The 121,896-nt window shown below is 40.9% G+C and overlaps 2 protein-coding genes and 1 pseudogene across 4 annotated transcripts; all 3 read right to left on the minus strand.

Moving 5' to 3' along the window:
* Positions 1–31,035: 31,035 nt before the first annotated feature.
* Positions 31,036–79,371, minus strand: BMS1 (BMS1 ribosome biogenesis factor). 3 transcript variants are annotated; one of them, XM_047825316.1, is made up of 23 exons: positions 78,826–79,371; positions 77,066–77,275; positions 75,911–76,101; positions 74,190–74,269; positions 70,180–70,368; positions 69,399–69,541; positions 68,535–68,656; positions 68,024–68,217; positions 66,349–66,488; positions 63,811–64,574; positions 63,286–63,387; positions 62,423–62,580; positions 56,898–56,979; positions 41,661–41,731; positions 40,375–40,548; positions 37,649–37,837; positions 37,374–37,554; positions 37,111–37,169; positions 36,213–36,335; positions 35,129–35,276; positions 34,611–34,786; positions 32,394–32,555; positions 31,036–31,874 (listed from the first exon to the last, which is right to left on the minus strand). In XM_047825316.1, the coding sequence occupies exons 2-23, from the start codon at positions 77,239–77,241 to the stop codon at positions 31,644–31,646; spliced, it is 3,855 nt and encodes a 1,284-aa protein (XP_047681272.1). In that variant the 5' UTR covers positions 77,242–77,275; positions 78,826–79,371; the 3' UTR covers positions 31,036–31,643. The 3 variants fall into 3 exon arrangements, with proteins under 3 accessions (XP_047681272.1, XP_047681270.1, XP_047681271.1); XM_047825314.1 differs by having other exon boundaries at positions 41,661–41,734; positions 78,826–79,367; XM_047825315.1 differs by lacking the exon at positions 78,826–79,371 and adding an exon at positions 78,186–78,783 and having other exon boundaries at positions 41,661–41,734.
* Positions 79,372–83,017: 3,646 nt separating this feature from the next.
* LOC125147897 (zinc finger protein 12-like) lies at positions 83,018–115,898 on the minus strand. The gene is made up of 9 exons (XM_047825317.1): positions 115,728–115,898; positions 109,401–109,459; positions 106,720–106,940; positions 101,905–101,992; positions 101,664–101,785; positions 96,454–96,580; positions 95,763–95,858; positions 94,190–94,230; positions 83,018–83,914 (listed from the first exon to the last, which is right to left on the minus strand). Exons 5-9 carry the CDS (start codon positions 101,757–101,759, stop codon positions 83,882–83,884), a joined length of 393 nt encoding a protein of 130 aa, XP_047681273.1. The 5' UTR covers positions 101,760–101,785; positions 101,905–101,992; positions 106,720–106,940; positions 109,401–109,459; positions 115,728–115,898; the 3' UTR covers positions 83,018–83,881.
* Positions 105,131–106,195, minus strand: LOC125147896 (RNA polymerase II subunit A C-terminal domain phosphatase SSU72-like; annotated as a pseudogene).
* Positions 115,899–121,896: the final 5,998 nt, after the last annotated feature.

Here is a 121,896-nt window from a genome sequence, read left to right on the forward strand (position 1 = left end):
GGAAGCAGAAGGAAGAAAGAAGGAAGAAGAAGAAGAAGAAGAAGAAGAAGAAGAAGCAGCAGCAGCAGCAGCAGCAGAAGCAGAAGCAGCAGCAGCAGCAGCAGCAGCAGCAACAACAGCAGCAACAGCACTTAGATGGATCTGGTGTGTCTCTGACCTCAGCCCTCAGTCTCTCTTGAGGGAAGAGGAACCATAGAGAACAGGGTAAAGATCAGTGCTGGGTTCACACAACTCACACACACAGAGAGGAAGAGGGTGATGTGGGAAAAGGGACAATGGTGATGCCTCTGGAGGAGGCTCTTAGACTGGGCTATAGAGTACGACTGCTGCCCCTGAGGGCCTGGGGAGGTGTGAAGACTGAGGGAGGAGCCCCAATGTCTTAGGGTCTGCCCTGAGTCCCTGGGCGTGGGTGGACACACAGAGGACAGGGCCGCCTGCCTTGTCAGTGGGCGCAGTGACTCAGCTCCAGGAAGTAGTCTGGTGGGAAGTAGAACAGGGGGACTAGACATAGGGTTTGCATCTAAGGGGCCTCATCCTCTCCCTCTTGCCCTGGTCACAGCTAAGGACAGTCCTGAGTGGAGCCTGTGGTCAGTACAGAGGGCCCCTTGTCCCCTGCAGAGAGGAAGTATGGTCCCACAACTCCAGACACCACTGTCCTCTGACGTGAGAATGCCGCCAGCCATCCCAGAGGACACTGACCTTCAGTTCCTGCCACAGGCCCACCCACAGCTATTTCCAGCAGCCCAAGGACCACCTCCAGCGGTCACCACTTAACTAGTGAAAGAGGCATGGGGGCTTTGTAGGAGGAACAAGAGCTGTCCCATGAACCTCCCGGGGTTGATCATGGGCCAAGGGTGGGCCAGTCCCTAGGTGATGCCAATCAAGGTGGCCATTGGGCTCATCTCCAAGCACTACAGCTGCCCTAGGGGTCTCTGTTTCCCATTGGCCAAGGCCAAAGATCCCTCACCTGGCCCTCAGTGTGGCTCACACTCCCAACACCCACTGGGGCAAGGCAGACCACAAGTAATACTGTGGGGGAGCCAGGTAAAGGAGCAGAACCTAGCACAGGCTGGGCCCTCTGAGGTTGGTGGGGGTGGAGTGTGATATTATCACGTGGAGAGGAACATGGAAGACACTGCAGGGATGGCAGGCTGAGCAGGTTGCTCCAGGCCCTCAGAGTCCCCAGGCCAGAGTCCCAGGCCCTGTTAGGGCCTTGGTGCACACCTGCCCTTCCCAGGGTGGTTTCTGCCCTCAGTGTCTTCTGTAAGATGGAAAGATGTAAGACTCTGAAGCTGAGCTCTGGCTGCCTGGACCAGTGAGAGGTGGGTGTTGCTGGGAGCTGGCAGCTCTCTAATCCCCTATGGTTCCATGGAACTGCTTAGCTACCCCCACCTTCCCACTAGGACCCCCTCTCTGAGAGGTGAGCCATGCCCACAGTGCTCTGGCCTCGGTGCCCTGTCCAGGGGAGTGTCCGTCCACAGCTCCCACTGCCATGGCCCTGCCATTGTCCACATAGGGCCCACCCTCTGCGTGTCTCTACTCACCCACCAACTGACAGGCATATCCCACAGGTACCAAGCCCTATGAGGACAGAGAGGTGGCTGGTCCACCCCTCCAACCCTGGACCAGGGCCCAACAGGGCACCTGTTCATTGAGTATTTGTTAGATGAAAAGCGAATGATTAGTACTTAGAAAGCTTTTCTATTTAATTCCAACAGGGATATTTCATCTATTTGTTTTGATTGTTTCCATGACTGGCTGGGCTATATTGACCACCTTCATATCTATATTAGTCGGTGTAATAATGAAAAAGAGGTTTATTATGAGGAACTGGTTCATGCAATTACGGAGACTGAGTCCCACAATCTGTCATCAGGAGAGTCAGTGGTCTGGTTCTATTTGGAGTCCAAAGTCCTGAGAATCAGGGAGCCAATGGAGTAAGCCCCAGTCTTAGGGCAGGAGAAGACATGTCCCTCCACGTTTTGCTCTAGTCAGGCCTTTGACTGTATAAGGCCCCCTCACACTAGGAAAGGCAATCTGCTTTACTCAGTCTACCAATTCAAATGCTAATCTCTCCTGGAAGCACCCTCACAGACACACCCAGAAATAATGTTTAATCTGGGTTCCCCGTGGCCCACTCAAGTCGACATATAAAATTAACCATCATGATATCTTGGTTAACCACACTCATGCATCAGGCCTGGTCGAGTGTCTTGGTGAGACAGGCTGCTGGAATCTCAGGCACATCGACAACCAGAAGGACCCTTCGTCTATCAATTCAAATGCACCGCACGTCCTAGGCTCAGGTGGCCCTGAGATAGGACAGCTTTGAGAGAAGAAGCCACGCAACTCGCTAGTGGGAAACTGCAGTGTGAACCCAGGTCCAGCCAGCTTCAAAGCCAAGGCTCCCAATCGCCGGTCCACTGACTCTCAAGGGACACACCAGCCCGGTCACCTGATGAGACTGTGCCAGGCACCGCAGAGCCCTGTGCGTGGGGGAGGTGACACACACCAGGGAACTCCAGTGAGTCTTCTTGCAGCCTGCGGCTGGGGGCTTAAATACACTTTCCACCTCTATTTATCTGAATGAACTTATGGCAATTCACAACAGGACACAAACATAAGAAAGCTGAAAACCACCACAGCTAGACAATGGCTGTGTGTTTACATAACTATATCACACAAATACCTATTTGTTGCCACACGTAGGCACACATGTGCGTGTCATCCAACAGCCCCGTGCACACAGGCCGGCCAGGTCTTCTACCAGAAAAGGTGCGGGCACAGCCTTCCGAACCACTGGGAACATGACCATCAGCATCCGACTTGCTTTGCATTTGGAAAATGTATTTGATGGGAAGGTCCAGGGAAAGCAAATGGCAGTATAAGGCTTCAATGATTTCTTAAGGACATGTTGCTAAATGATTTAATCCCTTCCTGAGACACTGCCCATGAATTGATGACCTCTGCTTTTCCTTTCTCCAGTCTGATGAGCAATGGCTTTTCTGACAGGCCAGTAAATTTCTCCCGTTGCTTTTGCTAGGAAAAATTTTTTTAAAGATGATGAAGAGAAAGTGCTTTATTGCAAAGCACTCTGCACCCCACCCCCTTTCCTCGCAGAGCCTGAAGACACAGTGGAAGGAAGGACAGGCCGGTGGCAGTGCTCCCAAGCTGAGCTGAGTCCTGCTAAATTAAAACAAATGAAGGCGACTTCCAGATGGTGACTCACACACAAAGGGGGCCAGAGACAAGGGGACGGCTGGCTGCCTTCCCGAGATTTGCCCAGGCTCTGCCACGAGGCAGGAAGGGAGCACCTCCCAGCTTCCCTCCCACCCCACCCCACTAAAGCACCCTGACACTCCATATTCACATCTGAAGGAGGCCCGGGGTTCCCAGAGGGAATCCTCACTTGTCTGCCAGAGCCTGGGGTCTGACCAGCCAACAAACACATTCAGTCTGACAACCACCTACTGTGCCTTTCTGGAGGCCAGGCAATAGCCAGCCTGTGCCTGTGGGGACACCTCTACTGGGAAGTCCTCGGGATGCCCCTCCAGGAAGTGCTATGCAGAGGTCTGGAAACTGATTGCAGCAGGAAGCAAGGGAAAGCTTCTGGAGTGCATTATCAGCGGGACTGACAAGTGACCAAGGCACCCCAAGGGGACAGCATGGTGGGCAGGAAGCTGAGGAGATGCTGGATGTGAGGGTCTGCCGAATGGGAAGAGCTGGGAGGGGTCTTGCTGAACAGCTGTGGTACAGCCCCTTCCCTACCTCTGACTGCACAAAACCCTCTACAGGAGGCAGAGTGAGTGAGTGCTCCCATCACACCCCAGGGCAGCCTAGAACCAGGTCTCTAGGGGCTCACAAAGCACTTACCAGCGTAGAGGGTAGCATGTGGTCACTGAGGAACACATCCTTGGGGACCTCCCTTCTCAGGTATGGGTTGGTCTTGGAGACCCCCACAGCCCAGGGAAAGAGTGGTTGTGGACACCTCCAAGGCCTGAGTTGGGCGCTTGCCTATCTTGGTCCATCAGATCCAAGGTTGGCGCCCTGCCAGTAACCCTTGTCCAGGTGTTGGACTTGTCCCAGCTCCCAGGCCTCTGGAGCCCAAGTGAGAATAAAACACAACGCAGTGTCCAGGTACAGGCCTCAAATGCACAAGCTATGCCCCCAAAGCCCACTCCCAGCCAGGCCTGGCAGCCTCTTGGGATGGTGTCCAAACTCCGGGTGAGGAAATACAACCAGTCGGTTCTCTTCCACCAGCAAAATCAGGACCATGACTTGACTAGGAAACAATCTGAACTTCTGAGAAAAAAAAAAACAAAACTAAAAGAAGGAAAACAAGCTAGAAAGATATTTATATTGGGGCGCCTGGGTGGCGCAGTCGGTTAAGCGTCCGACTTCAGCCAGGTCACAATCTTGCGGTCCGTGAGTTCGAGCCCCGCGTCAGGCTCTGGGCTGATGGCTCGGAGCCTGGAGCCTGTTTCTGATTCTGTGTCTCCCTCTCTCTCTGCCCCTCCCCCGTTCATGCTCTGTCTCTCTCTGTCCCAAAAATAAATAAAAACATTGAAAAAAAAATTAAAAAAAAGAAAGATATTTATATTAAACACGACAATCTTAGAGCTACTATTGCATTTAAAAATTCCCTCAAGTGTCAATTCCCTCACCAAGTCCTTGACTGATAAAGGTGCCATGAGTATAACAGATAGTTCATGAGGAGGAAACACAAAAAGCAAAAACAAACAAAAGAGACAACAAAAAGTAGACCAAAGTGTTCGACCACAGAGAAATCAAAGAATGTCAGACGGAGTGATAGGTGCAGTCCTGTCAGCAGAATTAATGTCTTCATGGCAAACCCAACAGTGACAAGTTAGGGGTACAGGAGCAGACGATGTGGGGCCGGTGGCCTAGGAACTGGCCGGGTCCTTCAGGCCAGCGCCCCACACTACCTGCATTCAAATGCTCACATTCTGGTGCGGTGACTTCACATTTGGGAGATGACCCCATGGAAATGATTTAAGAGAAGGAAAAAGCTGCATGCATTCACAGGCTCACTATGACTATCTTCATCAGTGAGAAGCAATAGAGATAATCCAAGTGAGTCCCAACAAGCAGTAGGGTGAGACATGAGCGCATGAAGAGCTTGAGTCTTCCCTTTCCGGTGCAAGGTCGGCGAGCAAAGCACAACACAGACACATTCAACACTGCCTCAGGTGCACACTGAGACATCCCAGAAATATGAAAGCAGCGAAGACTGAATAAGGGGCACGGGGCTGTAGATGGGTTCTCCCTCCTGCACTTGTGAGGTGCATTGATGCTAACTTGCAACACTTCTGTTTATCTCAAGCATCCGTGTAATATGACATGCTGAGATGTCACCGTAGGTGCATGTTCCTTGACACTTGCTTCCTAGCTGCCACCTGAGGCCTCAGTCCCATGTCCCCCTTGCCAGCCCACATGTGAAACTCATCCTCAGCAGAGAGCCTTTCCAGGACACTGCTTTCTTACTCTTTATGCTCCACCTCTCTCTAGAGAGGATGTCACACAATCAGCAATAATGGGAAATATGTACAAAAGTTAAACAACAGGGTCCCGGGGTGAAGAGGGGAAAGGGACCAGGGCCTGTGCCAAAGAACCAGACCAAGGAAAGTAGGACTGGAGTTAAGCATAAAACTGAGCTTCCTGTAAGCCAAGGTGAAAAGGAAAATAGGATCTAATATAAACTCTCATTTTCCAGGACAAAAAGCCATAATCATTTGCAGGGAAAGACCAGTGTTTTCCTAGCCCTATTCCAGGAGACCTACTACTGTGTGTTTGCTCTTTTAAAGGTCCTGAAGACATTTCAGGGTTTCCAATGGTTTCCCAGCTAATACAGAAACATTCTTTGTATGACTTGATCTCACCCCAGCCTCATCAAAATGCTATGTCAAGTTCGGGTTGGCTGACACATTTCTGTGGGAACTCTGTAAGGTAATCAAGACAGGTCACTTTCTGAATGAATCTAAAAGTGAATGCTGTCAGAAATGGATGGCAATCTTGGCTACCACCCCTGGTTTCCTGACACAGCTTTATTTTTTGTTCCATGAGAAGCATGAATATAAGGGAGGAATGAAATGACAAGAGCAGCAAACGGCACTCAGGCTCCTGGGCCAGAAGGTGGGTGGACGTCTGCCTCTCAGGGATCCCGGTCCCTTCTGAGGCACAGAAGTCCTTGCTGCCATGTGGCCTGAAGATGCCCAGAGGACTCAGGTATGCAAGCAGGAGGGAGAGGGGCTGAGAGGACCTGGCTCAGCCCTGCAGAGGGAGGGCAGGGGCCCAGGAAGACCTGTTTCCAACCCCAGCCTCACTTCTAGTAGGCTGTGTCATCTGGGACAAGGCACCTGTGCCAGTCACCGAGCCTCCTGGAACCCCATTTCCTCCTGTGTCGCCAGGGGGCAATGGAGCATAACCGGCAAGATTATTTTAGGGATTTGAGGGCATGTGAAGCTCCTGGCACACAGTAGCTCTCAACACATGTTAACGGTATTTTTTTTCTAATTTCCTGGATTACTCTGACCCACAGAAAGAGCAAGCATCCCACTGCAAATTGCAGGTGGGGAGCTCTCAGGAGTATTAAATAGGAAAGGGAGGAAAGTCGCAGGTGGGCCTTGAATGGGGAGGAAATTAATGACCATGTGGCTGTGTCATCATTACCCTCCTTGCCATTATCTCCCCCACACCCAAGGCCCTGGTACTATGCATAGTCGGTTTATGGAGAATTCTGCTGAAGCCATGAGGTCTGTCTGGGGACCCGCAGCCCAGGGGGCAGATCCAGGCCCAGAGCCCAGTCTCTAAGAAGCCCCTCAGGGACAACTGACATCGCTGGGCTTCTCCTTGCTGACAGCTCCACTCACAAAAACCACAGGGTGCTGGCCAGAGGGTATAGGAGTGAAGAGGCCAGGTTAATTCAGAAGGAACTACACTTGACCCCACATGGAGGGGGCGCGTGGAGCAGGTGAGGCCTCCTGTGTCCTCAAGAGCCACACCTAGCCACTCGGATGCACTTAGAAGAGGGAGTGGTTCTTCTGACCACCACCTGAGAAACCTGCCCTCCCCACAGGGACCAGTCTCCTGCAGCTTCCTCACCTTCAACTATAGTCCCTGCCTCACTTGGGAAACTCAGGCCCTCAAGTCAGTTCCAGACCCTGACCACTGGCCACCATGCACCGTCCCCAACACCCCCACTCACCCAGCCAAAACTCTGCCTGGAAGGCCCTGTCCCCATGTTTTCAAACTGACACTGAGTTGCCTCTGAGATCAGTCCTGGGTGCAGCCTGGAGTGGGCTGGAGGGGGTGCAGGACAACCAAGGAACAAGATGCACCCCTTACCCTGCCTGTATCTATTTCCTGGAATATTTGACCTCATTAGTTCCCTCACCCCAACTCCCAGGGTCTGTTGATAACACACTCTAGGCAATCCTGGGGAGAGAACCCACGAGAATTAATACAACTCCTTGGTTCTGATTACAGCTTATTACCATAATGGAGAGAATTTCTGGCCTCTCCCCAAATTTCCTCTGCCCGAAAAATTTTCAATTAAGAGCCTAACCTTAATAGAAAATGGCTGTTTTCTGGAACGTTCTCCAAAGTGCTGATTCCTCATTGATGAATACTTTTTCTAAACAGATGGAGGTTCTCAATGATTCTGAATAAAATCAGAGCCAAGGACCTCACTCAAAGAAGGGAGGAATGTGACAGCAAGACATTCCAGTGAGCCTGCCACACACCCCTCCCCTCCACTGTGGGCACTGGTGTGGTCAGTGGAGGGTTTCTGAGTCCCTTCTAGCCTGGAGAGAAGCTGTGAGCAGAAGAGCAGTGTGGATGTCCCAGGAGCCAGGCCTGCCTGCCAGCAAAGCAGCTGAAGTCTTGAGGAAACTTCCTGATTGCATTACCGAGGTGGCACCACCAGGACATAATCAAATCTCCCTGGAGAACGTGGCTTCCAGAAGGGCTGTTGCTCACACGTGGCAGAATCGGGGCAACAAGGGCCAGACACAGCAGATGAGGGAAGTCCCATGCTCAGGACCCAGGGAAGGAGGTTGGATGGGCCACCTCACTGGGGCTTGCAGGTGGCACAGGGCCACTGAGCAGTGCCGGTCACCCAGCCCTGGGAGGCAGCCTTTCCCAGCCCTCACATGTGCAGGCACCTGGCACTTGAAGGCCCGGTTCCCCACCCACTGGCCCCACGCCATCGCCCTCCTAGTTTTACAGGTAAGCAGGGGTGCCTAGAAAAGCTGCATGCTGCGGGTGGGGAGAGGTGCCCTCTCATAGCAGAGCATGGGCACCTTGCTCAGGGAAATGAGCTCTGGATCAGAGGAAGGAGAAAGCCAGCTGTCATTCCAACTCCCCCTTCCCACCTCCAGCCTGTCTGCACCTCGGTGGGAGCAGATATGACAATCATATCTGCTTGTCAAAATTGCTGTGAGGAACACAGAAAACTCGGGCACAGAGATGATATGATTTGGGACTGTGGTTATAAGTGTCAGAGCTCCTTGGGCTGGCTCACCTACTGGCTAAGAGACCCAGGGGAGTCTATTTGACCTCCCTGGGGCTCAGTTTCCTTGCCCAAGAAATAATCATAGGGTTGTTCTAAGGTTCAAGAATATATGTAAGGCACTAAACCCAGAGACTGCCTAGAAAAAGCACCCAGAAGATGGTAGTGGCCATTGCTAGGTTTAGAAAAAGACAAGATCACTCCCACCGGAGTGGGTGCTGGGGCATGGGTGGTGATCTCAAAGCCTGTTCCCTCCCTTTGCAGTTTCAGCACTCTCAGGGCACGACTCCTACTAACCCAACCACAGAAGACTAAGGGATACACTCAAGGCCAACATCCTACAACGATGCCCCCTGGTTTCTTTTCTAAGAATATGTTTATAATAACTTCCAGGGCAGCTAAATATATTCCTATGTCCTGGACCACGGAAAGTAAGTGTATATGAGAGTTTCTCAACATAGGTTTGTTGAGCAAAAGTTCAAATGCAGGGAGGAAGGAACACACCTAGAGACCATGGCACAGAGCAGCCCGGTTGACTTGCTGATGCACACGGGGGCAGCTCACTGTGGGCCTCCACACCCAGCAGGACTCCTAGCTTCCCTGTCCTGTCCAGCACAGCCTCTGTCACCTAGGCCAGCCTCGTCCTGCCCCCAGCCCCCTTCATGCCTCTTCTCTTCCCTCTTGCCAGCTTCTGCCCCAGGACTCCAGGACTCCTCTGCTGATGCCCACAGCTTCCTGCGGTCTGCTCCCACACCTCCGAGCCTCACACCTCCCAGAATGCCCACCTGAGTTCTCAGACAGGGCTCAGCTATGGAGCCTGAATGTGAAGCCGGCTCTGCCAGAGGGCCTCTCTGTGCCCGTCTCCTCATCTGTTTGATGAGGTTGACCTCACCCCAGACTCACAGAGGAGTCTGGGCTTGGCATACAGAATGCACTCAGTAGCCGCGACTGGCACAGCACAGAAGGGCTGAGTGCCCAATGAATACTTGGTGACTGAGGAGCATACACTGAGTGCCCAATGAACACTTGGCATACACTGAAGCCACGAGATCTGTCTGGGGACCCTCAGCCCAGGGGGCAGATCCAGGCCCAGAGCCAAGTCTCTAAGAAGCCCATACATACACTGAGTGCCCAAGGAATACTTGGTGACTGAGGAGAACATTGCTTCTTCCAAGAGGAGGAAAGGAAAGAGTACCAGAGATGCTGGGATAGGTTTTGAGTGTGGCCTTGAAGGATGGGCAAACAGGCAGGGGGATTGTAGTTCAAGGAGCAGAGACAAGAGGTTGTGGTGTACGTGTGTGTGCATGTGTGTGTGCGTGCGTGGGTGTGCACATGTGCTGGGGCTGAGTGCCCTGTGAAGCTCACAGAACGAGATCTCTCTAGAACTTCACCCTGAGCCTAAAGCCAGCGGACGGGCATTCATGGCTCTTTACTGGCAATCAGGCCATGTGCCAGGCCCTGTGGAAACCCTGAAGACAAGACATGGTGGCAGTCTGCCTCCCCAGAGCCAGGAGAGCCGGTCAGCTCCTGTACCTCAGGGAAGCCCAGGGGCCGAGGGGCCGACGGAGCCCCCCGAGCCCCGGGTGGACCCAAGCAGGCTTCTGGTGGTGTGCCTGTTAGGATTGGACAGGAAGAGGGCTGGGGAGGGGGCGGAGGAGACGGGAGAGGGGAGGATGGAAATGGTGAGCCGTTGGTCTTGCTACTCAGCCTCTGTGAGCTGGGGTGAGAGTCGTGCTTCCACCTCTAGTAAGAGGGCTGAGAGGAAGCGCCTATAAAGCTCCTGAAACTGGGCTCAGCACGTGGATAGCTCCCCTCCCATGCTGGGGGCAATGGCGAGGATGGTGAAGAGGGTTGGGATGGCAGCGGCAGTAGAGCATAGAGCAAGAGTGGCTGCCTGTAGTGAGTGCAGAATGCTGACGACAACGGAATGGCCGGTCCCGGGGGACTCCAGCAATGGCAGTATCAGGACTAAGTGCCACCACTGAAGAAAGATCCAAACATTCAAATTAAGCAGGTAAGCCAAGATTACTTAGAAGCATACCTATCCAAGATTGCAGCTATGGAAACACGAGCAGGCCTGAAAAAAGCATGGAAGGGTCTAAGCAAGTTCATGTCGGTCCTTCGACTTTGGGCTTAGGGGTTGGGATGCTTCTCTCTTCCCCAAACCTGTTTGTGCTGCTTGTGCCCAGGACAGTCTCGGGGCCCTTGTGATTTCAAATGTTCTGTGTCACCAGTGTTCCTCTCTCTGACTCAGGGAGCCTAGATGTGCAAGGCGCCCATACCTCACAGGAATTTCTGGGGGGCAGGGGCGAAAGTAGCCCCCCACCTCACCCATCAGTGTGTTCCGTGTGGCCCCCATCCAGAGGCCCTGCGGTCAGCAACTTATCCACCCCTCCCTGTCTCCACTCCCTCACCTCTGCTTCCTGGGATCTCTCTCAAGTTAAACACTTGATCATAAGACTTTTATGTTTTCCTCTCTTTCTCTTTTACATATAAAGTGCTAGAATTTATTTTGTAGTGTGAGGAGTGACTTTATGTTTTTTCAACGCACTAACTAGTTGTCCCAAGCACACTCGTTGGATAGCTCATCTCTCTCCCGTTTCAGTGGGGCCTGGAAGCAGCACCACCACTGTCATACGCCTGCTGGTCCATCCCCGCTGTGGGCCCCCGTGTGGAGCCCTGTTCCATCCCCTGAGCACAACTCTGTGACAGCATCCTTCCCAGGGAACAGCCTCCACCGAGGTGCCAAGATGCCTGTGCGTTTCTGATGCCTCTGAGTCCCACTGGTGCAAGCGCCCTCTCCTTCTTCTCCCTGATACTCCCTCCACTCTCCTGAGGCAGAGGACTGCCCTAGGCCTTCCCACAGTACTCCCTTCTCTGTACTGTAAAGGAGCTCCCTGGGCCTCTCTCTTAAAACACGACCCTCAGGATGCATCTGGCTCTCAGCTTCTCTCTTGGACACCAAAGTCCTGGTATCAGCTGCCTGCTGGGACTCTCTCCTTCACTCCTCAACTCCATCCTCGGGGGCTTTAATACACATGTGCAAGTGCACACACTCACACAGGCACATACGTGCAAACACATGCACGCATTCATGCACACATTCCCACACGCATGCGTGAACACACACAGTTATGCTAAAAAAAATCTATTTTATGTAGAAGAACCTCAGGCTCAAAGATGTGCCCAAAGTCACACAACCAACTACCAAGTTGCGGGACTCGGGTCTCTACTGCTTTTAGCTCTACTCTGGGTGTTTTTAAATAACAGATTTACAAAATACAGGATTCCATGTTAGGGAAATAAAGTGAAAGAATCCACATTATGCGGTCAGGCTGAGAGTATAAATGCTAAATAAGCAATTACTGTAGTGAGTAATAATTATTATTGTCATTGTCAGCCATTGGCCTGGAACACAGACCAGGGCTAACCACTCCTGCCCTGTCAGGCGGAGGAGGAGCCTGGAGCCCACCTGCTGTCCCTCTGCATTTGTTTGTCGTTGGCGCCCCCTCCTGGCCTCTGCATGTAACTCCCGGTGAGCCCAAGCATAGCAGTGCACTTACCCCAGGACACCAGACCCCCACGGTCGCTCAGACAGGTGGGATGGTCCTCCACCTTTATCCCCTAGGATCATGAGAGAAACGAGTCTTCCGCACTGCTAGGAGCTGAGGCTGTCTCCTGTCTGAACACAAACCACACACTCTCTTGCACTCTCCCTCCCACCTGGGAGGGTCCCCTAGACTTACACCTGACTTGACACCTATTACCATCATAAAAGCACACGGTAACAGAGCTATGGTGACCTCATTTGTTGACTGTATAGATGGGGAAACTAAGACCCCAAAATACATTTGCTGACCGTCCACCATGACCAGGTGTTAGGGCAGCAAGGAACATGCCGTTGGTGGTCAGTTTCTGGTCCAGAAAACAGTACCCTGGGACCAGTAAGGACCTCCTCCAGGACCTTAGCATCCACTGGGAAAAGCAGGTGTCTCAACAAACAGATCCAATAAAGTTTTATGAGGATAGGATGGACACCTTCTCAGAGCCCATGGGAATCTGGACCCAGCAGTCAAGGGCTGGTAGAGGGGACTCCAGGGCTGAGTGTGAAAAACAAGATGTTATTGGAGATCACGAAACAAGTAGGGCACAATGGGCAGGGAGAAGGGTTCTGAGGCTTGGGTGGGAGGAGAAGCATGGCAAAGTCCTCCTGGAAGAAGGCTGGGAATTAACAGGATGGTAGACCCATCTCCCTTTCCCCCAATCCCCACACATGCATCCAGGAAAGGCAGGAGCAGCCATCACCTAACACTGGGCCAGGCGCACTCCCACAGCTCTGCCAGTGTTAACCCCCAGAGCCGTGCTTTAATATATCTAGTACTCCCATTGTACAGATGAGGCACGAGGAGATTTAGTAACCTGCTTAAGGCCATACAACTTAATGGCGAAGGCAGGATTTAAAACAGGCAGACTGGCTCCAATACCCTTTTAAAAAAAATTGTGGTCAAATATACATGAAACTTTCCATCTGGGGCATTTTCTTTTTAAAAAAATTTTTAATGTTTATTTATTTTTGAAAGAGACAGAGAGAGACAGAGTGAGAGTGGGGGAGGGACAGAGAGAGAGAGAGAGACACAGAATCCGAAACAGGCTCCAGGCTCTGAGCTGTCAGCACGGAGCCCAACGCGGGGCTCGAACCCAAAACCCATGAGATCATGACCTGAACAAAAGTCAGATGCTTAACCGACTGAGCCACCGAGGAGCCCCTAGGCATTTTCAAATGTACAATTCAGTAGTATTATTAAGTAAATCCACACTGTTCTGCATTCATCCCAACCATCCATCTCCAGGACTTCTTCATCTTCCCAAACTGAAACTCCAAGCCCATTAAACTACAGATCCCCGTTCTCCCTTCCCACAGGCCCTGGAAAACACCATTCTACTTTCTGTCTCTATGAATTTGCCTATTCTAGGTATCTCCTGTGAATGGACTCATGTACTAGTTGTCCTCTTGTGTCTGGTTTAGTTTACTAAACACAATATCCTCAGGGTTCATCCATGTTGTAGTATGTCAGAGTTTCCTTCCTTTTTTAAAGGCTGGATAATATTCTATTATCTAGATACACCACATTATATTCATCCATTGATCCACTGTTGGACACTTAGGCGGTGTCCACCCTTTGACTAGCGAACATGGGTGTGCAAATATCCTCGCTTTCAAAGACTCCACGCTCTTAGCACCAAGCAGAATCGGCGCCCGTAAACCACAGGGAAGATGGGTGTCAGTGTGGAAGGGCAGAGAGTGAGAGGTGAGAGAGCCAGACAAGATCTGGTGCAAGAGAGACAGGTGGCCCGGAGAGCCACCACGGAAGGAGGGAAGACTGCCAGGGAACAGGTGTGGGGCCTACCTCCCAGAGCACCCTCCAGTCAGAACAGCAGCAGCCCCAAAGGTGGGGGCGGGTCTTGGCAGCTTGTGGAAGGCTGTTGTCTTCACTCCTGCTCTGCCCATCTTCACACAGTGGACTGGCCAGTAGCCCAGGCCAGGTGGAAGGCAGCTGACCAGCAAAATCTATCATGAAGCAGAGGAGGGGGTGGTATCTCTGCTGTAACAACAAACAGAGACAGGACCCCCTCCAACCCAGGGCAAATATACCTCGCTATGCAACTAATGGCTAACTGCACTCACTATGCTCTCCAAAACAGGGGAGCGCTTACCTGGCAAGGCACAACGAGAGCAAATGAAAGTGTTCCGGGTCTGGACAAACAGATCTCTAGCGTCTCTCCACTCCCTTCAGCCTAAGCAAACAGAAACACCATGGATACGTTAAAAGATTCATTAACTCCAGGGCGCCTGGCTGGCTCAGCCAGCAGAGCATGTGACTCTTGATCCCAGGGTTGTGAGTTCAAGCCCCCCATTAGGCATGGAGCCTATTTAACAAAACAAAACAAAACAAAACAAAACAAAACAAAACAAAACACAAAAAAAGTTAAAAGATTCACTAGCTCCAAAGATCTGGGGCATCTAAAACAAATAAGGCTGTTAGAAAACAAGAGACTATCTCTAACTTGTATTTCAGAAATAAATGAACTTCTATCCAACAGAGAATATGTGTTCTCATCAAGCTCCTGTAGAGTATTTGGAAACATTGACACTGTGCTGAATGAGCAAAGAAACCTCAGCTCATTCCACAAACCACAGTCTCTCACCAGGCTCAATAAAATTAGAAACAATATGAAGACAATCTCAAAAATACATTTTGGAAACAAAATTAATTTCCACAATGGAAATTATAAAACATTTGGAACTCAATGACAATAAAATGTTCATATACAAATTATGGCATTCAATGAAATTGGAATTTATTGAGAAATTTATACCATCGGATGAATTTGTAATAAACAGGATGAAAGGGACAGAGGAGAAAGCTGAAGGCAAAAGGCCGATGGATTAAAAAGAAAATGAAAACTAAGATGAAAACCACTTTAGAAACAGACTACTATAAGAGCATGACTTATCAAAACCTGTGGGATATTTCCAAAGAAGTATTCAGGGAAAAATGAAGAGCCTTAAGTATATATGCATCACCCTAATACTAAAAGAAAGATATAGCTAAGCAAATAACACAAGATTTCTAAAAAAGGAAGAAACAAGAAATAAAGTAATTTACCTTAAACACAACCATATAGGGGCGCCTGGGTGGCTGAGTTGGTTGGGCATCAGACTTCAGCTCATGATCTCCTGGTTCATGAGTTTGAGCCCCATATTGGGCTCTGCTGACAGCTCAGAGCCTGGAGCCTGCTTCCTATTCTGTGTGTGTGTGTCTTTCTCTGCCCCTCCTCCACTCGTGCTCTCTCTCTCTCTCTCTCTCAAAAATAAACATTAAAAAAAAAAAATAAAACTAGACTTGATAAATAAAATCCAAAACTGGTTCCTTGAAAGATCATTAAAGTAAGCAATCCTCTGGTAAGTCAAGCAAAAGAAAAAAGGAAAAGGTAGAAATCTGAAAACATTAGGTTAAAAAGTGACATTGACTCCATATATTAAGGAGATATTTTAAACCACAAGAAGATAGTAGACACAGCCTCATTCTGGTTGATTTTATCTGGAAGCAGTGGAAGATTTTCTTGGAATGCATAAATCACCAAAATTGGCTTAACAGGAGGCAGAAAACCTGAAAATAACAAGAAACATAGAACAAACTAAGCAGGTAATGAAGGTATTACAGAGGCTCCTTCAGCCTCCAGAGACGGGATTGTCGTTATGGAGATTACCAAAACACAGGAAAAAATGGGAAGCTCCCCAGTTCTTTCTATGAGATTAACAAACTTTCTACAGGAACATACACACACACACACACACACACACACACACACACACACGCCTGCATACCTGAGCACACACGTACACATGTATGCACGCATATGTGCAAACACAGGTACACAATGCAATGATATAGAAACGTCCCCCAAGATGCTTACAATGGCTAAAAATAGAAAGTTTCCAAACAAAACAATTCTATGTGTCTGTTTTTTAAAAAACTGGAGACCGCATGAAGGAAAATAGTATATAAATGTGTCTAAAGGAGATCTAGAAGATATACATGAGAACAGCAAGGTCAGCTGTGGGGAGGATAATGAGATAAGAGATTTGGGAGGGAATTACAGAGGAGATTGGTTCTGTTTACGTTATTCCTATATTGTGGGAATGTTTACAAACTACATATATTTATATATTACTTCAAAAAAATTAATGAAATTAAATGTAAATCAATCCATAAAAGTAAATGAAACCAATAATTAATAACTTGTAATATTAACTTGAAAAGAAAAGTAACAGTTTTAACAATTACTAATTATTTTTAGGCTAAAGAATAAAAATTAAAAGGAAACACGGAAAGACCTTTCACAATAGGAGAATATTTAAAATAGAAGGTCATGTTTTTAATATATTTTTTAAATGTTTATTTATTTAGTTTTGAGAGAGAGAGAGAGAGAGAGAGAGAGCGCGCAGCACCCATGAGTGGGAGAGGGGCAGGGAGGGGGTGGGGGAAGAGGACCCAAAACGGGCTCTGTGCTGAGAGCAGAGAGCCTGATGGGGCCTGAACCAACTGCGAGGTCATGACCTGAGCCAAAGTTGGATGCTTAACCGAGCCACCCAGGTGACCCCAAGGTCATTTTTTAAATTAAAGAGGTAGGAATGGCTCACCCAAACAGGACACAAAACCTCAAAGCCATAGAGGAATATATTAGATATGATTGTATGGACATTTGAAACCTTTATATAAAGAAAAGCATCAGGGACTTGTCGAAAGACAAGTGTCATATTAGGGAAAAAATATTTGTAAGATTTATAAACAATCATAGGATTTATATCCAAAATATATAAGGAGCTTTTACAAAATTAATACGGCAAAATAACCCAACAACAAAAAATGAGCAAATGATATGCACAAATCACAGAAGATTATGAGAATGACCAATAAACACTAGAAAACATGCTGCAGCCTTCTGGTTATCTAATAAAAATGCAAATTTAAACAATAATGAAATATTTCTTGTGCTTACCAGACTGGCAAAAATTAAAAGTATTGAACACATTTACCACTGGCAGGAATTGGGAAAATTCTGTTATTTTTTAGGTAATTCCTCTTTATCTATTGATCTCTTCCTCTCCTTCTGGCATTCATATTAGATGAAAGTGAACACTTCTTCTCACCTCTCTCTGTAACTCTCTACCTCCTTGGCCCCTTCCTCATCTTTTCCAGAAGAGCCCCAACTTGATTCATTCATTTTTCTTCTTCTGCTCTTTAACCTTCCCATCAAGTTCATCATTTCAGCACTTAAATTGTTCATACCCAATATCCCCAGCTGGCACTTCTTCATAACTGCCTCATCAAGCCTCCTGTTTCCAATATCCTCCTGGGGATATTCATTATGCTCATGTAAATGCTCTTCCTGTCTTGCCTATTTATCTGCTCCCTCTGGTGTTCAGTTTGTGGTCTTTTCCTCTCTGGGTTTACTCTTCTCATGCTCTGCCTCCCCTGAGACTTCTCATGGGTTTTTAGCTTAGGATCTAGGCTCTATCAATTAAGTATCCTGTTTGTGACATCTCCAAGGTTTGGGTTCACAGGATACAGCTAGCAACCCATCTTAATCACCTTATTAGGAGCCAGAAGCAAATTTATAAACAAAAATCTTAACATCAGATGTTTTCATGGCTAAAGAAAATGGACGCATGAAGGCATTGCTGGTAGGATATGAAGCGTTGCGTCCTTCGAGGGGCAGATTTTGTGGCAGCATATCCCAAATGCCTAAAAACTTGATTGGATGTACCATGACAAGAGGGTGTAGATTTGCCTGTCTCTGCTCCTTCCCTGTAAATATCACTAACTGTGCTAGAAATAATCTAACAGACAATCATAAAAGGACTATGGAAGAGGAAGGCAGACTGGCTGGAAGCCAAACTTGAGGAATGACTTGAGGGATAAGTTCCTGGGTTTTCTTTTTACTTCCCATTGTCTTAGCCCATTTGGGGTGCCATGACAAAAACACCATAAACTAGGTGGCTTGAACAACAGAAGTTTCTCACAGTTCTGGAGGCTGGGGAATTTAAGATGAAGGCACTGGAAGAAGGTGGGGGAAGGGAGGAAAGGGAGGGAAGGAAGGAAAGGCAAAGGAAGGGAAGGGACTAGGTAAACGTTCTTAGACTTGACACCAAAAGTATAACCCATAAAAGGAAAATTTGATAAATTGGACTACATCAGAATTAATTTTTTGTTGCTCTGCAAAAGATCCTGTTAAGATGATAAAAAGACAAATTACAGACTAAGATAAAATATTTGTAAATCATGTACCTAAGAACCTGTGCCTAGAATATAAGGAACCCTCAGAGCTCAACATGAAACAAATGAAATTGAAACTGTTCAAAAGAAATGAACAGATATTTGACCAAAGAGGATATATAGATAGCAAATATGGACATGAAAGGATGGTCAACATCATTAGCCATTAGAGAAGTGGAGAGCTAAAAAGGAGAGCCCTGGGAAATAGGAAAGTACTAGGGAAATCATGGAGTGGAAGAAGTTCAGGACAGTGAGTGCAGGAAGCTGTTTATGAGCTCCTGTGCTCCCTCTTGAGTTGTGGATGCATAGACCTGACCCTAAACAGCATATCACTGACTTTGAGAATGGACCTAAGAGATCAATGTCCAGGCTACGTTGTACAATGTACAGGCTACTACATAATGCACATGGGAAACTGACCCAAATAACACCACCACAGCTTTGCACATGGAACTGACAACTGTCAGAACTCACAGAAGGCTGGTTGGGACTTGTAGCTAAACAGTGCTTACAGGGACATGTTCAGCATTAAAATGCTTATATTAGAAGCAAAGAAAGGTCTCAGATCATTAATCTGAACTTCAACCTTAAGACATTACAGAAGAAGAGCAGAATAAAATCAAGGCAAACACAAGAAAAGAAATAATAAAGAGCAAAAGCCAGTGAAATTGAAAATAGCAAAAGAATGGAGAAAATCAATAAAACCAAAAGCTCATTCTTTAAAAAAAAATCAATAAAATTAATAAACCCCTAGAAAGACTGACAAACAACAAAAGTAGAGAAAACTCAAATTACCAATATCAAGAATAAAGGAGGTGGTATCACTATAGAACTCAAAGATAATAAAATGATGGTAAGGGAATCCTACAAATAACTTTATGACCACAAATTGGGCAACTTAGATTAAATACATTAATTCCATTTCATAATCTACCAAAATTCACTCAAGATGAAATAATCTGAATAGCCCTATAACTATTAAAGATACCAAATTCATTGTTAAAAAACATTTTTAAAAAATCTCTGGGCCTAGGTGGTTTCACTGCCAAAGTCTATCAAACATTTAAAGAAATAACACCAATTCCACTTAATCACTTCCAGAAAATAAAAAGGAAGAGAACATTTCCCAACTCATTTTATAAGGCCAGCATTACTCTCATAGATACCATCATCAGATAAAGACACAAAAACTCTACAAATCCATATCCCTTACAAACACAGGTGCAAAAATACTCAACAAAACATCAGTGCATCAAATATAACAACATAGTAAAAGAAAAATATGCCATAACCAAGTGAAATTTATCCCAAGAATGCAATGTTGGTTCACTATTTGAAAAATAAATCCATGTAATCCACCATATGACAATCTAAAGATGAAAACCACATGATTATATAAGTTGGTACAGAAAAATCACTTGGCAAAATTCAACACCTATTCATGATAAAAATTCCCAGCTAACTAGACAGAGAAAGGAATTTCCTCAAACTGAGAAAGGGGATCTACAAAAAAAACTGGGAACAAGGCAAGGATGTCCACAGTTACCACTCCCAATTCCACACTATATGAGAAGTCCTAGTCAGTACAATATATCAAGAAAAAAAAGCATACAGTTGGAAAGCAATAACAACTGTCCCTAGTATAAAACCCTAAGGAATCAACCAAAAATAACTACCAAAGACCTAGAATAATAAATGGGGCTAGTAAAGCTGAAGGATATAAGTTCCACACACAAAAATCAATCATTTTTCTAAAAACTAGCAGTGACCAAATGAAAACTAATATTTAAATAATTAATATTACCTGCAATGGCTCCAAATTATTATAAAACTAGACATGAAACCGATAAAACATGGGTGGGATATGTAGACTGAAAACTATATAATGGTGATAGAAGAAATCAAAGAATCTCTAAGTAAATGGAGAGAGATGCCACGATCACAGACTGGAGGACTCAACAGAGCAAAATTGTCAATTCTCTCCAAACTGATCCATAGATTTCAATGCAATTGAAGTCATGGCAGGATTTTTTTTTTTTTATAAATAGAGGCAAGCTTATTAAAATGTACACCAAAAGGGAAGGGTCCTAGAATAGCTACAAAAATTTTGAAAAAGAGGAACATAGAGGAATCCCACTACACCATTTTGAGACTTAATATAAAGCTAAAATAATCAGTTGTGTGGCAAAGGGTTAGACATATCTCGATCAGTGGAACAGAATAGAGAACCCAGGAATATACCCTCAATATACCCTGGATTTTGACAAGGATGCAAAGGTATTTCAATGAAGAGTGGATAGTCATTCAACAAGTAGTACCAGAAAAACTGGTTGTCTCTAAGTTAAAAAATGAAAACAAAAAAGCCACCCCAATCCAAATCTTACACCTTATCCAAAAGTTTACTCAAAATGAAAATCATAAAGCTATAAAACTTTTAGACCAGGAGAAAATCTTCATGAGCTAGGGTTAGGAAAAGAGTTCTTAGTCATGATAACAAATATACAATCCATAAAAGAAAAAAAAAATTAGTAAATGTTAAAAACTTTGTAAGACACTGCTAAGAAAATGAAAAGACAGCTGTAGATCAAGAGAAGATGTTTGCAAATCACATAGCTGACAAAGGACTTATTCAAAAATGTATAAAGAACTCTCTAAATCAACATTAAGAAAACAAACAATCCAGGAGAGGGGCCAAGATAGCAGAACAGCATGAAAGTTTTTTTGCATCTCTCATTCCTGAAATACAGCCAGATCAACACTAAACCTCCCTGCACACCTAGAAAACTGATTTGAGGATTAATACAACAATCTGCACAACCGGAACCACAAAACTCAGCAGGTATGTAGCAAGGAAAGGTGAACTGGAGGAGAAAGCCACAGAAGGCAAGGAGCTGTTTTGCTTGTGGAGAGAGGACAGAGACGGGAGAGTACGGGAAAAGCACCCCTCCCCCCCCCCCCCCCCCCCGCCACCAAAAGCAGCTAGAAAGAAAGTAGAAAAGTGGAAACAGCCGCAGGGACTGAACAAAAAAGGGAGACAGGAGAAAGGAGAGGGTTTAAATTCCATTAAGATTCTATAAACAGGGGGAGTGCAGAGTCTGAAACTCTCCAGCTTGATACCTGGCAGAGCTCTGGTGGGAAGGGAGAATTCCCAGGAGCAGACAGTGAGGTCCGAGGGGTCCTCAGGCCACACAGAGAGAGGTAGTTCCCCTGTGGGAAGGACATTGGGTAAAGGCTGTGCTGCCACAGCAAAGGTCCCAGCGTACCCTGGAGAACAACCACATTCACTGGTGCTAGGACAAGGACGTTAAGGGAGAGGCCTGGTGCCAGATGTGTGTTGTGATTTACCATAATCCCTGAAACACTGCTGTTACACAATCGCGTGAACTTTTTCCGGGGTGGGCTGGCACCCAGGCGCAGTCTCTGGGCACTGGCAGCAGCACAGTCTCACGAACATTCTTGGGGGAAGACCAGCACCCAGCCATTGCCCAGTGAGACCCTCCCCCAGAGGGTCAGAACGGGTCAAAGCGGCAGTCCCTCAGAAGTGAGGGGTTGGGAAATACAGCCACATCTGAGATAAAACTCAGGAAGGGGGTGCTGCCTGGCAACCTGATGGCTTGGTCACGGATGGTGTAAAAGCCGGGAGTGGATGGAAGCCAGAGAAAAGGGCAGGGTACGTGATTGCTGGTTGGGGAGAACAGAGTTCCAAAACTAGAGACTGGTAGCTGGGTGATGCCATTTTCACCCCTCCTACACATCAGCATACATACCTACATGTGCCACAACAATACACCCCAGTAAGCTAAGCAGCGCCATCTAGTGGAGAATGGAGCCGTTACACTAAGCCCCGTCCAACTGGGCCAACCTTGCTCTTCAGGAACACCACAAGTCTCTTCGCCTGCTTGGTTTATGAACTATAAAGTGCTTCATAGTTTGACCTGTAGGGGAAACCAATGTAATTTCAATCATGCTTAAGTCTGTTTGCTGGTCCATCTATTCAACTTCTTTTTTCACTTTTCTTATTCTTGAATACAGAAAGAGAAAAAATTTATCTTTATTTTCCATTTTTATTGAAAATATTTTTAATTTTTTTCTACATTTTTACTTTGTTGTAAATTTTTCAAATTCGATTTTACTTCCATCATTTCATTTTATCCTATTTCATTATATTCATTTTTTTCAAATTTTCAAACATTCTTCTTTTTTTTTCCTTTTCTTATCTTGCCCTTTATTCTCTAATCTATCAATCTCCTTTCAGCAACCAGACCAAAATACACCTAGGATCTAGCATCCTTTATTTGATTTTTTTGTGTTGTTTTCAATTTTTTAATTTTAATTTTTTATCTTATTAATTCCTTTTCTTCCTTCAAAATGATGAAACAGGAATTCACCCCAAAAGAAAGAACAGGAAGAAATGACAGCCAGGGACTTAATCATTACAGATACAGGCAAGATGTCTGAATCAGAATTTAGAGTCATGATAATAAGAATACTAGCTGGGGTTGAAAACAGATTAGAATCCCTTTCTGTGGAGATAAAAGCTAGTCAGGATGAAATTAAAAATGCTATAACTGAGCTGCTATCTCGAATGGTGCCACAGGAGCAAGGATGGATGAAGCAGAGCAGCAAGTCAGCAATGTAGAGGACAAACTTATGGAGAACAATGAATTGGAAAAAAAAGGGGGAGACTAAGGCAAAAGAGCACGATTTAAGAATTAGAGAAATCAGTGACTCATTAAAAAGGAACAACAACAGAATCATAGGGGTCTCAGAAGATGAAGGGAGAGAAAAAGGAGTAGAAGGGTTATATGAGCAAATCATAGCAGAAAACTTCCTAACCTGGGGAAAGACACAGACATCAAATTCAGGAAGCACAGAGGACTCCCATTAGATTCAACAAAAACTGATCAAGGCATATCATAGATCAAATTCACAAAATACTCAGGCAAGGAAAGAATCATGAAAGCAGCAAGGGTAAAAAAAGTCCTTAACCTACAAGGGAAAACAGATCAGGTTTGTAGCAGACCTATCCACAGAAACTTGGCAGGCCAGAAAGGAGTGGCAGGATATATTCAATGTGCTGAATTGGAAAAATATGAGCCAAGAATTAATTCTTTATCTAGGAAGTCTGTCATTCAAAATAGAAGGAGAGATAAAACGTTTCCCAGACAAACAAAAATTAAAGGAGTTCCTGACCACTAAACCAGCGCTGCAAGAAATTTTAAGGGGGACTCTCTAAGGGAAGAAAAGATGGAAAGTACAAAAAAGACCAAAAACAACAAAGACTAGAAAGAACCAGAGAATACCACCAGAAACTACAACTCTATAGGCAACACAATGGCAATAAATTCATATATTTCAGTATTCACTTTAAACATCAATGGACTAAATGCTCTAATCAAAAGACACAGGATAATAGAATGGATAAGAAAACAAGATCCATCTATATGCTGTTTACAAGAGACCCACTTTAGACCTAAAGACACCTTCAGATTGAAAGTAAGGGGATGGAGAACAATCTATCATGCTAATGGTCACCCAAAGAAAGCCAGAGTAGCCATACTTACATCAGAAAAACTAGACTTTAAAATAAAGACTGTAACAAGAGATGAAGAAGGGCATTATATCATAATTATGGGGTCTATCCACCAAGAAGACCTAACAGCTGTGAACATTTATGCTCCAAATGTGATAGCACCCAAATATATAAATCAATTAATTACAACATAAAGAAACTCACTGATAATACCATAATAGTAGGGAACTTCAACACCCCACTTGCAGCAATGGACAGATCATATAAACAGAAAACCAACAAGGAAACAATAGCTTTGAATGACACACTGGACTGGATGGACTTAACAGATATATTCAGAACATTTCATCCTAAAGCAGCAGAATACACATTCTTCTCCAGTGCACATGGAATGTTCTCCAAAACAGATCACATACTGGGACACAAATCAGCCTTCAACAAATACAAAAAGATCGAGATCACACCACACATATTTTCATATCACAACGCTATGAAACTCAAAATTGATCACAAGAAAAAATGTGGAAAGATAACAAATACTTGGAGACTAAAAACCATCCTACTAAAGAATGAATGGGTCAACCAAGAAGTTAAAGAGGAAATTAAAAAGTACATAGAAGCCAATGAAAATGATAACACCACAGTCCAATACCTCTGAGAGACAGCAAAGGTGGTCATAAGAGGGAAGTATATACCAATCCAGGTATTCCTGAAGAAGGAATAAAGGTATCAGATACACAACCTAATCTTATACCTTTAAGAGCTGGAAAAAGAACAGCAAATAAAACCCAAAAACAGCAGAAGACAGGAAATAATAAAGATTAGAGCAGAAATCAATGCTATCAATACCAAAACCAAAACCGAACAGATCTACGAAACCAGAAGCTGGTTCATTGAAAGAATTAACAAAATTGATAAGCCCCTAGCCAATTTAATCAAAAAGAAAAAGGAAAGGATCCAAATAAATAAAATCAAGAATGAAAGAGGAGAGATCACAATCAACACAGCAGAAATACAAACAATAATAAGAGAATATTACAAGCAATTATATGCCCATAAAATGGACAATCTGGAAAAATGGACAAATTCCTAGAAACATGAACTACCAAAACTGAAACAGGAAGACAGAGAAAATTTGAACAGACCCATAAGCAGTAAAGAAATTGAATTCATAATCAAAAATCTCCCAAAAAACAAGGGTCCAGGGCCAGATAACTTTCCAGGAGAATTCTACCAAACATTTAAAGAAGAGTTAACACCTATTCTCTTGAAGCTGTTCCAAAAAATAGAAACAGAAGGAAAACTCCCAAACACTTTCGATCCCAAAACCAAAGACCCCACTAAAAAGGAGAACTATAGACCAATTTCCTTGATGAACATGGATGCAAAAATCCTCAACAAGATACTAGCCAACCGGATCCAACAATACATTAAAAAAATTATTCACCACGACCAAGTGGGATTTATATCTCAGATACAGGGCTGGTTCAATATCCGCAAAGCAATCAACGTGATTCATCACATCAATAAAAGAAAGGACAAGAACCACATGATCCTCTCAATAGATGCAGAGAAAGCATTTGACAAAATACAGTATCCTTTCTTGATAAAAACCCTCAATAAAGTAAGGATAGAAGGATCATACCTCAAGATCATAAAAGCCATATATGTAAGACCCAATGCTAATATCATCCTCAATGGGGAAACCCCTAAGGTCAGGAACAAGACAGGGATGTTCACTCTCACCACTGTTATTCAACATAGTATTGTAAGTCTTAGCCTCAGCAATTAGGCAACACAAAGAAATAAAAGGCATACAAATCGGCCAGGAGAGGTCAAACTTCCATCTTTGCAGATGACGTGATTCTCTATATGGAAAACACAAAATATTCCACCAAAAAAATGCTAGAACTGATCCATGAATTCAACAAAGTTTCAGGATATAAAATCAATGCACAGAAATCAGTTGCATTCCTACACACCAATAATGAAGCAACAGAAAGAGAAATAAAGGAATCAATCCCATTTACAATTCCACCAAAAACCATAAAATACCTAGGAATAAGTCTAACCAAAGAGGTAAAAATCTATACACTGAAAACTACAGAAAGCTTATGAAAGAAATTGAAGAAGACACACACAAAAAAAGGAAAAATACTCCATGCTCCTGGATAGGAAGAACAAATACCGTTAAATGTCAAAACTACCCAAAGCAATCTACATATTCAACACAATCCCTAACAAAATAACACCAGCACTCATCACATAGCTAGACCAAACAATCCTAAAATTTGTATGGAACCAGAGAAGACCCCAAATAGCCAAAGCAATCTGGAAAAAGAAAACTAAAGCTGGAGGCATCACAATCCCGGACTTCAAGACATATTACAAAGCTGTAATCATCAAGACAGTATGGTAGTGGCACAAAAACAGACACTCAGAACAATGGAACAGAATAGAAAACCCAGAAATGGACCCACAAACGTATGGCCAACTAATCTTTGATAAAGCAGGAAAGAATATCCAATGGAATAAAGACAGTCTCTTCAGCAAATGATGCTGGGGAAAACTGGACAGCAACATGCAGAAAAATGAACCTGGACCACTTTCTTACACCATACACAAAAATAAACTCAAAATGGATGAAAGACCTCAATGTAAGACAGGAAGCCATCAAAATCCTCGAGGAGAAAGCGGGCAAAAACCTCTTTGATCTTGCCTGCAGCAACTTCTTACTCAACATGTCTCTGGAGATAAGGGAAACGAAAGTAAAAATGAACTATTGGGACCTCATCAAAATAAAAAGCTTCTGCACAGTGAAGGAAACAATCAGCAAAACTAAAAGGCAACTGATGGAATGGGAAAAGATATTTGCAAACGACATATCAGATAAAGGGTTAGTATCCAAAATCTGTAGAGAGCTTATCAAACTTGATACCCAAAAAACAAATAATCCAGTGAAGAAATGGGCAAAAGCCATGAATCGACACTTCTCCAAAGAAGACATCCAGATGGCCAACCGACACATGAAAAAATGCTCAACATCACTCAAAATACGAATCAAAACCACAATGAGCTACTACCTCACACCAATCAGAATGGCTAACATTAACAACTGAGGCAACAACAGGTGTTGGTGAGGATGCAGAGAAAGAGGATCTCTTTTGCACTGCTGGTGGGAATGCAAACTGGTGCAGCCACTCTCGAAAACAGTACGGAAGTTCCTCAAAAAATTAAAATAGAACTACCCTATGACCCAGCAATTGTACTGCTAGGTATTTATCCAAGGGATACAGGTGTGCTGTTTTGAAGGGACACATGCATCCCCATGTTTATAGCAGCACTATCGACAATAGCCAAAGTATGGAAAGAGCCCAAATGTCCACTGATGGATGAATGGATAACGAAGATGTGGTATATATATACAATGGAATATTACTTGGCAATCAAAAAGAATGAAATCTTGCCATCTGCAACTACATGGATGGAACTGGAGGGTATTATAGTAAGTGAAATTTGTCAATTGAAGAAAGACAATTATCACATGATTTCACTCATATGAGGACTTTAAGATACAAAACAGATGAACATAAGGGAAGAGAAGAAAAATAATATAAAAACAGGGAGGGGGACAAAACAGAAGAGTCTCATAAATATAGGGAACAAACAACGGGTTGCTGGAGGGGTTGTGGGAGGGGGGATGGGCTAAATGGCTAAGAGGCATTAAGGAATCTACTCCTGAAATCATTGTTGCACCATGTGCTAACTTGGATGTAAATTATAAAAAATAAATAGATTAAAAAAAAATCCAGGGGTGCCTGCGTGGCTCAGTCGGTTGAGCATCTGACTTTGGCTCAGGTCATGATCTCACGGTTCATGAGTTCAAGCCCCGCATCAGGCTCACTGCTGCCAGTGCAGAGCCTGCTTTGGATCCTCTGTCCCCTTCTTTCTGCCCTTCCCTGGCTCACATGCTCTAAAAATAAATTAAAACATTAAGAAAAAAACACATCCAAATAAAAAGCAGGCAAAGGCTTGAACCTAAAGTTCACTAAAGAGGTCACTGTATATGAAAGGCAAGTAAGAGGTCCTCTTTCTCCACAGTACCCAGTAGCATGGCTAATGTAAAAAGCACTGGCAATACCAAGTGATGATGAACAGGCAGAGTGCTAAAACTCTCTTTAATTGCTGGTGTGAATGCAAAAATGGAACAGCCACTCTGGAAGAGTCTGACAGCTACATTAGACCATATGACGTACTCCAAGGTATTTACGCTGCAGTAATGAAATCTTATGTTCACACAAAAACCTCCACACAAATGTTTATAGCAGCTATATTCATAATTGTAAAAAAAAAATGGGAAAAACCACACTGTCCTTCCACTGGTGAATGGATGACCAGCTGTGGCCCATCTGTACAGTTGGATACTATTCAATAATCAAAAGGACAGCATCAACAATACACAGAAGAATTGGGATGAATTTCAAAGGCACGATGTTCAGCAAAGTAACCAATTACAAGAGATTACAAAATTCATGCTTCTACTTACACGACATTCTCAAAACAGAGCTATGGTGTGGAAAAATATGTCAGTAGGTAGCAGGGTGGGGTGGAGGACAGTTGGGAGGGCTACATTGTATGTTAGTGCTTGGGAGAGAGGACTGATTGGATCTTAGTTGTGGTACTGGTGACATGAATCTATATACATGCTAAAATACAGAGACCTACACACCTCTTTAAAACGGGACCAGACAGGAAATCTAACTTTGAAAATCTGTTCTGTAGCAGTCACTTTGAATGTAATCTCATTAAATCTTCACAGACTGCACGATTGGTTTATTATCTCTATCTTGCAGACAAGAAACCTGAAACTCAGAGATACTCATGAACTTGTGCAGAGTCACATCACAGTGAGTGGTGTCGACACTGGAGTCCACTACCCAGACCCTTCCTCCACCTCAGCCCCTGGGATGGTCAAGTCTGCCCACAGAAAAGACAGGCTGTCCTATTTGTTGATGTCACTTCCATGTCTGGCTTCTATGCACAGCTGTGCTTAGCTGGACCTGCTCAGCTCTAGTCACGTGAACTGCAGCAGGATCCCTTGGGTTTCTTGGGCTGCTCTGCATATGCAGGTTGGACTTGGTGATTTTGAGGTGTGTGATAATATTGACCTAATGGGAAGAATGCTGGACTAAGACCCACCCGTGTTCAATTTTGACTCCTCCCTAGGTAACTCCATCCACTTCCAGGAAGGTGTTGCTGTCTCTTAGCAATGCATTTTAAGCCCAGATAGGATGTCAACCTGAGCTTCAGACAGTATTCCTAACTACCTCTTCAGACGTATCTATATGGCTGTCCCACAGGTACCATTTCCTAAAACCAAGTTCCTCACTACCCAGCAGCCCAGACAGCAAAATCCTCAGTGTAAGCCAGACACCTAGGAATCAGGGGGGTCTCCTGAAAACCCCTTGCTCCCCACAACTCTCAGATCCAACATACCTCCCGTGTTACATCCTAAAGCTCTAGCATCTACCACTTCTCCATCTCTGTACCACCTTCCTGCCTCAGCCTACTTCCAAGACTTATCCCTGGATTCCCTCCAAATTAGTCTCTACCCAGCAGTAATGGGAATTTTTCAAAAATACACATCTGACCATATTGTCCCAACTAAGTATCCTCCAAGGGCTTTCCAGTATCTTGGAATAAAGATAGCATCTTAATGTAGCTTCGTTGCCCGTCTCTCCATTTCCTTCTCTATCTTCCCCTGCAGCTTCCTGCAACCCTGTGTCCATCCTGGCTTCAAACACAGCGGCTTGCAGGTATCGAGCTGCATTGCGCCCAAGGCCTTTGGACGTACATTTCTATTGGCTGACACACTCTTCCCCTTCCCAGTCCTACCTTTTGCCAAGTTAACCTGCTTCCTTTAAGGAAGCCTTTCCTGACCTTCTACACTGTAGAGCCACACTGTCCTCAACGTAGCCACTGGCCATGCAGTCCATCAAGCAACTGAAATGCATGACTGCTGCTGAGAACTGGACATTTTGTTTTGTTTAATTTTAATTAATTTCAACTTAAAAACCAGTACCAAGTTCGGTCATATTTAAAACAACGAGGGGGTAGGAACCTTGTTCTTTAAACTATAAACTTAATGAAATCTAAATACAGACCAAGTATTTCCACAAAATTTAGCATCTGAATTGAGAGGCACTGTAAAAGTAAAGTGCATACGAAATTTTAAAGACTCCACAAAAAATAGAAATGTCAAATATCTCATTATATAAAAACACAGGCTGTATGTTATAATGAAAACATGTTAGATATAATGGCTTAAAAATAAGAATACTAAAGTTCGTTTCACCTGTTTCCTTTTCCCTTGCATTAGTCAACGTGGTAGCATCATATTTCTATCAGATGCAGAGGGCATCATCCAGAGCAGGCATGGATGGCCCTCCAGGCTGGGGTTCTCACTGCCTACCCTCAGTGGAGGGCAGAAGGTCTCGTGGGCTGGGATGGGCATCCTTGATTTGAGCCAGCCTTGTGCACCAGGCCAGTCTTCAGTTCTCTCTTCCGTCAGAAGCCCACCGAAAGGAAAAGAAATTTAAGATGATGGTAAAATAGCTCCACCTAGGTAACAAGTTCCCTACCAGGATATCATTACACGGTTACCTTTGCCAGAAATTAGTTTGTAAGGCACATTATCACATTCAAGTGCTCCCACCTGAGACTGGCAAGCCACCTTGGGTCTTGGGCAGGTAAAGTGTGCTCCACAAGGCAAAGGGAGGAGGCAGAAAGCTCGGCGGCAGCCCCCCTTCTGTCCCCCTATATGCTTTGCTGCCAGGCCACAGCGTATTGGCAGTTATAGAAAAATCGAAGCACATTTAGTGATAGAGCAGGAATTTAATTAATTCATCCCTGCACTTACTGTACTCCTGTAAGATGCCTGGCACCAATAGCATTCGGTTCTGGATACACCATAGTGAGCAGCACAGGTGGTCACCTCAGAAGGGAGTAGTTTAGGGCTTGGATCTCCAGATCCTTATTACACTCTTAAAAATGACTGAAGGACTTCAAAGAGTTTTTCTGCAAGTGGGTTGTATCTATCAATTTTTACCATGTAAGAAATGAAAGCTGAGAAAATTTTAAAATATTTTTTTATTAATTTGTTTTAACAGATCAAAACTAGCCCCATATATGGTAACATAAATTAATAGAAGCAGCTGGATTCTTCTATGTGCAGTCAGGTCAGCCTGTTGCGCTATTACCCATTACATGGCCTCTGGGAAACAGCTGTGCACTGAACCATACACTCCTTTCTAACATTTGAAAGCTGAGTTTTCAAGTTAATATTTTTTCCCCTTTGGAGGACGCATCATGAGGATGGCAGAATCAGCAATTTATCCACAATCATCAAGCATTCATCCCTGATGAAAACTATTAAGCCAAAATTAAGTATTTTAGTAATATTTTTGTAGCACAAAAAATGAAAACTAAGGTAAGAGGAATGTGAAGGAATCTACAAAACCATAAATAATATTGCTTTAAATCTTGACACAACCTAGGCTCTGAGAATGAATGGGCGTCCTATCAGCTGAGTCTCCATTTCTCTTCTCAAAGGCACAGTCTGGGCAACATATCCAACAAAGGGGTCTTCCTTGGGCTCCAGTGCCCAGCTGTCATTTACAGGTACTGTAGTATTTGAAACCATCCACCTCTGCAGATGCAAAGACTATCTGTTTAAAGCTCATTTTGATGGCTCCCCAGACCCCTTCAGGCTGGACTTCTGATTTCTCCTTTCTTTTTGACCCTGAATTCGGAAAAGCTTCTTCCTGAGGTCCTTCTGTCGCTTCAGTTTCTCTTCTTCCTCCTTCTGCTTCACCTTGAAGTGTTCTTTATTGTGCAAATGCCGTTGTTCCTTGGCCTTCTTCATCTTCTGACTGTGCACCGTACTTAGAGCATCCAGCAGTGCAAGGATCTGACAAGGACAAAACCCATGAGCATCAGAATACTCTTACAGCATGCTTTCCTTCTAAGTTTCCAGGGGCCTAAACACCTCAGCTGATGTATCAAAACTAGAAGCAATCCATGATCCAAATGAACATTAACCTAGGAAAAATTTACCCTGAACTAGGACATCATAATTTGCATGGAAGCAGAAATAGGAGCATATCTAGAGCAAAATACCTAAATAACGGCTTTCACCACAAAACCACCTCTGTTATCACTCTGGATACTATGGACAACTACGATACAGTGATTTGCCAGCTGGATGCTTCCATTACTCCCCCATTAAAATGTGTAAGACACAGCATGACTAAACAAAAGGGAAATGGATTCTGGCCTCTCCTCTAAATTTTGGTGCTAGTGCCTTGAATAAGTCTGGCCCTTACCCTTTCCCAATGAAAAATGAGAATGCAGAAGCACCACATGTGCTACTTGAAAGTGCTATTTTCACATCTAAATGCAAGATGCAGGAAGCCATTATCGACAGTACCTTCCTTTCATGAGGTTCCCGTATGACGGCTGGTCTCCGCCTGTCCTTCGGTATCTTGCCTGCCTTTGCTTGGGTCTTGGGCTTGTTCTTAAATGGCAGGGCCTTCTGCAAGGCTTTTGGAATGTGCAGTGAATTAAAATGTTTCTTTTGCCTCATGATTGGCTGAAAAGAAAAATAAAGACAGTGATGTATCTGAATGATGCTCTATATGCATTTAAAACTTGCCTAAAATCTTCTCAGTGAATTGATTTTTCCATATGATCAGTAACACCAGAGTCTGCTGATCATCAGAAATGAGGATTCAATTGTCTATCAAATATGGATTGCCTCAATGAATGTATACTTCTCTGTTGCAAAACAGAGAAATACATAGAATATATTTATAGTTCTTCCAAAAAAACAACTGTGTCCATGTCTATGGTATGAACTATGGGAATCTCAACAGAGCAGATGAACAGATCCAAAGTTTCTTTTAATGGAAAACCCACGCCTTATTTTGGGGACACTGAGGTAGTTTCTTGTATCTGAAGAAGAATAATCTAGCTGTTCATCTTCACAGTCAACCTCTGTGAATTTAAGGTCATAGTTCTTCCTCCAATCAGCAGCAGCTGAAGTGTCCCCATCCCTGACTGCCATTAAAAAGTTTAACTTTATTCTGTTTCTAATGGAAAGCCAGCTGAGAAAAAGGAGATTAAAATGACACAAAGGCCAAACACCCTCTGCATTCAATTTTTACAGGAGTCTAATTTCTCTGCTTAAATTGAGATGATCAAAATTCTTAGCTGCCTCAAAAATACTAGTAAGTTGAAAGTCGTGCCCTAGGTCTTTACCAAGGCCAACATCAACTATATAGAGAATATTTCTGCCACGTCTTTAAATTTACTATGAAAGACATCATCCATGATAATACTCAATATTCCTCTATTTAGGAACCTAAAATGCTTAGAATGAAGGAACTTGGAGAAGTCACATTCTGAAAAAAAGACTAAGCATCATAAGCTAGACAACAGGTACCACATCCTGTAATGCATTTTAACAGAAATTCACATAACATAATTCAAAACTGTATTATTAACTATTTCATTAAAAAAGTAATGACTGGGAAACTTCTGTTTCTGGCAGAATGGCAGACTGACATCCTGAACTACCCTCTTATTACAAAACAATTAAATACCCAGCATTAAAATAAATCTTTTCAAATGCATTAACGTGTGAAGAAAATAATAAAAGTTCTCCAAGACCAAAATCCAAATGAAATGGGATTTTGACAGGCACTGAGAACTTAAAATAAAAAAAAAAATAGTGATGACGCCAACTACTGGCAACTATTGGTGGTGGGAATCTAACCTGGTATGGCTCCAGAATACTACAAGCATCATCCAGTGAAGCTGAACACATGCATACCCTATACCTAGCAATCCTAACCTGGGGGGTCTATGTAAAAGAAATGTGTGCATATGTATATCAAACAAGTCACACGTAAGTATTCAGGGTAGCATTTATAATGGCCCAAAACTGGAAATAATGTCCATCAATGGATAAAACTGACATTGTCACATAATACAATTCTACTTGACAGTAACAAATGAATGCCTGCTATACAAAGAACACGAATGAGTCTTATAAAACCGAATGAAAGAAAACAGGCAAAATAGTTTATGCGGTATTTTATAAAACTCAAAAAACAGGCAGAAATAATTTACCTGTCAGGAGTCAAGATAGTGGCTATCTCTGAGGTAGAGATGGGGTATTGACTAGCAGTCATAAGGGAGGCTTTTGTTGTGCTGGTAATTCTATTGCTTGATCCAGGTGACAGCAATTTTGGGTGTGTTAAAATTCATGAGCTGTATGCTTATGATCTGTGTAGTTTTCTGTATGCATGTTAACACTTCACTACAAAGTTTATTAAAACTTTCAAAAAAAACCCACCCATATTGCTTCAATAACAATTAGCACATTAGTGTTTTTAAAAGTAATACATGTATATGGCAGGAAAAAAACAGTTCAAAAGAGTATACAGTGAAAAGTCTGTCTCCTTTCCAACCCACGAAAACTATTACCACTTTCCTGCATTCTTGCCAAAATACTCTATGAATATACAACATGTTCATTCAAATTTAACATTAGATTTCCTACTTGAAAATTCAAAACATTCAAAAACATTATGTACAAAGCATCTGGATGACCCCCATCTACAGAGCACATGTGTGACCATACCTTATACAAAGAATCCTTGTTGGGCTTTAGTCGGACACCATGGGCAAGCCGGAGTTGACCGGTGGTCCGCATTCCTGACCAGGTGTCTTTCTCACCAACTGGTTTCAACAAAGAAGTCACCGGGTTATAGAAGGCTGGAATGGAGACGGGATACCAAGTCCTCATGAAGACAATATCTGGAAAGAGAGGTAATTTACTTGAACATTTTCAAAAGAAAATTCGTAACGATCCTGTCAAACAAATGAACATTCACCCCAAACTTCTCTAGTTAGTTGCATGGTATTTGAAGAGAGACTTCACCAAGTAAAATTTTAAATATCACAAAACTCTTACTGGGTCTGAATCACATGGCTCCACACACAGCATGACTCAGTACACCGCCTAAGATGCTCCAACTGAGGAGAGCTGGAGCTGATTCCAATTTTCTAAAACCTAAACTACAGCCTTGAATCCACACTGGCTAGAAATCAACAGTGAACGGTAACATGCTGTTATGATTACACCACGATTATATTTACCACTCATCAACAACTTATCCTCAAAGCTGGCCCGGAAAGCTCCTTCTGGAGCCCGAAGTGCTTTCTTGATCTGTCCCCTTATGCCACTGACAGTTCGAATCACAGCACCTTCAAATTTGGCCACTTCCAAAGCAGAATTAAACATTCCCTACAGGTATAAGAAAAAAAAAAAAAAAAACCCACATAACACAAAATCAGATATGTTACTTCCTACTTTATAAGTAAATCCTTGGTTAAAAAAACAACTCATTTAATGGTGATAAAATAATCAAAATGTATTCTCCCCATTACGAGTGAACTACTACGTCAAAAGGAATACAACTCTATTTCATTTTCCCCAAAATAATATTAAGATTCTACTGTAGGTTCATTAGCATGCTCATCACTGATATCTCTGTAGAAGAAAACATCAAAAAGATATGTACTAGACTGAACAGCCCTAGATAGCCTCTGCTGTCATCTCACAGGGCTGGACTGCAGCTCATATCCTATGACTTAGGTGCACGTGCTCAGGAAATAATGAGTGTTGGATAAATGCTGGTGATATTATTACTTTATATAAAGAATATTTTATGATCTTAACACTGTATTTTTAATGGAAACACCCTACTAATAAAATTTTCAATAAATGCCACTCAAACCACCCTCCCACGTTACACTGCAGAACAGAGCATCCATTTCTCTGTATCCCTGGCCAACAAGTATTTTACAAAATACTTGGTCTATTTTTCTACCGAGCTATTTAACAAACCTATGATTTTCCCCTTTTCTTAACACAAAACAAAAGGACAGGAAACAAAACCCAGTGAATGAGATTATATATTTTCACTATTAGCTCTGTCACAGTCTCACATGGAATAAGGAATAGCCTCAATTAGTAAATATCTCTGTTAACTTGATCTTAAACTTTTCTGAGCATACTTAAGTAACAGAAACCAATATAAAGAAGTAAACCAATATCAAAGACCAAGTTTATAAAAGATTTCAATACTCTTTTGAATGCATCAGACTGTATTTTAGAGGTATTTCATTCCTTCTTTCACAAAATATACATTCATAAACGTCAATATACAGATATACGGACCTTAATGAATGATGTATTCTTGAAAATTTTATATGGAAAACCAGTTAGCTTTAATTTCTTCACAATTTTTATGGATTTATCCAGATCAAGGACAACTCCTGTGGCAGCTATCCGGAAATCAGGCTGGGAAGAATCCCCAAAATTTGAATACAGGAGCAACATCAAGGAGAAAAACTACAATTCTATGATGCAATAAATTACCATAGTGCATTTCACTTACAATCAACTAAGAACAAGAAAGAATATGTGAACATGCAAAGCAATTATTTTAGCAAAAACAATGTGAAACTATAATACATGTAATAAGCCAAACTAATGATGATGTCTTGAATATTCTCCAGAGGGTGATTTCATAATCAAGTAATTTCACAACAATGACTGATTCAGAATGGAAAGCAATATGAAAATCTGGTTACAATGTTTAAGAAATTAAATTTTAGACCACCAGGGCAGATTCCATCTGCTCATTGTTCAATTTTTATGTCAAACTGGGCCGATAAAACCTACTCTGATTGATCAAACGAAGACTGTGTGAACATACTCTGCTAAACAAGCAGTACCAAGGGGTAGTCTTATGTCTACCTGGCATCCGGTATATCCCTAGAGCCGAGTACAATGCTTAGTACATGGTGAGCACCACTTACATATTTTTAGAAAAATAAGTCCAAAAAATGCATACAAATATAAAATGTTATCAGTACCATAATAATTCTTCTACCTCTCCCTTCTCCATTCCCACACCTTACTTAAAAAGACACAGGAAAACTAAAAGCAAAGAGAAGCTTACTATAAATACTAAAAACATGTCACCTGCAACTTAAAGTTTCATGTACATATTCCATATTTAAGATATATTCCTCAAACATAATCTGGAAAATAAAACATTCAAGATATTTACCATTATGCCACTAACAGACTGTACTGCCAAGAACCCAGTTCCCTGTGGAGTAATAGGACCTTAAAGAAAATAGAAAAAAAAAAAAAAAAGAAATACAGTGAATCACAAATTTTGGATTCTATTTTAAATGTGTACTCCAATCCAAAAAAAAGAGAAAGAAAAATCTTATGAATTGAGATTTAATGGAGAAAAGCAAAACTATAACGATAACGAGTAAACGGTTTAAATCAATCTATAAGCAGGTTATTCTAGTAGCATATTACCCCAAAAAGTTGCTCCACAATGCATGTGCTGTGGAGTGTACTTTAGAAGCCTCTGTCTCCCATTGTGGTCTTCGATGTAATAGAGTGGAATGGTCTGAAACCTCCTCCACCCCACAGAGAAAATGATTGGATCTCGGGACTTGAGGATTTTCTTATACCAACGATGTTTCTTCAGACGCATCTGAGGGGAGAAGAGATTTCAATTTCAATAAGATTATTGGTGGAAGTACATCCAAAGAGCCCCAATTGTCAAGCATGCAGCAAAGGGTACCTACCTGTACATATCCGACATTGCCTTCGCTATTGCCCAAACCACCCAAAATCATTGGGTAATGGGGGTCGAAGTTAAGCACAAATTCACAGGGGACATTTTCTATCTCAATTCGAACATACATCCCAGGTCGAAAACCCTCATATTGAACTCTGGCTTCATCATCTTGATCTTCAAATTCTGCTCGATTAAGCTATATATGGGGGGGCGGGGGGGGGGGGACAATAAAAAAAAACACATAGCTGTTATCTTAATAAATGTAAGGTTAACATTTTTAAGACAAGCAATTTCTCAATAGAGGAACATGGACAGAATCATTTACGCTTTATCCTTATTAAAAATAACATGCACTCTTATCTTTACGGTTTGTTTTCTTCTTTGCTACTCCAAGCACAGCAAATGCAAACAACTCTGAAAGCAGCCCTTCATGCTGGTCAGCGAACACTCTTAACTTCTTTCTTTTCTTACTCTGCAAACAATTGTTTCACACTTTTCCTTTCTTTGAATATCCAGTATCTCCTCCCTCATTCTCACTCTCAGCTGCTGTTTCTTAATTCACTCAGGATCTAAGTAGTCTAAAAGAACTTCCACAGTCAACTCCTCTACCAGGGTTTACACCCCCATTCAGCCTTTTATTATAGCTTGTTATTATTATATCTATAACTTATTATATTACTGAAATTAATTAAAATTAAAAACTTTAAATTCAGTCTCCCGGTCACAATAGTCACATTGCAAGTGATCAGTATCAACACGTGGCTCGTGGCTACAATGCAAGACAGCACAGATATACATTTCCATTATCACAGAAAGTTCTACTGGGCAGCCGTTATAGCTTATTTATCTGTGCCTCTATTCAATGCCAAACTTCATTTGCAATACTAGCTATCATTCACTTTTATTCCAACAGGTCTTGCCTGTTATTTCTCCCGTCTTAACACCTTCTTTTGACTCTTTCTCCAACTATTGCCCCATTTCTCTGCTTCTCTCTGAAGTAAAATGGCCCAAAATTTTTCTATAGTCATGGCCTCCAGCCTCTGCTCCCATTCTTTTGAATCCTCCCCAAACTGGTCTTTAACCCACACTCCATAACAATGCTTACCAAAATCATGTAAGGCCTCCACATTCCCAACCCAGTTGTCAATCCTGTCTTCATCACAGTTAACACATCAGCAGGATTTAAGATAATGTATCCCTCTTTCCACAGCAGTTTCCAGCATACCTCATGTTCTCTTAGATGTCTTCTATCTCCTGAGCGCTGCTCAATCCCACTGCTGCTTCCTCCTCTCCAGCTGGTCTCTTACAATGGAGCAGCCACTGTCAGTGCCCGTCCTCTCTCCTGTCTCCATGCTCACTCCTCAGGTCATCCCATCCATTTTATGGCTTTAAGTAGCATCTAGATGCTAAGGGCTGTACATCTGAGTCCCTGGCCCCAACCTCTTTCCAGAGCTCCTCACTGACTACTTGATGCTCCACTTGTCTGCGACAGATCTCAAACCAAACAGCTCTAAACTTCACCTTCCTGGACAAACCTGCACCAACTAGAGGCTTTCCTATCTTACTGACAACTCGACTTCCAGTAAGTCATCCTTGTTTCCTCTCACACACCCCACACTCAATCTACCTTTAATCCACCTTTCAAAAGTATACCCAGAATTTGACTCTTTTTCCTCCATGCCACACACCGCCCCACCCCACAGTGTGAGTCACCTTAATCTTACTGAACTCTTGCCACAGCAATGCTTTCAAAGGTAAGCAGGTCACACATATCTCTCCTCTGTTCAAAACCCCCATTGATCCCCATTTCACTCAGCATAAAAAATTCAAAGTCCTTTACAATGGCCTACAAGATTCTAGGTGATTTTAAGTAATAAATGAATTGAAGCAAAGACTTCAGAACTAGCTTTACATGACTTAGTTACTTCTATCAAAGGTCAGTACAGACTTGGAACCTACACATTAATGGCTAACCAGGAGGTACTTGAATAGATGAAGGCCTAGGTTGGGCAAAGCCTGCTGACCACATTTTTACAAATCACATTATTTAACCTGTATAAGATGTATTAGGGTATATTCTAGCTTAAAGGCATTCTTAGTACCCCCCCACCCTTGTCAAAGCGCAATTCAAACACTTGTCATCACCTGCACACACATCTTTGTGTGTCCTTCAGAGTGAGTTCATCAGCTCAGTCTGTTTAGCATAGCAGGTAGGAGGGCCAGATTATCTCCTTTTCAGCATTCCATATGCTCCCTTTATCTCCACATCTGACCTGACACTTGAAATATCCTGTGAACTCTGCCCAAGGTGAGTATTTAGCTTCCCTGGAGAGCATTGGTACATGCATAAGACTGGTATGTACAAGAATCACCTGCCCATTCAAATTATTTAATTATGGTTCCAGGGAGCAGTAATCAGAATGCTACAGCAATGCTTGTATTTAAATAAATAAATCACTACACTATGAGATCCTCAACAGTTGCAGCCTATCTTAGCCATTTTTGCTACCTCAATGCTTGGTACAAAATAGACACTGGTATCTTTCTGGTCCATTTGTGACTGAAGAAACTATCAGATGATCACATGAATAAACACTCATCTGCAGCTTGACCCAAGAGTCCAAACAGGAGGCACAGAAGCAGGTCAGGGAGTAGAGACCTAAACAAAATTACATATTCACAATACTGTACTATAGCCTTGAAATGAAGCTGATAAGAACCAAGTTTTCTTACCTGTGCTTGTTTATGCATTTCTCCTTTAAGATCATCAAAATATGTGCTTTCTCCTTCATCATATTCTGCATCAAACATCTCCTTCAATTTTCTCTTTTTATCCAAATGCTTTTTCTTGGCACTTTCCTCTGCATTGGGGTCAATTTCTTCCTTAACTTCTTCTACATCTTCAATCTTAAATTTCCATAAGAGAAACAGTTGTAAAAGTTTGTGGAGATCTTTTCTTTAAACATTAAAGCAGATTTTTAAAGTTCTTTTTTTTTATGTTTATTTTATTTCTTTTGAGAGGGAGAGAGAGAGAGAGAGAGAGAACAAGCAGGAGAGGCAGAGACAGAGGGAGAGAGTGGGTCCCAAGCAGGCTCCACAGTCAGCACATAGCCAGCACGAACCATGAGATCATAACCTTGGCTGAAATCAAGAGTCAGATGCTTAACCAACTGAGCCCTTCAGGCGCCCCAGATTTTTAAAGTTCTATCCGAGCTGCAAAAATCTTGGTTGTGGTCATCATGAAAACAAAACAACAAAACAAAACAAAAAACACAGACTTTGGCTCTAAAAAACATGTACTGCTACAAGAGGCATTTAGGCATCTGCAGCACAATAAACTGTCACTCCTTCATCTGGCTGGAATGCCAAATATAAATAAAAATAACAAGTATTCCCACCCAGATGCTCCCCAGAAATTGTTCTAAAGAAATATTGGGGAGAATAGGGATTTAATTATTTTAAATGGTACTTAAATTTAAGAAGAAGAGAATGATGGCAAAAGGAATGGTAGAGAGAGAGAGACAGTGACTTGGGAGATAAACTTCTATGACTGAAGAATTATAATGATAACAAGAGGTAGTAGGTGTCACCCAAAAGATCAAGAATAACTAACAACTTTGATCTATTCACAACCTCCATATTTTTAGGAAGGAATCCATCCACTCTGTAATCTACACAGATAGTAAGTAAGATGTGCATTTCTTTTTAATGATAATTTTTTTTTAACGTTTATTTATTTTTGAGACAGAGAGAGACAGAGCATGAACGGGGGAGGGGCAGAGAGAGAGGGAGACACAGAATCGGAAGCAGGCTCCAGGCTCTGAGCCATCAGCCCAGAGCCTGATGCGGGGCTCGAACTCACGGACCGTGAGATCGTGACCTGAGCTGAAGTCGGACACTTACCCGACTGAGCCACCCAGGCGCCCCAAGATGTGCATTTCTTAATATGGGCCTCTCTCAGAACATAATGACCACAGATCAAGGACCATAATTCACAGCCAGCCACGGCAAAGTCATACCTGAGTATCTGGGCCTGGTTTTCCCTTGTGTACATCCCCTGTTTCCAGGTCTTCAAAGTCACCATAGAGCTCTTCTGGGAAAAGAATATCCAAATAAATCCTCTGTGAATAGGGCCAGCAAGTGACACTCTAGCATTACCACATGCACTGTGCACTCTGAAGCCCAAACCTCAATTTTACCCTTCTTATTGCTACACACCCCAGGAGAATCCTATACATACATAGCCTTCTTTTTCTTGTTAAATTATCAGTATTTCATTACCTGTTTAAATTTTTTTTTTAATGTTTATTTTTGAGAGAGAGACAGAGAGACAGAGCTTGAGTAGGGAAGGGCCAGAGAGAGACTGAGACACAGAATCTGAAGCAGGCTCCAGGCTCCAAGCTGTCAGCACAGAGCCTGACATGGGGCTCAAACTCACAAACTGTGAGATCATGAACTGAGCTGAAGTCGGACACTTAACCGACTGAGCCACCCAGGCACCACTTTCATCACCTGTTTAAATGAAGCAAATGGACACCCGCATTTCCTTACTTTACTTCAATAGCTCACTTAACCAAGAGCGATCTTTCGAACACACGTGATAAACACTCTGTAGCAGAGATGTACACAGAGACGCGTGGATTACCCTGCAGGTGAGTCCCCAAGACCAATAGTAACCCAAAAGTGACATGAAAAAAACATGGCTTGATTAATAAATCCCACATGGGAAAAAGAGTCTGAAAGTAAGATCAACACAGCACAATGAGTGACATATCTAGGAAAAGTCTCAGATTACATAAAATACAGCCTTTAGAGTAAGACTGGTAGCTAAAACAGTGCCAAACCACATGAAAAGCTCATTAATTCATTCATCCTTTTGTTTTTGGAACTCTAAGTTTAGCTCTGGGTCCTATCCTTAAAAGAAAAAGATACTGAAACTCCTTCAGGAAGCAGTATTTAGATAAAACATTTTCATATAAAAAAGAGGCAAAGAACCAAAGAGCCAAGGAAGATACAATAGATGAGAAGATTCCATTTGTAATAAAAACAAAAAAAGGATAAAATACTTAGTAATGAGCCTAAAGAGAAATGTGCTGGAACTTTATTTTAAAAATTTAAAAAAGCGTTAATATGCTACCAAGGAACACATGGAATAACATTAGCTAACACTTTCAAGTGCTGTATATACCAGGCACTACTCTAACTGTTTCACATGTCTTAACTACATTCTTCAACATGACCTAATTAAGTAGGTGTTATTAATGTTATCTACTAAACAAATATAGATTACCATATATTTGAAAAAGATGACTCAATATCAGGAAGCTGTCAATTCTCCCTTCACCAGTTATAATAAAAACCACAACCAAGAAAAAGACCACTTATGGAATGGGAGAAGATATTTGCAAATGACATATCCAATAAAGGGTTAGTATCCAAAATATATAAAGAACTTATACAACTCAACACCCAAGAAAACAAATAATCCAATTAAACGTGGGCAGAAGATATGAATAGACATTTCTACAAAGACAAACAGATGGCCAAAAGACACATGAAATGATGCTCAATATCACTTATCATCAGGGAAATGCAAATCAAAAACCACAATTATCACCCTACACCTGTCAGAATGACTAAAATCAACAACACAAGAAACAAGTGTTGGTGGGGATGTATAAAAAAAGGAACCTCTTGCACTGTTGGTGGGAATGCAAGCTAGAAAGACAACATGGAGGTTCCTCAAAAAATTTAAAATAGAACTACCATATGATTCAGTAACCATACTACTGGGTATTTACCCAAAGAATATGAAAATACTAATTCAAAAGGAATATGCATCCCCTTGTTTATTGTAGCATTATTTACAACAGCCAAGTTATGGAAGCAGCCCAAGTGCCTATCAATAGATGTTTATAAAGAAGATGTGGTATAAATATACAACGGAATATTATTCAGCCATAAAAAAGAATGAAATATTGCCATATGTAACAACATGAATGAATCTAGAGAGCACAATGCTAAGTGAAACAAGTCAGAGAAAGGCAAATACCATATGATTTCACTCATATGTGAAATTTAGGAAACAAAACAAATGAATAAAGGGGGAAAAAGAGACAAACCAAAAGCCAGACTCTTAACTAGAGAGAACAAATAGATGGTTACCAGAGGGGAGGTGAGTGGGAGGTAAGTGAAAAGGGTGAAGGAGATTAAGTGCATACTTACCATGGTGAGCACTGAATAATATACAGAATTGTTGAATCACTACATTGTACACCTGAAACTAATATAACACTGTATGTTAACCATACTGGAATTAAAATGCAAACAAAACAAAATACCACCAAGGATTTCTGGTCTGGAAAAGATAGTATAGACATTTTCTTCTGTTCCTCCCAACTAAGTATAACCAACTCCAGAAATAACACAAGAGCCTAAGGAAAACCAAAGTACTCTGAAAGGTAGAAAGAAACAGAGAGCTGGCGAGGGTCCCCAGGACCAGAGGAATGACATAATGACCAGTAGCTCACTACACCCACAGAAAGGCAACTCAGAGCCACTGTTTCCCAACCTCCAAGCTAGCAACCGAAGGTAGACCAGATAGACTCATTTCCTACCCCAGACAAATTTGGATCTCAGCAACACTGGACAAACGAGGCAGCACTGGCAAAGAAGTGCTTTGAGAGCCCCACTAACAATAAGTGATGAGAAGTGTTCACCTTCCCTGAAGAGCTTGAATCTCCTTTCCTCCACACCAAGATACACTAGGTGGCCAAGGGCTATTGGCAAAGGGACATTCTGCCAGGCCTGAGACTCTCCTCCCTCATCTAAAAACAACGTGTGCCCAGGCAGGACCAGCAAAGATCCTCCTACAGCAAGCAAACTTGCCCCACAAGCCAAGACAACCTTCCCCTACCTAGCCAAACCAGGGGGCCCAGACTGAGGAAGCTCCTCTGTCCTCTCAAACAGCACCTGCAGAGAGACCAATGGCATAAGATAAACTAAGCAGATCAAAATAGCACCACAAAGGCTCTAAAATCAAATTGTCATTAGAACCACAGTCCACAAAGTACACCAGGACCTGCGCACTAAACCCAAACAGGATGACTGCCTGCCAAAATAAAAAAATTACACAGGACCAAGTGTCTCCTAACGTAATAACCTAAATGTGCAGGACACAATAGAAAATCACTTTGTCATACCCAAAACTGGGAAAATTATAAGTATAATGTGAAAAGACAACTAACTGACTGACACCAACACTAAAATGAATCAGATGTTGAAACTATCTAAAATCTTACAGAAGCCATTACAAAAATGCTTCATCAAGCAACTACAAATCTTATGGCAACAACCCCAAAACTGAAAATCTCAGCAAAGAAACTGAAGAACCAAACAAATTATAGAACTGAAAAATGCAATGAAAGAAATTTAAAAGCTTGCTAGATGGGATCAATAGTAAGAGTGGAGATGACCGAGGACAGAACCAGAGAACCTGAGGCTAGATCAACAGAATTCACCTAGTCTGAACAACACAGAGGGAAATAACCAAAAAACAAATGAATAGAGCCTCACGGACCTGTCGGACAGAAACAAAAGATCCACCACTTATGAGATCTCACAAGGATACTGGGGTTGAAAGAAATAATGATTGAAGCTTCTCAAATTTGGTAAGAGACATAAACTTACAGATTCAAGAAGCTGAGAAAATTTCAAACAGAGTAAATCCAATGACATCTATACCAAACTTCTGAAAACGGAAAGCAAAGATAAAATCTCGAGAGCAGCTAGAAAGAAATGACAGATTACCTATAGAGGCACACCATCAAAGTGACAGTGCTTTTCTCCTCTGAAATCATGAAGGCCAGAGGAAGTGGTACAATATTTTTTATGTGCTGAAGAAAAGAACGCTTTGCTATGAATTCTACATCCAGTGAAACTACCCTTCTGAAATAGAGGGGGAAAAGACATTCTCAGATGGAGAACTACAGGAATTTATCACCAGCAGACCTCCCTTGAAAAATGGCTGAAGAAAGTTCTTGAACAGTAAGGAAATTATAAAAGGAGAAATCTGGGACCATCAGGAAAAAAAGAAAAAACAAACAACAGAAATAAAAATACATACAACAAACTAGCCTTCTTATGAGTTTTTAAAATCATATTCAATGATTGAAAAAAAATTATAACATTAATATTCAAGCCAATAATATTTAAATGTAGGAAAGATAAAGGGACCTAAATGGAAAAAAGGTTTCCATATATCACCCAAAATGGTAAAATGTTGGCACTAGTAGGCTACTATATTACAATGAGCAACCACTACAAAAACTATACAAAAAGATACTCTCAAAAACACTGAAAACATATCAAGATAGAGGGAAGAAAATGAAAACAGAAGAAAAACAGAAAAAAATAGAAAAACTAAAGCCAGAGTAAACAAACAACAAAATCAGGGCACCTGGGTGGTATAGTCAGTTGAACGTCCGACTTTTGATTTTGGCTCAGGCCGTGATCCCAGGGTTGTGGGATCCAGCCCTATACAGAGGCTCCACACTCACTGTGGAGCCTGCTTGAAATTCTCTCTCTCCCTCTGCCCTGCTCCCCGACTCGCATGCTCTCTCTCAAGAAAAAAAATAAAATATCAGACTTAAGCAATTACATACCAGTAAGTACCTTAAATGTAAACGGCATAATGTACCAATCAAAATACAGACAAATACAGAGAGGACAGAAACACATAAAACTATTATATATGCTATTTACAAGAAATTCCTTTCAGATTTAACGACCCAAGTAAGCTGAAAATAATGGAGAAAGATATACCATGCAACTCATCTTTTAAAAAAAGCAAGAATGGTTATATTAATATGTCATAAAATAAACTTCGGAGCAAAGAAGAGGATCAGGGCCAAAGAAGGACTTAACTGAACTGTAAGACCTAAAATTTCATGTGCTGCCTTGACATCTTTGAGCCTCACAGGGTCTCAAAGACTTAGCTGTGAGCAGGCCTGCCAGCCATGTTCCTGCCCTACAAGAAAGGCTCCCCACCCTGTTAGTTCTTTTTCAGTTGGACCACCTGCACCCTACCTACTCCTCAACCTAATACATTTCACTTCACCTCTCTGCCAGCCCACGAATTTATTCAAACACATTAATTACATCACCTCAAGGGAACCAATCGTCATCCTATGCTATTTAGGTGCAAAGCCTGCCTCTCAAAGCCCCCTGGTTGTTCAACCCCTGTGTGGCATGCAGTGTTCTCTTCCCTCAGGCTGTGAGCATATGTGACTGATAAACTGTTGTCAATCACATCTGTCCACTGTCAGGTGCTGTGTGTTTGGCCTTTTCCATAACCCTAGAGTGGGAATCTCTCCCTCACCAATGGGGTAAATAGGAGGTGACCATAATACATAGCAATAAAAGGATCAATCTACCAGAAAGACATAATAATCCTAAATGTGTGTGCATCAAACAGAACCTCAAATATAAAAAGCAAAAATTGATAGAGCTGCAAGAGATAGGTAAGTCCAGAATTATACTTGGAAACTTCAACATCCTCCTCTCAGCAACTGATAAAACTAGTCAGAAAATCACCAAAGATGGAGCACCTGGGTGGCTCAGTCAATTAAGTGTCTGACTTTGGCTCAGGTCATGATCTTGTGATTTGAGACTTCGAGCCCCACATCGGGCTCTCTGCTGTCAGTGCAGAGCCCACTTCAGATCCTCTGTCTTCCTCTCTCTCTGGTCTTCCCACACTCACTCTCTCTCCCTCTCTCTCTCAAAAATAAACTTTTAAAAAATCACCAAAGATATAGAAAACTTAAACAATACAACCAACCTAACAGAATCTGACATATATAGAACACTATACCCAACAATTTTTAAAGTCCCTACAGAACATCTACCAACACAGGGCACGGTCTGGGTAATAAAGTGAATCTAAACAAATGTAAAAGATTTGAAATCGTAAGGGGATGTTCTTATAATATAATGTAATTAAATTGAAAATCAGTAACAGAAAGACAAGAAAATTTCTAAACATTTTGTAGTTAAATAACACACTAAATAATGCACGAGTCAAAGAGAAGTCTCAAAGGAAATTCATGAAAACGAAAATACAACATAAGAAAATTTGGGCAAAACAATTAAGCAATGCTGAGAGAGTAATTTACAGCACTAAATGCTCACAGCAGAAATGAGAAAAGGTCTTACACCAATAATCTAAGCAGACTGAAAAGTACAAAATAACCTAACACAAGCAAAGAACAGAAATAATAAAGACATGAGCAGAAACCAACAAAATTAAAAACTGGAACACAGATATGAAACCAAAAGCTGATTATTTGAAAAAAAAATCAACAAAATTAATAAACCTTACTGACAAAGAAAAAGGAGGACACAAATCACCAGTATCAAGAATGAAATGGGGGCATGTGGGTGGCTCAGTCAGTCAGCTAAACATCCAACTGGCAATTTCGGCTCAGGTCATGATCTCACAGTTTGTGAGTTCAAGCCCCATGTCGGGCTCCACACTGGCAATGCAGAGCCTGCTTGGGATTCTCTGTCTCCCTCTCTCACTGCCCCTCCCCTGCCTGTGCTCTCTTGCTCTCTCAAAATAAATAAACACACTTAAAACAAACAAACAAAAAAACAAAAAAACAGAACAAAATGGGATTATCACAACAGATTCTGCAGCTATTGAAAGGTTATTGGATGAACACTAGGATTACTACCCACTCATAATACCCAAGCTAGCTTCTTGGAGAAGGCACTTAATGAAACTTCCACTTCCCCAAAGCCTTCGAAATTCCTTGAAAACCAGACAGCAAAATTTGGACAAGATGGAATAAACTAAATTATTTAAAGTATCCTATAACTATTAATGAAATAAAATTTGTCATTATAACTGCCAAGAAAGAAATCTCCAGGCCCTGACCTTTTCACTACAGATTACACCAAATACTTAAAAAATTACATTCTAATTCTATACAATCTCTCCCAGGAAATAGAAAATTGGGAATACTTTGCAACTCATTTTATGAAGCCAGTATTATTCCAATACCCAAACTAGAAGATGGTACCAAAAAAAAAAAAACAACCCCAAAAACAAAAAACCAACAACACTATAGACCAGTATTTCATAAACTTAGATGCAAAATCCCTTCACAAAATACTATCAAATAGGGGCGCCTGGGTGGCTCAGTCGGTTAAGCGTCTGACTTCGGCTCAGGTCACGATCTCGCAGTCCGTGAGTTCGAGCCCCGCGTCAGGCTCTGGGCTGATGGCTCAGAGCCTGGAGCCTGCTTCCGATTCTGGGTCTCCCTCTCTCTCTGCCCCTCCCCCATTCATGCTCTGTCTCTCTCTGTCCCAAAAATAAATAAACGTTAAAAAAAAAAAAAATACTATCAAATAAAGTTCAAAAACATATACAAAGAATTATATATTGGGGTGCCTGGGTGGCTTAGTTAGGGGTCTGACTTCAGTTCACGTCATGATCTCATGGTTTGTGGGTTTGAGCCCCATGTCGGGCTTGATGTGGACTCAGAGCCTAGAGCCTGATTCGAGTTCTGCATCTCCCTCTTTCTCTGCCCTTCCCCTGCTTGTGCCTTTTTCTCTCTCTCTCAAAAATAAATATAAATAAATAAACCTTAAAAAAAAAAAAAGAATTATATATCATGACCAAGTGGGATTTATTCCAGTATGCAAAGCTGGTTCAAAATTCAAAAACTGGGGCACCTGGGTGGCTCAGTCAGTTAAGTGTCCAACTTTTGGTTTTAGCTCTGGTCATGATCCCGGTTTGTGAGTTTGAGCCCTGAGTCAGGCTCCGTGCTGGTAGTGTACAGCCTGCTTGGGATTCTCTCTCTCCCTCTCAAAATAAGCAAATAATCTTAAAAAATTCAAAAATTAATCAATGTAATTTACTGTATCAAAATTCATACATGAAAAAAATTCATATATGAATAAAATTCGTATGATCATATCAATTGACACTGAAAGGCATTTGAAAAAATTTACTACCCGGGGCACCTGGGTGGCTCAGTCGGTTAAGCGGCCGACTTCGGCTCAGGTCATGATCTCGCGGTCCGTGAGTTCGAGCCCCGCGTCGGGCTCTGTGCTGACAGCTCAGAGCCTGGAGCCTGTTTCCGATTCTGTGTCTCCCTCTCTCTCTGACCCTCCCCCGTTCATGCTCTGTCTCTCTCTGTCTCAAAAAAAAAAAAATAAATAAACGTTAAAAAAAAAAAAAGAAAAAGAAAAAATTTACTACCCATTCATAATTAAAAAAAAAAAAAAGAAAAAGCACCTCCCCGTATACCAGGAATAGAGAGAAATGGAACACATAAAGAGCATCTAGAGAAAAAACAAACTAACATCATACATAACAGTGAAAACCATTGGGAAAAAGGCAGAATTTCCTCTTAGCACTAATCCTAGTCATTACATATAAAAAAATTAAAAATAAATATAAATATATTTAATATACATATAATTATAATTGCACTGCTGGTATTTACCAAAAAAATATAGAAACACTAATTAAAAAGGTACACGCACCCCATGTTTATTGCAGCGTTATCTACAATAGCCAAATTATAAAAGCAGCCCAAGTGTCCACTGACAGATAAATGGATAAAGAAGATATATGTGTGTATATATATATATGTATGTATATATATGTATATATATATATGTATGTATATATATGTATGTATATATATGTATATATATACACATATACACACATACATACACACACACACAATGGAATATTATTCAGCCATCAAAAGAATGAAATCTTGCCATCTGCAACAACATAGATGGATCTAGAGAGTACAATACTAAATGAAGTCAGAGGAAGATAAATATGATTTCACTCATATGTGGAATTTAAGAAACAAAACAAACAAGCAAAGGAAAAAAGAGAGACAAACCAAGAAACAGACTCTTAGTGATAGAGAACAAACAGATAGTTACCAGAGGTGAGGTAACTAGGGGGAGAGGGATTAAAGAGTACACTTACTATGATAAATAAATAAACAAACAAAATGATTATTAATAAATAAAAATAAACGGCACACAGGTTGAAAAGAAACAAATGATACTGTCCCTATTTGTAGATAACACAATTGTCTATGTAGAAAATCCCAAGCAATCTACAACAACAAAAATCCTCTCACAACTAATAAGTGAGTTCAGCAAAACAAGATAAGCACACAAAAATCAATCAAAATTAAATAATAAAGTATAAACTTATCAAAATATATTCATTATCAGGATGCTGAAAATTACAAAATACTTATGAAGGAAATTAAAGACAAATAAATGGAGAGACATACCATGCTCCTGGATTAGAATACTCAAAATAGTAAAGATTCTCCCCAGTTAATCTATAGGTTTAATGCAATTCCTATCAAAATCCCAGCAGGTTTTCTGTAGACACAGACAAGATTATAAAATTTATACACAAAGTCACAGGCCCAAGGATAAACCAATCTTGAAAAAGAAGAATAAAGTGAGAGGAATCATTCTACCCACTATTAATGTTTACTACATAATCACAGTAACAAAGATACGGGTGGTATGGGTGGAAGGACTGCACATGAATCAATGGAACCCAGAAATAAACCCAAAGATGCTCAACTAATTTTTTTACAAAGGTGCAAAAGCAAATAAATGAAAGAAAAAATGCTGGAGGAATATACACCTCAGGCAAAAACATAACCTTTAACCTAACCCTCACACTTTATAAAGAAATCAAGATAGATCACTATCATAAATGGAAAAGAACAGTTTAAAACTTTTGGAAAACATAGGCGCCTGGGTGGCTCAGTCAGTTAAGCTTCTGACTCTTGATTTCAGCTCAGGCCACGGTCTTATGGTTTTGTGAGTTTGAGCCCTGCGTTGGCTCTGTGCACTGACCACACGCAGTCTGCTTGGGACTCTCCCTCTCCTCCCTTTCTCTCTGTCCCTTTCCTGTTCACGCTCTCTCTCTGTCTCTCTCAAAATGAATAAACAAGCTTAAAAAAAAAAAAATAGGAGAAAAGCTTCAGGATTTAGGAATAGAAAATGATTCCTGGACTTGACATTATTCCTAAAAGTGAAAAAATGATAAACTAGACCTCATCAAAATTAAAAAGTTTTGCTCTGTGAAAGGAACTATATTAAGAAAATGAAAAGATAAGCTACACACTAGGAGAAAACATCTGCAAACCACATATCCAATAATGGAATAAAATACATAAAGAACTCTCAATATTCAACAGTAAAAAAAAAAAAAAAAAAAATCCAGTAAGGAAAAGGGCAAAAGACATCCACAAATATTTTGTAAAAGAATACATTGCAAATTATAAAATGCAGCAAAAATGGCAAAATGCTCAACATCATTAGCCATCAGGGAAATATAAAATGAAACCACAGTGAAATCACTATCAGATTAGCTAAAATAAATAATAGGACACTGAATACTGGCAAGGACGTGAAGAAACTGGATCATTCATATATTGCTGGTGGAAATACAAAACAGCCCAACTACTCTGGCAGTTTCCTATAAAGCTAAGTATGCAATTACCATACAGCCCAGCAACTGTATTCTTAGGCATTCATCCCAGAAAAATAGGAAGTTTATATTTATATAAAAATCTGTACACAAATGTTCATAGCAGTTCAATTCTCAAAAGTCAAAACCTAGAAACAACCCAGAGGTACTTTCACCAGTGGGTGAACGGTTAAACAAACTGCTACATCCTTATCAGGGAATATTACTCTGCAATAAAAAGGAATGAACTACAGTCACATGGAACAACTTGGATGGACCTCTCTAGGAACTATGATGAAAAGGAAAAAAAAAATCAATCATAAAAAGTTACATATTCTATGATTCTATTTAACATTCTTAAAAATTATAAAACTGTAGAAATGAAAAACAGGTAAGTAGCTGATGGGTCAGAACTTGGGGATGGGTGACAGAAAGGAGCTAAATGTATTTATAGGAGTAATACAAGGTATCCTTATGGTGATGGAAATGTTCTGTCTGGTAACTGTATGTAGACACATAAACCTACACGAACTAAATACAGAGAACTAAACACACACACAAACAATACATATGAGCATAAGTAAAACTGGGGAAATCTATATAGATCAGCAGATGTTATCAACGTTAATACACAGGTTGTGGTCTTATACTATACAGTACCCAATACAAGATACAAGAAATCTATCTATATGAAATATATATTAAAAAAGCTTTGCATTATAAATGAGTGATTTGGCACGGTTGCAGGATAGGAGATTAATATACAAAAATCAGCCATTTCGTGTAATAACAAATAAGTGCCAACTAAAATTAAAATATCATTTAAATATTAATAACAATGCAAAATATCTAGGAATACATTTGTTAAGAAATAAGTGAGAACGGCATCCTAAAATCACTGCTAAAAGAAATTAAAAAACAGAGGCACCTGGGTGGCTCAACTGGTTAAGCGGCTGACTTCGGCTCAGGTCATGATCTCATGGTTCATGAGGTCGAGCCCCGTGTCGGGCTCTGTGCTGACAGCTCAGAACCTGGAACCTGCTTTGGATTCTGTGTCTCCTTCTCTCTCTGCCCCTCCCCCACTCACACTCTGTGCCTCTCTCAAAAATAAACATTAAAAAAAAATTAAAAAACAAAATAAATGGAGAGATTTACTTATGTTCATAGATCAGAAAATTCAATATTGTTAAAATGTCAATTTCCCCAAAATTGTTTTACAAATTCCACAAAATCCCAATCAAAACTGCAGGGTTTTTTTCTGGTAGCAATGGGTAAGCTCATCTTAAAACTTAAATGGAAGTGCAAGGGACCCAAAATCGCCAAAACAACTTTGGAAAAAGAATAAAATTTGAAGACTTAAATTACCTAATTTCAAGATTAATTATAAAGCTGTAATAGTGCAGGGACACCTGGGTGGCTTAGTCGGGGAAGCATCCAACTCTTGGTTTCAAGCTCAGGTTATGATCTCATGGTTCGTGGGTTTGAGCCCTGTGTCAGGCTCTACACTGCCAGTGCAGAGCCTCCTTGGGATTCTCTCTCTCTCCCTCTCTCTGCCCCTCCCCTGCTCGTGTTCTCATTCTCTCTCTCAACATAATAAACTTTAAAAATAAATAAATAAAAATAAGTTAAGCTATATATAACAGTGTAGTATTGCTATAAAAATAAACAAATATATGAATGGAACAGAGCCCAGAAATCTTGCCCATATATGGTCAACCAATGAAAGGCAATTCATTGTGGGTAAAGGACAGTCTTCAACAAATAGTGCTAGAAAAAGTGGATATCCATAAGCAAAAATAAAAGGAAACCTTGATCCATACCTAATACCACATAAAAAATTAACTCAAAATGGATCACAGAACTAAATGTAAACCTAAAACTGTAAGAGTCATAGAAGAAAATATACAACCTTGAGTGGGGCAAAGATTTCTTAAATACATTATCAAAAGCACAGTCCGTTAAAAAATAATATGTCCTTCATCAAAATCAAAAACTTTTGTTCTGCAAAAGACACCGTTGAAAATATGAAAAGACAGGGGTGGCTGGGTGGCTCAGCTGGTTAAGCACCCAACTTCAGCTCAGGTCATGATCTCATGCTTCGTGAGTTCAAGCCCCACATCAGGCTCTGTGCTGACAGCTCAGAACCTGGAGCCTGCTTTGGATTCTGTGCCTCCCTCTCTCTCTCCTTCTCTCAAAAATAAACATTAAAAAAAATTTGTATTTTAGGGGCGCCTGGGTGGCTCAGTTGGTTAAGCGTCTGACTTCAGCTCAGGTCAGGATCTTGCGGTTCATGAGTCTGGGCCCCACACTGGGCTCTGTGCTGACAGCTCAGAGCCTGAAGCTTTGCTTTGGATTCTGTGTCTCCCTCTCTCTCTGCCCCTCCTCTGCTCACACTCTGTCTCTCTCTCTCTCTCTCTCTCTCTCTCTCTCTCAAAAAAATTAACATTAAAAAAAATTAAAAAAAAATTTTTTTTAAATATGAAAATATAAACTACACACTGGGCAAAAATAATTAAAATCACAAGTGATAAATGAGTTAAAGAAATTAAATAGATTAAAATACTGGACAAGAGGTTTGACATTCACCAAAGAAGAAACAGATGGAAAATAAGCACACAAAAATGCTCAATATCGGGGCGCCTTGGTGGCGCAGTCGGTTAAGCGTCCGACTTCAGCCAGGTCACGATCTCGCGGTCCGTGAGTTCGAGCCCCGCGTCAGGCTCTGGGCTGATGGCTCAGAGCCTGGAGCCTGTTTCCGATTCTGTGTCTCCCTCTCTCTCTGCCCCTCCCCCGTTCATGCTCTGTCTCTCTCTGTCCCAAAAATAAATAAACGTTGAAAAAAAAAATTAAAAAAAAAAAATGCTCAATATCATTAGTCATTAGGAAAATACACAATAAAACCATGAGGTATCATTCTATACCTAAAACTAAAAAGACTGTATCAAGTATTGGCAAGGATGTAGAATAACTGGAAGTCTCATAAAGTGCTAATGGCAATACAAAATGATACAATCACTTGGAAAAACAATTTGGCTATTTCTTAAAAAATTAAACATACATCTGCCATATCCATTTAACCCACTGTGAGATATGTACTCAAGAGAAATCAAAGCAGTTGTTCATGCAAAAACTTGTGTAAGAATGTTCACAGTAGCTTTATTTGCAATAGCCAAAGCCCAGAAATAGCCTAAATGTCCACCAACAGGTGAACAGATAAACTGCAGTGCATGATACAATGGAATATTACTCACTAATGAAAAGAAATTAAGTATTCAGCAATAAAAAGGGATGAAGATGCAAGAGCATGAACATATCTCAAAATAATTATGCTGAGTAGAACTTAGCCAGAAAAGGGTACATCCTGTATGATTCCATTTATATAAAATTCTAGAGGGTACAAATTACTGTATAGTGACAGAAAGCAGGTGAGTGGTTAAAAGCACTCAAACACACAAAAATGAAGAAGGATAAATATCCTTTAAAGACTAATATGCAAATCAGAAAAAAATATATCTATATCTATATATCTATATATCCCATTAGAAAAGTGAGCAAAGAACACAAAGAATTCACCGAAATGCCATACCCAACACATCTGAAAGAAATATTCTCATTTACTGGTAATCAAAAGAATGCCAGTTATAAATTTAAGAAACAATTTTCCTTTATCAAACTGCCAAAAATAACATTTTTTTATGGGTGGTATTCAATATTGAATGGAAGCAGTAAAATGTTAAGTACTAAGATACACTGCTTATGGGCACATAAGTAAGAACAACTTTCTGAAAAAGCTTTTGGCAGTTGTGGTCCATAGAAATCACTCAATAATTCTAACTTTTATGAATCTAACTTATGAAAATAAAAAATGTGATCCAAGAGTTATTTCAAGGTGGCCCAGTGTAGAGTTAATTATAATACAGGCAAAGTAAATTGCTTAAATGACAAACTGTGAACTGAATTAGGATATGATAGAATAAAATCGCAAACATGAAACCTTTGAAAAAATTTAACAACACAGTGTATATAAAGTAGAATTATAGGGGCGCCTGGGTGGCGCAGTGGGTTAAGCGTCGGACTTCAGCCAGGTCACGATCTCGCGGTCCGTGAGTTCGAGCCCCGCGTCAGGCTGTGGGCTGATGGCTCAGAGCCTGGAGCCTGTTTCCGATTCTTGTCTCCCTCTCTCTCTGCCCCTCCCCTGTTCATGCTCTGTCTCTCTCTGTCCCAAAAATAAATAAACGTTGAAAAAAAAAAAAAATTAAAAAAAAAAAAAAATTATAACTAGAAAATTTTTAAATTTATAAAAAACTAGAAGGAAAAAAATCTCAAAAAATTAATAAAGGTTTTTTTAACATAGGCGGAGATTATGGTATGACATGAACTTTGTATTCTAAATGTTCGACAATGTATACTACCTTCATCATTAACAGAAAATGTTATTTGAGTACATTTTTCACACACACAAAAATCCATTTTTAACAAACACAGGATAAAAGTTATGGAAAGCTTCCCACTTTTCTTCAAGGTCCATATCTAGTAAGTCAGTTAACCAAGGGAAGAAAGTAAGATCATGATAAAAAGAGGAACCAGAATACTACCCATAAACTCCTCTGTCAGCATTCCCCAAAGCATTTCACGTTTGCCTATTATCTCCAACCGTTAAAGATATGGAATAAAACAAAGTATAGATAACAGTCTTCTCTGAAGAACACTGTCCTTTACTTACCATCTTCTGCTAAGATCTTGGCTGCATCTTTATCATCTTCCCACTTCCCAGTCACAAAGCAATCTCTGATACTGTTCATGACCTTACACAAAAAAGTCAACACTTAGCTGACATGCTCCAATTACTCAACAAAACAAGTGCTATTAAGAAACAGTAGCAGGTGAAAACTTGCCTTTAAATACTTTTTGGAAATTCTCATTTCAAGTTGGGTGAATGAGATAACCTTATCTTTGATGTAGATAGTATAACCACAGAGATAAAAACGTAAGTGTCTTAACATTAAACAATGGTTGGAGAAGTGCTATTAGCCCACTGACCTCGTAAGTAAACAGATATTTACCAATGCAACTGATTTTCAAAGTTCATTAGTGTTCCTAAGGCAATGCAGTTAGATAGCATTTAGGAAGTTGGTCTTACTATTTGTTAATCCAGACTTATTATGGTTATTTGAAAATTCAACTCTTTGGCCAATGATAATATTCTGACAATGGCAAAATGTCTTATATGAGCACAATAGGGCAAAAAGTACTGATGAGGATCCCAGTCTCAGACCTGCTGGATCATCTAGTATATACATGTAGTAGATTCTGGGTACCCCTCTTAAATATAGTAAAGCCTTGTACATAACTCTGTTTCACAGTCTGTTTCCTGGGGAACCTAAGATAGCACATGTCATTTACTACCAAGGCTTCAAAAAGCACACTTATAGAAATCTTCAGACAGGTCCTGGCTTTCACCTCAATCACATTCTGGTCATGAATCATGTTTTTCATACACAACCTCACTCTCAAAGAGTAGCCTTGAGGCTAGCATGATTACAATGGATACAGAATCAAATTCGTTAGCGTTGGTGGTATAGTGGTGAGCATAGCTGCCTTCCAGAATCAAATTCGTTCATTTACTCATTCCTTCATGCCTATAATCACTCACCAAATATTTAAAGAAAACCTGCTCTGTGCTCAGAAGCTTTGCAGGGCACTGAAGGATGAAAAACTGTTAGAAGAAAATCCTTACTTAATGAAGATTAACAACTGACTTAGGGAAACCAAAGACCGAAAAATAATAAAAGAGACCTTTGGTGATAAAAACACTAAACAAACTAAGAGTAGAAGGGCACTTCCTCCACCTGATCAAGAGCATCCATAAAAAAACCCCACAGCTAGCATCACACTAAATGGTGAAAACTGAGGGCTTTCCCCCTAAGATGAGAAGTAAGACAAGGATGTCTCCTCTGACCACTTCTATTCAACACTGTACTAGACGTTCTAGACCGGACAATTAGGCAAGAAACTGAAATAAATGCATCTAGTTTAGAAAGGAAAACTACCTCTACTCACAAATGATATGATCCCATATATAGCAAATCCTAAGGAATCCACTGAAAAACTATCAGAATAAATGAGTTCAGCAAGGTTGCAAAATACAAGATCAATATAACAACAATAAATTTTGTTTCTATACACCAGCAATGAGCAATCCAAAAATGAAATTGAGAGAATAGCTCCTTTTGCAATGGTATTGAAAACAATACTAGGAATAAATTCAACAAAAGAAGGTCAGAGCTTATACCCTGACAACTAAAAAATGTTCTTAAAAGAAATGAAAGAGCAGGGGTGCCTGGGTGGTTCAGTCAGTTAAGTGTCCGACTTCGGCTCAGGTCAAGATCTCACAGTTCATCAGTTTGAACCACATGTCGGGCTCTGTGCTGACAGCTTGGAGCCTGGAGCTTGCTTCAGATTCTGTGTCTCCCTCTCTCTCTCGCTCTCTGCCCCTCCCCGTTCACAATCTCTCTCTCTCAAAAATAAATAAACATTAGAAAAATTTTTAAAAATGAAATGAAAGAGCCAAATAAACGGAAAGGCAGCCCATGTTAATGTAACAGACGACTGAATATTGTTAAGATATCAATACTATCCAAAGTGATCTACAGATTCAATGCAATCCCTATTAGAATCCCACTTGGCTTCTTTGGAGAAATGGAAAAGCTGATTCAAAAATACAGAAAATACAAAGGATCCAGAAAAGACAAAACAATCTTAAAAAAGAAAAATAAAGCTGGAGAACTCATGCTTTCCAATTTCAAAACTTACACAAAGCATTAGTAATCAAACAGTAAGGTACTGGCATAAAGAAAAATAGAAGTCAGTGAAATATAATTAAGAGTCCATAAATAAGCCCATGTATCCATGGTGAAGTGATTTACACTCAGCGTGCCAAGACAAGGCAATCGGGAAAGAATAGTTTTTTCAACAAATGGTGCTAGGACAATTGGATATCCACATGCAAGAGAATGAAGTTGAACTTTTCTCACACCAAATACTAACATTAACTTGAAATGGATCAATGACTTAAATATAAGAACCAAACTATAAAACTCTTAGATGAAAACATAGGAGTAAACCTTCGTGATCTTGCATCTGGCAACTTTTTTTTAGATAGGATACCAAACATAGAAACAACAGAAACATAAACAAGTTAAACCTCATCAAAATTTAAAACTCTGCACTTCAAAGGGCACAGAAAAGACAACCTACAGAATGGGAGAAAATATTTGTAAATCACATACCTGACAAGTTGAATATATAAACAACTCTTACAACTCAATGACAAAAAGACAATGCAATTTTTTAAATGGCCAAACAGTAAGAATAAATGGCTAGTAAGCACATGAAAAGATGCCTGGGATGCTCAGGTAGCTCAGTTGGTTAAGCATTCAATGACCGGTTTTGGCTCAGGTCATGATCTCATGGTTTGTGGGTTTGAGTCCCGTGTCAGGCTGTGCGCTGACAGTGCAGAGCCTCCTTGGGATTCTCTCTCCCTCTCTCTCCCTTGCTCATGCTCTATCTCTCTCTCAAAATAAATAAATAAACATTAAAAAAAAAAAAAAAAAAAAAAAAGATGTCCAGCACCATAAGCTATCAGGGAAAGGCAAATCAAAGCTGCAATGAGATACTACTTCACACCAACAGAATGACTATAATAATAATTAAAAAATATATATGCAGATAATAACAAGTGTTGGTGAGGATGTGAGAAATCAGAAGCCACACACACTGCTGGTGAGAATGTAAACCTACGTAGCCACTTTTGAAAAGAGAAATGGGGAAACATGAGGAAAACAACTTTGTTTTCAGTAATCATATTAATAATAATACATGTAATGTTATTCTGACACAGTTTTGTACATAGGTAGGGTAAAGCAAATTAGTAATTTTCTAATTTCATCATCTTCAAAGTCAAATGGAATTAATTCTCTAGTGGAAAAACAAAGATACACATGTAAGATAAAAGAGGTTAAATAAGAACTCTGCAGGTCTGCATCTGAATTGGATTCTCCTAGCTCTGGTCACTGAAAGGCCTAGAAACAATGACCAATCCATAGCAGTGTGTATTCCTATGCCTAGACTGTGATGCTGAGATGCCATTTTCCTCTAAAAGGAATCAGGACTTCTTATGGCTGCTTCCAAGCCTGGCATCAGAAGTGTACGAGACAATGCTGCAACACCTCATCAGATCAGGCAGAAACAAAGCAATCAAAGATTACTAGGATCATGTCAAAAGAATCCAGGAACCCATTGGCCAGATATGGGATAAATATGAAAGAGTATCAAAAAGGATAACAAGTTCAGTGGAAGGAAACATTCAATGATATTAAATTCTATGAGCTGAAAATGATACTAAAAAAAAAAAGTCACTTTTGGAGAATCATTCTGAAAACTAACAAAAAGAATCAAATATTCATCCTGCTTGTATAGAAATGGGTAAGCAAATAGATGAGGGGAAGTTTCCCTTTAGCGGGGTATTCCAGCTAATAAATTAAGAGCAATTTGAACAGAATATCACCATTTTACATCCTTAATAAATTAATGGATCTAGCTAGGCATTGAGGCTCAACAGATTTTATTTTATTTATTTTTTTTTTTTTAACGTTTATTTATTTTTGAGACAGAGACAGAGCATGAACGGGGGAGGGTCAGAGAGAGAGGGAGACACAGAATCTGAAACAGGCTCCAGGCTCTGAGCGGTCAGCACAGAGCCGGACGCGGGGCTCGAATTCCCGGGCCGCGAGATCATGACCTGAGCCGAAGTCGGACGCTTAACCGACTGAGCCACCCAGGCGCCCGGCTCAACAGATTGTAAAATCGTAAGATGATTTTATGTGCCTCCTAAAAACAAACACCACAATCTATGGAGCAGTCTTGACAAAACAACAAAAATCAAACCTAAATCTAATCAAATTCTAGATGTACTGTCCATAGGGTAGCTGTAACCACATGGTTATGTACATTCTAATTAATTAAGATTAAATAAAACTAAAATACAATTAAAAACTTAGTTCTTCTGTCTCATTGGCTACATTTAAAGGTCTTAACAGTCACAAGCAGCCACACTGGACAGCTCAATGATGTACAGATCATTTCCATCATCACAGACAGTTCTATTGGTATTGTTCTGTACCATTTTATAGGAAATACAGAGGAGACGAGCCTCATAAACTGCACTTAAGGATGTAATGCAATCCACAGAAACCAAAATATGAGAAACTCTACACATCAAACACTCAGTTTCTTAAATGAATAAAATATAAGAGGAAAAAAAAAAAAGAGATGTGTGCAGGGGATTTGCAGATTGAGAGACTGAAAAGGCATAGTGAGAAATAAACCAAAAAAATCTGATAAAACTAACTTATGGTGTTTATTAATGCAAACTTGAAGGATGAAATTATGAAGAAAAGAAGGAAATGATTATCATAAAAGTCATGGTTCCTTCTGCAGGGAGGACTATGACTGGGATAGACACATGGGTTACAGGTGTAACCTCATCTAATCCATTAACTTAGATGGTTGTTTTTATGTGGTTTTCTATAATCTGTATGAAGTTTTACTTCAAAAAAAAATTTACATAAAATCTCTTAAAGTGCCTAAGCGCTACTCAGTGAATTATATTAGGAATATGATAGTGATTGGGCCTCTCTTGAGAAGTGATATTTAAGCTAAACTGAATGATCAAAAGAAGCCAGCCTTAAGAACATCAGAACATTCCAGAAGAGAAAACTGAGGGTTTTCTAAGATGGGATTAAGCCTGTTAAGTTTGAGAACTTAATGAATTCCAGTGTGACTAAAGAATAGTGAACAGGGAAAGAAAATTTACCAGTGTCATGGATTTGTTTGCTTACAAATAGTAGAAATTATAAATGTTAACTCAGGGTCATGAGGTATATCCTAGTTATAAAACACAAAATATTTCAAATATATGAAAACTTATGTGCAATGCTTCAAAATAAAGATTAACACTACCATCCACATTTTCCTTTTCTCCATAACACATGCACATAGTCTACCTAAACCCAAAACACATTATTGCTTAGGATGCATAAAATAAGTAGTCCAATATCTGGGGGAATGTCCTATTAACTTACAAAAATGAGGAGCCAATAACAAATAGGCAATACTGAAATCACATAATCTTCTTTTAGAACAATTCCTTAGATGTCTCTTAAGTCAAACATATTATTTCAGCCTTACCTCCTCTAAATCCCAATCATGGGGCGCCTCCACATGAAATCTGGAGCAGTCCAAAGAATCAAGCTTGTGCTTACATTCTCTTGAAGGCTGGCTGACACGGAACAACCCTCCGAGTTCCTCCCTGGTATCACCATCTTCTTCTTCATTGTCCTCTGTCACTGAAGAGACACCATGACGAAAAAGTGAGAAGAAATCTTCACCCTAAAGGACTGAGGGTCCCTGTTTGTGGTAGGTATGGCGGTGCCCCTGAGTGCATCAGCTATAGGCAGAGAAAAGGCCAGGGAACCACTGCTCACAATGTCTGGAGGACTTAGGCCCTCCTGCAAGAAAGCAACAAAGAATCCAGTAAGGAGATATAATATTGGGGGCTGGGAAAGGAAAGGACACTTAAAGGCAAGCTTTTAACCAGCATACAGCCATTCTCTTGAAGACTGCTGAGTCTCTAATCACCAACAGTACTTAGGCAAAACCTGAAGGGAAATCAGTACACACCAAACCTTTGATTCAATGCTCTGCTCCTATACACTCCTTTGGCATTGTTCTAACCACACAGTAACTGGTGACCACAATACAAAATGCACCACTTTGTTCTTTTCTGGCACTCAATTCTACCCAAAAAAAATCCCATGAAGGACCTTGTATAGAGGGTATAAAATGACATAATAGAGAGTACTCTCATCAACAGTTTTATGACAAACCTGTGAGCTGATGATTAAAAACATCTGCCACATACAAACTATGACAGTCAGGGATATCATACGGATATCAAAAGGACCACCCAAATCCTTCAGTCAACTTCATCTCCTTTCCAGAAAATTGTCTAAGAAAGTAAAACGTTTCTGGATCTGAACTAGAGCTCTTACCTGTCCCATAAATAAGCTTTCGAAGGTTTGGAGTCGCCTGTTGCTGCCTCAAAAAGGCCTCAGCTGCCTTTCTGGAAAGGTCTTCCTTCCACTTGAGAGCGCCTGAAAGGACCAACACCAACATCAGTTAAGTCTGTTTATTTGTCCTCTCTGTATTCATCCTGAAATCCTATGAGGTGCAATATTTGAACAGTTAACAAAATCTCCAAAAGAGCAGACTCCCAAATGTAGACATTCTTTTTTAAATTTTTTTAATGTTTATTTATTTTTGAGAGAGAGAGCTAGATCATGACAGGGGAAGGGCAAAGTGAGAGGGAGGCACAGAATCTGAAGCAGGCTCCAGGCTCTGAGCTGTCAGCACAGAGCCTGATACGGGGCTCAAACCCACACACGACTAGATCATGATCTGAGCCAAAGTCAGATACCCAACGGACTGAGCCACCCAGGTGCCCCTGTAGACGTTCTATTGGTAGAACATTTTCAGTGCCAAGTTTATACCAACAGCTACATTAAATTTAAGCACACCTGAAGTTTCTGTGGAATAGTTATTTTCTTCCTTGTAATCTTCTTCCTCTTTGAGTAAGTCTTCTACATCACTGGTCTCATCAATTAAGTTCTCTGACCCCAGTCTCTGACCACTGGCCACTTTAGAAGCCTCTGGAAACTTTTTCTTAATAGCCTCTTCATTTTCTGAGTCCTCGTCCTCTGTACTGAGAGAGGAGCTTTCTTCAGTTTCATCCCCAGATGCAAATGCCTCTTCAGCTGTGCAATGACCTGAATCTGAAGTGGTGAGGGTTGCTTTTCTGATTGTCAAAGGATTCTCCAGATTCAAACTGTCACTCAAACCATTAGTTTGTAAAAGTCCTGGTTTACCACGGTCTCCAACAACCCTAGATTCTAAACTATCCCTCTCTCCTGAAGTGGAATCCTCTTCTTCACTGCTTTCATCAGCTTCCTCTGCGTCTCCTTCTTCCTCTGAACTCCTCTCAAGGTCATCATCACTATCAGCAAATGCTGGCAAATCCACCTCATTGTCTTCTTCCATCTCCTCAAGTCTCTGCCGTTTGACACCTTTACCCACCATATACATTTTATTAGTCATTTCAGCATCTGCTTCCTCTTCCGATTCATCAGCACTAGAGCCATTTTCCAACCTGTCGCCTTCAGACATCTCTTCATCATCTTCATCACTATCTCCAGACTCATCTTCCTCATCTCCAAAAATGGCTTTCCGACGCACTCGACCGGTTTCCAAATCTATCTGCCTTTCTTCTTTTGGCATCCAGTGTCTATATTACCAAGTAAACACAAAATAACTCAATTTGTACAATAACTGGCTACTCTAGGAATGGCAAGTCAATAATTATGCACAGAAATAGAAAATAATATCATGGAATGGTTATAAATACACAGCATAGAAAGGAATGATTTGATAAAAACTAGAATATATGATATGCAAACTCATGCACAGTTCCCTAACACCTCCCTTCAAACGAACTTACAGAGAATCAAAAGGTAAACTTCAAAAACAAAAATTCTGGCATTAGGGAAAAAGTGCTCCAAAGGGAAGTGACTGTTTAATCAATCTTTTAGAAGACTGATCTTTTTTTTTTTAAGTAAAAAAAAGTGTTATTTTTGAGAGAGAAAAGAGCATGAGTAGTAGAAGGGAAGAGAGAGAAGGACACACAGAACCTGAAGCAGGCTCTAGGCTCTGAGCCACCAGCACAGAGCCCAATGCAGGGTTCAAACTCACAGAACCATGAGATCATGACCTGAGCCGAAGTCAGACACTTACCCAACTGAGCCATTCAGGCATCCCAAGACTGACCATTTTCAAGCTCAAAATAGATGGTCCTTAAATGACTGACTCCAGATCCAAGGCAAGGAAAGTACAAAGTAAGCCTGGAACACATCCTATTGTGTCAAAAGCAGTGCTCAAAGGCTAACAGGGAAGTGCCAAAAGGACAGGAGACAGAATGAAGGGACCATATAGGCATGAAAAAAGAATGATAGCAATGGGATGATGACAAATGGAATTTTTTAAAAAGTCAATTAGTCAACAGTGTTATTAAATAAAAAGGTGTAAGAGCTTCCTGTTAAAGAATGACAGCTAACGAATGTAAAAAGAATAACATATGAAGAATATTGTACTTACCTACCATGCTATACCATCTGCTAGTTAGAGCAGATGAATGTTTCCAAAAAATTTTCCTTTGTTTGCACACATTTATAATAAATTCTAACCTAGATAATTTCAATCATTTTCAGACTGATTTTTTATTGGGAGTCATACATAAATCACTACAATAAAACCAGAACATTCACTATGTATAAGATATACAAATTCCCAACCCAGACTGAAAATAATTCACATAAGCTAGATATTAGTGGATACTGACCCAGAAGATAATATAAAACAATTTAAAGAAAACTTTTATTTTTTTATTTTTTTTTTCAACGTTTATTTATTTTTGGGACAGAGAGAGACAGAGCATGAATGGCGAGGGGCAGAGAGAGAGGGAGACACAGAATCGGAAACAGGCTCCAGGCTCTGAGCCATCAGCCCAGAGCCTGACGCGGGGTTCGAACTCACGGACCGCGAGATCGTGACCTGGCTGAAGTCGGACGCTTAACCGACTGTGCCACCCAGGCGCCCCTAAAGAAAACTTTTAGAGACAAGATATGTAGCTTCTCAACAGCCACCTGAACGAGCTTCCTTACTCTGCCTGTACTAGTATTTGGCCACTAAGAGAAAGCCAAGTGGCCTCAGGTCTCCTAAGAAACCAAAAGCAACCTACAGAAAACATTTTGTGACATCTGAGGAGTATTCTGGGTCTGCTAAAAACTGAATCTTGTATAATATTTCAAGAATACCTCCACGTAATGTCACATAACTGAAAAGCCCTCAGAAACATATGTACATATAAAGCAGAGCAAACAAAACAAAACCAGCTTGGAATGCATCCCACCAAAATGTATATTGATGGCAGAATTATGGGTGATATAATCTTATAATTATAGATAACATATTTTTTATGAAAAACAGGAAAATGGTAAACTTACCCTTGATTATCTATATCCTCAGATCCCAGTGGTTTAGAATCAGAAAAAAGTGTCACTCTACTTGAAGCCATCTTGGCATCAATAGTGGAATGGGTGGAAATGAGGCTCTGTACCAGTTCATGGGTGGGCCTCACCTCGTCCTGTCAAGGCCACCAAGAAAGGGAAAGTGAGGAATACACAAGGATTCTGAAGAGAGACACACTGGTTTCAATCAGTTTCTCAAAATTATCCTAAACATAGTTCCTAAAATCATTTCTTACTGCCTCAAAAATAAATAAAAAGATAGAAAATAAAGAAAATTCTTATAACCAAGTCTAAAATTGACCTCTGTCTTCATTAAACCTTTCCCAGTTCATGGCGTATACAACCTGATAACCTAAATACTTAGCTACACAAACCGTAAGTGCCAATGCTACAGAAAATACTTATTCTGGCCCAATAAAACCCCTCTGCGGAATAAAGAAATGAAAATCTGGAGTCCATTAAAAAAAATTCTGTCTTTTGATCCAAAATTTTCATCTCAAGGAATTTACTGCATAAAAAGATCCCTCCCAATAAGCAAAACTGCATAATTGAGGGTACTAAGTGAGGCAATGTTCAAACCAAGGGAATCTAGGGGTGGCCCCCCGCCCCCCGCCACAGACTGCCAAGGGTTGGTTCAATAAACAAGGTTTATCTATACAGCAAAATATCAACAGCTCTAAAAAAAGACCAAAGCAGCTCTACAAATACTAACAGGGAACAATGGAATCACATATTCTTTGGTGCCCCCCTAAAGTTGCAAAAGCATTTAAAGTTGAAGCCCATATAATATTACTTCTCTCTGTCTCACAGACACCCCTACACACAAAGACCATATATGTACCCAAATACATGGTATTAACATGTAATAATCTAAATATACATAATATAATCTAGATAAATAAATATATGTTTAGAGAGAAAAATAAAAAAAGAGAAAGACCAAAGAGAGCTAAAAAACATACTGATATTGTGCAGGCATACTCCAGAGATACTGTGGGTACAGTTCTAAACTACCACAATAAAATGAGTCAAATGAATTTTTTGGTTTTCCAGTGCAGATAAGAGTTAATGTTTATACTATACTGTAGTCTATTAAGTGTGCAATAGTATTTTGTCTAAAAAAGCAATGTGCATACTTTAATTAAAAATACTTTATTGCTAAAAAACGCTAATCATTATTTGAGCTTTCAGTAAGCGATAATCACTTATCACAGATCACTGTAACAACCATAATGAAAACAATCGTTAGAATTGCCATAATGTGACACAGAGACACAAAGTGAGCAAATGCTGTTGGAAAAAATGGCACCAACGGACTTGTTCGAAACAGGGTTGCCACAAACCTTCAATTTGTAAAAAAGGCAAATTTTTGGCAAAATGCAATAAAGCAAAGCACAATAAAATGAGGTATGCTTGTATAGAGAGAGACGGGAAGTACAAGTACAAACCGCATGCAATGTTCACACTAGAAGACCTAGGATCCCCTGTGTGTACTGGCAACAGAATGGAGGACATGACTTTTAGTTTCTCCTTGGTAAAACTACATCATCTGTATATTTACAATACGTAGTGTACCGTAATTACCAATAGAGATAAAAAAGCTTCAGTATGTAAAAGCTGACTACATCACTTCCTGTGACTTTCCTCTCACCGATTCCTGGAAGCCATGGCTGCCGCCAAGATCAACATAGACCGCATCTTTGTCATACAGCACACCACCAACTCCAGACAGCGGCGCATAAACCAACTTCTCTTTCTCATTTAAACAGCGCTTCTTTTGTTGTTCAGGAAGCGCACAGGGGTCTGGAAGGAAACTGACGTCACTCACAGCAAAATCTCCTACACCTGGAAGACAGACACAGAAAGACGGCTTCAGCTATAGGCGTATCAACTGTTGGCAAAAATGGCCCACAGTTGGAAGGCTTCAACCACAAGGGTATCATCTGACACTGGTCCTGTGCCTCTCTAGCTAGCTGACACCATCGGAGCGGAGGGATTTGGTCAACTCATCACCTTTGTGAGCTGAGGCAGAGTCGGGTTAGTCTTAAAACTTCTAGCAATGTAGCTCTATCTTGCTTGGCCATTTTTCAGCTTTCCTGAGAAATGAAGCAAGCCATCCTAATGGTTCTACAAATAAGGTATATTTTATAACAAAACAATACCTGGCATGTGAATTTGGCTTTTACTTTTCAAGTGTGCTCCTCTTAAATAACCATAAAGAGATACTTTTCGGTCACACTTGATATTTTTTCGAATATCTTCTGGGTTTGTCAAATCTTCCATCCTAGAAAAATAAAACCCAATCATATAGCAGAAATAAATGTCAAAGTTCTTGTACCTCCCTTCACATGTCAAAGATGGATCAAATTCACTAGTTCACTAAACATATTGTTTAGAAAATTATAGAAAATACAGAAAAAATGAAGCACAGTTCACCATCTACCAGAGGAAAAGAAGCAAACAAATGATTGTATTGCTCTTAGGCTTTATGTGATATATGTTCTGTGAATAAGACACCAGAAATGGGAAATAATGTGCAACAGGGGTCAAGAAGAGATTAGAACATATCCAGAAAACCCCTTCATGGAAGAAGATTAAGCTTTAACCTGAGTTTTTTGGTGTGCCTTGAATTCTGGCAAGTAGAGAAAAGGGATTCCAGGCTGAGAAGACAATTTGAAAAAAGGCATAAAGGAAAGAAAGCACAGGACACATCTGGGTGACTGGAGCACAATGATTCAAAGACAGTTATCACTGAAAATTAAGGTTCAAAAAGCAGGATAGGACCACATCTTATAGCCTTAAATGCTCCAAAATCCTCACATTTTTCTAAATGTTTCATACTTTACTCCTGAAGCCACAGCACCTTTTAGGTAATGATACAAAGAAGTAGATCTCTTCCACCAACTACAATGCCCCCTTACTATTAAAAAATAAGCACAAAGTAAGCTCTATTACCGCTCTTTTTCTAACCTTTGTAGCTTTGAAATATATGGGCCAGGAAGAAAAACTTCACATGCAGTTTTTACCTGTCTGCCAAGATATAGGGATGAGAGGTCTGCCACGTAAGAGGCCTAAACTTCATAACTGTAATAAAACGGCCCAGATTGTGAATTTCTTGGTTTTGATATTCTCCATGTACCATTCCAGAAAGGTAGAACAGCTTAGCACCCTAAACATTAAAAAAGCCAAAAATTAAATTTCAATTAAATTCTTGTCAATACTACATCAAAATAAAGATGTGTAAATAAGACACAATCCTAAGGGAGACTTCTGGCATGCCACTTCTCAATGTTTCCTGAACTTCTCCGCCTCTTTCAGGACTCATCTTGTTAAGGCTTAGTACAGTCAGAACTGCAAATACATTTAGCTTCAAGACTGCTCTCCAGCCAAGCAGTGGTGTCTGGAGTATTGCATGGAGAGGGCAGTGAGGTTCCTAGACACATGAAAAATTCTATGACGCTGAGCCACAGCAGTATGCAGGGGAGGGTGGAGTGGCGATATGTATGCACTGTAGTTGCTGGTCCTATAATTAGGAGAAACTTCTGACAAACTCTTTTAAACAATCACAAATGTAAAATACTTAGAGCCAGATACTGCCTGGTGCTGGGGGGCTACAGAGTAAAAGAGATACACCAAAAGATCTGAAATACAGACTATTTTGAGAAAAAATTGATATATAAGAAAAGATATATAAAGGAAATTCCAAAGGTGAATCCTGAAGGGATGTTTGTTAAGCTCTCCCACTCCTCCTATTTTTTTTTTTTTAAGATTATAGTGTTAGTATTCAAAAACTAATCCTCTTCCTACCGGGTAAACTTCTGTCCAGAACCGGTGTTTTAATCGCTTCTTTGTCTTCTTCAGTTGTTTATTATACTTAAAGGAATCTAAGTGAGTGAGAACGCCCATAATTTTAGGAAAGCCATGTACTTGACAGATGTTTAGAAACTCAAATGTTTCCATTTCAAAACCAAAGCTGGCATCTATAAGCATCAGAACCTAAAAACAGAAAACACAATTACTCAAGGAAACTACCCAAAATAGACCATAAGCAAACTATGGTCCGTGGACGAAATCTGAGCCATGACCTATTTTATAACTAAAGTTTTATTGGAACACAGCCACATTAATGTATTTATGTATTGTCTACCCCTGTGTCTGCACTCCAACTACAAAGTAAGTAGTTGTAAGAGAAAGTATGACCCGCAAAGCTTAAGATATTTACCATCTGGCCCTTTACAGAAAAAGTTTGCCAACTCCTATTCTAGACTAAATCAAAGCATTACTTAGGGATCAACATGACAGAGAAAATACTACCCTCTGACATTCCCCAAAAGGCAACCATGAGGCAATAACCACCACAATATAAATTTCCACTTCAAGAATTTGGATATATTAGAAATAACTCAGAAAAAGCTACATCTAACTTGCCCCTCACCTGGAAAAGTCCTCACTTCAAGAAATAAAGTTTTGTGTAAGGTATTTTTAAGCCAAATAACAGGTCTCTAACAGGAAAACCAAATAACAGATCTCTGACATCCAGAAAATGGGACAAAGTGGTAATCAATGAAAAATAGCAAAAATATAAGAAAATCAAACATTTTTGTTTCAGTCTTCTAACAGAGGGAAAAAAAAGTTGCTGGGAGATATACAGTAGGAAAACTCTTCTATGTTAATTTGTAACATGCAATTGCTCAGACACTAAAAAAAGATTCCAGTTTAGAATTAATCCGAAAATAGTAAAGTTATGAATGCTAAGAAAATAGAAGCATGTAAGACAATCTTTAAAATTTTGACGCTTCTGGGGCACCTGGGTGGCTCAGTCAGTTAAGTACCTGACTCTTGATTTTGGCTCAGGTCATGATCTTACAGTTTGTGAGTTCGAGCCCCATGTTGGGCTCTGTACTGGCAGTGTGGAGCCTGCTTGGGATTCTCTGTCTCCCTTAGTCTCTGCCACTCCCCTGCTGGCTCTCTCTCTCTTAAAAACAAATATACATTAAAAAAATAATAATAAAATTTTGACTCTTCAAACATGCAAAATAACTTCAGAGTTGATTCTTCTAGAAGTAAGAAACTTCCAGTTTTAACAACATATTAAAGACCTCTCTGTTCTCACCTTTTTGTAGCTAATTCAAAAAACCTTACACACAAAACCAGAAAAACTTATCTTTGGTTAAATTAAGGAACAGTCATAATCCTAAAGCACAAAATACAGGAAGGTGGGGCACCAAGCACTACGAGAAAATGCAGCCGCCACTGCAGACCGCAGGCCAAGCTGGTGCAGTTCTTCCTCGCCACTGGACCAGGCTGAAGGTGAGTGAGCTTGCAATAGAGTATCACCACACCCCATCTGACACCATAATGTGCCAAGGGGCAAGTGGTTCGTTGTCGAATCACAAGAATAGGTAGCAAACAGTCCTTTAGCGGACAATCTTGTCAACTAAAGATAAATGAAGCCTGTATTATTCCTTCAATGCACACACGTGCACATACACATAAATCCATGTACTGTATGTGCCTTTGCCGGGACTTAGGAGGCTTTATGACAGACAACCCAGAGCAGAGCGATCAACATAAGACAAGTTAAATAAATTATGGTACATACAACGAAATACTTAAAAAGAATGAAGTTGAGCTATAGTACTTACATACCTTTAAGACACATTAAATGAAAAAAAGCAAAGTACAGAACAGTGTATATAATAAACAGTGTGTGCTTTAAAAGGGTTCCATGTATATTTCTATACATATCTAGAAGAATACTGCTTTGAGGGAAACTGAGAGACCAGGGGTCAGAGCAGGAAAAACACGCATTGTACCCTGTAGTATAGTTTGAATATTTACCAAATACATGGGTTCCTAAATCTTAAAAAAAGATGTATATGAAAAATATCTTTCTTAATATGTGTATGCTTTTTGTACTTAGGGATTTGGTATATTTTACACGAAAAACAAACCAATGGAAAAAAAACAAACAAAAAACAATGACTTATATGCGAATCTACTTTAATCATTTCAAAAACACAAGATTTAATATGTTTATACTATTTTTACCGACAATAACACTTACTTTTATTAATAGTAGCATTATATTAATAGTAGCATTCAAAATTTGAATGGATTTAGTTTTCTGATATTATAATGGCACAGCTATAACATTCACATTAAATTACTTTCTATTTTCTATTTTAGAAGACTTCCTAGGCCACAGGATAAAATCTATAGCTCTTGGTCACCAAGTAGCTTTCCAGAAATTGTTGAACCAAAAACAAACAAAAAGAGGCCTCTGTTACTCCAATCTTCCTAATCAATACAGCCTTACATTTTTTTTAATTGGATTTATTTTTGTTAATTTAAAATGTAACTAGGAACACTTGGTTAAGCGTCCAACTCTGGATTTCGGCTCAAGTCATGATTTCACGGTTCGTGGGTTCAAGCCCTGCATCGGGCTCTGCACTGACAGCTCAGAGCCTGCTTGGGATTCTCTCTCTCTCTCTCTCTCTCTCTCTCTCTCTGTCTCTCTCTGCCCTTCCCCTGCTCATGCTTGCTCCCTCTCTCTCTCAAAATAAATAAGTTATCTTAAAAAAAAAGTTAATGAACATTACCACTAAATGTAATCAAAGCTACACAATTTCCATATGCTGCATACTGTCTAGATTTTTTATCATAAATTCTGACAACTTCTCAAAGGCAACTCATGTACTTATTTTGTCACAATCATTAAGAACGGAAGTTCTGGGGGCACCTGGGTGGCTGAGTCCATTAAGCGTCTGACTCTTGATTTCAGCTCAGGTCATGATCTCATAAACCCTGCATCAGGCTCTGTGCACACAGCTCGGAGCCTGCTTAGGATTCTCTCTCTCCATCTCTCTTTGCCCCTCCCCTGATCATGCTTGCTCTCTCTCTCTCAAAATAAACAAACTTCAAAGAAAAAAGAACTTAATGAACATTACCATTAAATGCAATCAAAGCTACACAATTTCCATATGCTGCATACTGTCTAGATTTTTTATCATAAATTCTGACAACTTCTCCAAGGCAACTCATGTACTTATTTTGTCATAATCATTAAGAATGGAGGTTCTGGGGGCACCTGGGTGGCTCAGTCAATTAAGCATCTGACTCTTGATTTCAGCTCAGGTCATGATCTCATGGTTTGTGGTTTCGAGCCCTGTGTCGGGCTCTGTGCTGACAGTGCAGAGCCTGCTTAGGATTCTCTCTTTCCCTCTCTCTCTGCCCCACTCCCAACTCACTTGTGCGTGCGCGCTCTCTCTCCCTCTCTCAAAATAAATAAATAAATAAATAAAAAAAACTAAAGAGAAAAAAGAACAAAGGTTCTGGCACCATCAAGAGCACAGTCCCCATCCTCAGACAAACTACTTAACTTCGAGGACCTCCATTTCATCCTATGTAAACTAGAGAAAATACCTACTTACCTCCAGGGCATACTGGGGGATTAGATGAGCTAAATTTCCAGAAAGGTGTTAGCACAGTGCCTCATAAGAGTCCAAGAAATAGTATTTACTATTATATATTTGTATGCCAGTATGTCTATCTGTATATCTTAATTAGCAATGATCATTAAGTGTTTTCTCTGTAATTTGCTTTTAGATTTGAGAATACATTTCAATGTGCATATTCCATTTTTATTATAACAATATCATCATCATCAATTCAAACACATCTATGGTATCCCTGATTAGACTCATCATTCCTTTAATAATCATAAGCCTTTCTTTCCTTCAACATAAGATATAAAATAATCTACCACACTGTTGTTAAGTCCTCCTCAGAAATTCAGACTGTCCCTACTGACTTACCAAATCTGCCACTTTAGCCAGATCAATCATCATATTAATGTCACACCCACATTCAATGATGGTAAGTCTGCGCTTTTTACCTATAAAAGACAAAAAGTTTCCTTCTAAAAAAATCTTGGAAAAATGTAGCTATTAACGCTAATTACTATTTTAAATTGTATCCAGTAAAGTACCATACACACTTACAGAAAGTATGCCAGAAGTTCAATTTTATGAGAGAAAACTAATAAATGCCACCTTCGTTTTCTTGCTATCTATATTCTTTAATTATAAATAATACCAAAAGTCTATGTATAAGAATAAAGTGCTCAAATAGGGAAAATTCTGACTGGAATGGACAGACAAGAAAGCTTCATGCTGACCATGATCCTGCTGTTCAGCAGCAGGCCAACATTTCGTTCTTTATCAAAGTTTCCCATGTTCTCACTATAGCTAAAAACATCCTCAAACCTAATGTAACAGAATCTTCATGGAACAATCGTTATTTCTAAATTAAAAGAAATCAGTCTGCTACTCTTGATCTCGGAGTCAGGAGTTTGAGCCCCAAGTTGGAGTTAGAGATTACTTAAAAAAAAAAATTAGGGCGTCTGGGTGGCTCAATTATGAAGCATCTGATTTCAGCTCAGGTCATGACCTCACAGTTTGTGAGTTCAAGCCCTGCTGTAGGTGAGTACGAGCCCCACATCGGATGAGCACAAGCCCAGCTTCAGGTGAGTTTGAGCCTTGCTTCAGGTGAGCTCGAACCCCACTTCTAGTGAACATGAGCCCCGCTCTGGGTGAGCCCTGCTCCTCTCTCTCACTATCCCTTGTGGGGTTCTCTCCCCCTGCCTCTCTCTCTCTCTCTCTCTGCACCTCACTCACTTGTGCCCTCTTTCTCTCTCAAAAAGAAAAAAAATTAAAAAAAAAAAAAAAATGGGGCACCTGGCTGATTTAGCCAGAGCATGCAACTCTTGATCTCAGAGTCATGAGTTCAAGCCCACAATGGGGGTAGAGTTTACTTAAAAAAACAAAACAAAACAAACAAAAAAAAACAGAAAGAAAGAAAACAAAATCAGTTAAAATGATAGAAATGCCTTTAAGATAAAGAAAAGTCTCAATCCAACTACATTACTGCTACAGTAAGAATTTCAGAAGCACCTAGCTGGCTCAGTAGGTGGAGTGTGCGACTCTTGATCTCAGGGTTGTGAGTTTGAGCCCCATGTTGGGTAAAGAGATTACTTAAAAATAAAATCTTTAAAACACCAACACCACCAACAACAAAGAAATCTTAGATTCTTCCATTGACATTTTGGGAATTTGTTTCACTTTCCCTCAACCAGAAATGTCACCATCTCCCAGAGCAGGCAGATTCTCACAGAAAAAGAGAGGAAAACTCCCTCACTTCCATAACAATGTGTCTTCATAAGGGCGAGAAGGTATGCCTGACATACTAGAGATACTCACTCCCTGTTAAAAGAAGGTGGTCACCAGGACCAACCCAGGGTGCCCAGGCCTGCCAAACCTTTCATAGATAGCAAATCCATGTAGCAGTGAGAATAGGGTATACATCTACATCATTATTATTTTTGGGAATCTATCCTTTTCTGAAGCTACAGCCAACTCAGCACAAGAGAGGTAATATGAAGTGACATTATTACTTTAACATTTAGAAATGTTCAACAAAGCCAAGCCTGTCCCTCAGACAACATATGCCATATCAGCCTGGGGTAGCACGCTCCTACCTGACACGATCGTAACAGGGCCTCTGATCTCTGTCAGTTTCTGCCTAGTGAAGTTCCGAATTAGGCACTGGATCAAAGTGCTCTTTCCAACTTTTGGAGGCCCCATCACCACTACCACTATTGGTGGGGGCTCTAATGGAGTTCGATCAACCACTGGAATGTGATGCTTTTTGGTCTTCAAATCCTGAGTCCTATTTGTAACAAGAAGAAAAAAAAAAGTAAATCCACTTCCAAAATATGAAGGACATCATCCTTATAAATAAAGATTTTTAAAAAGACAGCAGAACAGACAACATGGATACAACTAATTGGTTAACTTCTAGGCCCAATCCAAATGACCCCTTCAGTAAATACATAACAAACTGACTTTGACAATACAAAGTACTGAAAACTACACACAACTTAAATCTAATTGTTTTATTAGGTGACTGTAATAGTTTAAAAAAAAAAAAAGGTAAACATGCAGGCAGAAGATCACAATGAATAGCAGCAGAGGCTTTCAAGTTAAATTTGGCTCTCCTATAAGGAGAATTTAATTCAGCAATGTTTAAAGTACACTGCCTCCCATATAATAAGGACTCATTAAATAAAGCTACTTATTACTATGAGTTATATGAAACAAATTCAGAAAAAAACACAAGCACACCTATTACTACAGAACAAACAAATTCTATAAAGAAAAACTCAGAAGCTTTTCTCTTGGCAAAAAAAAAGCCAATCAACAGGTTGATACTGGAGGCAAAGTGGCTTCCACAGGGAAGACTACATGTTCCCATTTTAGTAAAAGGAATATCACATGTATCTTCATGTCCTTCAAAGTTGTTACAGACTCAGGAATCCAAGCATCATCTGGGGAGGCGCCTTGGTGGCTCAGTCGGTTAAGTGTCCAACTCTTGGTTTCGGCTCAGGTCATGATCTCACAGCTTTGTGGGTTCGAGCCCCACATCAGGCTCTGCCCTGGCAGTGTGGGGCCAGCTTGGAATTCTCTCTCTCTCTCTCTCTCTCTCTCTCTCTCTCCCCCTCTCTCTCCTCTTTCTCTCTCTGCCCCTCCCTCACTTGTGCTGTCTCTGTCTCTCTCAATATGAATAAAACCTTAAAAATAAATAAGAATAAAAAGGATAAATGGAAAAACAGCTAGGCCCCAGCTAAACATACCTGTGAAAGGATCGAGCCATCCGCACAGCAGACTGTACTGCAAAGGCTTTGGGGTTTCTCTTCCGGGCATCTTCCTCATCTCCAATTTGGAGATCCTGCAGATGCCGTTTCTTCTTCTTCTCAGCTTTGGGCCCACTGTTTTTCTTTCTGTGTTTCTTCTGGTCCTTAGTCTCCATAGTGGCTTTTTACCAATTCACAAGTAACTCTAACCTACATTGATGAGGCAGGGATGGGGGAAGCATTTTACAATCCAGACAACACCCAAGGAAAAAGAGTAAATTTCATTTATTTCTTTAGGAAGAAATATGTGTTCACACAAGGATAGAAACTGCTTAGTACTATCCCTAATTTCAATTCTCTGTTATGCTAGAATTAGATCTGTTAGTTACTTCTGCTTAAATTACTTTTTATTCATCTTAAGTGTCTATATCAGCACTGCCCATTTCTTCATTGATGCAAATACTCCATTATATCTATACTTTCACAGTGGCCACTAACTACATGTGGCTTTGAGAATTTAAAATGTATCCAGTGAAACTGAAACACTGAAATTGTATATAATTTTAGTTAATTCCATTCTAAATTTAAATAGCCATATGTGACTAGTAGTTACCATACTGGACAGCTCAGCACCTAATATCAATTGGACTAATGAAGTGGTTTCCAAACTTAAAGTATTTTGAAGACATTTTCTTTTTAAAACTTAAAGCATTTTAATGAACCTCCAACATGATAGCAGTGTTACTTTCTAGTACCTGTTGATACTGTAAAAATTTTAAATTATAATAATCACGTATATACATTTAAACAAAAACAGTAACATCTACATGTGTAAGTTATGGCTGGTTGTGGAGGATGCCTGGAGACCACACGGATTTGCAGAAACCCTTACAAAGATTTCTGAGCATCCTGGGAATTCATAGCCCATTAATTGAGAACCACCAGATTTAGTGAGCTTTTTAAGGAAACCAGGCTGTACACAATCTGAGCGCTTGGTTAATTAAAACAAAACGAAGTCTCTTCACTCAGTTAAGGCACTGAATTAATTTCAGCTCAATAAATACTTGTGTCTGCCTATGATGTACGAGGCATTTTGCCAGGAGGGGACTACAGCTGTTACCTGACTAGCAAAGGAAATCCAAACCACTATCTTCCATGCCACGCAGTAAGGGCGAAGTCAGAAGGCTGCACTTAGGCGATCAGAGATTTCCCCCACAGGCACGCACCAGCGCAAACAGAAAGTCCACGTATATACCAGCATAACGTCAAGAAACACTACCCAGGAGTGAGGGGAGCCAAGTTCAGGGAACGCTTTGAAACTAAACAGCTATGTGATTTCGGGGCATTATTTTTTCTTCTCTACTTTGTTTTGGTCCCGAACTTGTACTGACACTTTTCGCACTTTCAGGACGTGGTGGGGGGAGGCGGAGCGGGATGGGAAAAGCACAACTGGGAATCAACAGATGTAGCTCAGGTCTGAGCCACCTGCTAGGATTACCCGCCAAGAAAAACTTCTCACTTCTCCCTGTCACCTCCCCACCCTGTGCCGACTCTCCGCACGAATTCATTCAGCCATTCCCAACGACCTCGCAGCAAGTCTCCGGCAGGTACGACGTGTGACTCTCCACCTGAGCGCCTGAGGCGCTCTTTGGGGGCAAAGACTGTCCTGAAGGACCTCGCCAAGTGCGACTAGCAAAGCTCTTAGAACCCCAGGTCCCGGGACCCCACCACCGCCGCCTCCCCTAACCCGCGGCCGTTACCGGGTTCACAACTGCTTCTTCTCAAGTCCGCATGGACAGCGCCGGAAACGGAAATGCGCCCTACGCGCGGACTAAACACGCCGGCAGGAAACAGAAAGGCAAAAGAAAGAGACCGACGCAAGGGCGAGTCTGGGAAAAGCCTGAAGGAAGGCTCCTGATTGGCTGAGGAGGGGCGCAGGAGACGACTGCGCGCTGCGATCCAACCTGAAGCCACGCCTGCGCCGTCGCGCTTCCTGTCTGGCGGGGACAGCAGCCGCACTGCAAATACTGGGATTTAGAGTCCCATGTATCCCGCTCGCCCGGGATCCCCGGAGGCTGTGCTGACAGTGCGGCCTGGAGTTCGTTCGTTGGTGCAGGATGAAAGACGAAGTAATATATTTAGTCCTGGTCAACCGGAGTCACGGCACCCGTCCCCTCTAAATGCCAATGGCATCGCGTCCCTCCGTGGCCTGATGGAATATCCCACGGTTGGGAGTCTCTCTGACATATTTGCCTGCCCTTCCTTAAAGATGACAAGAGCTGGAGGCGCCTGGGTGGCTCAGTCGGTTAAGCGTCCGACTTCAGCTCAGGTTATGATCTCACAGTCCGTAAGTTCAAGCCCTGCGTTGGGCTCTGTGCTGACAGCTTAGATCCTGGATCCTGCTTCAGATTCTGGTGTCTCGTCTCTCTCTGCCCCTCCCCTCCTCATGCTCTGTCTCTCTGTGTCGCAAAAATAAATAAAAACATTAAAAAAAATTTTTTTAAAGATAACAAGGGCTGACCATTTCTCGGACTTTTTTTTTGTTTTGTTTTATTTATTCTTGAGAGAGACAGAGTACAAGCGGGGGAGGGGCAGAGCGAGAGAGGAACACCCAATCCTAGCAGGCTCCAGGCTCTGAGCTGTCAGCACAGAGCCGATGCTAGACTAGACCTCATAAGCCGTGAGATCACAACCTGAGCCGAAGTCCACGCCCAACCGATTGAGCCACCCAGGAGCCCCTCTCGGACTTCTTTAGTGCTGTGATTCCCGGGTTTTGCCAGCACCAACAGACTCAGGGAAGTGACAAACATCATCAGTTTTTACTGGACCATTCCCATCATCATAAAATATGCAGCTATTTCTCTCCTCTTCCAAAACAAACTCCTCTCGGTTCCATTTTCTGTAACAGACACCACACCTTTTCTCCGTGCCCCTTTGTAGCAAAATTTCACAAAAGAATTGTCAAGATGTTCTCCAGTTCCTCTCCTCCTATTCTCTATTAGATTCTCTGCGCCCAGCACACCACCACCAATCTTGGCTGCTCCTTCTCAGTAGCCTTTGCTGAAGATCCTTCCACTCCTACCTGACATGCTTAAGTTAAAGACAACCCACAGGGCTCAGCCTTTGGTCTTCTTTTGCGTCTATACTTATTTCCTAGGTGATCTCATTCTGTGGTGTGATTTTATATGTCACCTGTATCAGTTCATGTATCTCGGCTACAAATTCATTCTTCATTGCCTACTTCGCAAACATTTTTCCTTTGACGCTGGCATATATGTTAAGTTTTGTCAGTAGAGGGCAGTGGAGAGACCTTGTAGGAGCAAGCTTTCCGGTCCTGCTCTGCTCCTTGGTCAGGATTCTGTAGATGGGTCATTTCTCCAGGGCCAGCTCCTCCAGTATGTGGTGGCCAGCAGTGCCCCACTCTTTCTCCACGTTCCTCCACCTCTTGGCATTTTTGTCATGGAGTGACTCCCCTGAGACACTTACCTTTTCCGTAGCACCCGGAGAGGGATTTCCAAGTTCCAGTGGTGCAGCATCATAGGGACCACCCTGATACCAGTGGGCCATGGCCATACCCCTTCAATGAGGTCTAGCTCTCCACAGATGGAGGTTGGGGGTGAGGAGTGGGATTGTTCCTGGGCCCTCTATCTCTGTCCTAGGGTAGTAGCTACTCCTCAAATCTGCTATTCTTAATATTCTTTAGAGTTCTCTTCTTACTAGCCCATACCCCATTGCTCCAATCCCCTGTTGTAGCTAGTAAGTTTTAATGTAAACTTTCCCTGTTCAAATTACAGTGTAGTTTCTCTTTCCTAATTAGACCTTTAAAATACACCATCATTTGCCAACAACTCCCATATTTATATCAATGACTCAGATCTCTTTCTTGAACCCCAGCTGCCTCCCTCACATATCTATTTGGATGTATAATAGACATTTCAAATGTAACATGCCCAAGGAAAACCCATGATCTCTCTCAAACTGGCCGTCCAGTTTTTTATCTCAGTTGATGACTGTTCTAGCCATGAAGTTGATTAGGCCCAACACTTCAGACACATCCTTGTCTCCTCTCTTTTTCTAGCCTCCATATCCAACCTATCAGGAAATTCCTATTAACTCTACCTTCAAAATGCAACCGCAGGGCACTTGAGTGGCTCAGTCTGTTAAACGTCCGACTTTTGATTTTGCCTCAGGTCAGGATCTCTTGGTTCATGAGACTGAGCCCCAAGTAGGGCTCTGCACTGACTGTGTGGAGCCTGCTTGGGATTCTCTCTCCCCCTCTCTCTCTGCCCCTTCTCTGCTGTCTCTCTAAGATAAATAAATAAATTTAAATTTTTTTTTTAAAAAGACATGTACAAGAGTGTTCACAGCATTGTCCAAACTGGGAAAAAGCCAAAAGTCCATCAGCAAAAGCATGAATAAATTATAGTATATTGATACAATGGAATAATATGTAACAAGGAAAATAAACTACCATGAGCAACAATATAGATGATATTTAGCAAAAGAAGCCAGACACAAAGGAGAACATATATGTTCCTATTTATATAGTCTGAAACTAGGCAGAATTGACATATGGCAATGGAAGTCAGGATAATTGTTCCTTTTGTAGAGGAGGGGAATATATGAGTGGGAGGGGTCTTGCAGACAGCTCTGGAGTGCCTAGTAGTGTTCTGTTTCTTCATCTGGTGCTAGTTTCTGTGTTGTTGACTTTGTAATTATTGAGCCATACACTTGGGCTTTGTGTACTTTCGGAATGTATATTCTATTCATGTTTACAAGTCATGTATTTTTTTAGTCAATAAATTGCCATTTTAGGTTCTTTGTCCATTTTTATTTCCCTTTAATACTTAATTATGGATTAAGATTCCCCATTTATATTTAGGAACCTTCCAGAGATTGCTGAGGGGCTCTTACAGAAAGTGGTTCTTAGCCTACTGGGGGCAATAGATCCCTTGGAGAATTTTATGCATGTCCAGAAAAATTCACTTGTTCACCCTCATATACAGTTGTTAAAATTTCACACATTTCTGGACCCATGAAAGCCTACCATAGCCCAGATTAAGGTTTTCCAAAGTCTACTTCTAAAATTCTCAGGAGTTCTCCTACAGGAAGAGGAGCAGGTATCCATCCCTGGGCAGGCCTTCTGGGCAGTGGGCCAGGCATGAGGCAGGGCATCCCTAGCTCACAGGGGAAGCCCTGGGAGAATGGACAACAGTAAGTGAGGTCCTTATTCATGTCAGCTTATTGAGGTCAGGCTGTTCAACTTCATGGAAACAGCTAAGGTTGAGCATGGCTTCACTGGATGATTTCTGGGCCAGTTCTTGTCAGTGGGATGACTGTGTTCAAAGTTTACTATGAACACGCTATGGTCAGGCAGGGACACCCAGACAAAGTGCATCAGGTTGTGTGGCCATCAGCTCAGTCTCTATGGCAGCATAAAGATGCTGTGCACGAAGGACAAAACCATCTCTACTTTGTGGGTCTTCCATTTGCAAGAAAAGGACTTCTATCCCTGGTAAGGAGAAGTGCTCAGGGTGATAGAAGTCAGTACAGGACAAGCACTACTCATTGGGGCTCCCTACTTGTAAACTCAAGACAAGCTTCATGAGAGCAATTTCAAAAACAGGGTGGAGGACTTGGGGAGGTGGATGGAATTGGAAGAGCTGATGGCCACAGTGAGTAAGAGGATGCTCTAGGGCCATGTTCTTCAAATCTAGCACACACCAGAATCTCCTGTGGGGCTCGTTAAAACTTAGATTGACAGGGGTGCCTGGGTGGCTCAGTCGGTTGAGCATCTGACTTCAGCTCAGGTCATGATCTCACGGTTTGTGGGTTCGAGCCTCGCACCAGGCTCTGTGCTGACAGCTCAGAGCCTAGAGCCTGCTTCGGATTCTGTGTCTCCCTCTCTCTCTGACCCTAACCCACTCGCATTCTGTCTCTGTCTCTCTCAAAAATAAATAAACGTTAAAAAAATTAAAAAAAACAAACAAACATAGATTGACAGTCCCATTGGAGTTCTGATTCAGAAGTGCTTGGGTAGGGCCTGAGGATTTGCATTTTAAGAAGTTCCCAGGTGAAGCTGATGCTGCTGGTTCTGGGACCAGCATTGAGAGCCACCAGTCTACAGGATTTCGGGTTTCCAGGAGTCCCTGCCTTTATGGATGTGTTGCCTATGCTGTTGATCTTGGAGACTCGGGTCCTGCCCAGAATTGTGGCTTACCAAATCCTTCTCTATGGCACAAAGGATGACCAGGAGCCAGTAAGAACCATTGCCTGGATGCAGCAGAAGCCAGCCAAATGCTCCTAGCTGCACAATTCATCTTTCAGTGGCCTCGGCCTTCTCTCCTCTCAGTTGCACCTGCTGGGGAATGAGGTGTGGATCTGGCCTCCCTAATAAGCCCTGTCATTCACTGTGGGAGGCAGGTCACGCAGCTGCACTGGCCTCAGGTCCTAAGTCCTCAGGTAGGTGAGGGCAGGCAGGTACTCACAAGAGCTGTGCACACTCATACACAGTCAGGGTCAGACACCTGGACATGCACCATGACTCAGGCCACAGGGGGCAGGTCCAGCAGCTCTAGGGGTCCAATTCTCCTCTGCGGTCCTTAGTTAAGCAGCATATCCAGTTTGTAGAGAGAAGAGCAAGACTAAGAGAGTCTGAACACCGCTTTGTTCTTCAGTACTATAACCCCGAGCTCTCTTGCTTAACCCAGAGCCCTTGCTTTCTCCAGCGAGCTGCCCACCAGGGCACACCGTGAGAAGTGCTAGGATGGGAGGACTCAGGGCAAAGTCACCTGCCAGAGTGTGTGCGAGGTGGCATCAGGCCTGCTGCCTCTGGGAACCTGGATGAATCTAAAGGAAAGAGAGAGGTGGGCCATGACCAGTCAGGTGGAGCTGTGCATCTTGGCCATGGCCCCACCAGGCCCCTGTTCCCCCTTTTCATCCTAATAATATCCATGAATGCCCACTGGGTCCCAGGCTCTGATGATCTAGAAGCCATAGGGACAGCCCTGCCTTTAGGGACCCCACAGCCTTGTTGAAAAGAGCAGACACATTATGGATACCTACAAAAATGAAGTAGAAATAAATCAAGAGAGAAAACCACCACTTATTTGGGGAGCACCCAGGAGGGACATCCAGGTGTGCCCTTCCAGCTGCTTCATTCCTCCAAGAAGCAGCCTAGAGCCCCTCGGCCTCTGATCAGGTGCATGTAGGTCTGAAGCAGAGCACATTTTATGCGGTGAAGGCCTGCCAGCTTGCTCTTCAACACTAAATTTCACCACCTGAGGAGAGCTCAGGCATCATACATAGTCCTTGGAGACATGAGCTCAGAAGATTGGATTCCCAAATATATTTTATATATGTATATATAACTGATATATAAAAAAATCAATGATCTATTAATATATATGTTCTATTATTACTTCCTATTACATTTCACATATTACCAGACCAATTTTGTATGTTCTACTTTTTTATGCTTTCCTTTTGCCTGACTGACCTTGACTCTTGATATTTTATTTCGTAAATTACAGTGACTGTTTTTAGACTCATTGTACGTAAGGGGGTAGTCATCAGAATCATCTGAGGAGCTTTTTTTTTTTTTCTTTTCTTTTGACAATCCATGTGTCTCTTTGTCTCTTTTATCTGAAATTCTCATTAAAATAGTCTAGGGTACAGCTCAGGCTTGGTTATTTAAATTATATATCCCCCAGGTCATTGAGATATGCACATCTAATTTAGAAGAAAAACAATCACATTCTGTAATAGAGCATCTTTAAATATTTCCTGAACATCCTTATCATCAATTTCTCTCACCCACGCAATAAGAATAGTAACCTTTGACAAATTTTTATGAAAAGCTAATTCTTTGTTCTCTTGTATTTTACAGTACTATCCTTCAATTTCCTGTTCTCTCTTAATTTACATTGGGCTGTTACATTCCTTATTTTAGTTCTTCTATCGTTTCCTTTAAAATATTTCTTTTGTAGTTTGGCATTGTGAAGCCTTCCAAACTAGCACACTTTACTTAGACTTATTAGCACACACTTTCTCCCATTAATGGTTTTATTGGTTTGCTGACATAATGCTAGCCCCATCCCATGTTTATGTCTTTGGCTTTTCAAACATAATGTTTCGCATTAAACAATTATTCTGTTTGTTTATGTGTCATTTCTTTGGAGTCATTGGATGTCTGAGAAAATCTTGGTTTCTCCTATGAAGGACAATCTATTGAATTAAAAAAAATGATGTTTGGTTTATTTGTTCTTCTTCAGGAAAACATTTGGGCTATACCATAAGTATTGCTACTAAAATGTTTGCCTTGCAAACAAATACAAGTGATGTATTTAAAGAAAAAATTGTGAAAATAATGGAAAACTGGAACTATGATTTGTTTAGGTGTGAAATTCTATGTCAAATTTTCCCACACCATTATTATCTTGTTTTTCTTAAAGCTTATTTTATTTTGAGAGAGAGAGAGAAAGAGAATCTCAAGCAGACCCCACGCTGTCTGCACAGAACCCAATGTGGGGCTCGATCTCATGGACCGTGAGATGATGACCTGAGCTGAAATCAAGTGTCAGATGCTTAACCAACTGAGCCACCCGGGTGCCCCTCACACTTTTATAGTTCTTAATGAGATGGTTACACTGGCTCCCAAATTCTCTGCAGTTCATGTAGGGACATTTGTCCAGCTTTGGGACTGTGTAATTCTTTTGTCCACTTTTCATGTCTGGGAGTTCCCCCCACTACGTGTTGTGCTTTCCTGAGATGAAGTCGGAGCCAGCATTCCCAGATGTCCTTGCAGCTGGTGTGGCTAGACTGTGGGCTGAGGCTGCAGCCCTAATGCTGGGGTGTCCTCACCTGAGCCTAATGGTGGGGGTGGGGGAGAGCCACAGACTGCAAAGAATCTTCTGGCCGTCATGGCAACACAAATGTTGGCCAGACCTGAATCTCTACCTCTCCTAATGACAAATATTTACAATTAATTTCAAAAACTGTATAAATATGGATACAGTGACAACCTTAGTAAAATACGGGAAACAAGACTTTTTCTCTGTAGCTAAGAAAAAATGCACAAAACCAATTTAGTAGATTCCTATTTAGACCATATAGAATTATAAATGCACACCTGGTACCCAGCTTCTTCTTAGCCCTAAATACATGAGTCAAATACAATCTAATCACCTAGAAAACTTGGAGAACATCTCTTGCCCTTCTCTTACCTTGGGGTGTTAAAGGGAGAAGTTAGGGTTAGGTGTTGAATGACTCAGGAGTGACAGTCTGGCTCCTTCAGTTGAGTGTGATTTTTTTCTCTTATCCATTTAGTTCATAACTACATTCTCCTGCTATGGTTTAAAAGCTAAAACATAAGGTAAGGTGGGCAGGGATAGTGTTATTTTCATCTCTCTATCCCTAACTGTTCTTAGAACATTCATTATATATGAATATCTATGAACAAAATCTCCACCTTCAGAAAAATCTTTTCACATAATTATTGATCACAGGCTCATGTAGCTAAGGTGTGATAACCTTTCTAGTGCCAATCCTCTCCAGAGCTGAAATGCTAGAACCCCAGGACCCCAGCACAAAACCTTATTTTCCCCCTTAAAATGACCACATAATATTGTGCTTAAAAAAATTTATACTTGCCAATTAGAAAATAGAATCTAAGTAAAGACATCAAAGAGGAGATTTCCATGGGCATGAAATTACATGGCATCTGCAATGGAAGTTAGGCCCCCAACTTGCATCTACCCTGTGTTACTTGCTTCCCAATACACATTCTCTTCTTCACCAGACACCACTATTTTTTAAAAAAAATTTTAATGTTTATTTATTCTTAAGAGAGCGAGCGTGAGCAGGGGAGGGGCAGAGAGAGACACACACACAGAATCTGAAGCAGGCTCCAGGCTCTGAGCCATCAGCACACAGCCTGGTGCAGGGCTCGAACACACAAGCTGTGAAATCATGACCTGAGCTGAAGTCAGAAGCTTAAATGACTGAACCACGCAGGTGCTTCAGACACCAGTATTTAGATTTTTCTCCTCAATGCTCCTCTGTTTAGTCAAGGGAGTTTCATAAGGCCTGAGCATATGCTGGAGAGAAATATATGCGGATATAATAGATGATGAGAGGATTTTCAAAAATCCAAGGAGAGAGAGTCAAAGGATGGTGATGTGTTAATACCTAACCCCTAGGCTGGAAACTTTTGCACCATCCTAAGATTATGCCTCCCTCAAAGAAAGACCATCCTAGGAGACAGTATTAGTCAGGGTTCTCCAGAGAAACATAACCAAGAGTACATACATACAGAGATAGAGGTAATAGGATTTATTTTAAGGAATCTGCTCATGTGATTTTGGAGGCTTGGCAAGTCCAAAATCTGATGAAGGAGGCTGGCAGACTAGAGACTGAGGAAAGAGTTGCAGTTTGAGTCTGAGGACTATCTGCTTGAAAACCAAGAGGGGCCAATATTGCAGATGAACTCTGAAGGCAGTCTTCTGAAGAATTCCTTTTAAACCCAGGCCTTCAATTGATTGGATGAGGCCCAACCAGGAGAGCAATCTCTACCAATTTAAATGCAAATCTCACCCAGAACACTCTCAGAGAAACGTCCACAATAATATTTGACCAAATATCTCAATTCTGTGGCCCAGCCAAATTGACACATAAAATTAATCATCACAGGGACCCGCTTCTCTAGGGCATGGAAACAAGTACCATCACCCTGGGGCTTCTGTCAGGCCTCCCTTCTGGAAGATACCTACCTCCCTTAATTCCACTACATAGCTATCTCCCCATACTCACGTGGCTTGGTCTAGGGGGCATCAATGGGGCTTCAGATATAATATGAAAAAAAAGTCCGTGCATTTGTTCTATCAATGAGTACATCTGTTTTCATTCAATAAGTTGTCAATATTTTATAAGTAATCCAGAATCTTTTGGATACCTTAATGATGAGACCTTTTGGATACCTTAATGATGAGATCTAAATTATATTTAGATCTGCACTAGATGGAGACAATTATATTGCAGACCCACAGTAGTCAGGTGGGTCTAAATAATGGTGCCTAATCTACTGGTGTTGGTCTTTCCTGAAGCAGCCTTGAGACTATTAAATTTACTGTTCTGCTTATCTATTGCCATTTAACAAACAACCCCAAAACTTGGAACAACCACAAAATTTATTTTGATAGCTTTGTGCAACCCAAGATCACAAACACTTCCTCCTTTGTTTTCTTCTATAAGTTTTATACTTTTAGGTTTAACACTTAGGTCTGTATCCATTTTTATCTAACTTTTATATTGTAAAAGGTAAAGATCTAAGGGTTTTTTGCATAAGAATATCTAAATGTTCCAACACCATTTGTGGAAAATACTACCCTTTCTCCATTGAATTGCCTTTGCATTTTGCTCATACAGTTCTCCATATATATTCTGGTCTATTTCTGCACTCTGTTTTCTGTCCCAGTAATGTATTTGTCAACATTTATGCCACTACCACCCTGTCTTGATTGATGTAGCTTTACAAAACTCGAAACCAGGAAATCTTTTCATTTATTTTTTAATGCTTATTTATTTTTTTAAAGAGAAAGAGAGTGAGCAGGGGAGGGGCAGAGAGAGAGGGAGACACAGAATCTGACGCAGGCTCCAGGCTCTGAGCTGTCAGCACAGAGCCCAACGCGGGGCTCGAACTCACGGACCGTGAGATCATGATCTGAGCCGAAGTCGGACGCTTAACCTGACCAAGCCACCCAGGCGCCCCCTAGAATGATTATTAGAAAGACAGGTGATAATACCAAATGATGGTGAGGACAAGAGAAACTGGAACACCACATGAATGAACCTACAAAAACCAAGTTAGTTAAATAAAAGAAGTTAGACCTAAAGGACCACACATTTATATGCAACATCTTGTTCCAGAAAACAGTTATGTATAAAGACAGAAAGCATATCAGTGTTGGCTGATGGCAGAGTAAAGACAGACAGAGTACTGATTCAACGGAATATTTCTGGGTGATAAAAATGTCCTAAGGTTGGACTGTAATGAGACATGCACAACTCTAAAAATATACCAAAACCACGAAATTGTACATATGGTAGGTGAATGTTATGGTATGTAAATTATACCTCAATGAAGCTATTTTTTAAAAGCCAATGGAAATGCCTCCTAGGAACAAATTCCTCTCTACAGATTAATTTTTCAGATTCTGTAAGCTTACTTTTAGATGGAGAGAGCAACCATTTCCGGGAGGACTCAAAGGTAAAGTATCTACCAAATACTGGTGTCAGCTAAAATGGTGTTTTATGGTAATCCAAACAGACAAGCCACTTTAAGAAGAGTGTGTTTGGCTATCACCTTCTCAGTACCTGAGGACAATAAAGATCTCTTTCTCTCTCAGGTAAGATGTAAATATAATTGCAGAACACCAGACAACTTATTAAGTTATTCATTTCTTACACTAGGGCATCAAAAGTGGAAAATCATAAAACTATACAAAGCTGCTGGCAATTAGCACCTCTGTGTTTCTTTACTGTAGGAAGTTTCCTCCAACAAAATCTGAAAATAATCTTTTGAGTAATGCCAAAAATCTACACATCCCTTTTGGAATCTTATTAGGCACTCAGCATGGGACAGCTCAAACCAGGACTCTACAACACCCACTGAATTGGGTTAGGAGCCTAGAGCAACAGACTATCATCAGCCTGTATTCATCTCTTTACAGGTGGATGCTGACAAATTTTATGCAGATGGTAAAAAAAAGTTATATATTTCCCAGTGAACAAATATTTGCTCTAGACTAGAACAAAAAGAAATTCCTCAGATTAATTTACTAAGAATCCCTTAAATTATAGGATACTCTCAGCACTTAAACTATGGAAGCAGGAAGTAGATGAATAAACTAGAAGCTTCATCTTTTCTTTCTATTGTGCTTAAAGCTACCTTGACCAATACCCCCAGTATTTACTGGGTTGGAAATTTGTAGCAGGATGCTGCTTATCACTTATCATGGGGTTTTTGTGTTTTATATATAGCTTTCTGGCCAGTGAACTTCCTTTTTTCTTTCAAGCTGGCTCCAAATTTGCTCCTGTGCTAAATTACCTGTAAATATTCTAGATAGGAACCGTTAGAAATACCAATTAGTTAATAGAAATGACAGAAAATGAAAATGCTCAAACTAAGCAAAGGTTGCCACTGCAACCTTGCAAGATTCACTTTAAAATATTTTAAGTGATCATTATCATTTTGGTGGTAATGATCTCACAACTACAACCACCATGAGAAATTGATACTATATTTTTTTCATTGTACCAAAAAGATAAATGGTAAAAATGATCAAGGTATTCTACCTTGTCAAGACACACATTCTAAAGGACTAAATGCTAATTCAACAGCACTGGCTTCCCCACCTGTCAATCCTATAAAACCCTGCTCATTTCCACCCCAAACTGGAATATTCACACTTGTACAATCTTTCCTCATCAGGACTGTAAGTCCCAATTTTCCTTTTTTTTTTTTTTTAAGTTTATTTATTTATTTTGAGAGTGAGAGACAGCGCAAGCAGAGAAGGGGCAGAGAGAGAGGGAGAGAGAGTTCTAAGCCAGTTCCACACTGTCAGTACGGAGCCCAACAAACCGTGAGATCATGACCTGAACCAAAGTCAAGAATGAGTTGGTCACTCAACTGACTGAGCCACCCAGTGCCCCTAAGTTCTACATTTTATTAACTGTTATCTGGTACTAGTTCATACAGCTTCTTATGACCAAAAAAAAAAAAAAGGATGTTTTAATTCTGGGGGGCGGCAGGGGCGGGGGGGAGAGCTCTGTCTTCAGAGAGCTCTTGAAAATGTACAGTATAAATATATTGTAACTCTAACAAAGACTCAGATTCTCATCTTGGGCCTGAAAGCTGGGCTATGTATTCCTCTTGTATTTTGTTGTTTCTTTCTGTAGTATGTCAGTAGTCATTTATTCTGTGAAATGAGAATGCACTGATAAAAGATTTTGAGTAAATGTCTAGGAGGTTCAACACAATTACAGTTTCAGGGATATGCAATCCCTGTCTTTTCTGCGTGGTGCATTTTTGTTTCTCATATGCTAATTAAAGAGGTGGAGATCAGTCTCTGTCTTTTCTGTTGAACTTGAAATAGCCACCATACTAATGGAAGTGAGACAGATATCCTTCCCATTTTGATTATATTCATTAATTTCAGTAGACATTTCTTCAAGCTTAATATTGAAAAGTGACTTTCCACATACATCACATCCATCAATCACCTTTCTTACCCAGTTTCTATTACCAATCATTAACTCTGAAATATGTTTCAAACTTTTCTCCTGTGAGTCACATTTATAGTGAACTGTTCTTGAACCTATAGGATTCATACCCATGTTAACTGCTTTCCCACATGAAGTATTTTTCTCATTAATCAGTGTTTGTTTGTTTGTTTGTTTGTTTTGATTAATATAAGTTGCCTGGATCGATGGTCTTGGATGTTCTGGCCTCTCCAGACTTCTTCTGGAATAAAGGAAAATTAATCACACCTGATGAATTATATTGGTTATGACTTGGCTCTCTAATTGTACTTAAATGTGGTTGAGTTTTGGCTTCAAGACCAGTCTCCCAGAAGAAGAAAAGGCAAATTCCTCATAACTGGTGATGTTCCACCTATTGATCAATCAATCTATGGAAAAGAACCTTTTGCAGCATCAAAAAAGGAAAGAAGACAATAAAATACAAGTACCTTCAGTATTGTCCAAATGTGACCTTTAACATTGAGTAAGAAATATGTAGACCAAGTGGTGATCCTTGCATCAAGGCCAAATTAATAGATTTATTTTGAATGCTGATTTAGTTATTTTAGTTCATCAGTGCTGATTAATACTGAATCTACGCTAATCATGAATTCCTATTTCTTCCCTTTACAATATTCTAACTTACTGGGGTTTTTTCAAAGTCTTGCTTTATCATAATCTTCTTAACTCGAGCTAATATCTTAGTTCACAATCTGTAATTTCTATTAATTTTAGGAGGGAAGAAAAAAGGTTTTTTCCTCAACTGGCTCCTCTACCAACTAATTAGATAATCACTGAATATATATAGTTCTGGTACACATAAACATGAGCAAGAGGGGGAAAAAGGCACTTATCTAGCAAAATCATAAGTAAGTTGAGAGAAATAAACTCATGAATCAACACACATAAGTCTTGGCAGAACACCTATGTGCAAGTGGAAAACAAGGAGGGAGAAAACAATAACGTCTGATGCTAATAAACAATAACCATATTTAATACTAATTCACACTTAATTTCTTTAATCCTCAGAACCCTTTCAGATAGGTTCGCTTACTGTCCCCATTTTACAGATGAGGAAACTAAGGCATATAAAGATTAAGTAGCTTGTCTAAAGTCATACATCTAGAGTGGTAAGGAACAGTTTCTTGAAAACAGTTAGGATTTGAGCATAAAATGTGAGCAATAAAATTAAAGTTTCTAGGGAGGCAAAACGCAGTTCAATAAAAGATCTAGGTATGTTTCAGGATATTTAAAAATACAGATTAAATGGAATTTAGGATAAGTTTTGGGAAAATAGAGAAAAATAAAATTTGGACAGGCAACATAAGGCTATCATGATAGTCCTTATTTTAAAAAAAAAAGTTGTAGGGGCACCTGGGTGGCTCAGTCATTTAAGTGTTCGACCTCAGCTGAGGTCATGATCTCACAGTTCACAAGTTCAAGCCCCACGTTGGGCTCTGTGCTGACAGCTCAGAGCCTGGAAACTGTTTCAGATTCTGTGTCTCCCTCTCTCTACTCCTCCCCTGCTTGCACTCTGTCTCCCTCTCTCAAAAATAAATAAACATAAAACAAAGTTGTAGATTTCAGAACTATATAGTAAGTACCAGATTTATCTTCTCAGGTTAGTATCAAGATAAAGGTCACAATTTTGGTAATCAAATCTGACAAACACAAATAAGAATTCACCTATGTGACAATATGGTTCTGGTCGAAGTTCATGATAACTGAGCACACTGGGGGAACTGAAAGCATAATAATAACAAGATACTAAGATAAAATGTATGAGAGGATGGGAGAGTTGAAAATTTCAGGATGACTCAATCCATGCAAACAGGAGAACAACAGAGCCCAGGGACTAAAAGGAGAATTTGGAAAGTGAATAGACATTGTAAAATGGAAAGTTAATGACTTCAGTTTCTGACATTCTGAGGATGAAGCAAGTAGGACTTCTCACTGGAAGTGACCTTCCAACAGGCCAAATGCTGCTCTGTGAGGCAGAAGTAAAGTATACTAGAGACGACAGGCAGCACAGAACAGTTTTAACGAGCATGGTCTCTAGTACTAGGTAACTTGGGTATGAAATCAAGGAGCACCACTTATTTACTGGAGGACGTTGGTCATGGAATTTAATCTCCTGGGACTTCAGCTCGTTTATCCACAGACATAATAATAGTATATGTCCCAGGGGACGGTTGTGAGAAGTAGATGAATTAATACATGTGAACTGCTTAGAACGGTGCCTTGCGCATCACAGGCTGTAACACAACAGGCTGTTGACTACGATGATTGTAATTTTGCCACCAGTTTTGGAGCCATGAACATAAAGACAGGTGACGCCTTAAAAATTGATTAATAGATTTGAAACATCTAGGAAGAGTAGGAGGTATGAAACAAAGCCTTTTAAAAAATCCTAGATTGGGGTGCCTGGGTGGCTCAGTCGGTTAAGCGTCTGACTTCGGCTCAGGTCATGATCTCACAGTTCGTGGATTCGAGCCCCGCATCGGGCTCTGTGCTGACAGCTCAGAGCCTGGAGCCTGCTTCACATTCTGTGTCTCCCTCTCTCTCTGCCCCTTCCCTGCTCATGCTCTGTTTCTCTCTGTCTCAAAAATAAATACACATTAAAAAAAATTTTTTTAATAAATAAATAAATAAATAAAAAATCCTAGATTGAGTGGAATGATTGCATAAATCAAGATTTATTGATTTAATTAATATTTCCTGTATGCCAGCAGTGTGATGAGCCCTGGTGCTGGGTGGTAAACTAGACAAACTTCAGAAGGATAAGTAGTTAAAGAAGGTAGGTGTGACCAAATTAGTTCTACTTACCAAAAACAAGTTTAGGTGTATTCTCGAGAGAATATTGAGCACTACGAAATAAAGCACAAAGGTATACAGGCAATTATCATTCTGGGCCAAAAACCCAATGGCTATGAAATCTTAGCAGCAGGGACAAAAGAGAAAATGGATAGTGAGTCAGAACACAGAAAAACATGAGGCACTTCACCATGAAAGGATAGAAGGAAGGAGCAGAGTTACATGATGGAGCACAGATGTTTGTAAATCACTAAACGTTTAGCTATTCCTGAAGAAACTGGGGTGCCTGAGTGGCTCGGTTGGTTAAGCGTCCAACTTCAGCTCAAGTCGTGATCTCACAGTTTGTGGGTTCGAGCCCCGCGCCAGGTTCTGTGCTGACAGCTCAGAGCCTGAAGCCTGCTTTGGATTCTGTGTCTCCTTCTCTCTCTGCCCCTCCCCCGCTCATACTCTGTCTGTCTCTCTCAAAAATAAACATTTAAAAAAACTTGGGGCGCCTGGGTGGCTCAGTCAGTTGAGCATCCAACTTCAGCTCAGGTCATGATCTGAAAAACTTAAAAAAACTTAAAAAGGGGCGCCTGGGTGGCGCAGTCGGTTAAGCGTCCGACTTCAGCCAGGTCACGATCTCGCGGTCCTGGAGTTCGAGCCCCGCGTCGGGCTCTGGGCTGATGGCTCAGAGCCTGGAGCCTGTTTCCGATTCTGTGTCTCCCTCTCTCTCTGCCCCTCCCCCGTTCATGCTCTGTCTCTCTCTGTCGCAAAAATAAATAAACGTTGAAAAAAAAATTAAAAAAAACAAAACTTAAAAAAAGAGACTATATCCAAAATTGATGAAAATCAAAAGGAGTATATAAAAATGGGAAGAAACTGGGCAACTGAAGAATAATGAAGAAATAAATATTGAAGATACAGTAACTAGAAATTAGATTTGGGTAATGTCAGAGTGCAAAGTGTCTCTATAAACATCAAGTAGAGAATGAGCACATTCTAAGAGGAAGGTGATATTACAAAATGTTAATTTAAACATCTTGGAAATGGTGGTCAGACATCCTTCAATATTTGTGAAGGTATGAAGTCTCTAAAATGAGATTTCCAAAAATGTTTCAGAGATCTCACAGTAGTCTGAATAATGTCCCTAAAGTTCATATCCACCCAGAACCTCAGAATGTGATATATGGAACTAGGGTCTTGGTAGATATAATTAGTTAGGATGAGGTCATGTTAGATTAGGGTGGGCCCTAAATTAGGGGAGGACACAAAGAGGGAAGGCTAGATGATAACAGAAACAGGGATTAGAGTCAGCTGTAAGTCAAGGAATGCCAAGGATTACCAGCAACCACCAGAAGTTAGGAAGAGGTAGGAAGGATTTTCCCCTAGAGGCTTTGGAGAAAGTATGGCCCTGCTGACATCCTGATTTTGTACTTCTAGCCTCCAGAAGTGAGAGAATACATTTCTGTTGTTTTAAGTAACCCAGTTTGTGGTATTCCATTACAACGGCCATAGGAAAATATTACAGGTGCCAAGTAACCAACTGTCCACTTTAAGATCTGATTTCCAGTAGCTTCCATCTCTTGGGTACACAATAACTCACCTGGAAGACTCTGGCTTGAGAACATCACCTCTATTATCCATGGTTCTTCTCCTTGCTCCAACTGGGAGATCACATCTGGTTTGATTGTAAGACACCCTGTCAATGAGAAATGACACAAGACTCACGTCTACACACCTTGTGCTTCATGATGCCTAAGGACTGTCATGCATGATGACATTGCTTATTTCAACCCCAGCAGAGCAGTACCTCTCACTAGAGGTGAAGACACTGACATCCTTCCTGAAGGCCTAAAGCAATTAAGTATTTTTTTTAACCAAACCCTTAGCAATAAAAACAATTCAACTCATGTCAACTATACTCAAATTATATATATAGATATATATAATAAAACAATAAAAATTAAAGGGGTTGCCTGGGTGGCTCGGTCGGTTGAGTATCTGACTCTTGACTTAGGCTCAGGTCATGATCCCAGGGTCGTGGGATCGAGCTCTGCATCAGGTTACCTGCTAAGCATGGAGCCTGCTTAGGATTCTCTCTCCTTCTCTCTCTGTCTCTGTCTCTCTCCTTCTGCCCCCTCCCTCGTGCACACACACACTCTCTCTCTTTCTCTCTCTCAAAAAAAAGTAAAAATAAAAATAAAAACAATTCACGTCTTTAAAGGTATGACATGTTTCATCAACTCAGAATGGAAATTCATGCTCTAGGAAGTTACTTGGGAAACTCTACTTACCCACTGAAACCAGTTTGCTGTAGTTCTCCAGCATCACATCCCTGTACAGGATCTTCTGAGCTGAGTCCAGCCACTGCCACTCCACCTGGGTGAAACTGACCGACACATCCTTGAATGATACTAATCCCTGTAAAAACAGTACATTCTGTTTAATCTGAATTAACCACCGAGGAATGTGCAAAATGTTTGCTTCATGCATTGATAGAGCTTATAAAAAAATTCTATTTGATGCATATAATGCACCCTGTTTTCATTTTTAGGGGAGAAATAAATACTGTATTACAAATATCTTGTCACTATACTAATTGCTAGGGGACAGGGAAGGCCTATTGAGCTTTCTATACCTGTATACAGAAACACTCTTGTTGCTGTGAAAAATCAAGATGTGTTTGTTCCTGTTCTCAATAACATTCTGGTAGATATGCAAACACCTTTACAATAAGGTACTACAGGAGCTAGGTTAGAAATGTTCACAAGGTATATAGCGTAGCCAGAAAGAGGGAAAAGTCAGTTCCATTCATGTCACTAGGTCGGTGCTATGAGGCTGAAAATCTTTGCAAGAATATGCATTAGCCTCCACATGGTAAAATGCACGAAGTATTTTAAAAGTTAAGTATAGGGGAAAGCAAATAGCATAGTGTGTTAGATGAACAGGATGAGCAGATATGGTAAGAAAAAGATACTCAACAGGTATTCAGGGGCCAGATATGGAATAATTTTGGACAAGTTCCTATATATCAATGGTTTCCAAATACCCTTTGATCACCACTCCATCATTTCAAGTGATACTATTTGTACTTATGTATATAAGTACATCTAATGACAATCCAAGCATTATTTCTTAATTACTTTCTTAATTTTAGATAAAAATAAAATGCAAATTGTAACATATTTTTCAGAGACCCTGATAGGATAGCTTTGCACACTTCCTGGGATGTCTACCTTCCTTTCTGGAGACCCCCCATTCCAGAAAACATGAAACCAGTGAAGAGATGTGAATAAGCCCTGGATGATCCAGATAAATCTGGATTTCAGATTTAACATTCTAGAAAAGGTGGTTCTCGACTCTGATAGCACATTTGAATCACCTTAGAAAATATATAAACCAGGCTCAATAATGCTATTTTTAAAATGGAAAGATGTCAAACTTACAGAAAAGATGCAAATAAAATATGCACAGAGAACACCCATATGCCCAGACTCACTTATTGTTAACATGTGACTCCATTTATCATTTGCATGTATTCTCTTCCTGTCTACATACAAACACAAAAATAAGAAAATACGCACACACAATTTTTTTTTCTGTGCCATTTTGAAGGTGAAATTATACACATCATGGCTTTTTACTCCTAAATAACTCAGGGTGTATATATAACCATCGCAATTATCAAACTCAGTACATTTAACATTAGCATGGTACTTTTATCTAAGTAACCTTTCTTATGCCAGTTTGGCTAGTTGACCCAATAACCTCTTTTACAGCATATGTTCCTCCTTCCAGTACAGATCTAGCCTAGTGTCCATGCATTTTGTTGTCATGTCTTTTTTAGCTTCCTTTAATCTGGAACATTTCCATATCTTCTATCTTTGGACATAAGCATCTTTGAAAAATATGGTTCTCCACTTTTTTTTTTTGAAAAAAATAGCACGTTCACTCTTGGTTTGCCTGGTATTTCCTCGTGGTTAGATTTAGATTATGTGATCTAGACTGGGAAGTCCATAGGTGATGTTTCATGTTTCCTTCACAGGTATCCCATCCGTGGCATATGCTGTCATCTGTCCCTCAATGGAAATGCTAATTCTCATCATCCAGGCAATGAGTTGTTTGATCTCTCCACTGTGTAATTACTGCCTTTTTATCTCCCTGAGAACAAATAAGCAGTCTGTGGGGAGATTTTAAGACCGTGTAAATCCCTTAATCCTCATTAGACTGTCTCCTACGTTTAGCATCAGTTGAGGATTCTCGCCTGATGCGATCTCTACTGTGACAGATATAAAATGCTGCTTTTCTAACTCCTATGTTTCCTCCACATTTACCAGTTAGCTCTTAGCATTGTACCATAAGCAAGAAGCCTCTCTTCAGCGCCATTTATTTAAGTATAGACTCATGAATTTCTGTTTTCTTCCAATGGTTTACAATTGATTACTGTACTTAATTATTTTGGTCTTCACATTGTCCCAGATTTGGCCAGTAAAAGCCCCTTCAAGCTGACATGCCAGCATGATTACTTTAAGTGCTTCTCTACTTTCTGGCATAAAATGATGTTCCACACTCATCTTATATATACCCTGCCCAGCCCTGGAATCAGCCATTTCTCTAAAGAGCGAGCCCTGGTTCCTTTTAGTGGGGAATGGTATTAGACACTAAGCTCTAGACCATACACGTATGCCATGATATGGTTTTTATTTCTAACTTTCTAATTCAGATTTTCAAACCTGAAAAAAAAAGTTGAAAAACACATAAAATGAACACTTGAATTATCATCACCTAAATCCTTTTTTTGCAGTATTTGCTTTACCTCTTCCTATATATAATTGTATCTTTTGCTGTATTATTTGAAACCTGCAGCTATCATGACAGTTCACTCTTCCATATTTCAGCATGTATTTCCTAACAATAAGGCCCTGTTCTCATACACCACATTCATACCTAAAGAAACTAAAATTAATTCAATTAAATTGTCTAAAACACAATCCTTATTTAAATTTCTCAAGTGCTTCAAAATAGTTCCTCAATCCAGAATTCAATCAATTCTCACACATCCCATTTGGTTCCTATGCTTCTTCCATCTTCTCTAACCTAGAACGAGCCTCTCTACCATTTTTGTTTACTTTGATTTTTTTTAAATAATCCAGGCCAGTTGCCTTATAGAATATCCCATTCTCTGGATTTGTCTGATTGTTTATGATTAAATGCAGAGCAACTTCTTATCTTTTGGACAAAAAAACAAGAGATGATATCACATGCCTCTTACTGCAACATATAGGGGTCTAAACATCCCATTGTCCTTCTCTTGGTGAAATTTAGTATGATCGTTTGGTTAAAGTGGTGGTCACCAGCTCTCTCCTTTGTAAAGGCATATTTTCCCAGTAACTGGTGAGTAATCCATGGGCAGCAAAGCAATATTTTGAGGCCATATAATTATCCTGTTCACTTTCAACCTTTCAATCAGTGGTTTTAGTATCAATGGATGATTCCTGCCAAATTAATTATTGCCCTAAGGCTTACAAAATGGTGATTTTTTTACCCTCTCTCTTCCATATTTGTTAGTTGGCTTTTTTTTTTTTTTAAGTAAAGAAGAGCTTCCCCCTTCCTCTTATGTCTTTTTCTCTCGTCTGTATCACTAGAAACTCATGGACATTTTTTTGGTCACTGTGTAATAATAACCAGTCACTCTTTTTGGTGCTAAGCTACTCCAATTTGGTCAATGATGGGGTTCTGTGTCCTTTTATGAATCCTTTCAGTACATCTTGTTTCTAGCATAAAATTATATTCCAGAATTAATTTATACTTTACATGTTCCAGAGTTAGATTTCTTTCAGTGGAAAAAAGAGTATTTGGAAACCAAGATTTGGCTATTAGGTATGCAACAGATGGGCTAGTGCTTCTAGGCCCTTTCAGAAGCCAGAGCAAAAAAATATTCATTTTTTAAAATATCATGAGTGGATATCGATTCCTCCAATTCATATCCAACAACATTTTCCCATTCAATATCTGTAATTCCCTTCTAATATAACCTGGTTTCTAAGCACTTCAATATATTTACCCATTGAACTGATACAAAGTAGTTTTAGAAATTATAGTACCAATCCAGTACCAATAACAGATCTACTAAGTTAAAGATTTCTTTGCAGTTCTTAACTTTTTATTTTTAAATAATTTTAGACTCCGTGAAAAGTTGTATATATTGTAGAGTTCTTGCATACCCTTCACCCAGTTTTCCCAATGTTAAGATCTTAATTAACATATATATTTACTAAAATTAAGAAATTAATCTTGGTGTGTTATTAACCCTCCCCTGCTTGTGCATGCTCTCTCTCTCTCTCGCTCGCTCTCTCTCAAAATAAAAAAATAAACTTAAAAAAAGTATTTAAAGTGTTGACATGTATATCTCTCCCCAACCCCATGTCACTACAAATGGCTATGGTGTGGTGCATTAACACTACAGAATTAGAAAACACGACAAACCAGGGGGTGGGATTCTCCTAAGAGAACTAGTTGTTAAACATTTACCTGCACACCACTGACAGTATCCTGAACACATAAAATATTGCCTAGCTAAAAGCAATGCTCAGTTGACAGCTAAAGAACTAAGGGATAAAACTGACTTCCAGCAGAAGTACAAAATGATACAACCACTGTTCAGGGCAATTTTGTAGTATCTATGAAAATTATGAGACGGCCTAATTTTGACCTAAGACCCAGTTATTCTAAACTTTTTTTTTTTTTCAACGTTTATTTATTTTTGGAACAGAGAGAGACAGAGCATGAATGGGGGAGGGGCAGAGAGAAAGGGAGACACAGAATTGGAAACAGGCTCCAGGCTCTGAGCCATCAGCCCAGAGCCCGACGCGGGGCTCGAACTCACGGACCGCGAGATCATGACCTGGCTGAAGTCGGACGCCCAACCGACTGCGCCACCCAGGCGCCCCAGACCCAGTTATTCTAATTCTAGAAAATTTTTCCTTAAGTTTCACACATACGAAATTACATTTACATAAGGTTATTCAATGAAACATTGCTAGTATCAGCAAAAAACTATACATACATATTCTTCAACAGCAAACTGGTTAAATAATCAATGATAGAGGCACCTGGGTGGCTCAGTCAGTTGAGTGCCCAACTCTTGATTTTGGCTCAGGTCATGATCTCATGGTTCATGGGATCAAGCCCCATGTCAGGCTCTGTGTTAGCAATGCAGAGTGTGCTTGGGATTCTCTCTCTCCCACTCTCTCTGCCTCTCCTTGCTCGTACACACTCTCTCTCTCTTTGTCTCTCTCTTTCTCATTCGATCAAAATAAATCAATAATTGTTTAATTTAAAAAATCGATGACAAATACATACAGTGGAAACCATGCAGCTATACACGATGAGAAGCAAAAGTAATAAGAAGCAGAGTCAGGACTTCCAAAAATTCCTCCATAAACTAAATAAGAAAACTAGCAAAAATTCTAAGAATCAGCTTTTTTTAAAGTTTGAAACTAACCAAAGTCTTGCATAAATCCAGGGAGCATTCATTCAATAAGCACTGCTGGTTTGAGGTTTGTGAGGTTTGTGGCATTTTAACTTGCTCCATTTGCATCCTTTACCATCCAGCTCCACGGGAGGCTTAAAAACAAACAGCTTGTAATCACAGTGAAAAGCAGCAACAAGGCAGCCACCAGAGAGAGCAGAAGAGGGATAGAGCTCTTTCAAAGCCTCATCCCCAGAGAACTGTCATTATTTACCTGTCTGATGGTTCCTTGTAAGACTCTACTGTCTTTAAGCTAGCTTGGAGCTTCCACAGTACAAACAGCCTTTTCCCCAGGGGACGTGCTTGGAAAAGAATTAGAGGAAAGTTATTAACTTCGCAGCCACCTGAGGTGGTGAATAACAGTTGGAGCAAGCAAGAGGCTAATTTAAAAGCTAAAAAAGGAAAATCTCATAATGCCCATAGGAACTTTGAAAGCTTCAACATATTCCTAGGAATCTAGAAAGCCACATACATGCCCAGGGACATGCACATGCTCAGGAAAGACCTAAGAAGACCCTAAGCTCTTATTCTCAGCTGACCTTGAAGCTCTGTACATGCAGAAGTAAAGACTAAGGCAGAGTTGTCAACAGCACATCTGAGTGTTGAAGGTGTGTGCCACCAATGCACAGAGAGCACCTAGGCACAGACCAGGAGACTTATTAACTCCAAGCATTTGAGGAAATCTGGTAAATCATTAGCTGACTAGCCTACTGAGTAGAGATTTCAGTGGCCACACCACATGATAAAGAATACAGACTTTACGCAATCAGTTTAGAAAACTCACTAAACAACATAACAATGACAGCGATAACAACAAACACTGGGGAGGGGAGACTCTGAAAGCTGCCAAGTAATATTATTTAAAATGTCTAATTTTCAACAAAAATTATGAGACAAGCAAAGAAACAAGGAATAGTATCTGACACAATGGAGGAAAAAAACAATTGATACAAATTGTCCCTAAGGAAGTGCAGATACTAGACTTGCTAGACAAAAGACTTTAAATCAGCTATTTTAAGTATGTTCAAACAACTAAAGGGTAACCACATCTAAAGAACTAAAGGAAAGTAATAGAACAATGTCTTACTATGTAGACAATATCAATAAAGAGATAAAAATTATTAAAAAAAAACAAAAAGATATTCTAGAGATGAAAAGTACAATAACCAGAAATTAGAAATTCATTAGAAGGACACAAGATTTGATGTGGCAGAAGAAATAATGAACAAACTTCATTGAAGACAGAACAGGTCAACTGAATTTATCCAGTCTGAAGAACAGAAAGAAAACAATGAAAAATGTTGAACAGAGCCTCAGAGACCTGTGGGACATCAAGTATTCAAACATATGCATAATGCATATGCATATGCATAATGCATAAAAAATTAAAAATAGAACTACCCTATGATCCTGCAATTGCACTATTAGGTATTTACCCAAAGGATACAAAAATACAGATTCAAAGGGGTACATGCACCCTGATGTTTATAGCAGCATTAATCAACAATAGCCAAACTATGGAGAGAGCCCAATTGTCCATAGACTGATGAATGAATAAAAAAGAGGTGGTGTGTGTATGTATGTGTGTATATATATATATATATATATATATATATATATATATAATGGAATATTACTTAGCCTTCAAAAAAAGAAATTTTGCCATTTGCAACAACACAGATGGAGCCAGAATGCATTATGCTAAGCAAAATAAGTCGACCAGAGAAAAACAAATACCATATAACTTCACTCATATGTGGAATTTAAGAAACAAAACAGATGAATGTATGGGAAGAGAGAGAAAAAGAGAAGAAAGGGGAACAAACCACAAGAGACTCTTAACAATAGAGAACAAACTCAGGGTTGATGGAGAGAGGGGGGTGGGAAATGGGCTACATGGGGGATGGGTATTAAGAAAGGCACTTGTTGTGATAAGCACTGGATGTTGTTATATAAGTGATGAATCACTGAATTCTACTTCTGAAGCCAATAATGCACTGTATATTAACTAACTAAAATATAAACAATTTAAAAAATGGTTAAATGAAGAAAATATATATGCATAATGGGAGACCCAGAAAGAGAAAAGAGGAAGGGACAGAAACAATAGCTGAAGAAATAATGGCCAACATCTTCCCAAATTTGACATAAGGTATGAATCTATACACCCACAAAGCTAAACAAACTACAAATAAAAGTTAAAAGAAATCAATTAACCACACACATCATAATCTGTTAAAGGTGAGAGACAGAATCTTGAAAGCAGCAAGACGAAAACAACTCATTGTGTACAATGGATCTTCAATAAGATTAACAGCTAGTTTTGCTTCAGAAATCACAGAGGCAAGAATGCAGTAGGAAGAAAAAGACTATCAACCTAAACTATCCTTGAAAAATGGAGGAGAGGGAAGCCTGGGTGGCTCAGTCGGTTAAGCACCTGACTTTGGCTCAGGTCATGATCTTGTGGTTCGTTAGTTCAAGCCCCACGTTGGGCTCTGTGCTGACAGCTCAGAGCCTGGAGCCTGCTTCAGATTCTGTGTCTCCCTCTCTGCCCCTCCACTGCTCACCCTCTGTCTCTCTCTCTCTCAAAAATAAATGAACATTAAGAAAGAAAGAAAGAAAGAAAGAAAGAAAGAAAGAAAGAAAGAAAGAAAGAAAAATGGAGGAGAAATTTTAAAAATACCCGGATAAACAAAAACTGAGAGAATTCATTGCCACCATCTCTGCCTCACAAAAGGTACTAAAAGGAGTTCTTCCGGCTGAAATAAAAGGACATTAGACAGCATCACAAATCCACATGAAGAAACAAAGAACACTGGTAAAGGTAATACTATGTGAGTAAAAAATAGCATAAATGAATGTATTCTGTAATTCTTTGTGTCTCCTACCTGATTTTTTTTTTAATTTTTTTTTCAACATCTGTTTATTTTTGCGACAGAGAGAGACAGAGCATGAATGGGGGAGGGGCAGAGAGAGAGGGAGACACAGAATTGGAAACAGGCTCCAGGCTCTGAGCCATCAGCCCAGAGCCTGACGCGGGGCTCGAACTCACGGACCGCGAGATCGTGACCTGGCTGAAGTCGGACGCTTAACCGACTGCGCCACCCAGGCGCCCCTCCTACCTGATTTAAAAGACACTTTGCAAAGAAAAAAAATATAAATCTGTGTTGATGGCACACAATACGTGAAGATCTACAGGACAATAAAAGCACAAAGGAGGGGTAAAGGGATGAATAGAGCTATATACGAATAGAACTATATAGCATATTAAGTGTTTATATGCTATTGAAATTAAGTTGATATTAATCCAAATTTGATTTTTTTAATAGGTGAAATGTACTGTAAATCATTGTTTACTTTCCTGGTTAAAGAAAAAAAAAACCTTATAGTCAATTCTCCACTCACAAGTAGAAGAGGAATAGAAAAAACTCGATTGTTTTTAATCTGGCGTTTATGTGTACCTTTCATTTCACACGTACAGTTAACTGGGTATTACTACCCACCACCAGCAGAATAGATACAAGTAAAACCAAATATCAGAAAGGAAAAAGTATTAACAAAAGGAAGCTCAAAAAGATGTCTTCAGGAGAGTGGCCAGGCTAGTCAGTAGGAGCAGACCGTGTGCAGTAAGGCTCTGCTGCTCTTCTCCTCCAACTCCTACAGCAGCTCATCAGTCCCATTCTCTATATCCTCCGTGTGCTGAATGCAATGGCACAACTCACAGATAAGGAATGCGTCCAGGGTGGCCTCTTTATGGTTGTCCTGGATGTCCACATTGGTTACATGCACTGACTGGCAGGTGTCTTGCTCTTTGGAATTCAGATCTTCCACCACCTGACTGTACACTCTCTCTTCACAGGTGAGAATCAGATCAAACAGTCTCTGCAGCTCTGAAACCTTTCTGGCCAGGGCTTGATCCTCTTATTTCTATCCAACAGATGTAAAATGCCATTCTGCATATAGAGTTCTTTGTCCTTCCTAAGGAGATTGTGGTACATCTGGTCATATGTAGTTTTGAAATTGTAAACTTTTGGCTTGTCAAGTGCCGGTCCTGGGAGCTTAACATGAGTTCCTGTTCCAAAGGACCAGAAGCTGAATCTCCGTTTGCTGAGAATGTCATGCATCTCCATGCTCCGGTTCTGGTTGCTCGAGCACACCACTGCCACAGACAGCAGGAACGATGGCATACTGGTGACTACACTGACCACAACACACCCATTCAGGGACTCCCACCCAGCCATGGCACTTCTGTGCAAGCCAATCCAAACCTGATTGTTAAAAACTAAGATGTTAATTGTAAATCCCAGGGCAACCATCAAGAAAATAACTAAACATAGCAAAAGAAATGACAAGGGAATTAAAATGGTACACTAAAAGATATCTATTGAACAGAAAAGAAGGCAGTAATGGAGGAATAGAGGAACAAAAAAGCTGTAGACCACAAATAAGAAAACAACAGACCTAATCCTGCTCTATCAGGAATTACACTAAATGTAAATTGCTTAAACACTCTAATTAAAGGGTATAGTGGATATCATACTGGATAAAAAAACAAACAAAAACGTGATAAATAGTGTCTGAAAGAGACTCACTAATAAATAATGTCTGAAAGAGACTCACTTGAGATCCAAAGACATAAACAGAAAAAAGGATGGACAAAGATACACCATGATGAGAAAGACAGTCTCACGTGTACGGTCTTTCAACCCCCACTCAGCTACATAAGAATGAGCCTTGGGTCTGGAACCTTCCTTACCAAGAGATAAAGAGACCACACAGCCTATATAAGCCATTCACCTTGTCAGAATATCTTTTATTTAATTGCTCCTCTGTTCTGATTAAGCATATACTAAATGCCCCTCTGGCACAACCTCAGCTTTCAGTATTCTGGATTCGACAGTAGTAGGGTTGGACTCCTGCTGTGGCATAAGAGGTGTGTGCATAGGCCAACTGCCCTGCATCAGATGCTGGAGGCACCCACTAGCTTTGGGGGTCCAATCGCATATTATCAGAACTGATCTTGCTTTACCTCTTAAGTGTATAAAAGCACTGTTCCATCCAATGCTTGACTCCATTGTGTCTTCCTTGGTAACTCTAAAACCAAGATGCAGTGGCAGGAGTATTTAAATTTTTATTCCTGTACACTGGCATAATGATGATGTTTGCTATCTCCATCATGGTCAGTCTTGGCATTGGCAACTTGCGAGCGGCATTCTGCTCGACGCAGTCACCAAAAGACAGCTGGGAAGGCTATATTAATATCAGGTAAAAGAGAGTTTAAGACAAAAATTGTTACTTTGAAGAAAACACATGGTTAAATCTTTAAGATTTTGGATTAGGCAATGGTTTCATGGATACGACAAAGCATGAGCAACTAAAGAAAAGATAAATTGGACATCAACAAAATCATTAAATTTTATGCCTCAAAAAACATTACCAAGAAGGTGAAAAGACAATCCAAAGAATGGGAGAAAATATCTGTAAATTATATATCTGACAACAGTCTATATCCAGTATATAAAGAACTCTCAGAATGATAAAAATTAAACTAATTAAGGGGCGCCTAAGTGGCTCATTCGGTTAAGTGTCCAACTCTTGATTTTGGCTCAGGTCATGATCTCACACTTTGTGAGATCGAGCCCCGCGCCCAACTCCGCACTGACAGCGTGGAGCCTGCTTAGGATTCTCTCTGTCCTTCTCTTTCTGCCCCTCCCCTGTTCACGCTTTCTCTCGCTCTCAAAATAAATAAAAAATTTTTTAAACGTGTCCAAAATGGAACCAAGAAGTTCAATCTAAATAGTAATCAAATCTATCCTTAAGGCAGATAGAAAAACCACTAAGCATCATGGACATTCAAAACTTAGGCTGTAGGAAGAAACTTCTTTAATGGGATAATTGGTGTGTACCGAAAACCCACAAAGACCATTCCAGCATTGGCTAACACTTCTTGAGTTATCTTTGAAAAATCAGGCACAAGGTAAGGATGCCAGGTTTCATGAAGCAAGACTGAAAAAGGTGTAAGAAAGAACATGATGAACCTAAAGAAGAATGAATTAAGGACTAATGCAATGAATTAGAATGTCCAGCAACAGATGTGTGCAGACACGGTAATATACTGGATAGATGTGCCATTATAATTCATTGAGAAAAACATTAATAAAGAATTGGTGCTTTATGTGTTAAAAGATAAAACTAGATTCCCTCCTCGTATTATCTACAATAACAATTCCCAGATTGACTCGAGGCTTAAATATTTTTAATAGTACTAATATTAATTAAGCAAAAATTTTAAAATATCCTTATCTTAAGTTAGGGAAGAATTTTAAAATTCAAAAAGAAAACAGAAAAGTTAAAAAGACTGGCCTATGGAAAAATATAAAACTCTAATAAGGCCAGAGGCACTCTAGAGGTAAAGGTCAAGGGACAGACTTGGAGAAAACATTCACAACAAATGTAACAGACAAAGAATTATTGTCCAAAATACATAAAGTATTCTTTAAAATTAATACATAAGAGATGATTAAAAATGAAATCATTCACAAAAGCAATGAAAAGCCAATAGATATATGATGTACAAGATCATCAGCAATCTCAGAAATGCAAATAAAATGGTGAGTTTTTCTCAGAAGTTAGATTGACAATAAATCTAAAGTCTGACAATGCCAGGAACAGGCAAGTAAGTAGCGGTTAAGTACAGTCACAAATACTACAGTGCTACAGTCTAGGTGGGGGAAATATTTATGCAGAGCCATTTGAAGGGCATGTCAACCATTCAGCTGTCTTCCAGATATTCTACACCGCTGGACCAAACAAGACCATTAGAAAATTGTGTCCTCGGGGCACCTGGGTGGCTTGGTCGGTTAAGGGTCTGACTTCAGCTCAGGTCATGATCTCACGGTCCGTGAGTTTGAGCCCCGCGTCGGGCTCTGTGCTGACAGCTCAGAGCCTGGGGCCTGTTTCGGATTCTGTGTCTCCCTCTCTCTCTGACCCTCCCGCATTCATGCTCTGTCTCTCTCTGTCTCGAAAATAAATAAACGTTAAAAAAAAAAATTCAAAAATTAAAAAAAAAAAATTGTGTCCTCAAACTCTGTTATGAACTGAACGCTTGTGTCCCCCCACCAAACTTCACATGTTGAAGCCCTAATCCCCAGTGTGATTTTAGTTGGTGATGGGACCTTTTGGAGGTAAGTGGGTCATTAGTATGGAGCCCTGATGACATTAGTGCCCTTAGAAGAAACTACACGAGAGAGCTGGCCCTCTATCCTCTCTCCACCATGTGAAGATACAATGAGAGGAGGGCCATGGGCAAACTGGATGAGAGTCCTCAGTAAAGAATCAAATGTGTTGGCACCTTGATCTTGGACTTCCCAGACTCTAGAATACGAGAAATAAGTGCTTGTTGCTGAACCCCCAGTCTCTGATAATTTCTAACCGCAGTGCCAGTGTGTTAGTGCCCTAAGAGACTCGTTTTTCTGGTTCTCCTTTGCTGTCAGAAAGATCAGAACGGCAAACTTGCTGTTCAACTTTGATAATTCTGGGACTTTACAGGACCAGCATATATCTATATGCTGACTGCTCAACTCTTGACCTGATAGTCTACAGTTAATCTGATGTTGATTTTCATCTATTTCTGTTTTTCTATTTTAATTTCTGTTCCCTTACACACCTCACAAAATCCACTGCAAAACAAAGCAGGAATAAACAGCTTACCTGTGATTCAGTCATTTCCTGCTGCTCTTGGAAAACTGAAGAGAACTGTAAAGGTACAGCTGGGAAAGAAGGAAAGAAAATGAGGTCCTATGCAACCGGGTGAGCCGAGCAGAATTATCTGCCTAGCAAGCTTCACACAGCAGCTACATACAAAGCCCCCTTGGGCCATGAGCTTCAACCCTAAGGGCAGGGCAGAGCTGATGGAGGAGTACCCATTGTCTATGCAGACTCTGACCCGTCACAGCTCAGAATGCAATTTTTCATTAGGTGAATATAAACATTTCCTACTAACTTCCTGCTAAAAAGAATTTACCTTCCCCCCTATAGTGACTAAAATAAATAAATAGTAACAACCAAGGACTAATCAAACAAAGAACAACACAGGAAGACATTGCCTTTATTTCTCTGCATTCCCAGGGAAAGTGTCTGGCCCTTGAGTTACAAAATCCTCATCAGCATCCCCCTGGAAAGTGCAGGGGTACTTTGTTTATTCTAACTTGGTTATGGTTTCTCAAAAGGATCTTTTCATTAGAAATTTGAGGGGCGCCTGGGTGGCTCAGTGGGTAAAGCATCCAACTTGGGCTCAGGTACATGATTTTGTCATTGGGGGGTTCAAGCCCTGCGTTGGGATCTGTGCTAAATTCGGAGCCTGGAGCCTGCTTTGGATTCTGTCCCTCTCTCTCTCTCTGCCCTTCCTTCACTTGTGCTCTGTCTCTTTGTCTCTCTCTCTCTCTCTCTCTCAAAAATAAACATTAAAAAAAATTGATGTGACATCATTGTTAAGGATAGACAGCAAGGAGTTCCCTGGGCATGCCACTAATAAATTATGTTACTCTAGACAAGTCACTCCCTTATCTTCTAGGCCCTTTTTTTTCCACCTCTTAAATACAGACAAAATTTTAAAATCTTCAAACTCTTTATACATTAGTTATTTGATTTTTTACTATCAGAACAGAATGATGCACCCTCTAGGTTGTAGAGCAAGTGCAGTGAAGGGAGTATGGCTGATGAGGGTGAACAAGGTCAATTTCTCCTGTGGCCGGTGATTCCTTTCCCTGAACTGTGTCCTCACAAACTTCCTGTGAGGTACCCTCTGCTGTGCTGCCTACCCTTTGCTCATGTTGCCAGCTTTATTTCAATTCTTAAAGCTGATCAGTGGACAGCCTGCAATGATTTCTGGTTATGGTGACATCACCCAAGCATTGCTCATTCTGTAGAAGGACCAAGAATTACTTCTGTCCTGGCAGTCTGAGGATATAGTCTTTCCTGGGCCTCTTCTGTTTCTGTTTTGAGCCTCTGGTGAGAGGTCTCAGATCAAGGGGTGATTTTCCAGGTGGGGTTCCTGGGTGATAAGGTTTTGGGGGTGATCCAGAGTTGACGGCCAAGAAAGAATTCTTGAAGACATCTTTGGTGCAAAAAGGTGATTTTATTAAAGCATGGAGATAGGACCCATTGGCAGAAAGAGCTGCCCTGGGACCATAAAGAGACATTGGTTACATACTTGGGAGTTAGGGGAGGTAAAATCAAGGGGAAGTTTCCAATGAGATTTTCATATGCTAAAGAAGACAGTAGGAAGTTCCTGGAGAAACATTTTACTCTGCCAGCCTCAAGTATGTGTCAGTGGGCTGCAGGTTATAAGGAAATTCAATTTTATCTGCCATTTCCTTCTGCCTTTGTTTCCCACATCTCACCTCAAGAGCTGTTTTGCTCCAGGAGCCCCTGGGTGGCTCTGTTGGTTAAGCCTCCACGTTTGTGGGTTTGAGCCCCACATGGGGCTCACTGTTGTCGGTGTGGAGCCTGCTTTGGATTCTCTGTCCCCCTCTCTCTCTGCCCACCCCGTGGCGTGCTCGCTTTCTCTCTCTCAAAAATAAATAAACATTTCTTAAAAATTTTAAAAAGTACAAGAGCTGTTTTGCTCCAAAAGAGATGGGACCTGGGCAGTGGGGACAAATTAAATTTAGTTGGAACTTTCAAACAGGGCTCCCAACCTGACTCTAATACATACTTTCCCCAAGAATCAAGAGCTTTGGCCATCAACAAACTCAAATGAAGTTCTCCAAAGACAAAAGCTAGACAGGGCAGACCGGACCCAGAAATTGTGCTACCTGACGCAGGCGCTCAGAAGAATAAGAAGAATAATCAAATATCCCAGAAACCCAAGGCCAAGACATTATGCAGTCCCCATTTACCTCATAATTATTTTCCTGATACTACAGTATCAGACATTATCAGTGCTGTGAATAACAATGCTGGGTTTTAGGCAAGGCAGTTTATTAGAAGGAACATGAGACGTGCAGAAAAATGGATTGAAAACTAGATTCCCACCGCTGCTGTGTGGTCTTGGCACTTCACCTCTGAGCCTGGTTTACTGTTCTCTTAACATGGAGACAGTTAAGCTTACCTCAAATATGGCCGTGAGAGCCTTTGATGGCGAAAATCTATGTATATCTAGCATAGACATTAGCAGCGCAGAACAATCGCGTGGGTCAGGTATAAAAACATTCTCATTCTGCAGAAAACTGAAAGTCTTTGCCAGGATTGCTCAGTAACTAGAACCGAGCTCCGCCCGCGGCTGCCCGCGCCCCCTGCTGCAGCAGCAGCCTTTGCGCACGGACGCGCGCAACCTCCCAGGACGCGCGCCCCCCGCGCCCCCGCCTCCCCGCGTCCCCGCGTCCCCGCGTCCCCGCGTCCCCGCGTCCCCGCGTCCCCGCGTCCCCGCGTCCCCGCGTCCCCGCGTCCCCGCGTCCCCGCGTCCCCGCGTCCCCGCGCGAAGCCGGCCCTTTCCGCTGAGAGAGGAGCCCTGGCCCGGTCATCCCTCCTCCAGGATGAGGCTGCCCCGACCCGCCCTTGGCGGGGCTCAAGTGCCAGAGGTCCCGCCGCGGGGTCCCCACACAACCCTAGACCCGCCGGCTCCCGAGCACTGCGGACGCTCGTCTGCCTTCGGCCAACCCCAAACTCCCCTGTCCTGTCGCACTGGACCCTAGGGAGCGCAAAGACTCGGTGATCCGAGAAGCGCCACCCAGGAGAAGGTGTACCCTGGGGGAAAGATTTACAGACCCGGAGGCAGTGAGCACGCGCAGAGTCAGCCCGGAAAGCCAACACCAGAGTGAAAACTACATTTCCCATAAGTCTTTGCTCCCGCACTTTTGAGGGTGTTTACCAAACTCCCCCCTTGCCGCCTGCTCTTTTTGGTTTGAATCCAGCTTTACTCCGGGAGTCCCAAGACATTTTATTCAAAGAACACAATAAAAGCTTGTGCCTCAGGTGATGCCTCCTTCTCTCTCTCTCTCTGCAGCCTGTCTTGACCTTCCCACTTGGGTCCAGGGCCTTGAGTAACATACATGTCTATTTCAATTTCTTTTGTAGTCTTTTGTTAAACTGCAAAGAACCACCTTTTCCCATATTACTTAAATAAAACTCGCCGACCCGTTTACCTGCTACAAAAGCAGACACACAACCTAAAATTCCCATTCTATGTCTCATAAATGATCAGCTGAACAATTTGTCTCCATGACTAATTAGAACAAAATACCTGCAAATTTAACTTAACTAAATTTCTATTCTCCCCCACACCATCCTGAAATTTGACTTCCTACTAAGGTTTGACAAGTATAGGAATGCCAAACAATCCCTCTCAAAACTTGGCTGACAATAAGGAAAGTTGTTTCCTGATCTTGCCACCTACTCCCTGCTCCTGACACCCAGTTCTTTCTAGCCTTGTTTACACCTCCATTAAAAGAATGAGTTTCCCTCTTTAGTTTTCATTTCTCTGCTACCAGTGGGAGTCTGCATTGTGTGAATGGAGATGTGGGTTCTTGGATTACCCAGGAAAGATTTACCTGAGGATCAGCACTCCAATGAAGACAGGAAAGTAGCAAACCCAAAGCAGTTTAAGGACAGTACACTCTCAAAAAGGGAGGAGACTGGGCAGCCCCCGAAGTGGCAACCCCAGGGGGATTAAGGGTATCTTTTCTTTTTGTGTTTGCAGAGGTTATGGGTCATAGTTAGGGCAGTCTCTGACAGAAGTTGTGTCTATTCGTCTAAGGGACTCCTGCCAGTTGGGAGGCAGAGTTTTGGACCCTACAAGGTTCTTGCAGGAACTATCCTGGCCATCTTCCCCCATTTGGGTAGGGGTGGGTTGAAACCACAATGTAAATATATGATAATGAAACCATAGGTTACCCTGGGGCAGAGGTTGAGGGTGACTCTTGGTTCTTCAGTCTGGGGTGTTAGAATCCTTAAAGCCAGGATGTTAAAAGCCACAAGTCAGGATGTTGTGCCCTCAGTCTTCTAATGTGTCATCTATTTATCCCTACCTTTGTCTCCAGCTCTAACTGCCTACTCTATGAACTCTTTCCTATTTGTAAATACACACACACACACACACACACACACACACACACACAAGTATATATGTGTGTGTGTGTGTGATTTGTGTACTTACACACAAATTTGTGACTACTCTTTCAGACATTTGCAGATCTTCAGAGCTGCTTCCCTATTGCCATCATCACCCTCTTCCATTGCAGTAATCACCCTCCCTTACTGCAATAGGTTTTTTTTTCTTTTTCACTTAATACATTTTATTTTTAGAGCACTTTTAGGCTTGTAGAAAAAATGCACAGGAAGTACAGAGTTCTAATATACCTGCTTCCTCCACACCCTCATCCCTCCTACAGTTTCCTTATTATTAATGTTATGGAACCCAAGTTTGGCTGCCAGTCCCTAGAAAGGCCATTACTCAAGAGACAAGTTTTGGGGGCACCAGGGTGGCTCAGTCAGTTGAGCCCAACTCTTGATTTTGGCTCAGGTCACGATCCCAGGATCGTGGGATCAAGCCCCACATTTGGGCTCCACACCCAGCTTGGAGCCTGCTTAAGATTCTCTCTCTCTCAATCCCTCTGCCCCTCTCCCCTGCTTGTGTGCTCTCTCCCTCTAAAAGAAAAGAAAGAAAGAAAGAAAAAGAGATGAGTTTTTGATTGGAAAGGAATTTGAGAATAAAAGATTCAGGAGGCCAGCAACCTCGGGAGAAGGTACTCTGAGGTTTCTGCCTGGCTCAGGGGTTTTTAAAGGGGTTTAGGGTAGTTAATCAGCAAAGGGAGTGTAGCGGCCTGCAACATTTCTTGATTATGTGCAGATTCCATGATGTCAGCTACAAAAGTTATCCTAGTACTTGGGGGTTGTGAGAGGGAGTCTGGTTCTTGTTTTATTATGTGCAGGAGTACTCTGTTCTTTCTGCAAAGGAAGGCAATGTCTATGGATACACAAAGGGAAGTCAGTAAAATCATTTGTGTGACCAAAAAAAGAAAAACATTTTACTAAAAAAATTGCCGGGCTAATCCTAAAGCTGAGTCAGCCTGACAGACTTGCTGGTTTTTTGGGCCTGGGAAAAGTTCTGGTTCTTCATTCCTCGAGGACAGTGGTCTGCAAATCTCAAAGAAAATTAGTTCTGTTGAAGATCAAGGGATTTAGGTCAGCAAGTAAGGAGAGTTAACCTGAAGCAAGTTAATCCTTAAGACCTGTTGGAGTGCTGTTACACTAACATCTTGCATTTGTGTGGTATATTAGTTCCAGTTGATGAACCAATAAATATCAATACATTATTCCTAAAGTCCATAGTTTCCAGTACAGTTCATTCTTTGTATTGTACATAACATCAAGTACCTACCATTACACTATCATAAGAAGAGTTTCACTGCCCAAAAATGCCCTGTGCTCCACCTCGACCACGCCCCCTAAACCTCTGGCAAGGACTGACCTTTTAATTATTTCTATAGTTTGGCCTTCTCCAGAATGTCATATAGTTTGAATTATACCATGTGTAGCCCTTTCAGATGCTTCTTTCATGTAGCAATATGCACTTAATGTTCCTTCGGGTCTTTGTAGCTTGATAGACCATTTAACTGCTGAATAATACTCCATTGTATGGAGGTACCACAGTTTATTCATCCCTTCACCTGCTGAAAAACATCCAATTTTGCTTCCAATTTTGGCACCATAGAGGGTACCTGATCCCTGAGAGGGAATGGGTATGATCTAGCTCTGTACCTTTGCTTCTCTGAGTCTATTCTGTTCCCAGATGGTATTTGCCTGGAAATGTAAGGACCTAGATCTCACCTACAGGCCATTGAACAGTTGATGACCTTCAGGAGCTACGACTACCAAGACACCTGAAACAAACTCATGCTCGAGTGGACATTAAGGACATATACCAAATACTGGGCCCTATTATCTAATAGGCCCTATTATATATATTATATATTCCTATTTCTAGAATACCAAGTTGGTTGTCAGCCGGCACTTTCACAGACACATATTCCCTCTTACCTGCTTCTGCAGGATTACTGTGACTTGACATACAGATCTGGTTTGGTGGTCCCAGGCCAGGGCCTTCTGGAAACTTTAGTATGTGCTGCCAGCATCACTGCACATTGCACGAGTCGCTTCAAACCTTCAACCTCCCTTAGCAGAGAATATTCCTTTGGGAGTATTCTGTAAATAGAGAGCCAGCAGGACTATGATTCTGCCAAATGCTTCAGCCAAAAGATCAAGAGTTAATTGAAGAAGGGTTTTTTCTGTACCTAGGGCAACCAACATATACTGCATTTGAATAAATGCTTATGAATCTGTCTCTCCGCCTAGATAGCAAGTCACTTGAGAAGAGGAAATATGTCATACACAGGTACCAAAACAGCAGCATGCATATAACTAATGATCGTCCGTGGCTTGCTGATTTTTTAAAAAATAAGGAGCTAATGGCAATGAAGGCTACCTCCGACAAGCCAGCAACATGTTTGAACTGCAGGCTCCCTAAACATCTGAGGGCTTCACAGAGCTATGACAATGACATGAGTAGTGGAACTGATGCTTTTCAGCCCAATGTAGAATTCTAAACTTCAATTGCAATTAGAAAATATCTTTGGGGTGCCACGGTGGCTCAGTCGGTTAAGCGACTGACTCTTGATTTTGGCTTAGGTCACTATCTCATGGTTTGTAAGTTTGAGCCCCACATCGGGCTCGCACTGACAGTGTGGAGCCTGCTTGAGATTCTCTCTCTCTCCCTCTCTCTCTCTGCCTCTCCCCTGCTTGCATGCTCTCTCAAAATAAATAAATAAACTTTAAAAATAATAAAATAAATTACTGATAATTCTGATCCCTGGTCCTCACTGCCAGAGATTCTGATTCCCTGGACTAGAGACTAGCTCACATGTCAGTTTTTTCTTCTCCTTTTTCTTCTCTTCTCTCTTCTCTCTCCTCTCCTCTCCTCTCCTCTTTAAAGATTCTCAAGGAGTTTTCTAGTTTGCAGTCAGGGCTGCAAACCACTATCCAAAGCTAACCACTTTATTTAACTGATAAGGGAACTCCTAGAGTTTGACTCACCCAGTTTGTCAATCCAACACAGAAGTGATCCTGGAATTCTGATATTGGACTCATAGTTCTATGCGTAAGTTTCATTTCTTCAAGTAGAAACCCTATCCGTCCAAAGTGAATTTCCCTGTTTAGTTTTCATTGCTCTTTCCTACTTGTAAATACACACACACATACACACAGACCCATTTATAATGGCTGTTTTCTCTCTCCTTAATGCTGCTGTCCTGTGTAGTTTGTGGGTGTGCTTATGCCAAAGACACAGTGGGTAATATTCTGCATACCTAATCAGCTAAGTCAGAGCTCCACAGAACCAGGACTGCTGCCAAATTCACAGTGATCACAAGGTAACACTTGCTCTGTTTCTGTGGCACACTGTCACTAGGTGCCAATAGGTGAAGGGGATGAGGATGTTAAATCCCTCGGTTATAAAACAAATAAATTATGTGGATATAAAGTACAGCACAGGGAATATAATCAATAATATTATAACAACTTTGTATGATGACAGATGGTATAGACTGACTGTGGCGATCATTACATAACGTAGATAAATGTTGAATCACTATGTTTTACTCCTGAAACTAATACAATATGTCAACTACTTCAATTGAAAAATAATTTTTATGTGCAATATTATTGCGCAAAAAATTCCAAAGCCATACTGCTCTTAGTGCAAACAGCCCTTCCAGCCTTTATTTCAGTATTTGCTGACATTTCCATGCCTTTATTTCAGAGTTAGGTCAGAGATGGTGCCTTGCAGAAAATGTTTTCACCTGAAAATTCAATTGGTCTGCTAGAAACATCCCATCTGATACAGAACGAGGAGAGAGCTGAGAAGTGATCCCTGTTCCAAAATTTCTTCTCCCCCACACAAGTCAGTCCCTCCAAGGGAAGGGCTGGATGCTTGCCATCTAAGAGGCTTTGCCAGTCTCCATGTATGGGCGTGCCCAGGGCTTCCTGACTTGGGCCCTAAGGTGGGAAGATCTAGGCTGCCCTGGCCTGAGGATCACAGCAGAGTGCTCTGCCTTAGCGGCTTCACAGTCAGAGACGTGACATAATCCCCCAAATCATAATGGGGAAGGGTTGCAGCTGGAGGTTAGCGCAGACTTCCCACTGCACAGATGGAGGGACGTATCATACGTCATGAAAATAGCACCCACAGTTACTGAATAGCTTAGTAGCTTAGAAAAGTGAACCACGGTGCCTGGCTGGCTCAGAGAGAAGAGCATGCAACTCTTGGTATCAGGGTTGTGAATTTGAGCCCCATGTTGGGTGTAGAGATTACAATAAACAAACAAACAGACAAGCAAACAACCTTAAAAAAATGGTGGACCAACCGGCTTATGATCACACAGCGGGCCGCAAGTTCAATATTGAAACCAGTGTGATTCCAGGTGGCTTTTGCCACTGTGTCTTGTGAACACAAGAGCAAATGAAGGTGAAATGTCTTAATATTTTTCATTGTGCCCCAGCTGGGAAGGAGTGAAAGGAATCTCAGGAAAAAATGTCTCACTGGCCTTCTATCTGGCAATAAAGATTGTTCTGTGATGGAGCTTTATGCTCTTGTACGCAGCACACATTGCCCTAAAATAAGTGAGATGGTGTATGTCTGAGAAATCCCCAGCCATCAGGTAGTTCTGTCAAGGGACAGGTCTAAGAGGTTCTAATGGCTTAGGTTCTCACCTCCAGGAAGAAAAAGTTTTGTCTAATAGCCACTCTTTCCTTTAAGTGCATTTAGGCTTCCATAGTGGGTCGGCCTGGCCATGGTCCCCCTTCTTTTGTTCCATTGGGTAGTTCTACTCTCCCTTTCTGTGCTTTCATTTTGCTCGGAGAGTTTTATAGCCTACTTCTATAATTAGGCACACTTAGGGAGTGGGATTGAGATTCTTGTTATTTAGGTAATCTTGATTCGTTGGGTTTGGAAATGAACACATGGATCTAAACCATATCTTGTGGTCATAAGATGTCAGGAGGGTCAGCACATTCTTCTAGGAACTAGGAATGGACAGATGTGGTCTACCTCAAGTTAACTGAAGTTAATTAACTTCAGTGAAGAAAGCAGACATTTTCCCCAAACCTAATGCAGCTAACAACCTAGTGAGAAAAAACAGCAAAACAAGAACAGAGTCAATTAAAGGTCAGCTTTCTCCATAAAGAAGTTTGGAATGTAATTTGTTCAATTGTGCTAAGCAGTTCTCTTGTTTTATGCCATCTGGTTTGAAGCACTATTTATTCAGTCATTTGCTGGTATTGATTTAGTTGCATCAAAGAAAACATGAAAAGGTTGCTACATTATTTGAGAGATCATCACTAGCAATCACCTTTGATTATGACATTTTATTAAAAGGCATTGCACACCAAGTAATATTTTTAAAAGGAAAAAAATAAAGAAACAATGTTACTGTTTTCTCATTTTTGTATTTGCTTTGGGGGAGGATGTATTGATTTCCCATTGTGGCTGTAACTGACTACCACAAAGTTGGTAGCTTAAAACCATACAAATTTATTGTCTTATAGTTCTTGAGGTCAGAAGACTGAAATGGGTTTCAGTGGACTGAAATCAAGGTGTTGGCACAGCCACACCGCTCCCAGAGGCTCTAGAGGACAATCGTTCTTGTACCTTTTCCAGCTTCTAGAAGCTCCTTACATTTCTTGGTGGGGACCCCTAATCCACAAGATTACAAGTCCCCAAGGAATTCAGAGAAATATCTGATAGGATTTTGGGTTTCTACTAAAATTCTACAGGAATTACAGGGGAAGTAAACTTTATATCATTGAGAGTAGGCATCAGAGTCAAATAGAAGCCATCTGCCCAACTTCTTTATCACTAAAACAAGAGATTTGTTAGTTTTAACAAGAATGATATCTTAAAGTGCTTGTGTTTGGGGAAGAATCCTGTGTGTTGCCAATTCTCCCAGAGTGAGAAATATTAAAGGTAAATAATTGTTGGATGATTGCCTGATTCTTCATCAGGCAACTCTTCCTGGTATTGCTATATATCTTTTGCACCCAGAAAGCAGAGCTCATTGATGTAAAATAAATCTCTGGATTATGTGATGTGTTTGTGTGAGGTGTGTTGGACAATCTCCACAGATCATGGCCACTAGAGTGTCTTATAACCTAATACCATGTCTCTGTCCCGTCCTTCCCTATTCTGGGAGAGATCTCTGCACTTCCCAGGGCTCAATAACTCTAAAGTGTGGGACAGGCTGGATGTCCGCAGAGAATGACAACAAGCAGCAAATCCAGGAAAACAGATGCTCTTTGGTATTGAAAATGCTTTTGCTAAGCTTACACATGAATATTTCCAGGAACTAACAAGTGGTCTCTTTAGATTAACAGCTGAAGTTCATGAGCTTGTTACTCCCATGCACATGACTGACAGCACCCCATTGGTGTCCTTTTTTATTTATTTATTTTCTTCCAATTTTTTAATTTAAATTCTAGTTAGTTAACATGCAGTGGGATATTGGTTTCAGGAGTAGAATTCAGTGATTCATCACTTACATACAACACCCAGTGATCATTATAACAAGTGCCCTCCTTAATCCCCATCACCCATTTAGCCCTTCCCCCATCCACCTCCCTCCATCAACCCTCAGTTTGTTCTATGATTTGCTTCCCCCTCCCTTTTTTTTTCTGCTCCCATATGTTCATCTGTTTTGTTTCCTAAATTCCACACATGAGTGAAACCATATGGTATTTGTATTTCTCTGACTTATTTTGCTTAGCATAATACACTCTAACTCCATCCACATTGTTGCAAATAGCAAGATTATATCCTTTGTGATGGCTGAGTAATATTCCAGTGCGTGTGTGTGTGTGTGTGTGTGTGTGTGTGTGTGTACATACATACCACCTCTTCTCTATCCATTCATCAGTCGATGGACGTTTGGGCTCTCTCCATAGTTTAGCTATTGTTGACAATGCTGCTATAAACATCGGGGTGCATGTGCCGCTTCGAATCTATATTTTTGTGTCCTCTGGTAAATACTTAGTGATGTAATTGCTGAATCATAGGGTAGTTCTATTTTTAACTTTTTGAGGAACCTCCATACTGTGTTCCAGAGTGGCTACATGAGTTTGCATTCCCACCAACAGTGCAAGAAGTTTCCCCTTTCTCTGCAACCTTGCCAACATCTGTTGTTTCCTGTGTTGTTAATTTTAGCCATTCTGATGGTGTGAGGTGGTATCTCATTGTGGTTTTGATCTGTATTTCCCTAATGAGGAATGATGTTGAGCATCTTTTCATGTGTCTGTTAGCCATCTGGATGCCTTCTTTGGAAAAATGACTATTCATGTCTTCTGCTGCCCATTTCTTAACTTGATTATTTATTTATTTATTTATTTATTTATTTATTTATTTATTTATTTATGGATGTTGAGGTGGATAAGTTCTTTATAGATTTTGGATACTAACCCTTTATCAGATATGTCATTTGCAAAAGTCTTCTCCCATTCCCTAGGCTGTCTTTGAGTTTTGTTGATTGTTTCCTTTGTTTGGTGTCCTTGTTTAAAGTTAACCCCCCCCCAAAAATTTCTCCAAGTGTGCAGGGAGTATCTCTCAAGTTCTCCTAAATGAGGCCAAACCACAGTTCCTGCCATTCACTACTGTTAAGGTACTCCAGCCCAGGTCTTTGCTAATTGCTATCTACACACTACTACTGGCTCTAGCTCCTTGGGGATCACCCTAGCCACCAGTGTCTTCATTTCTATGATGCTGTTAGAGCTGGAACTGCATTGGGACTAAGGGCCCCTGCCTATAGCCTGCCCAACTTGAATGACCCACCCTCAGTCTGAGTCCACTGCTCTGTAGCTTATCCCCAGCCATGCCAAATGTGATACAGCCACCTCAGTCCTGGAGTACATGGTGAAGGGATTAGGCCTCCTGGGACATTCCCCTTGATATCTCTCCTTTCACCCAGGCCTCCTCCAGAAGCACCCCCAACTGCTTTTATCTGTATTCATCCATTCCTCTCCTACCTGAAGCCCACTTCCTAGGCCTTTCAGACTGTGCTGTGATGATCAATTCAAATAAATTAGGTGTATAAATGAGGGTATTATTTACAGCAGTGATTCTCAATGGGAGTGGGACATAACAGGGGAGAGGAGGATTTTGTATCTC

This window comes from Prionailurus viverrinus, chromosome D2, assembly GCF_022837055.1.
Source record: "Prionailurus viverrinus isolate Anna chromosome D2, UM_Priviv_1.0, whole genome shotgun sequence".
NCBI classification, from domain to species: Eukaryota; Metazoa; Chordata; class Mammalia; order Carnivora; family Felidae; genus Prionailurus; species Prionailurus viverrinus.

Coding starts and splice junctions, on each gene's coding strand:
- BMS1 (XM_047825314.1), bottom strand. CDS start 77,241: ATGGAGACTAAGGACCAGAAGAAACACAGAAAGAAAAACAGTGGGCCC. Junction 69,542..70,179: donor TCTGGACAGAAGTTTACCCG/GTAGGAAGAGGA, acceptor TTTAATGTTTAG/GGTGCTAAGCTGTTCTACCT. Junction 56,980..62,422: donor ATGATTGGGATTTAGAGGAG/GTAAGGCTGAAA, acceptor TTTTTGTGTAAG/GTCATGAACAGTATCAGAGA.
- LOC125147897 (XM_047825317.1), bottom strand. CDS start 101,759: ATGCAAATGGAGCAAGTTAAAATGCCACAAACCTCACAAACCTCAAAC. Junction 96,581..101,663: donor TGGATTTATGCAAGACTTTG/GTTAGTTTCAAA, acceptor CTGTTTTTACAG/GGATTAGTATCATTCAAGGA. Junction 83,915..94,189: donor TACACCTAAACTTGTTTTTG/GTAAGTAGAACT, acceptor TCTTTCCTTTAG/ATTCATCCAGGTTCCCAGAG.